This window comes from Micromys minutus, assembly GCF_963924665.1.
Source record: "Micromys minutus genome assembly, chromosome: 3".
Taxonomy (NCBI): Eukaryota; Metazoa; Chordata; class Mammalia; order Rodentia; family Muridae; genus Micromys; species Micromys minutus.
The window spans coordinates 37,212,106-37,356,284 of NC_137972.1; the positions used below are offsets into that span (position 1 = coordinate 37,212,106).

The 144,179-nt window shown below is 43.0% G+C and overlaps 4 protein-coding genes and 1 pseudogene across 5 annotated transcripts; 3 read left to right on the plus strand and 2 right to left on the minus strand.

Moving 5' to 3' along the window:
• Nucleotides 1-7,534: 7,534 nt before the first annotated feature.
• Nucleotides 7,535-9,699, plus strand: LOC308419079 (rab-like protein 6; the record flags this gene model as incomplete). Its single annotated transcript, XM_080914643.1, is given in 4 exon segments — nt 7,535-7,909; nt 7,912-8,594; nt 8,596-9,251; nt 9,254-9,699. Coding segments are annotated over 4 exon segments (2,142 nt in total). The 5' UTR covers nt 7,535-7,552.
• A 20,296-nt stretch (nt 9,700-29,995) lies between these two features.
• Nucleotides 29,996-57,288, minus strand: EDEM1 (ER degradation enhancing alpha-mannosidase like protein 1). The gene is made up of 12 exons (XM_080914644.1): nt 56,793-57,288; nt 49,290-49,362; nt 45,019-45,122; nt 43,851-44,022; nt 42,000-42,183; nt 40,289-40,463; nt 38,112-38,232; nt 37,473-37,643; nt 35,230-35,303; nt 33,726-33,822; nt 31,859-32,062; nt 29,996-30,772 (listed from the first exon to the last, which is right to left on the minus strand). Exons 1-12 carry the CDS (start codon nt 57,272-57,274, stop codon nt 30,683-30,685), a joined length of 1,947 nt encoding a protein of 648 aa, XP_080770770.1. The 5' UTR covers nt 57,275-57,288; the 3' UTR covers nt 29,996-30,682.
• Nucleotides 57,289-61,070: 3,782 nt separating this feature from the next.
• Nucleotides 61,071-97,367, minus strand: ARL8B (ARF like GTPase 8B). Its single transcript, XM_080914647.1, has 7 exons — nt 97,065-97,367; nt 73,446-73,526; nt 70,800-70,873; nt 70,533-70,626; nt 67,894-67,961; nt 67,578-67,648; nt 61,071-63,264 (listed from the first exon to the last, which is right to left on the minus strand). The coding sequence occupies exons 1-7, from the start codon at nt 97,185-97,187 to the stop codon at nt 63,215-63,217; spliced, it is 561 nt and encodes a 186-aa protein (XP_080770773.1). The 5' UTR covers nt 97,188-97,367; the 3' UTR covers nt 61,071-63,214.
• On the plus strand, nt 66,394-67,267 carry LOC308419082 (large ribosomal subunit protein eL6-like; annotated as a pseudogene). Its single transcript has one exon. The product of its transcript is annotated as a large ribosomal subunit protein eL6-like (transcript).
• A 37,695-nt stretch (nt 97,368-135,062) lies between the features above and the next one.
• Nucleotides 135,063-135,638, plus strand: LOC308419083 (uncharacterized protein; the record flags this gene model as incomplete). Its single annotated transcript, XM_080914646.1, has 1 exon — nt 135,063-135,638. The coding sequence occupies one exon, from the start codon at nt 135,063-135,065 to the stop codon at nt 135,636-135,638; it is 576 nt and encodes a 191-aa protein (XP_080770772.1).
• Between the last annotated feature and the right edge of the window lie 8,541 nt (nt 135,639-144,179).

Consider the following 144,179-nt stretch of genomic DNA (forward strand, 5'->3'; position numbering starts at 1 on the left):
AGGAAGATCATGAGTTCTAGGCCAGCCTGGACTAGACGTAGTGCTCTATCTTGCAAGATGAAAAGTTCCTGAGGTAAAGCAAACATTTAGAAATAGCCCCAACATGAAGGCTAAGTAACCTGGACTAGACATGTAATTCGGGTGGTAGAGTTCCTGTCTAGCACACACAAAGTCTGGGTAGGATCCCCAACACTGCAAAAGCTAGATGTGGGAGCATATAATCCTACCCTCCCAGAGGTAGAAGGAGAAAGATCAGTCAAGGTAATCCTTGCCTGCATAGTAATTTCAGTCGCTAGCCTGGACTATATGAGACCTCGTATTTAAGGTGGCTAGAGCCAGAGAGATGAGTCAGCAGTTCAATTTCTGGCTGTTCTTTCAGAAGACTCAGTTTTGATTCCCGGCACCCACACAGAGCTCACAGCCATCTGTAATTCCAGTTCCGAGGAGCCTGATGCCCTCTCCTGGCCCAGGGAACTGCAAGTGCATGGTACATCAGCAAGCATGCAGGCAAAACAGCCACATGCAGAAGACAATGACATAATAATTCCAAATATTTTCAGGGCCGTTTTGGCAGATTATCCAGTGTAAGAGCTGCTCATTAGAACTGCTTCTCCACAGCTGGAGGGATGGCACCTGTAACTCCAGCTCTGGAGCATCTGGTATGCAAGTCTACACACATACATACACACATACACACACACACACACACACACACACACACTAAAACTAAATATTTAAGAAAGAAAAGTTACTCCTCCAGACCCCCACTGTATCCTTGCCTCCTCCAGGGTTGTCAGGGGTGCACTGGAATGGTACAGACTGTTCTTGACCGGAGAAAGCGCTTCCTGCCCACCTCCTCCAGCTAGAAGCTTTTACCCACAGGCTTGCTCCCTCGCCCCCATTCCTGTTTTGTGTATTATTAAAACCAAACCTTGTGGGTATCTTGGCTGAGCAAATTCTACTTCTTTCTTGTTGAAATCTGTTTTCAAAATGATGGGTGTGTGGTTTCTTTTTATTTTTTTTAAGGTGTAATGTAAATTAGCCTCAAAATAATTCTGAGAAAAGAAAAAGTGTTGCCCAAAGAAAGTGTCATCTATCTGCATGCGGCCTGAGTCAGAGAGAGTCCTTATCAGGATCTTCTTCTATGTCTCCTCAGCCAGCGCCAGGAAAGATGGGAATTTGACACAATGAATATCATCATGTCCATGAATTCGGTGTAATTGTATTTCATTGAGAAGAGGGTGAGGGGAATGACTCCCCTCACCCACTCTAACTGATGCCATCTGGACTCTACAAATAGAGGAAAAAATAAAGAAAGAACGATCCAGCTTCTTGTTCCTCATTGGGAATTTAGTCATGCCTCTGAAACACAAACCATGACACCATTAGGTTACACAGAGACCGACATTACAGTACCATCGTCATCATTGTTACACTGTTTTCTGGGACCCACTCACCTCTTCCTGAACTATGGTGCCTGCCTTGCACACTTCCTCCTTTTGCATGAATACCTTCAACCTACCCTTGTCACAAATGATCTAATGGGCTCAGCCAAAACGTGGCAGAGACGGGTAACAAATATGTGTTCACTGGATTTAACGTCATGAGTCCTTGTGTTCTAAGGGACAAATGATGGTACCAACAAAACACAGTATAAATATTCATAAGACTAAGATGTCCGGAAGTATTGGCCTCAGGATCTAGCCTTTCAAATGATGTGGTCAAGACATCTTCCTTCTCTCCACTGCACACTGAGTGCATTTTGCAACTGGGGAAATCTGACATCTCCCAGTGGTCTTTAGAAACCTCAAGGCTAAATCCCCATATCTCGAGAAGTTTTCTTTTTGTCTTTTGAATATCATGTAGGAAAAGCTCCTAACTGAACTTTCCTTGAATATCTTATGCCCTTTCCTGAAGCATTTGTTGCTGGAGATGAAGCAATACAGGCTTTCATTTGGCTAATCTTAGTCCTGTGCCTGCTCCCAAAACAGTGGATAAGGAAGATGGAACTTCTGGGACTAAAAGACACGGGGTAAAAATCAAGGTGTTCTTGTTGCAGAATATTTGATTGCACTGTGAACCATAAGATTATGATGTGTTCTGGAAAATCTTGTTTATAGTAGTGGTGCGGCTTAGTTTTAGCCTTCATCTCTAATCCCTCTGGCTAGAACACAGACATGCCCTTAGTACACACCTTTAATCCCAAACAATAAAGGTAAAGTTAGTTTGTAGGAGGAAGCACCCAGGTTTCAAAGTTGTGTCTGATTGAGTGGTGCACCAAGTGACAAGCCAGGGAAAGATTTGACAGATTAAGATAGGCCCAATTCTCGCAAGAAAAGAAAGGAAAGCTTCTTAATAAAGAAGTGCATAAAGAGAAAAAAGGAGGGAAGGCAGTTTACTGAGAGAGTTTTAGAGAGGTAGGTTGAAAAGAAAACACTGTAGACACCGGTGAAGGCAGAATGAGTCAGAGAATGAGAAGAAGCTAGATTAGAACAGATTTCCAGAGTTAATCTGAAGCCAAACAGAGGAGAAAAAAAAGTCAGTGGCCAAAAAAGAAGCCAGATTGAATCAGTCAGCTGGGAGTGGAGTTTGATTCAGGACAGCTGAGTTGAACCAGCCAGCCAGAGCTCTGAAAGGAAAACAAAGGGTGAATTTATTTATCAGCGAGTCTCAGAGGCTGAAAGCACTCTAGGCCTAGGTAAGGAGGAGGCTAGAAGCTTCCAAGACTAGGCTTAGATTAGTAGATAGGGGCAGCAGGCCTCAGAGATGACAATTATAATAGAATAAAAATTACATGCTTTTCTCAGTGCAAGGACTAAAACAAATATGGAAGCAGCCTTTACATTACTCAAGAAAATACAGATCGTTGCCCCTTTCCATCGTCTCCCTCACCCAAATAACTATCCTCAGCCCCTATCTCTGCCATAAAGCTCTGGCCATTGTTTGTTATTATAGTGGGTGGTTGTTTAAATGAGAATGGCCCCCATAGGTTCGTATATTTGAATAGTAGGCCCTCAGTAGAACTATTTGGTAAAGATTAGAAGGTGTGGCCCTGTCGAAGATGGTGTTTCACTGGAGGTGGACTTTGAGGTTTCAAAGGCACATGATATCCCGTTAGCTCACACTGTCTCTACCTTCTGGTTGTTGTCTCAGTGTATAAGCTCTAAGTTACTCTAGCATCATGCCTGCCTACCTGCTGTCATGTTCCCCACCATAATGGTCCTGGACTCTGGAGCCCTAGAACCATGACCCTTCAAATTAAAGGCTTTCTTTTATAAGTTGCCTTGGTCATAGTGGGTTTTTTTTTTTTTTACAGCAATAAAAAAGTAACTAAGATGTAGTGTGTGTGTGTGTGTGTGTGTGTGTGTGTGTGTGTGTGTGTATGTTTATGCAAAGTCACAATTATATCACCATATTCCCATTTGTGTTAGGAGTACCTGACACATAATAGTACTTGGTATTTATTAAATAATTGAGTTAGAAGTAGCAACCTACACATAGGCTAGGCAACAAAATAACATTAGAGAGTCAAATAAATTTATTTTTTATCAGTACACCTAATAGGTGCATAATAGGTGCTCACTGTCCACACACACAGGAGAGTGGGAAACAGCTCTCATCCTCACCCCTGTAAGCTTAAGGCTGTAAGTTCCCCTTTATCACAAAGAATGGGTTCAAACCCCCAGGAGATGCCTTAAAGTATAGACAGTATTATTGATTCCCATATATACCGTTTCCTTCCTACTCATACCTATGATCGTTTTATATTCTAAATTAGGAAAGGTAAGTAAAAATTAGCAATGGTAGAAAAACATGACAATCACAGCAACATTCTATAGTAAACATAAAACTTACTAATTGCTTATTTCTAGAATTTCCCATTCAATATTTTTGGTCTGCAATTGACCCTAGATAATTGGAAACTGGGATGTGGAAACTGCTGACAACCAATGGGGACATAACATATAGATCTCAAGGTGTGTCACTCCTGGTTCAGAGGAAGGGACCCTGATCCTCACATTAGAAAAGCTGCATCTTTATCGGAACTCACCTGAGCAGCTCTTTACTGCACAGGAGACAGGCTCCGCTCTCCAGAGTTGTGCATGTATGTTAACGTCTTCAGTATGGCCCTTAAATGTGTACAGATGACAGGCCCCAAGTGGTATGATTGCCACTTCAGAAGCCACATTTGTAAGAAACAAGTTCTCCTGGGGAGACTGCATCTTTCTACAGTGTCCCATGCTAATGCAACAGTTACCAGACAGCAGAATCCATAGGAACATGAAGCAGGTAGCCACTTTTGTAAACCTTGCCAATCAGCCTCTGGAGGATTTGAGTGCCAGGACAGTCTCCCAGCAAACTCTCAATGCTGTGATCTACCAAGAGATCTCTGTCCACCCACTCCAGTTCTCTGAAAGGTGAAGTCTGATTTCCTGCCATCAGAAATGTTTAGGTGTCCACACCCAGGGATTCATATTAAAGTCTGAGGACCACTGCCCAATAAAGAGATCACAAAGAAGAACTCTATGAACTAGTCTCAAAACCAGGAGCTGTAGCTAAAAAGAAGGCAGATGAAGGGAGGGTGAGAAGGAGGAAGATTTGCTAAACATATCCACCTACTGTTATCTAGGCCTCTGAACATCACTGGCTGAACCACCTCCCCAAACCTATGAGACAGGCTGAAAACCGGTCCCATTTTCAGGCAAGAGAGAGAGACAGAGACAGAGAGAGAAACAGAGACAGACAGACAGAGACCTGGAAGAATCCTGATTTGAGGGAAGAGTCTAGTTTCAATCCCACAACTGTTGATGCTGGCTCCTATCTTCTGCTATAGTTCATGGAAACTGAAAACAGCGGTAGGGCGCTCTAGGATGTAGAGAAGCCCCTGGTGGGGAATGGGAGACAAGAAAGAGAGGCTCAGAAATCTGTGCTCTGGGGGGAACTGCCAATTCGGCATTGTTCTTGAGTGCAGAGACAGGGGCTGCCTTCCAAGCATTATCTCATATCCTTGTCCAACTGAAAACAAAACTTCTCCAGCGAAAAGGAAACCACCCACCTAAACACTGGGAAAATCCTAGTGTGGTTCCCAAAGATCGTGTCTCCATTTCTCCTTTCCCTTTCTTATTGCTGGCGCTTGAAATCTTGCCACCTAACTAAGCGGTGTGTAGCCCTTCCCTACAACCCAGGATTACTCTCTGGAAAATGAAGTTGCTGAGCACAGCATACTGTATTAACCGAGTCATGCACATTTAAGACCTAGGACATGGCAACTAAGACCCCCACACAGATGCGGGATTCTCATTACAGCCACTGTCTCTCCTTGCAGTCAGCAACACACACCATGACTTTCCCACGAGCTCCCAAAAGACCATGAAATTAGGTTTTGCATTGTGCTTATTTTTTACTCTCCTGGTTTTTCTGAGACAGGGTCTACACTATGTTTAAAAATACTAGATTGGTTTGGGAACGGTTATTTTTTTTCACCTCCTGGGCTGTTATAATTCTTTTTTTTTTTTTTTTTTTTTTTTTTTTTTTTTTTTTTTTTGCAGGCTCTGCTACAAAAAGCAAAGCAATAGTGGTCTCTTGTGGAAATGAACAGTATTTGCAACTATATTTATGCCCTAACACTGAAACACAAGATGTTTTTAAGGTCCATGGCGGAACATGACCCTCTTTCACAGTGGACAGCATTTTAAAGCAGAGTCCTAAAAGCCTACAGCTTTGTTTAGAAGCCTTTTCTTGAGGCCAGGAAACCTTTGTTGTTAGTGATTTTCCTATTGCCCACCAGCACCCTGAGCAGCCCTCCTCAAATCCCCAGGAAAAGTCTGAGGCAAGTTCTAGAGACTGAGATTCCGTGATCCAGCAAGTCCCGACGGCGCTGTAGAAGCAAACGGCTGCCTTTTCATTAAAAGCTCTTTCCATAAGGGAGCCACAGTAATTAAACCCTTTCTACCCAGAGACCCTCGCAGAAGTGTTCTAGTAACCTATTGGCAACTGCTCTTATTTGTTTGTGTCCCTGGAAGGCAAAGAATAAAGGTACAATGGAGCTAACAGAGTTGGATGAAACACAAACGACCTGGTGAGTTCTCCAAGGGATGACGTGCGTGCGTGCGCCCCGCTCAGCATTTGATGGATGGTGTCGCCATTGTTTACCGTGGACCAGAACAGCTAAACCTATGGCTTATATTTCACAGTTTGGGAAGCGGATGTCATTGTAATGTTAACATTCACTTATGAGATCCACACTGCCTTCAACTCACAACTCAAGCTGTCATGGCAGATTATCAGCTTGCGGGCTTACAGGATGAGCTTTGTTTTCTCACAGATCTGGAGGCTACAAGCCTGGGACTAGTGTGCCAGTACTGCCCGGTTCTAGAGAGAGCAGTTTCCCCTTTGTAGCTTGACAGCCCCCCAATTTTAACTCACAAAGCAGCAGATGTAGGTGCCTCTTCCTCATAACTAACCTCTGCCTTCATGAAGTCAATCAACTCCCAAAGGCCCCACATCCTAATACCATATTCAAGGCTGGATTCAACACATGAATGGGAAAGAAGAGGCTTAAGCCTTCGGTCCATAACACACAGAGAGACGTGTATGACTGTTACACACGCTATGCAAAATTGTCACTAGTACTTGCCTTAGAAGTCTCTATGTGTCACTCTGTGATCACATCTACTAAAAAGAAAGAAAGAAAATCTTGTTTTGAGAATCTCTAGATAAACTGAGTGTGGTGCCAAAGCTGGTACCCATCAGCTGGAAGCCGTGTGAAGGGAGCTGGACAAAGATTTCACAATCCTTCTGGCTCGGTGATTTCCGGTGCCTACCCAGCAGCCTTCACAAAGGCTATTGCTTCTAGTGTTGTCAGCCAATGGTCTGAGGCCAAAGACTCGCTCTGGAGCTGCTAGCCAGTCCCTGGACCAGGTCAGACCCTGGTTCTTCAGATGATAAGTACACATTTAGTCTGCCATCACTAAAGACATATGCACGTGAGTTTTACTTACAGGTTCTGGGCAAGGAAGGCTTCATGAGTATTCAGTTCTCCTGTGAGTGTGAGGTGAGGCAGAGATGAAGCTGGACTGACAGAGAGAAAGTCTGGGTACACAGTGATCACCCCTTCTTCAGGATAGCAGACAGACAAGGGTCCTAGCTTGTGTAGCACTTTGAGAGAATGGGATGGGAAGTGGGAGCCCTGTATGCTAGGCTTAGAATTACCTCCACGTTCTTTGTATTATTACTACTGGAATGCAATATTTTCAATTTCTCACCTTCATAATAGTATCAGGTATAAATTCAGTCTCATGAAGCAAGCTTTCAATACAATATAAAAATGGCTTGTGTTAGCCACGCAGGCGCCAACATGGCTGCGCTGACGGGTGCCTGGCTGCTGCGCCCAGGGCCGTGGAAGTCAGAGCAGAACCACAGAGGCTGAGGCCCCAGACCCTCGCTGGAGGCCGCGCCCGCTCCAGCCTCGGGGAAGCCTGGGCCACAGTACGAGGCGCGTTGCCTGCCGCTGAGCTCGCAGGCCAGCCGGGCTCACACGTCCAGCAGGAACATGTTCTCCGCGTTGAAGAAGCTGGTGGGGTCAGAGCAGGTCCCGGGCCGGGACAAGAACATCCCCACCGGGCTGCAGTCCATGAACCAGGCACTGCAGAGACGCTTTGCTAAGGGGGTTCAATACAACATGAAGATTGTGATCCGGGGTGACAGGAACACGGGCGAGACAGCTCTGTGGCATCGACTGCAGGGCAAGAAGTTTGTGGAAGAATACATCCCCACACAGGAGATCCAGGTCACCCTCATCCATTGGAACTACAAAACCACTGATGATGTAGTGAAAGTTGAAGTCTGGGATGTAGTTGACAAAGGAAAATATAAAAAACGAGGTGATGGCTTGAAGACGGAGAATGACCCCCCCAGGAGGCAGAGTCTGAAATGGCCCTGGATGCTGAGTTCCTGGACGTGTACAAGAACTGTAATGGAGTGGTCATGATGTTTGACATCACTAAGCAGTGGACCTTCAATTATGTTCTCCGGGAGCTTCCCAAAGTGCCAACCCATGTGCCAGTGTGTGTGCTGGGCAACTACCGTCACATGGGCGAGCATCGAGTCATTCTGCCAGACGATGTGCGCGACTTCACTGAGCACCTGGACAGACCTCCAGGTTCCTCCTATTTCCGCTATGCTGAGTCTTCCATGAAGAACAACTTTGGCCTAAAGTACCTGCATAAGTTCTTCAACATCCCATTTTTGCAGCTACAGAGGGAGACACTGCTGAGGCAACTGGAGACAAACAAACTAGACATCGATGCCACACTACAGGAGCTGTCAATGCAGCAGGAAACTGAGGACCAGAACTACAGCATCTTCCTTGAAATGATGGAGGCTCGAAGTCGAGGCCACGCATCCCCTTTGGCAGCCAATGGGCGGAGCCCATCCTCAGGGAGTTCCAGCCCCAGCACACCCCAGCCTGCCCCTCAGCTGTCTCTAGGTGTCTCCTCCACCTGTCCCTCAGTACCATCTCCTGTGCCCCCTTTGGAGGCCATGTCCTCCTCTGTACACCCTTCAGCCCCAGCTCCAGCCCAACGTCGAAGTATCATCTCGGCTCTTTGGGACCTCACCAGCTGCAGAAGTGACCCCTTCACCTCCAGAGCCAGCTCCAGCTCTAGAGGCTCCAGCAAGAGTCCAGAATGTTGAGGATTTTGTCCCTGAAGATGGCCTTGACCGAAGCTTCCTGGAAGACACAAGTGTGCCTAAAGACAAGAAAGTTGGAGCCAAAGGCCCACAGCAGGATAGTGACAGCGACCATGGGGAGACCCTAGGAGGGAACCCAATGGTGGCAGGTTTTCAGGATGATGTAGACATAGAAGACCAGCCACATGGCAAACTCTTGCTGCCCTCAGACCCGGTTCCCAGTAAGAACATCAGTCTCTCAAGTGAGGAGGAAGCTAAAGAACTGGCAGGCCACCCCAGAGTGGCTTCTCAGCAATGCTCAGAGCCCGAGACTAAATGGTCCTCCACCACGGCCTCACATCTACAAAAGAAGGGAGCTCCCACTCGAGGCACACCACCCTGGTCAGGTGATCTCACCACTGTCTTGGGTCCTGAACACAGCAGTACCAAGCCACCCACTGATGGCTCTCAAAAACCCCAGGAAGTAAAGGACAAACAGGTGTCATCAGAGAGTGATCCTGAGGGGCCCATTGCTGCACAGATGCTGTCCTTCGTCATGGATGACCCTGACTTTGAAAGTGATGATCGGACACACAGAGGAGAGTGGGCAGGTTTCCAGTAAGAGAAGACCTCTCTGATGTAACTAATGAGGACGCTGGCCCTGCCCAACCACCCCCAGCCTCCAAGCTCCCAGTCCCTGCTTTCAGACTGAACAATGACTCAGATCTCTTTGGGCTGGGCCTGGAGGAGCTGGGACCCAAGGAAAGCAGTGAGGAAGATAAAGACAGCAAACTTCCCTCCAAGGAGAAGAAGAAAAAGAAGAAAGGCAAAGAGGAGGAAGAAAAGGCTACAAAAAAGAAAGGCAAACACAAAAAGCAAGGACAGGAGGAGGGCAAGGAGGATCGTAAGAAGAAGAGGAAGCCCCCTCGGAGCAAAGAGCAGAAGGCTGCAGATGAGCTGGAAGCCTTCCTGGGGGTAGGGACCCCTGGCAGCCGCCACCCTGGAGGTGGGGACTATGAGGAGCTCTAGATGTGTCGGGGGCAATTGATTGTCTGGGAAGAAGTGGGCTGCAAATGGCTGGGGAGGCTGCTGTCTATACACCCACATTCCCAGGATCACCCTGCCACCTATGTTCCCCAGCCATTATGTATGCCCCCATGTGGTCTGGCCTACTCGACATTGATTTTTGTACTGGAGACCTTGGTGGTGGTCAGGCCCTTGGGTCAGGCGCTGCAGGTGCTGACCTCAACCCAGCAGAAGCCTGCTCTGCAGGGAGGGAGGGGACAGAATACAGTTGCAACTGGCTTGGTGGACCATCTGGCCCTCCCAGAAGAAGCTGCAACCAGTCCCCGGTGTTTCTCAGGGATATGCCTGCTGCTGAGAAGGGACCCACCAGGGTCTGTTTACAGAGGCAGGGCGGAGGTTGTTTGGCTTCTCTAATGTCCACCACCCAGCCCCACTCCTGCTTGGCTTCCCGAGCTCTCCCAGAGCCACAGCATGGCTTGGGTTGTGGACCTTCTTCCCCATGGATCCAGAGTAAAACAGGGTCCTGCCCTAAGTGCAGATGTATTACTAGGGAGGGCATGGTAGCATCTGCTACTGCAAAGTGGTCAGGCCCCGCACTGGGTAAGATAGGCAAGAGAACACAGTATCACTCTCCTGTGCGAGAGGCACTAACAGGCTGCCACTGTTCGCCAGCTGTGCCTCTGCCTGCTGAGCATCTGCACAGGTGAGCCTAGAAGGGCGCCTTCTTAAGACGCTCCGCCCACACCACAAAGCTCTCTGATTTTACTGTGAAAAAAAAATGGCTTGCTACTGTGTTGATTAGTTTTATGTCAACTTGACAGGAACTACAGTTATTTGAGAAGAGGGACTCTCAACTGAGAAAATACCTTTATAACATTTACCTGTAGGCAAGTCTATAGGGGTATTTTCTTTTTATTAGATACTCTGTATTTACATTTGAATTGTTATCCCCTTCCCCAACCCCACTCACATCCCCCTCCCTCTCTACTTGTCTTCATGAAGGTGCCCTCACTCCTAATCACCCTCTCCACCTCAGTGCCTTGGCATTCCCCTACACTGGGAAAACGTGCCCTCTCTGGAACAAAGGCCTCTTCTCACATTGATGCCAGACACTGATATCTTCAGTAACAAATGCACCTGGAGCCATAGGTCTCTCAATGTGAGGTCAATGGTTGGTGTTTTAATCCATCAACGTTGTGGAGGGTTTGGATGGTTGATAATGTTGTTCTTCCCATGAGGTTGCAACACCTTTCAGTACCTTCAGTCCTTCCTTTAGCACCTTCATTGGGATCCCCGTGTTCAGTCCAATGATTAGCTGCAAGCATGCTCAACTGTATCTGTATGACTCTGGTATCCAAATTATCAAAATCAGAAAGGAAAGTGGAGACATGATAACTGTAACTGAGGAAATTCTAGAAATCATCAGATCTTACTACAAAAGCCTATACTCAACAAAGCTGGAAAATCTGGAGAAAAATCTCCTCAGTTGAGAACTTTTTGTTTAGCTCTGTACCCCATTTTTAATAGGGTTGTTTGATTCTCTGGTGTCTAACTGCTTGAGTTCTTTGTATACTTTGGATATTAGGCCTCTATGAGATGTGGGGTTGGTAAAGATTTTTCCCAATCTGTTGGCTGCCATTTTGTTTTCTTGACAGTGTCCTTAGTCTGAAAGAAACTTTGCAATCTCACAAAGTCCCATTCATCGATATTTGACCTTAGAGCACAAGCCATTGGTGTTCTGTTCAGGAAATTTTCCCCTGTGCCTATGTGTTCTAAGGTTTTCCCTGATTTCTCTTCTAATAGTTTCAGTGTACCTGGTTTAATGTGCAGATCTTTGATCCACTTGCACTTGAGCTTTGTACAAAGAGATAAGAAAGGATCTATTTTCATTCTTCTGCATACTGAGTGCCAGTTGGACCAACACCATTTGTTGAATAGGCTGTCCTTTTCTCATTGAATGTTTACAGCTCCTTTGTCAAAAATCAGGTGACCATACACGTGAGGGCTCATTTCTGGATCTTCTATTCTATTCCATTGATCCACATGCCTATTTCTGTACCAGTACCATGCAGTTTTCAGCACAATTGCCTTGTAATATAGCTTGAGGTCAGGGATAGTGATTCCCACAGATGTTTTCTTGTTGTTGAGGATGGATTTCGATATTCTAGGTCTTTTGTTATTCCAGATGAAATTGCACATTGCTCTTTCCAACTCTATGAAGAATTGGGTTGGAATTTTGATGGGGATTTCATTGAATCTGTAGATTGCTTTTGGTAAGATGGCCATTTTTACAATGTTGATCCTTCCAATCCATGAGCTTGGGAGATCTTTCCATTTTCTGAGATCTTCTTCGATTTCCTTCTTCAGAGATTTGAAGTTCTTGTCATACAGGTCCTTGACTTGCTTAGTTAGAGTAACACAAAAGTATTTCATATTGTTTGTGACTATTGTGAAGGGTATCTTTTTCCTAATTTCTTTCTCCACATGTTTATCCTTTGAGTAGAGGAAGGCTACTGATTTGTTTGAGTTAATTTTATATCCAGCCACTTTGCTGAACTTGTTTATCAGCTGTAGAAGTTCTCTGGTGGAATTTTTGGGGTCACTTATATACACTATCAAGTCATCTGCAAACAGTGATATTTTTACTTCTTCCTCTCCAATTTGTATCCCTTTGATTTCCTTTTGCTGTCTAATTGCTCCGGCCAGAACTTCCAGTACTATGTTGAATAGGTAGGGGGAGAGTGGACAGCCTTGTCAAGTCCCTGACTTTAGTGGGATTGCTTCAAGTTTCTTGCCTTTAAGTTTGATGTTGGCTACTGGTTTGCTGTATATTGCTTTCATTGTGTTTAGGTATGGAACTTGGATTCCCATTTTTTCCAAGACTTTTAACATGAAGGGGTGTTGAATTTTTTCAAATGCTTTCTCAGTATCTAGTGAGATGACCATGTGGTTTTTTTCTTTGAGTTTGTTTATATGATGGATTAAGTTGATGAATTTCCGTATATTAAACCATCCATACATCCCAGGGATGAAGCGTACTTGATCATGGTGAATGATCATTTTGATGTGTTCTTGCATTCGGTTTGCAAGAATTTTGTTGAGTATTTTTGCATCAATGTTCATAAGTGAGATTGGTCTGAAGTTCTCTTTTCTTGTAGGGTTTTTCTGTGATTTAAGAACAAGGGTTATTGTAGCCTCAAAAAATGAGTTAGGTAGTGTTCCATCTGATTCTATTTTGTGGAATAGTTTGGAGAGTATTGATATTAGGTCGTCAATAAATATCTGATAAAATTCTGCACTAAACCCATCTGGACCTGGGCTTTTTTTGGTTGGGAGGCTGTTGATGACTGCTTCTATTTCTTTAGATGTTATGGGATTATTTAGGTGGTTTGACTGGCCCTGGTTTTACTTTAGTATCTGGTATCTGTATAGAAATTCATCCATTTTCTCCAGATTTTCCAGCTTTGTTGAGTATAGGCTTTTGTAGTAGGATCTGATGATTTCTTAAATTTCCTCAGTTTCAGTTCTTATGTGTCCACTTTGCTTTCTGATTTTGATAATTTGGATACTCTACCTTTGCCCTCTAGTTAGTCTGGCTAAGGGTTTATCAATCTTGTTAATTTTCCAGCTCTTGGTTTTGTTGATTCTTTGAATGGTTCTTTTTGTTTCTATTTGTTCAATTTCTGCTCTGAGTTTGATTATTTCTTGCCGTCTACTCCTCTTGGGTGTATCTGCTTCCTTTTGTTCTAGAGCTTTCAACTATGCTGTCAAGTTGCTAGTGTATGCTCTCCCAGTTTCTTTTTGGAAGCACTCTGAGCTATGCATTTTCCTCTCAGTACTGCTTTCATTGTATCCCAGAGGTTTGGGTATATTGTGTTTTCATCTTCATTGAATTCTAGAAAATCCTTATTTTCTTTCTTTATTTCTTCTTTGACCCTGCTATCATTTAATACAGCATTGTTTAGTTTCCATGTGTATATGAGCTTTTTGTTGTCTTTGTTGTTATTAAAGACCAGACTTAGACCATGGTGATCTGAAATGATGCATGAGATTATTTCAATCTTCTTATATCTATTGAGGCTTGTTTTGTGACCGATTATATGGTCAATTTTTGAGAAGGTGCTGTGAGGTGCTGAGAAGAAAATGTATTCTTTTGTTTTAGGATTAAATGATCTGTAGATGTCTATTAATTCCAATTAGTCCATAACCTCTGCTAGTTTCAATGTGTCCTTCTTAGTTTCTGTTTCCATGATCTGTCCAGTGATGAGAGTGGGGTGTTGAGGTCTTCCACTATTATTGTATGGGATGCAATGTATTTTTTGAGCTTTAGTCGGGATTCTTTTATGAATATGGGTACTCTTGTATTTGGAGCATATATGTTAAGAATTGAGAGTTCCTCCTGATAAGTTTTCCCTGTAATGTGTAAAAAGTGCCCTTCCTTATCTTTTTTGATAACTTTTGGTTGAAAATCTTTGTTCGATATTAGAATGGCTATTCCAGCTTGTTTCTTTGGATGTTTGCTTGGAAGGTTTTTTTTCCCAACCTTTTACTCCAAAATAGTGTCTGTCTTTGTCTCTGAGATGAGTTTCCTGTATGCAGCAAAATGCTGGATTCTGTTTATGTATCCAGTCTGATAGCCTATGTCTTTTTATTGAGGAATTGGGTCCATTTATGTTAACAGATATTAAGGAATAGTGGTTGCTGTTTCCTGCTATTTTTGCTTTTAAGGTAGAATTGTGCCTGTGTGTCTTTCTTCTTTTGGTTTTCTTGCTTTGGTATTTTCTTGTTTTTACTAGGATGTAGTTTCCTTGTATTGGGTTTTCCACCTATAATTCGTTGTAGTGCTGGATTTGTGGTCAGATATTTTGTAAATTTAGTTTTGTCCTAGAATATCTTGGTGTCTCCAGGTAATGTGATTGAGAGTTTCGCTGGGTATAGCAGCTTGGGCTGACACTTGTGTTTTCTTAGGGTCTGCATGATGTCTGTCCAGGATATTCTAGCTTTCATAGTCTCTGTTGAGAAATTGGGTGTGATTCTGACTGGTCTTCCTTTACATGTTACATGACCTTTTTTTCTTACTGCTTTTAGCATTCTTTCTTAGCTTTGGGCACTTGGCGTTTTGACTATTATGTGTCAGGAAGAATTTCTTTTCTGGTCCACGCTATTTGGAGTTCTATAGGCTTATTTTATGCTCATGGTCATCTCATTCTTAAGGGTGGGGAAGTTTTCTTCTACGATATTGTTGAAGATATTTACTGTGCCTCTTAGTTGATATTCTTTGCCCTCTTCTATTCCTATTATCCTTAGGTTTGATCTTTTCATTATATCCTGAATCTCCTGGACATTTTCGGTTAGGAGCTTTTTAGCTTTTGCATCTTATCTGACTGTTTTGTCTATGTTTTCAATGTTGTTTTCGGCCCCCAAGATTCTCTCTTCCATCTCTTAGTCTGTTGGAGATGCTTGCATTTGTGACTCCTGATTTCTTTTATAGGATTTCTACCTCCAGTGTTGTCTCATTTAGTGTTTTATTATTGTTGTTGTTGTTGTTGTTTCCATTTCCGTTTTAAATTCCTTCTTCCATTTCTTCATCTCTTTGGTTTTGTTTTCCTCTAGTTCTTTGAGTTTTTTGAGTGTTTTTCTTGTTTCTGCTTTAAAAGCTTCTATTTCTTTATGCTTTTCCTCCTGTTCTTGTTTAAGTGAGTTATTCACGCTGTTCTCAGAGATCTCTATCATCATCTTGAGGTATGATTTCAGGTCTGAGTCTTCTTTTTCTGAAGTGTTTGGCATTCCGCTGCTTGTTGTGATGGGAGAATTGGGTTCCGATGTTGCCAGGTTGTCTGGTTTCTATTGGGTAAGTTCTTTTGCTTTCCTCTTGCCATCTTGTTGTCTGTGATTATACATGGTCTCATTGTTAGCGATTGGTTCCCATCTCTCTCGTGTACCTGGCCTGTGTCTCTGAATCTCCACTGTTTTAGGTGGCAAATGGCTTGAGCATTTGATCCGCAGGCCTTCTGGGTGGACCTGAGTCTCTAAGGCAGAGTTCCTGCTCTCCTGGACCAACCAGAGGGCTGCACCTACTGCGCTCTAGGCCTAGCCCTCTCTGGGCCCTGGCTACTCACAGTGCAGTCTAGCCAAGCCTGTGTCCCTGGATCTCTGCTGTTCCCGGTGGCGGAAGAAAATTTTAAAAAAGATTTGCCTTGGTCATGGTGTTTCTTCCCAGCAGAAGCGGCAGACTATTTTAAGGCAACACCTTTTTTCAGACATAGTAGAGCAGATGCTCATATGAAGAATATAAAGTCCAGTAGGTAGGGAAATATTGAAAGATAGGAAATAATATGATAAATATATGCTGCATGAAATTCCCAAAAAAAATATTTTCATTCACATTTGAGAATTTCATATATGCCTACAGTGCATTGTGGCACATTCTCCTCAACTCCTCTTATAATTCCTTCCCGGTTCATGCCCATCCCAACACACTCTACCAACTTTACCTCTCTCTCTCTCTCTCTCTCTCTCTCTCTCTCTCTCTCTCTCTCTCTCTCTCTTTCTCTTTCTGTCTCTTATTCTTGGTTTGTTTATTTATTGTTTGCTTGATTTAAAAACAAAAGTTCAATCTGTTTTGCCAATATAATTATGGGTGTGTTACCAGCCACTAGTGCATGTCAACCTCCCTAGAGAAAGCTGATGTTCTCTCCTCTAAAAACCATAAATTGCCAATGGCTCCTCAGCTAGAGGTGGGGCTCTTAAGTCCCCCCCCCCACTCCACATTGGAATATTGAGTGACATGTTCTTTTTCAGACAACTGGCCACCAGCATGGGACATGTGTGTAATAGAAAGAAATGCTTGTGGGCCAGAGTGATGCAGCTCTGCTTGTGGTGTAGGGAAGATAAGTTATGAACATTTTGTGTCAGAAAGATCCAGATATGTCCATATCCTTCTAAAATGTCAATGCATTGGATGGCAATAAATTCACAATCTATGTGAGTTTCATCAAATTTAACAATTTGTCAAACAACTCTCATTTCACTTGATGGTTGGCCATTGGCAGTTACAGGTTCTTGCATTCCAATGTGAATTAACTCTCCGATCGCACATTCACTTCCTAAGGTAACTTATATGAAAAATATGCTATAGAATGGGTAAGGAGGCGTAAAGGGGGATGCAGAGTTCAAAGAGGATGTCCTGAAGTCAACGCAGAAAGGTGATTCAAGTGAAAAGAGAAGTCTGTAGTGGACCAGAACAGATACGTTCTAACTGTAGATGTGATACTGCTCCTCAGGCAGAGATGACCGATGCGAGTCTGGGTGGTAGGAAGTTTTGAGGGTCAGTTTGAAGTGGTCTTGAGAGTCAATGTGAAGAAAACATGGCTCAAGTCAAGCTGGAGGTCCAGGGGAAGGAATGTGTTCCTGCACAGGTGTCATGGTATGTGACTAAGAGACAAATTATCTGGCCTGCCACATTCAGTCTTGGGGTAATTCTTTTACAGTCGCAAATGAGGGGACTTTTATGATCCTCTGGTGAGATTGATAAGCTTATTGTGGCTGGTGTTCTTGATAGGATTTATTTTCAGGTGTCATTATTTATTGCCACAAATAAATTATCAGCCTGTGCCTCCCTGGTATAGTGGCAGCTGGTGGTTACTTGTGTGACTATGATGGAGAGGTACTCTTTATTGGCACTTACACTCAACATAGAATAAATCAGGCTGTTGCTTTGTAACAAAGAGTAACCCACAGCTGCCTGCCCTCTCATATATTTAAAATAGATAGCTGGAAGTCAGAGAGATTTAAAGGCTGAAGAACTGGCCAGTAGGAACTAACTGGCTTTGAAATGAAGTGTGTCATAGGACAAGAACTTGAGAGTGATCTCTGACAATCCAGAGATCCACGAGCCAGAAAGAAAAGAGGAGTTGGGGTAACAATGATACCCCCACCAAGAATGCAATCCATCTAATCGAGCCTGGAAGGACTTCTGACATTCTGCAGGTCAGGACCCTTCACTTCTCACCCACTTGTCCTACACGATTGTAGGCTCAAACATTTACATGCCCACTTCGGTCAGACCTCTCCTCAAGTACAGTCTCCTCAGAGCTGTCAACCCTAGGCAAAGCATCTGAAGAAGCCCTGTCTTTCAGCTATCTCTTCATCAGACTTCATTTTTTTCCTTCTTTTTCTGTTATCATTTGAGAATTTCATACATGCAGATGCATCTTGACCAAATTTACCCTAACCCTTCCCCTTTATCCCTTCACCATTTTCCTCTCAACTTCATGTCCTTTGTTCTTAGAACCAGAATCCACTCAGTAGCCACTGGGAACACATCCCTGAAGAAGGCTGTTGCCCCATCTGCCAGCAGCCAACAATCAACAGTAGTTCCTTGGCTGCTGCTAGGGTTTCATAAACCCCCACTCATCTATGCTGGACTCTGGCTGATCTAATCTTACAAAGGTCTTGCACACGTGGTCACAGCTGCCCTGAGTTCATGTACAGCAGCCATGCTGTACCAGGCAAATGCTGTTTCAGGTCAGATACCCATTAATTCTGGCTCTTATAGTCCTTCTATATATCTGAGGCTGACCTTGAACTTTCTGCCCTCCTGCATGCTGGGACTATAGACCACTTTACGTTTCCTCACGTAGCATTAGCTCACTCGGTTGCTCATCTCTAGGTTGTTTTCTGCTGCCCACCATCAAAGACATCTTGCTGGTCATGACCCCCTTTCCTGAGACCCCCTAAAGCATACGGAGATTCTGAAAATAAAAGCATGAGTAATGTTTTTTAAAAAAGGAAAAGGTGCATAAAATTATACAAATTTACAATATCTGCATGCTGATTTTTAGGAAAACTGTAGTCTGTGTTTTAGATAATTTTCACGTTTGTATCTCTAAGCTACAGATTTATTTGGGCCAGTTGTGAACAATGTATAAGTGAATTGTAATTCTTCATCCTGTAATATTCGAAAGAGTTTTGATATGTGGTAAGGTAATTCTCCCCCCCTGCCGTGTATGTGTGTGTGTGTGTCTGTCTGTCTGTCTCTGTCTCTCTGTCTCATTTTTGTGCTGTCTTGTTGTTTTGGTTTGTGCTATTTTCATTTTTACTTTGACAAACAATGCTGTCATGAATAGCCCTGCTATCATTTGGTTGCCTATATTCAAAGGGCAGAAAATGGAGATTGTGTTCTGTATCTGGACCAAACAGTGCATATCTGGACCCTTGAGAGCCACCAGGTCTTTTTACCACAAAAGCAGTCATAGGTTGTTCAAGAGCAAAACAGTAAGATTGTGCTCCAATAAACCTTAACACTGGGGCTGGAGAAATGGCTCAGAAGGTAAGAGAACTGACTGTTCCTGTAGAGGACTGGAGTTTTGATTTCCAGTGCCTACATGGCCACTCACTGCCATCTCTAATGGTTATTGGGGAACCAACACCCTCTTCTGACGTCCACCGGCACAAGGAATGCATGTGATACACGTACATAACATACATAGCTGCAAACAAAGCATGTACACATAAGTGTAATCTAATCTTTTTCATCTTTATGACAAAAGCCACAGTCCTGTGCACTGCCTCTGCTGAGCATGGCCTGCTAAGCATGAAACTGCCAGTAGCACTCTTGACAGCTGGAGTAGGGCCTGGGACTACCTAGCTCTGGGCTAGAGGTCACATGGGCATTCCGCTTTGCAGAATGTCTTAGTTAGGGTTTCATTGCTCTGAAGAGACACCGTGACCACAGAAACTCTTACAAAGGAAAACATTTCTTTAAAGATGTATTTGTTTATTATATATAAGTACATTGTAGCCGTCAGACACACCAGAAGAGGGCATCAGATCTCATGACAGATGGTTGTGAGCCACCATGAAGTTGCTGAGGATTTGAACTGAGGACCTCTGGAAGAGCAGTGGGTGCTCCTAACCACTGAGCCATCTCTCCAGCCCCAAAAGGAAAACATTTAATTGGGGCTGGCGTACAGTTCAGAGGTTTAGTGAAGCGTGGTGGCATAAAGGCAGACATGCTGCTGGACAGGTAGCTGAGAGTTCTTTATCTGAATCCACAGGCAGCAGAAAGAGATTGTGAGTCACTAGACCTGACTTGAGCTTCTGAAACCTCACAGCCCACCCCCACTTCCTCTGATAAGACCACACCTACTCCAACAAGGTTGTACCTCCTAATAGTGCCACTCCCTACAAGCTTATGGAGGCCACTTTCTTTCAAACCACTACCCAGGATAATGCTAATCTTCCATCTAAAATGGTTTGAGTCCACCTTCCCATTGGCAACTGGTAGGTTATTTCTCCACCAGTGAAATGAACCAGTACAAGCCGGCTTAGATTATATTAAACTCAGGTTTATTGGGAAGCTGATCTGGATATGGACAAGTGAGAGAAGAAGAGAAGATATGGAGATACCATGTGGAGGGACCAGGAGGATGGACCAGGAAGTCACCATGAAGGAGCAGCCATAAGGACTGCTCCCGGAGCAGAATGAGCCAGGAACAGACTGCAGAGTGAGACTCCGATCGCAGGTAAAGAACTACGTGGCTGGTAGATAGGCAGCCTTGGAGGCTTAGAATAACACAGAACCTGCCAAGCATAGTGCCAGCAGCTTATTAATACTAAAAACAACAAACAAACCGAAAACAGCATTCTGTGTCAGTTACTGAGGAACTAAACCAGGGTAGGGAGGACATAGAAGACCCTTATTTGGAAGCAAAGGAGACATAGAACAGTCCCCTCCCTCATTCCCCCCAGTTACTTTCACATTCTGTGGTTGTAACTGTTTTTTAATGGTCTTGCTTTAGTAATTACTTTTTTTGCAGTGAACTTGTCCGATGTCTTTGAGATGGATATCTCACTCCTTTTTTATCTGCAGCAGATGGCTAGCAATACGTTCATGTCTGCTTCTCCTTGAAGCATACACGTCTTCCAAGTGTCTGGTTTTATGAAATCTAAATTTATAGTTTCATGTTTTCTAACTGCTATCACCCAAATAAAATATAACTTAGGTACTATCCTAGGTTTTTTTTTTTTCTGTTTTTTACATTAATTAATTGATTCATTTTACATCCTGATCTCAGCTCCGCCCCCCTCCTCAGTCTGACCCTTACAAATCCTTCCTCTTTACCCCCTCCCCTTCTCCTCGGAAGAGACCCCTTAAATCCACCCCTCCCTTATCATCAAGTAGAAGCAGAACTAAGCACATCCTCTCCCACGGAAGCATGACCAGGCAGTACAGCTAGGGGAGGAGGATCCAGTGGCAGGGAAGTCAGAATCAGCCCCTGTTCCACTTCCTGGGGGACCACATGAAGACCAAGCTGCACACTGGCTACAAATGTGAAGGGGGTCTAGGTCCAACCCTGCTTGCTCTTTGGTTGGTGGTTCAGTCTCTGTGAGCCCCATGGACCCAGGTTGGATGACTGTAAGTAGGTTGTCTTGTGATGTCCTTGCACCCCCTGGTTTGCTCCATTCAATCCCCAACTCTTCCATAAGGCTCCCCAAGCTCTGCCTGAAGTTTGGCTGTGGACCTCTCCATCTGTTTCCACCTGGATGAAGCCCCTCAGGAGATATGTATGCAAGCCTCCCATCTGGATATTCCTGGTGCTGTGGGCCTGGTGAAGGTGGACAAAGTGGCTGGACAATCTATAGTTGTAACTTTTAAATGTCACTGTTTGGGGACTGGAGAGATGACTCAGTGGGTACATGTATACTGCTCTTGCACATATATGTGTGTGTGTGTGTGTGTGTGTGTGTGTGTGTGTGTGTGTGTGTAGTTAAACATTAAAAGTAAGTCATGAAGTTGGGGAGGTCGGGAGTACCTAAGAAGAGTTAGAAAGGGGGATATGATGAAAAGGTACTATATAAAAATATTTTAATCCAATAAACATACAAAAAACTTTTTATCTAAAAAAATTTAATGTGAACATTTGTAAAAAAAATAATAAAAATTTAATATGGTTCAGATAGGATTTGAACAATAGGAACTGGTCCTTAAAATAAAATACAAACAAACAAAAATTCATAAGCAGGCTTTTAGGTTCGGGCCATGTTTTATTAAAAACCTGATTATTCAATGCAAGTGCCAAAGAAAGACACCCAAGCACCTGTTGTGGGTACCACTACAATGGATGGATGTGTGATGGAGAGATGGGGAAAATGGGATACACAGTGGAGAGATGGAAGAGAAATCAAAGCTGAGTTTATACACTGTGGCCACAGTGGAGAACAATGGAACTGGAGATTCAGTGATGGTGAGGAACAGGCAGATCTGAGGAGGCCATGTCTGGATCTGTGTCAATGTCTGTGACCCAAGTTACCACAAAAAGCCAAGTGTACGTCCACTGTCTGGACTGCCACCAGGGCCCAGGTGTGTGAGGGCTGTATTGATGTCCCAGGCCCATGCTAACACCAAAGGCCATGTAGATGTCCCTGGTGCCACTAGAGGCACTATGCTGATTGTCCCTGCCCCTCACCAGCCACCACACTTGGAGAGCTGTCCCTGCCCTGTCTGTTCCAAGGGCCTGGGCAAGAGCAAAATGCTTTCCTCCTCCCCAGTACCTATAGCAACCACAGAGCTGGCCCTGGGGTCATGAAAGTGAAAGAGCTTGCTGCCAGCTGCAACACTCCGGAGAGCAGGCTTTGTACCTCACCGGGAGAGCATAGTAGAGTTCACCCAGGTAGCAAAGTGTTTTAAGTAAAATGGCCCTGAAGACATAAGTACAAGGGAGCTGACCTGACAAGGACCTGCCTCTGCTAGTCAGTGTTCCTGAGAGAAGGACTGTTTGGGAGAGATGAAAGAAATGACTCAGAGTCATTAGTGGGGTGCAAGCAGACAGCCTTGTTGTCTGCTCAAGGTGGCTCCCTAGACAGCTCTCTGAAGATAGTACTTGGCTCTGTATTCTGCTCGAGACAGTTCTCTGCTTGAGACTACAACCTCTGCTTGAGACAGCTCTTTCTTGATAGAAAAAACATTTTTTTTCTAAAAAGCTCTCTGGGTTTTAGAAAAGATCATGGGTTTTCAACCAAAGCCAGATAAGCCACCAGAAAAAAAAAAAAAAAAAAAAAAAAAAAAAAAAAAAATCTTGGGTTTTCTGATCAAGTCAGAAATCATGTTTTAAAAAAATTCTAAAAGTGATTCTTGGGTTTTCCCATCAAAATTAGAAACCCAGAAACATTTTAAAAGAGCTGTGTTCGATCTCCAAGTAATTCTCTGTGGGTTATGTTGAGATTCTGCAAACCCCACCCCTCAGTTACCTAACAACATCCAGGTATACCCCACCCCTCAGTTACCTGGCAATAGCCAGGTATGCTCTGCCCCAGTTACCTGACACTATAAAAGAGACTGCTTGCCCCCTCCTCTCTCTTTTGCTTTCTTGATCTTTTGCTCTGCCCACCTTGCCCCTCCTCTTTCCCTTCCCTCCCCCCCCCTCCATGTGCTCATGGCCAGCCTCTACTCCTCTGGTCCCTCAGGGGGAAGGGATTCCCAACACGGGTCTCCCAGAGGCATCTCGCTTGCCCCCAGGCCTCTCCACACCTCCAGGGCCAACCTCTTCCCCTTCATCCTTTTCCTAATATTGGTGCCAGAAACCCGTCATCTTTTAACAGGTAACTGCTAGAAAAGAAAATTCTAAAAGCTGTGTTCACTCTCTAGGTATTTCTGACCATGACGGAGGTCAGAAATCCTATTTTTAAAATTCTGAAAGAGCTATGAAAATATCTAATAGGGCAGTGTTTGCTCTCCATTGATTTTCCAACCAAAATCCGGAATCCTGTTAGAAAAAAAAAAAATCTAAAGATCTGTGTTCACTTTCCAGAGATCTCCAGACAGCTCAACTCTTGCTATGAAAAAATTCTAAAAGCAAGAATGTCTACTGCTCTCAGCTAGTTCATCTCATACAGACCAAAAGCCCAAACTTTTATTCACATATTAATTCAGTCATTTACTTCGTGTTCCTTCTTGACCAGCCCAGGAATAAGCATTCCTTGACCTTAGCCCCTTGATTCTTCAGAGACAGCAAGCACATTTTTTTTTTAACATTACAAAAGAATTTGGAGATCTGCCCGCATTTGTTAAGCACAGAAAATAGGCTGTCAGAGTGGGACCCTGCCCTGAAATTACCATTCCTACCAAGCCTGGGACACAAAGTCCTTCAGTCCCAGGCTGACCTTGAACTCTGTAATCTGCCTGCATTTGTAAGCACAGAAACTTAGCTGGGTAGAGCCTGGCTCTGCCTTCACCACTCCCTAAATCTCTTTATCTCTTTCCTTAGTATCTTTCTGACAAGCTGGCTCACAGTATAGCCAACTCTGATCTTTTAGATCTGAGAACCTTATATAGCTCATATTACATCCTTATATTTTACATAGTTGAAAAATATATTTTCAAACTCATGTTTTCAGAGTTTTTTCCCACAGCCTTAAGGGCTGTCCTGAAGGTCTCAGCATTTACCATTTTTTCTGAGACATACACATACCCTTGATTCCTGGACTCATGCCACTTCCAATTATCATGGAGTCATTAACCTTGGCTGGGAGAATATTCCCCAATAGACTTGGCAGACAGAATATTTCCTGAAGGAAGAACATGAAGTAAAAAATATATATATTTATAGAAACAAGCCTCACACCCTCAGCAACCATCAACACTTGTGGAGGTCCTGTTTCTGGGGCAGGAACCATGTCATACTGTCCCTTACAGGGCCAAGCTGGACTTAGAACTGACCCTGCCAGCTGTGGCACTGGGTGAGCTAGCCAGGGCAGTACTGGACAGTTCGCCCTGGTCCTGTGAGTGCAGAACTGGCAGGCTGACCAACTCAGCTACCTACCTCCCAAGCCCAGATCTAGGGCTTCTAATTGACTCATGGCAACATCTACTCCATTTATGAACTGTTGGAGTCCACGAAAGGGCTGATTCTACAGATACAAACCTGCAGGATCTCCATGACATAGAATATCCAAGAAAAGTCCCCAAAAGGCTCCAGTATAGGTAATGTAGCAGAAGCCTTGAAACAGAGCAATGATTCATTGCAAAAAACATTTGCAAATAAAGTTGTGTGGACAGAAGGGTATATACTATGTGACACTACAGCTTCTAGGCAAGATATTTTTTCTACATTTTTTTTCTTTTGTGGAGGGAGGTTATAGGGCAGAGGGCAAATACAAAGGAATAGGGAAACAAATGGGATTGGGATGCATGATATAAAATCCAGAAAGAATCCATTAAAAAACAAACAAAAAACCCTGATTACTCACCAGACAGACCAGTTCCCAGAGTTTCAAAATATCCCAAAGAAAATCCAACTTGCAAAGGTGGTTGGTGTTTGAGAAAAATCGATCTCAAAGTAGGCTTTTCTGAGTGCTGAGCCAATACCAACCCCCGTCCCCAGAGTAACCTCTTCACATGCCTACAGTCACACAGAATTCTCCAAGGTGAGATGAAAGGTCTTTATTTCCCGATGCATCAAGGGCACTGAACAGGACATCAATACCCAGACCCCAACCAACCTGAACGTGATATCAATACCCAGGCGCTGCCAACGCAAAAAGGCTTGAAACAGGAAGGGCCTGACTTGAGAGAGCAGGAGGGTGGGAAGGAGTGCTGAGGTAACATCCTCTGAATACAATGAAGCTGTTGCCCATGAACTGGCAGCAGGAGTGATGCCCTGTATGGAGACCAGGCCCATCCTCCCCAAGGTAACTAGTAGAAGCTGTGTTTCTTAGTGTTTTCCAGTTGCCCTTGTACCAGTGTGTAACTCCCCACCCATACTCATGAAAGCAACCATATGAAAATTCAGTGACACCATAGTAAGACAGGGGCTTAGGAGGATTTAGTGGAAAGGTAAAGAAGTTAATGGGATAATAATATATTATTAGTCTTAAAATAATAATAATAATAATAATAATAATAATAATAATAATAATAATAAAGTGTAGTGGTGCTTGGTTTTCTTTATTCCCAGCAAAGGAAGAGGTAGGATCAACTGATCTCTGCAGTTCAACATCAGCCTGGGCAAGGGAATGAAGCACCCACACTGCTCACAGCTGCCTGCAACTCTAGCTCCAAGGGGAATCCACAGCCTCTGCTCTGGATGGGTACCTGTGCTCACATGTACAGATGCACACACGTACCTAGAATTTAAAATAGTCCTAACTTACCTCACACAATGTGGACGCACAGTCCCTGGCTCTCAACCCTGTGCCAAAGACATATGCTCATAATTGACACCAGAGACAGGATTCCTGGCTTATCTGTTGTCTCTGAACTTGGAGCACTGTGGGTTTGATGGTGCTTACAAAACCATGGTACTTCACAAACACAGTCACACCTTAAAACAGAACATTTTTTAAAAGGAACTTACTTTTGTGTGCATATGAGCAACTTTGTGCATGTGTGTGTTCATATGCACACTAGTGTGGATGCTGAGGGAAATCAGAAAAGGGTGTCAGATCCCCTAGAGCTGCAGTTACAGGAAGTGGTAAGTCACCTGAAAGCAAAAGAGCTCCTCACTGCTGAGCAGCCTCTCCAGAGAAGTTAGCACTCCTTCCCAGAAGTCATTGCTTCCTATCTTAAGTCTCTCCTGAGCCTGCCATACTGTCAGGTTTTTCAGAACTGTCCATGGCCCAAGGATGGGACGCTGAAATGCCACAAGTAAGTTTACTACCAGGAACTGAGAGAGCAGTGCAGGGGAGGAAGGGCAGACTTCCGTCACCTCTGCAAGGTTCCCCAGGGCAGTGTTCCCTACATCACCAGCAAGGTGGCACCAAAGACAGGGGTTCTATGTGTAGCTTTGGCTATGAAACGATCTATAGAGCATCCCAGTCTCAACCTCATAGAGATCCACCTGCCTCTGATTCCTGGGTGCTGGGATTAAAGGCATGTGCCACCACTGCCTTGTCTGTTTTGCTTTTAAAGATAAACTCTGTTTAGCCCAGGCTAGCTTCAGAATCTTCCTCTGGAGAGTGAGGATTACACATGTGCACCCTCACTGTTAACACTGCTCCTCCATCTTAACCACAGAGAGAAGATCTGAGGTGCTTTACTTAGGACAACAGAGAGCAAGCTCTACAGGTGACAACACTGAGAACGAACCATTGCCAGGGAACAGAACGGGCCAGCAATGGGACAAAAGAGGGACTTGTCCAGAAGTAAAGTGAAGGAAGTGGTATCTTTATATCTTCAGGACAGTCACATTCAAATTCAAACATAAAGCTAGGACAGACACTAGAGAGACATTTCACAAAGAAGCTTAGCTATTAAGAAAAACAAAACAAAAAAACTAAGGATTTTAGTCATTGAAGCTTATGATTTCTCCAAATGACTTTCCCTTGTCCCGCAAAAAAAAAAAAAGAATATATCCAAGCATGCAAAGGAGAAACACAGTGACAACTCAAAAGAAGAATCTTTTAATAAAAATTATTCATAAAAATCCTAATAAATCTCAAAGAACAAGATATCCCTTAGTACATTTATAAAAGAACATTTGGTCCTTTTACAAAAATCTCTCATTTAATTTAAATACAGTTCTTATTTACAGATTAAACATGAAATATCTATGGTTGCCAAGCATATTGCACATCAGAGAGAGGGAGACATTTGTGCATCTCAGTAAGTTTTCCCAGAGTTTCCAACTCTAGACTTTTTATTCTATAAAAACACATTTACTTTTTGTGTATGTAATAAATAAAAAACGCAGTTTCTGGGATACTATTTAACACTAAAACAAAATACCCTTAAAATATTACTTTTTACCTCTCAGAAAGAGAAAAGCGGTGAAGCAAAGTTTCACAGGTACTTGATATTTTTAGGATATTCACATCCAAATTCAAGAGGGAACTTAACCCTGAGCCCCACTGAGTCGAGGCCACAAGGCCCACACACATCACCGGCTCCAGTTCACCAAGGGTCCCTGCCCTGCAGGGAAGAGGCACTAGAGTAGGTGCTGGACAGCTAGGAACGGGAAAGCAAAGATCAGCACCTTCTTCTCAGGTCCCTGTTTGGTCACTCTGCCTGTGCCTGAGGTGACCATGAAGAAAAGAGATGTCTGATGTAGAGTCTACAAGATCCAGAGAAGCACTGCAGTGGGCACTTATTCACTGAGCTGGTGGAAAGATGGGTAAGAGGGATGTTTTTGAGAGCAAAGGAAAGCAGTAAAGCATGGACTCTCCGATACTCCTCTGGGCAGGTTCTACCCTCACATGCTTTCACTTCAACACACAGAAAACCATTGGAATGTCATGTGCAGAGTCCACAGTCTAAGACGAGAAAAGCCCAGACATCAGAACTAGAAATCCAGTTGCAAAAAGCAAGCTCCAGCAGTAGAAGAGCAGGAAGAAAGTCAAGGGAAGCTGTGGAAAACAGGCCTGTTTTCCACAGCGACCAAAGCAATCAGAGAGCCAAACATTCCTTTGTCACCTCTTCTTCCAGGACAATGGAGTTGCCCTGTCACAGCATTTAGAGCAGGGCTCCACCGCACCTAACCATAAGACAGCCAGCCTGGCATGTAGTCTGCAACTTTGCACATGCTGCCCAGACTGGACACAGGATGCTGACTCCTCCTGGGGACACAAGCATGGCTGCAAACGTCCGTGAAGCTGGCTGTTCACATTCCAGCCATCTCTGGAACAAAGCAGTGAGTTAGAAAACTTCTGCCCATATTTCGGCACACGGATTGGAAGGAAAAGCAAATATAATAGAAGGTAAACATTGCAGCTGCTGACACTCAGAAAACAAGCAGGTCGGCTTCGACCTTGACTCAAATGACACTCTTTATATGACTGGCAGCAGACAGTGTTCTCCACCCAGCCCCACTGCTCCGGTCCGAGCAGTCTAGAAGCTCAATAATGGGATTTATAGGCATTGTCTTAGTTACCTTCAGCACTGTCAACAGATGAAACATCTAGAACCCAAATGTCAAGAAGGTTCGAGACTTAATAATAAAATACATTGTATGTCTGCCTGTACCCGAGACCCACTGGTAGCACTCGAGGCACCATGGTACTGCCAGACACAGATCACTATTCCAAGAGCACAGGAAGAAGTAAGCCAAGCTTGCTCAAGAGCAACAGATGAAGAACTCAGATGAGAGAGAACTGTTGGGTGCTGGCATGCACTGCCATTGCCAAAAAACAAAAACAAAACAAAAACCAGGGAGACCGGGAAGATGGGAAAGAGAAGCCTGAGGAGTACATTTCCTTCTTGATAGGTCTTTACTGTCTCTAATGGGTCATTCACAGTCACACGTGAACGTGCCTGGAGCAAAGGTAAAAAGGGGCACACACACACACACACACAGGCCTGTGCATGCATATGTTTAATACTTTACTGAGTTAACGAAAATATGTGAAACAGATAATCTGCTCAAAGAAAGCTTTCTATACAGTAGATGAGACACTGAATACATAGAACAATGCTTGTGAAATCAAAAGAAAAGCATTCACTATTCTTAATAAATAAAACCAATTGCATAGTAAGTGTTTAAAAGATGACAGTAACTACTAAAACCCCCTTTCTAAACATGCCAAGGAACTGAATTGTATTTATTTTCAAAACAGTACCACATACTGAAGAAAGAATATAATTTCTCCCTTTTGACTAAAAATCCAATGATTCAGATGAGGCTTTTTCCCTGGCTATAGGAGACTGGAATGAAGTAATTGTATGTGTCTATTAACAGTGTAGAGGGAAGACATAGATATGTGAGGATGGACCAGCTTTCTCATAAACTTCCTACCCTTTGCCTAGGATGCCTTGACCTGTCCCAAGCAAGGATGCCAAGCCAGGGGCAGGCCCAGCTCTGCTTTTTAGGAACAGTTTGTGCAAACTTCCCATTGGCAGAGCTTCCCACTTTGTCCAAGGAAACAACAAAAGCAACTTTCTCATAATTTCCTCCTTTATGCCTGGTGAAAATCACAGGCGAAGACTGACAAACTGGTTTCCAGGAATCTTCCTCACATACACCCTGTTCCTTATTGGTTCCATCATATGGCAATACAAAATGAGCTGTCTGTAGCAGTGGTCGTGACAGCCCATGGCCCAAATAAAACCCATAAGGCACTAATCTAAAGTCCATATTACACAGAGAAATGGCTCAAGGATATCAGAAAGTCATCTGATCATTTCTTTGTCCCTGATTAGCTAATTGGCACTACACATAAGCCAAAAAAAAAAACAGGAATCTAACCCAAAGACAGTACTGTGCATCCTTGGTTGTGAAACTCAGAGATGGAAGCTCGCAATCCTAGGGTTTTCCTCGCCCTAGAAGGCACCTGGTTCTGGAACCATGGAAGTTCTTCAGGTAAGGTGATGTTCAAAATAAATGCTAAATACAGTATAAAGGAGATCTGTTAGTTAATCTCTTAGATTTCAACTTAACTTTAAAGGCTGCCTGTCAGATTTCTGGCTAGACCATTACACTAAAACAAGTAACACTGAATAAATTATTTCAGGATGCAAATAAACCAGGTGAATTTTCTTCATGTGATCCAAAATCACAGCTGGCTATCTTGGGGACAGTCCAGTGATCCCATAAGAGAAAAGGAATGACACTTTGATTGTAGTAAGTACTGGGGCAAGTGAACCTCAGGATCTTTACACAGGAATTGCATTCCTGATCCTCTAGCAAAGAGGTAGCAATACTTCAGCACAACAAGTGGGGGTGAAGCAAGGAGACTGGTGTTCTACGCATGAAGCTGAGAAGAATAATCCAGAGGCTATGCCCATTGTGCTTAACAACATCAGCATATCACAAGAAGCTCTCCACGTAGCTTCCCATTTCTAATTTTATCCTTCAGAAAAAAATTGAGGATTTTATTAAGCAGAAGGGAAACACTAAAACAACCTAAGTGCAAGATTCAACCAGAGGTGAGTGAGAGCCAGACAGAAGCTTCTACAGCATCACAGATGGACGACGGACTCCACCGCTTTCACCTCAGAGGAGATTTTGGTATGCTTGGGTTTGGTTTAAGGTCTGGCCACATTGAGGTGAGCAGGTCAAATCAAGCCAACCATCTGGTCGATCTGGCGCATGTAGATGCTCTTTAAGGGCAGGGAGTATCTCCTCTCATCAGGAACACGATTGCACTGGGAAGACAAAAGGGAGAAGGTGTGAGATTTGAATTTCAAACCCAGGGAATGTGAGCCCATGGCTGGCAACATTTCAGACAGATGCCTCTCTGTTCTGGGGAGCAGTTCTGTGTATTAGAGGGCAGTTAGCACAGCATCCCTGGCCTTCTCCACTTCCGGGACCAGCAACAACTTCCTGCCTCCAGTTGTACTGAACCGACTCCAGACACTGCCAGTGTCCTGAATGGTGACCCGACTCAAGTACACAGTGAATTGGAAGCCACTGAAGGATAAGTGAGATCATGTCTCAAAATACAAAACAATGGACAAGGTAATTTGAAAAGACCGACTCCTTTCCCTGTCCTACTGGTGGGTGGTGGTTGGTCTAGCTGAAATCTTCTCCATGGATCCTCTCTTCACCCTCTCCATTGGTCTAGCCTGAACAAGTGTGTTCTGATGGACTACAAGCAACTCTTCCTTGCCCTCTGGTTTCTTGTGGAAACAGCCAAGGAACCTGCCAGTATGAGATCAAGGAGAGTGTGAAGCATAGTGATCTGCAAATCTAGGGAGTTAGTAGCCAGAGAACCAGGGGTTCAAGGCTAGCCTCCACTACACAGAGCCCAACACCAGTATGTGCTACATTAGGGTATGGAGTCTTGCATCAAAAAAATAAAATAAAATAAGATAAATAAGATAAATAAATAAATAAATAAATAAATAAATAAATAAATAAAACAATTACAGCCCCACTCCAGAGACATCAGATAAACAAATAGGAAAGGAATTAGGTGTTGATACTGCTGGCTTCATCTTTGAATGTCCCTGAATCCAGATCCAAGCAATGGGAACTGCCAGTGGCCTTGGTTCTCACAATACCTCTCCAGAATGCTGTGTCACTTTCTGCCTGCCCCTGCAGCAGGACTGATGCCTATGCCACTGGCCCACAGTTTCTCTATCCTAGTGGGGCCTTTATAAATGGTCCCTTTATGAACTCTTGTCAAATGATCCAAGTTGAGTGTGCCATCTATTCCATGTTAGAGCTCTTGACTACTGAAGGAGTTAACACTTTCTCTTCTCCCACCTGCCATGGAAAAAGCAACTCACATTAGAACTGGAGTTAATGACTCTGAGCTCCTGAGACTTAGGCCTGTGCACAAACTTTTCCTCTTGGTCCCGCTCCCCATCTTCAGAGAAGAATTCCTTCCAAGGCAACTCCCGAAGACGTTTGTCCACAGATATGATGTGGCCCTCAGTTGTAAACATGTATCTGGTTCCAGATTTGTGTACTGGATTCTCTTCATCAAACAGCTAAAGACAGAAAAATGAAGCAGTAAGAAAACATGTTGGCTGGGCAGAATAGCATGTAAATCCCAACACTAGGAAGGCAGAGGCAGACCAATCTTTATGAGTTTAAGGCTAGGCTGGTCTACACAGTGAGGTCTAGGTTAGCCACAACAGAAAGAAAGAAAGAAAGAAAGAAAGAAAGGGGGGGAGGGAGGGAGGGAGGGAAGAAGAGAGGGTGGGAGAGGGAAGAGAGGGAGAGGGAGAAAGAAAGGGAGAGAGGGAAAAAGAGAGAGAGAGAGAGAACACAAGCTAGTAAGGGGGGGGGGGGGAGGTCTAGGGTGAGCATATGGCTCTGATAAGTCCTTACAGAGCACACGAAGCCCCTGGGGTCAATCCCCAAGACCAACTTTAATAACAAGCCTATAACTGGTAACTGGACAACTTTTTGAACTTACTCCCAGCAAAAGGTTCTAAGCTACTAGAGAACAAAACAAGATAAAAACTAGAAATCGTTAAAATCCCTGATTTCCAGCCCAGAGTAGCAATGTACTATTTTCATTTAAATTTGCAAGCTTGAATGAGCCCCAACCCTCATTCTTTCTTCAGAACAAGAGAATCAGAAAGCGCAGGTCCAGGGTCAGGCAGTCTATAAATACTCTCCCCTAGAGTCCTCACACCTAACCCTCGAACTACCCACCCTCCGCTTTGTATGCCCCCCGACCATAAACAGTTGCTAGAGGGGAAAAAACAGACTTTGCCCATCACCTCAGACAAAACCTGACTATAGACAGAATCAGTATAGGCATCTGTTAAAATTAAATTCTTCAGCCCAATTCTTTTCAAAGGATTGTACTCAATGTAAAGAAAGTCTTAACAAGAGCCCTGGGGTCATTGCTACCTAGTTAACCCCGGGCCTGGGGACCAGTGAACTAAAGGACACAACCTACCATTACTGCTGCTGCCCTTGAATCAACCCTCTGTGCCTTCAGGGTGTTGTTTGTATGTAGCCATGACAGAAGGGAGCCTACATACACGAGCATACAGGCTCTACACAAGCTTGTAACAGAATGCAGAAACTGAAAGAGCCCTTGACATGACTCAAGCCTCAATTCTGCCATTTGGTTACCCTAAGACCACAGCAAGTCTGCTGACCTCTCAGTGTAAGCTGTAGTTCTCAGAAGGGTAGAATGAAAAATAACTATATAATCCATTGTCTCTGCTGGATTATATTCTTCCCCTCCCCCAGGAGGACCAAAAGGCTCTGCTGTACCTGAGCCAACTCCGCATCCAAGAGCCTTAAACACCACTCTCATACTGGAAGTGTAGCTCAGTGGTAAAATACCTTCCTGGCTTGCACAAGGCTCTGAACTCAACACTGCTTTCCTCCTCACAGAGCCTACAGAACAGCAGCAAAGCTGATTTTCTCTTCGTCCTTACCAGCACTTCCCACAACTCCTAACCATGAGTTCATTTCTGTCTGTATGACCAACAACTTCTCCAGAAAGTTAGCAACCATGAAGGAAACAGCAATGCCCTTTAGTCCTGACCGGGCCTGTGACTCCAGGAATGTACACTGTCCAGTACAATGTAGACAAGGGAGTAGAAAATCTTTCTTGTACATAAGACTGCACAAATGTTTGCTCTCTGAAACACTAACTACCTCTGGTTAATCTTGCAACACACATACCAGATACAAGTATTTGCAGGTCTCACTGAGAAAGAAGCTCTCCATCCGGTCTTCTTTCGACTTGTCTATGACGTGATGCAGTGTGGCGTATCCACATCTGCAAAATAAGAGTCCAGTTAGCCCTGCTTCAGGCCTCTTCCCCTGCACTCACTGCCTGTCAGAATATTGTTACAAAGAGAACCAACCTACTTCTCCAGCACCTCATAACAAACAACTCTGCTAGGTCCAAGAGCAGTTCCCCGGTTTTTTGTTTTAACATGAATTGTTTGCAAATTTGAGAGCAATCTTGGATTGTTTCTCTTAGGTTAGCTCCAAGCTTGAGATGAGGACAGTGTTGTGAAACAGCATCATGAAAATGACTGGCAATAAATTTAGAAGAACTGACTTAAGTTGTTCACCCCAGTGTTAGTGGAACTACATTATTACTGGCATATCCTAAAATAGTATTTTCCATCATGGATTTCTGAGGTACATAAAAAAAAGCAGGCTACAAAGTCAAAACACAGGTATGTTTTTAATGTCTGCATGGATGTAACACATATATGAAAAATACTAAGCATGGGCACTTGAGTGTTGATCACGGTGATCTATAGGGATAAGCTTAGAATACATTCTCAATAACATCTATGCTGCCTAAGAGCGTTAATGAATTACTGGCATAAAAGGTAAACTTCTCAAAAAGAACACTGTTTGTTGAATCTACAGGAAGGAGGGTGGCATAAAAATTAAATTTCCACTGTAATGAAGAAATTCTACACCAAAAGGTAAACCATTTCTCTAGCAAATTGACATTTAGAATATATACTACATATTTCAAATACAAGTAAGAATATTTCCTGGCTGAAGAGATGACTAAATCACTAGCCGTCAAACCTGACAAGCTGAGTTCACTCCCCAGGACTCACACAGTGTGGGGAGAGAAAAGATTCCTGCAGGTTCTCTGACCTCCACTCACAAACTCCTTTTCTCACATACACATGTGCATGCACACACATAATAAATAAACATAATTTGAAAAATCATAACTAAGTGACTAGAGATGACTCAGCCTAAGAGCATCTGTGTTCTTACTGAGGATGTCATTCTGGTTCCCAGCATCCACAATGGGCAGCTCACAGCCAACTATAAGTCCCCACACAGACACATACTCACAGATTATTAAAATATTTAAAGAAACAGACAAATGAACTTGCGGGATAAAGAAATGGCTTAGTGGTTAAGAGCACTGGCTGCTCTTCCAGGACTCAGGCCCAGTTCCTAGCACTCACATTGCAGCTCACAAGCATCTGTAATTTATTCACGGGGGATCCAAGGCCCTCTTCTGGTCTCTGAGAGCATTAGGTACATACATGGTGCACAAACATACATGCAAATAAAACATTCATACACATAAAATAGGTAAATAAATTTAATTTTTTAATTTTAAAATAACATTTCTACAGACTAACTCTCATAGCCAATCGCAAGCATTCAAAAATAAAATAAAGGAACTTAGAAAACTGACTTGACTTTTGTGTATTTTTCGAGACTCTGCAGAATGTCCATTCCTACATGGAGGTAGAAGGGATTCTTGGTTGCCTAGACAGAACATAAGAGAACGTTACACAAGAAGGGCTTGGAAGAGATACCATCAGGCACACGCGGGACCTGCAGGGGCTCCCTGAGGCGCTGGACCCCTAGCTAACAGAAAGACCAGAGCCAGAATCACTTCATCAATGAAGGTGTTTTGTCAACAAATGCCTGCAATGTGTTTAACTGTATGCAGGGTTAGGGACTCTTGGACAGGGCAGAGCACTCTTTTGGCTCGATTGATGCCCAGCATGGTCAAAAAAAAAGAAAGAAAGAAAAAGAAAAAGAAACAAGGCCCACCCTGCGGGTACCATAGAGATCAGAGAAAAGTCCAGTTTCTATCTTGCCTCAGAACTCCCTAGAAACTTTAAGATGCAGAAATAGGTTAGTAAGAATGCCTCATCCAGTTACTGCACTGTGAGGGCAGAGAGGGGACAACTGTCCTTCAGAGGACAGGACTCTAAAAAGAGGCCTCAACACTTTCTTCTAACCACCCAGAAAATCTAAACTCGGGTCCTTACTCCTCTGTCCCCAGCTCTCTGGTTATTTTGAGGAGGAGATTCTCTGGAAGATGAGGTTCCTACTCCAAGCTTCTAACCCCTGCCTACTGCCAACCTACAGCAACCAAAGGAAACAAGCAGCGTGGTAGCTGCCTTAAACTCAGAACCAGGGATAACCCCAGAGGAGAGACCTGTAAGTGAAAGAACACAGTGGTGACAAGCCACAGAGCAGCAGATAATGACAGTCACAGAGCACACAGGACACACCTGACATCACCTATCGTCCCCTTTCCAAGGGTCTCTATCCTCTAAACCTTGTGAGATCTCTAAGACATGAGTGCTAACACACACACACACACACACACACACACACACACACACACACTAGAAGGTTATAAGAAGAAAAATCCAGTCTAGTTAATGTTTACCTTTTTACATGTATGCATGAAGAGAGAGGGGAGAGGGGAGGGGGGAGAGTGAGGGAGAAAGAGAATCTCTTGTGGACTGTGCGGAAGCATGACCTGTCAGTAAAAAGCTGATGGCCTATTAATGAGCAAAAGGCAGAAAATAGAAGGTGGAAGTTCTGGTAGGGACCTAGAGAGATAATCAGGCAGGAAGGTTCTCCAATCAGTCTGAGTAGACGGATCTAGGAAACTGAGGAGGGGGTAACCAGCTATGTGGCATATGTAGAACAGAATGAAGAGGTTCTATAAGGCATGAGCTACTCAGGGAACAAGCCCAGGCTTACGCTGGCCTAGGCATTCATTCGTAAATAAGTGGGCATGAGTAGAAAAGACTTCAGTTGCACACCCAGACACGCCCTCACTCTCATGCACATGTTTCCTACTTTTTCAACTAGAAGCACTGACTTACAATTCAGTACACTTTCTTTAATAAATATAAAGCACGGAGCCCATGCTACCATCTCAATCTATAAGGATGAAGATCCTTGCACACTGCAGATGTCTAACTCATACCTACTAAGCTCCCTCAGCCACCTTTGTTTATCTTGATGGGTTTGTGACTGCGCATGTGTATAGAGCACGTGAAAGGTCTGTGACTGTGTGTGTGTGTAAAGCATGTGAAAGGTTTGTGTAACAGGCTTCATCTGTCAGGGAGTCATCTCATAGCACCATGTCCTCTTTTATTACAGTAACTGCATAAAAATAAACCCCTTTTAAAAATCTACAAAAAAGGGAAAGAAAGAAAAAGAGAAAGAAAGAAATAGAGAAAGAGAAAGAAAGAAAAAGAGAAAAAGAAAGAGAAAGAGAAAGAAAGAAAAGGAGAAAGAAAGAAAAAGAAAAAGAAAAAGAGAAAGAGAAAGAAAAAGAGAAAGAAAGAAAAAGAAAGAAAGAAAAGGAGAAAGAGAAAGAAAGAAAAAGAGAAAGAGAAAGAAAGTATTTTTGTATCAATACTTTTTTGCAAACCAGAAAATTGGGGGGAAAAAAACCTGCACCCCCAACCCCACTTAGCTCCCACAGGAGTCCTTTGATCAAACAAATCTGGAAAACACTATAAGATCCCATCTTCCCTTGAACATTTGAAGATAAGAAAAACAAAGCCTGTATTTGCAGACACTTTCTCCATCCTACAGAATCAACATAAGCGACCTCTAGCAAGGCAGAAATAGAAAGAATCATTATGCAACAGCAAGCCCACTGCTCAGTAAATCCATTACCTGGTAGAGGAGATATGTAGACTCCACTAACTCTGGTCTCAGAGGATAGAAGAGAACATCAGGAGCCTGGAGTTGCCAGTTGTAGCGCTCAGGGAGGGCCCCATACCGTTTCCATATGGCATAGTAGAAGGCATGTAGGCAGATGGCATCTTCCACATCCCCTATCAGAACCTCAAAAGACAATGCAGACAAATTATCTAAAATCCCAAGCAGAGAGTGCTAAGGATAAAAGAAAAGAGGGGCTTTCCCATTTCCCAATAAATCTCCCTCTCTCTCTCTCTCTCTCTCTCTCTCTCTCTCTCTCTCTGAGTGTATGTGTGAATTTGCGTGTGTAAACAAGCAGTGCTTGTTTGGTGTGTGTCTGGCATATGTACACAATTACATTTACTCATGCTTATACTTGGTGAAGTTGCAAGCTCTGTCACTCTCCACCTTACTCCCTGGAGTTAAGCTAGCCACAGTAGCCCAACATCTCTGTGCCCGGCCTACCCCTCTTCCCCAGCTCTGAAATGACAGAGGCTTGCTGCGACCACTGTCCTTTTAGGTAAGTGCAGCACATTTGAACTCAGGTCTGCCAGTTCATAGAGCAGCACTCTGAGACATCTCCCCAGCCCTTCTCAACACATCCTTGCAAAATACCTGCAGTCCAGGAAAGAAAGCCTGCAGAGAGTCAATCCAGGTGTTCATGAGCTGCCCACTGAACATGTTCACGTTGACGTAGATTGGTGGGTCTCCTTCTCCTTCATTGCAGGCTTCCCGGCTGTGGATGCAAAGAGCACAGGCAAAGGTGAAAGGGAAGCTCACTCTGTCCCTCTTGGCGATCTACCTCCTGTGTTTCACAGAAGCAAAACCAATGCTAATTTTTCCCCAACTCCTTCCTTAAATCTTTGGCAGTAAAGACTGCCTCTAGGTGTCTATACAAGAACCTAGTTTTAAACATATCCTTAGTGGAACAGCAAAACTTCATTCCATTTACAGAAAGCACTTGGGCATCTGGGTTTCAGAACACTGCCTTGTAGCTAGTCTTGCTAGCCTTGACCCAAGCAGGGACACATGTTTTATTCTGTTTAGAGTCTCTTCTCTGGTACAGAGAGAACAAGTTCTGTATAAAAAAGGGCCTGCAGAGATGCATCAAGACAGGACCCTGAGAGCTTTCTACTTGATTTAGTTCAGGATTTTGTAAAACTAAAATGAGCTAGGCACAGCAGTGAATGCCTGTAATCACCACACTCAGGAGTGAGGCAGGAGGATAGCACATCTGAGAAATCAAAGAGCATACTTCAGCAAAAGCAGTCAAAGAGCAACACCACAGAGGGAATTAGCAGAGTCTCTACATAGCAATCCACACTTGCGGTGGAGGAGGGTTGTCTGAGCACACAACCAAAAGAGCTGTAGCAACAGTTATTCTCCAGTGCCTCACACTACGGAAGAGAACATAATCAAGGGCAAAGTGGCAGCTCTGCCCAAACGCTTTACATACTTTTTGTAAGAGTTTAATTTGTGTGTGTGTGTGTGTGTGTGTGTATGTGTGTGCATCTGCAAGTATCTACATGTACATTCAAACATGTACATGTGGGTGCCTAGACAGGCCTGAAGCCATCAGATACCCTGGACCTGGAGCTATAGGAGGTTGTGAGCTGACGCATACAGAACTTGGGTTCTCTGCAAAAGCAGCATGTGCTGTTAGCCTCTGAGTCACCCCTCTAGCTCCCAAGTGCTCTCACAAAAATGGTTCCAACAACAGTTGATGTAGAAATGAATCAAAGCTTATAAAGTGGAAGGGCAGTAGCTCTTACTCATACTAGCCGTTTAGTACATACATGTGCAGAGAACCTGGGTGGGGAAGGGAGCCTGGGTGGGGAAGGGAGCCTGGGTGGGGAAGGGAGCCTGGGTAGGGAAGAAGCCTGGGTGGGGAAGGGAGCCTGGGAGGGGAAGGGAGCCTGGGTGGGGAAGGGAGCCTGGGTGGGGAAGGGAGCCTGGGTGGGGAAGGGAGCCTGGGTGGGGAAGGGAGCCTGGGTGGGGTGGGCTCTGCAGCTCTGCATGGCTTTCCCACTGACACAGTCTCTATGACACTGTAACCATACTGAAGAAAACAGTAGCAAAGGATACTTCTGAGGCTGCAGAAATGGTTCAGAGGTTAAGAGTACTTCAAAGGAGACCCTGGACTAAAACCAATGGTTCACCAGTTCCCACATCCCTGCCCCTTAGGAAGGGTGGGATATTTTAAGCCACTAGGTCTGGGGATACTATGCTATACAAGGACCAACCCCCAAATGGCTAACAATCAATTAAGAGAGATGATAAGGGCACAGAGAGACCATAGCAGTTTATATTAAGAGAAATGGAGGGGGCATGACAGCTCACACCTATAATCCCCGCACATGAGAGGTGCTGCGGGAAGTGTGTGAGTCAGATGCACGCCTGCCTGGCTGAAGAGCAAGGCCTTTGCCAGACGTGGTTCAGCACTTGGGAAGCAGACACAAGAGAAGTGCTGCAGATATGAGTCCAAGTGAACACCAGGTCAGACAGGGCTCTCGGTGACACGCCACCCCAACATCTTTAAACTGAAGGAAGACATTTGGCATGGAAGGTCACAGAGTGAAGAAGCTTGCCACTGAGCCTGAACCACCATTCCGGGGCTAATACGGTAGGAGAGAACCAACTCCTGCACACTGTCCCTCTGACCTCCACACATGTGCCATGCCATGTACCCTCTCCAAAACAATAAGATACATCATCATCATCATAAATTTTAAAAATTAAAGCAGGGCTGGACAGGAACACTTCTGAACACACAGTATGGCAGGGACACACACCCTCTTCGCAGGTAACTCTGGATACTCTGATACGCTGCATTAAACATCTCTAGATCTTCTTTTTCTCCAAAGAGAATGTAAGATTTCAAGAGGTATTCATAGAAGGAATCCAGCCCAGCACCCAAGCCACTCTGCTTTCCAACCCAATGGCCTGTCTGGATGTTCACAACATTGCCTGTGGAAGGAAACAAACAAAGCACTTAGGTCTCAACCATGTAGGGGGACTAGGGATACAGCCTCCTACTTCTCAGCATCCGAATCCCTGCCAGGTTGGGGCGGGGGTACATTAAGTCTAGCTTTTTTGATTGATCCCATCAGGAATTGGAAAACGCAAAGGTCATACTATGGCACTCAGGTACATGTGCAGGTGCACATGCAAGAAGTATTCAGCCACAGATAAAAAATGGGATAAATGTGAAAAAAATAAGTAAACAGATCAACATTTTGCTTTCCCACAGTGGTGGTGCATTTCCAAACCCAAAAGAGTGTTCGCCCTTTTACCCGTATTCTCATTCCTTGGCACTGTCCTGAAAATAACTCAAAAGCAAAAGGCCGGCACTGGGGAGACAGATCAGCGGCGGAGAGCAAGGACCTGAGCTCCAACAGCACAAAAAATAGTCAGGTATGGCCGTCTGGGTGTAAACGCTGAGAAATTTAAAGTCACTTGGGGCTGCACAGACAGTGGAAGCCAGATGACACATAGCAAGACTTTTATGGGGAAAAATATATACAACATTGAAAATCAGTAACAATGAAAGCAAGGCAACAACCTAGAAACATTAGACTGGCCTGCCACATGATCCAGCACAAAAACTGTTTCTATCATAGTGTGTGGTCCTGAAAGTCACAAAAGTTAACTCATGGAAGACTAAGGCCCACTGGAAGCTAAGTGGTCAGCCATGCTGAGACAAGGTCTCACTCTGTGACCCAGGTTAGCCTCACACTCACTCCAATTCCTGCCTCAGCCTCCAGAGAGCTATATTTACGGGTGTGTGTCACCACATTCAGCCTGAGTGACTTTATTTCTACTGTTACTATCCATTGTATAAAGTTTGTAGATAAATTTCAGAAGACAGAAATTACTTTTTAAAACCTTTTATAAATAACCCAATATGGTCCCCAAACAACCAAGTTCTTTCCACATGCCAAAAAGAAAATATGTCCCAATAAAGACAATTTTATGATGTCAAAAAACCATCTTAAAACACTGTGAGTTAATAAAATATGGTTAGCTTCTAAAGATGAATGCCATAGATTATATTATTTATTATATCCACTACTGAATGCTTAAAACTTATCCTATAATGAGTTTTAACTATCTTGACTAAATATTCTCAGGGGGGAAAAGCTAATATATGTTTCATTTAGGCTTGCACTGGAGTTTTTTTCTTTTCTTTTTAGGAGGTAATGCTAAATTCCTGTTTTTTGAACTTTATATTAGAAGCAATAAAGTTTGCCTCGGAGACAGTTCTTTTTATGGCACTTTTATTAACAATACTTTCTAATGGGATATACCAAGGGATTCAAACTGAGGGGGCTCTTAACAGCTGAACCCTAAAACTTCACACTAGGCAAAAGGCCATGTGAAGAACCTGAACTCACTATGCACCAATGGCTGCTGTTGGAGTTACCAATTTTCAGATCAGTGCTAGAGGGAAGCACTGTGGTTAGAGGCTGTGTGGACCAACTGACAACACAGGGTAAAGCCCACCTAATAATCCTGTATCGTTGCTCCGAAGGTTCCAGAGGGCTTTCACAGCTCGCCTAGCCACCCACTCAAAAGTGGAATCCCCCAACAGTCGGCTCAGAATCCCAAATTCCACCAGGAGAGAGCCAGCCCCTGCTGTGCAGGTCTCATTATTGCTGTCGGGAGGAACACCGGTCTTCAGATTCACCTGCGATGGGAAGAAAAGGCTGTGTGGAAGGCCTAAGGGTGTTAATACCCCAGCACTCAGGAGGCCAAGGCAGAAGCGGCAGAAGTCGAAGGCCAGCCTGGCTACAGAGCAAGTTCAAGGCTAGCCTCGGCTCATAACAAGATCTCAATTTAAAAAAAAAAGAAAATGTAGGTAGCAAAAGTCAAAAATTCACAGTGCTGAAAAGTCACACCATGAGGATGACACTCAGCTAATGACCCAGGCTCACTGCGACTCGGTCACAACTTGTCATGTTACACTCAACCAACAAACAGCAGAACAGAGCCTATCATAGTATTATGACAGTATTCATTAAAACATCTCTTTCTGCCAAGTGTCCTTCAAGATTACAGAAGCACCAAATTCAAAGGTGTTATGAATAAAAATGTCCCACAAAGGCTCATGTACTTGAACAGCAAGGCTGCTGAACAGTTTGTGGGGCTGTTGCCTGAGATTAGGGAGCCTGTAAGAGAAACAGCTTTGCTGGAGGAAGCACATCACGGGGAGTGAGTGGGCTTTGAGGTTTATAGCCTCATCCTACTTCCTGTTCCCTCTTTCTGCTTCCTGTGTGAACTAAGATCAGTAACTTCCGACTTCCGGCTCCCACTGCCTGCGCCACCCCTTCCCTGACACTGAGGACTCTCCCTAGCCTTGAGCTACAGTGCACGCTTCTGTTAAGTGGCTCAGGTCCTGTTTCAGCACAGTAGCAGGAGTGGCTAACCTGTAGCTATAAATGGCTTCTAAACTTCAAGGCGTGTCTAAAGACTAACTCCTCAGCAAACACAAACAACTGTTAGACTGGGAAAGAAGCAGAAGCTCAGCCACAGTATGACAGCCAGTTTCATCATGGAGGTCCTGTGGTCTGGCTGCTCTCCCTGGTTACCGAGAAGGCTGACACAATTCCCAAAGGAGATATTTGGCTTGCTAAATCAGATGCCTCAAATACACAATCTCCCTCCAGCATCTAATTGTCTGGCTCTGCAGGCTTCACTTACAGGCATGTGAAGCATTTAAATGAACATTCACTGAGCTCTTCCAATACCTGAGGATTTGGGGAAATATATGCAAGTCAGAAATGAAGAAAATTCTCTCTACTGTCTAGTAAAAGAAAATGCAAAGCATACATGAACAGCGAACATGGTTCTTCAAGGCAAAAGGCTAACTGCTCTATTACTGTATGTCTAAAACACAAAAGGTACTCAGTAAATGCTGAAAGAAGTTTTAAAATTTGATATTATGGAGTGGGAGAAATGGCTCAGTGTTAAGAGCACTGGCTGCTCTTCCAGAGGACCTGCGTTCAATTCCCACCACCCACATGGCAGTAACTCCAATTACTTCGCACAGCCATGCAGGCAGGACACCAATGCAGATTTTTACAAAATGACATTATGTTTAGGAACAAATCCTCTCCAAGGACATCGCTCGCTTCTTATAGCGAGGCCCATCTCTTTTATAAGAGTCCCAATTCAAGAACACAGTGAACTGTGAACCACAAAGGAACAAGGCAGCCCCGTCTGGTAACTCATGCCTGCCATCCGAACACCTGGAAGGCTGAGGCGAGAAAACCACAAGTTCAAGGCCAGCTTGAGCTACATGGCACAAGTTATTTCTCAAAAACAGCAAAGCAATGGAACAATCCGGTCACTTACCCGAGGATAGGGGATCCCTGTCTTGGTGTTTTCAAAAGCTGGAAGCAGCCGCACAGCCAAGTCATGGGCCATGTACAACAATTCATTATCATAATCCTCAATTGTCATGTCACCAAAGGGCTGTTTGGAGTCAGTTATTATTCTGTGTGCAGAAAGGAGGCTTCCCAGAACCCTAATAGCAGGAAAATAATGATGATGATGACGATGATGATAGTACAGAATCCAGTTTACAAAGACAAAACAACTACTTTTCAGGATCTGGGCTGCCTAGAGCAGAAGGACCTGATTCAGCATCTTCCTATAGTCCTCTCCGGCTTTAGGTAACTGATTCATGCTCCATGCATTGCTGACAAAAAGAAGGGAATCATCCATTCAAGCCAACTGAGGACACCGTTAATTTCTTAATCTTAGGGCATTAAGAAACGGAACTATGTAACTTCCACAGGTCTGCCTGCCTGCCGGGAGACTGAGGAACGGCCGCATGTGCGGTGAGGCAATGTGAGGAGGGAAATGAAAAGGGGGAGGTCCTGAGAAACAGGAGGCTGCCCTCTTAGATTTAATGCCTTGTAGATACATAAACATGCCATCGAAACTGTCTAAAAGGACCATAACGTTTTTAAAACAAATGATTTCTCTTTTTCTTGTTTCAGAATAAATCACTTCATAACTTCAACTTTAAGGTTCAAAGCTGGATCTGGATTGTTGTGTGGTAATATAATTTTATTTAAGCACGACAAGAGTCAACTTTTTACCCTAAAGAAATCCAGGCACAAAGCAGGTATAGGCCAAGTGCGCCATACTTAGCAAAGAGTGAGATAAATGAAAACCATACAAAAGTTCAAGCAGTAGTTTTTTTCTGAGTGGAGAGATTCAAAGCTGCATGAAAACCACAAATGAGGATTCTGCAGACAGTAGACGAGGAAATTAGGGAGGGTGTGAATGTAGTCGGTGGAAGTACATCTGGGGGCATCTTTAACGTGTTTCTGTGAGTTCAAACTGTGATGACATGCATGCATCAAAACGACAAGTTTCCATGAGTCCTAAACTAAAACGAGCATGTAAATGCTCGTGGAATCTGTACCCACGAAGACTCTGGCAGAAATACCCTCGGGGGATCAAAGCCCTCACCGTGCGCACACTCCTCAATCCCGAGCACGAGATACTTTACCTTATTGTAGCCTCAAAGACTTGGACTGTGGAATCTTTGTCAAATGAAACAGTGTTGATCACTAACTTGACGGCTTTCTGGAACTCGGATGAATTTCCCATTATCTTTAAACAGAGAAACACAAGACATTAGCAGCTTGAAATTGACACTGGCGTGGCAGCGCTGCACCTATGCTGTACTGCCTATGGCTCTGCCACAGTGGGAAAGGAAACGAAAAGCCATTTCCCACAGATACTCCAGGACAGACGGCAAGCCCGTCTCTTGCCTCACTGGAGGCTCCAATCTCCGAGTGGTACAACTGTGTGAAGAACACACAGAGAACCAACCACTGGGATGTCTGCTCTTCCCACTCCCTTTCCCCCCCAGGCTCTGAGCTGACCTTTATTTATAAGGCAGACAGTTTGTAAAAAGTCGTGGAGTGGGAGAAAATAAGTCAGAAAATTAAGATATGATTCTATCTCTGCTTTGTAAATAAACCCAAGACATCTGCAAAATTAACCAGCCTTGCTTGCCATCCAGATGTGTGAGGTTTCTAAGAAACAGTATTAACAGAACAGTAGGCTCCATGAGTCCTTGCCATGAGAGTCTGACCTGAGCAGAGAGCCACAAACCCATGAAAAAGACAGCAGTTTGCCCTCTCATCTCATACGAATGCACATACTTACACACACACACACACACACACACACACACACACACACACACACGTACAGAAAAATAAATACTTAAAATATAAAAAAGGAAATATACAAACTGTCAGCTCTATGTCCAATTTAAGGCTTAAGGTCACTATGTGGCGTGTGTAGGTACAATGCCACAGTGTCCTAGTCCCTTCTAAAAGAGCAACACTGTCATGAAACACTAGTTTAACCTGCATGGAAATGATTGATTTCACCCATATTTTGAAACCATTTTTTCCTATGCTCATACACGTATATACCAATGAAGAAGTAGAGAAATAGATAATAACATCAAGGAGAAAGGATTATTCAGACACTCCTTTGGGGTGTGCCTTATCTCTTACAACACTGACCCATATGTGTTCCTCAAATCCTATTATTTGTTTGGGTATAGAGCAGACACAGGCTTTCTGCTCTCAACTTTCCATTTTAAAGGATCATGCAATCTCGTTCTGGTTGCATGCGAAGGTCAGGAGACCCTTTTCCCCTGGGGGTTCTTGAAGCTTATCTGCAAACATCTGTTGAAAATGCTGACAAAAAAGAAAAACCTCAACTAAAGAAACACATGAGAAATAAGCCAACACACCAACATGCTCAAGACCAGCTATTCTACTCTGAAAAACCACAGCAAAGGGTCTGTTTCCTCCAGATGTTCTCCAAGAACCGTATTTGGTACACCTGCAAGGTTAATATGATCTCAGATCAAGCTGGAGAAGGTGATGAAATCTAGGCACACCAAATTACACCCTGTAAGGTGTCTCACTAGACAGCCAGCGAGCAGGAAGTAACCAGGGCACAGAACTGCATAGGCCTGAGAAAGGTTGACTGGACAGAGGAGAGGCTTCTCAGAATCTTGAAAATGCTGAAGTACAGCTCCAACCTCTGATTCCAGCACTCTAGAGGCTGAGGAATAAAGACTGTCACCAGTTGGAGACTCTGATTCAAAAAAACAAAACACTTGCCTCTTTGTGTGCAAAGTCCCGGGATTAGTCTGCAAATGCACCAGAATAAACAAACAAGCACACATGACTGTAAGCACATCACTCACAGGCGGAGAGAAGACTGCTCCAAGTTTAAGGCCTTCCTGAACCTTACTGTTGACACTCTGCCTCAAAAATTAAAGAAATAGGGCCAGGAAGACGGCTCAGTAGATAAGGCTACTTGCTACCAAGTTTGACAACTTGAATTTGATCCCAGGAACCCAAGTAGTAGGAGAGAACCAAACTGTCCAATAACCTCCACTGATATACTATGTCATGAGCGCACCAGCTCTCGCGTGTGCACACACACACACAGGCACTAAATAAATGTTCTTAATGTTTATTTTAATTAAATAACTTCTTTACCTCAACACAAAAATTAAATAAATAAAATGCTGTTGTGTGATGTGAATCTCTAAAAGTCAGAATTCCCCTGGTTTGCTTAAGAACTACACTATTCAAGAAGCGTACCCTTAGAACAGATATTGGACAAAACTGGATTAGAAAATAGTCACTAAACAAAAATCTGCAGTCCTACTATGTATCACTTACTGTCAAGTGTGGAGGAGAGTACAACAAATAGTAATAATATCATCTCTGTCCTTAGCAAGCAAGGGTAGAGAGACAGCATGGGATGAACCGGAGGGCTCGGGAGACTGAGCTTCCGTAAGCTGCGCACGCCTCTAACGCTCCTTTCCCAACAGCAGGCTGAGTCAGCCGCTCGCGCTCCAGCGTTAGCACTAATTACCCTGCACTTACTTGTCTGGGCACATTCTGAGAAGTGAAGGTGGAGACTCACTGGAGTAGCAACCACTTCAGAAGGAAATACTGGGCCACTGAAAGTGCTCTGCAACTAGAGCCTAGAAGGAACCCCAGCAGCCCTGTGAGAACCAGGGCCCAGTCCTCCTTCTGCTAGCCACGAAATGAAGGTGCACAACATTACCTCCAGCTCTTCCCAAGTCCCGCAGCTCTACGACTAGCAGAACACGAGACAACCATGGTGTAAACTTAGCTACCTTACCCAATACCAACTCCTATCCGACAGCTTTAAACACTTCTTGGTTTGTAAAATTACTAAGGAGATTGCAGAACACTGAAAATCTCCCCCTGGAAACCATGCTGTGTGGTGTAATGCCACAAAGCACAGAACAGCCTCACATGTCCAGTATGGCTTCTCACCTTCAGAACACATACTTATGTTTCAAGGTCTCCAGCTCCCGAGGGTAAGGGACAAGAGGTGTAAAAGCAGGGTGCAGCTTGGCAGACCTTATCTGTCACTAACAACAGCCAACACCAAGAAGCAGGAAAGAACTGGTGTCCACAGAGAGGACTGCATGCCGGGAAGGCACCCTGCACAGACAGCCCTGAGAAGCCAGTAGCTAGAAGAATTTTAGGATAGCTTCTGACCTTGAAATCCTCTGCATTTTGCTCTTGAAGAACTGTGCTACAGGTTGAAAAGAACAATGGTAGATTCCTAAAAAGAAGCTAACAGAAAAAATGCCCTTCAAAAGGAACTGTTAGGAGAGAGCCTTCCAACTAAAGGCATTTAAAGAGAGAGCAATTAGGAGAGACAGGTGTACGTGTGTGGGATAGGACAGGGTCCTAAAAGGAGAGACTGGACCATGAAGTTCCAGAAAACAAATGCAAGTTCTGATTCTTAAAGGCTCTTAGGGATTAGGATAAGCTGCATACTTCATAATTTAGCTTAATCTGGTCTATGTACTAAAGCCACAGAGACAGGATCTTAGAAGGAGCATAAACTTATCTTGTAGCTAGCTACAGAGGAGAAACCACTGGGAGGCACCATATCTTTTTTTTTTTTTTTTTTTTTTTTTCTTTTCTTTTTGAAATGAGCTTTGTCCCAGAGAGAAAGGATGACAGAACAGTGTGACCTGATTTCTGGGAGAGACACAGAGGCTAGAAGGCACGTATGGTAGTGTGAATGAGAAAGTTCCCCATAGGCTCAAGTAATGGAACCCTTGGTCCCCAGTAGTTGGTGCTGTTTGGAACCTTCTGGGATCTTTAGGGGTACAGCCTGTGGAGGAAAATGTGAATGATCATCCAGCTTCCTGATCTGGACACCATGCCATGCCCTTCCCACCACTGACGGCTGCCCTACAGAACCGTTAAACACAAATAAACTCTCCCTAAATTTACTCTTAGCCCTGGTGTTTCATCCCAACAGGAAAGTAGTAAAAGCCTGTAATCTAACTGTTCAGCGTTCTGGGATACTGGTTTCACTGTTTGTCATAGTTTGAGCAATGAAGAAATATCAGGTAATCTGACAAGATCCCTCCTTAAATTTGATAACTCAACAGTGACTAAATTCTCCAGGCTGTGAGGACCTAGGATGGCAAAGGGGAAAAGTTTTCTAAAAACTGGCCATGCATTTCCTCTCTGCCTTTAAAGGAGAGCCGCATGTCCCTCACTGGACCTTCCATGCTCTCCTGCCTTTCCATAAAGGTCATTAAAATAAAGAACACTCATCAAAGCCTCCTGAGTACAGCATTTCCTGGAATTCCCATTCTTAGGGGGAAATGAAAAATACAATAGGCCCCCAAACACTTTATCTTGATTATCTTAATTAAAGAAGAAAAGGCTGAACACTTACTGCAAGTGTATCCAAGGCATCAACAAGAGTCAGAGAGTAATTCCCTAGGACATCATTGATGTTCAGATTTGAACTGAAAAAGAAAGAGTTAAAATTAAACAAAGGCATTTTCATTTAAAGTGAGACAGAAAAAAAAAAAAGACATAAAAGGAAACACACATGAGAAAATAAAACCCCTGTGGGCAGACGGCGGGTAAATAAGGCCGCCTTCTCGCTCGGGCAGCAGTCTGTATCCACGGGAAGAGCGGCTACAGGGCAGCAGAGAGAAAACTCAAGGGGATGCCAGAGTCCCTCACTCTCTGAGACAGACTGTCAACCATTCGGATCTTTAGCCCTGTCCAGCTTCAGAACTCCTCATTTCACAATCCTTAGGAAGTGAAAGAGGGATCCTGTCAGAGGCCCGGTATTTCTCCACTGCTCCAACTACGACACAATGAAAACAGAGGCATCCAGAAGGCTGGGCAAACAGTGAAAAGGACCTGGTGTAGTTGAGAAATTCAGATCAAGACTTCACCGACTTATTCGTCCTATTACCACAAAGCCAGAAAATGATCAGAGCTCAAAGAGAAACAAAATGATAGTAAAAGAGAAATAAGTCAACTACTTAATGATCTCATTTACTCGAGGTCTTAGACTCACTTACATCTGGGTCCGCCACCTTTGCATGCCACCTGCCCTTGCACCATCTAAGGGTCCCTGCCCTACTTCCTGCCTGTGAACCAGTTTTTAAGGGCAGTACCCCACAGTTCTGGATGGCTTGGCCTGTCAAATCTCTCAGAAAGGCCTCCTGGGGCTGCTAAGATGACTGGGAAAGGCCCTTGATGCCAGCTCTCAGACCCTGAATTCAATCCCAGACCTTGGGGGGCTTCTCTGCTGTGTGTGCTGGGCACTTGAGGGAGGACCAAGGATGTAAAGGAAAAGCAAGTGCCTAGCGCGGGTTCTGTAGGAACCACAGCAACCCAACAGCATCCCTGGAAAAACTACACTTGTTTCTGTTACTTGGTTCTCTAAAAAAAAAAAAAAAAAAAAAAAATTATATGATGCCAAAGGTGCTCTCAGGGTGAGCATTATGGATTCAATCAGGACTCTCAGAGGCAGGGCCAAACACACAGGAGTTGCCAAGAGTTACAGGAAGGTCAAAGAAGACATCCTCACATTCAAGAACACTTAGCTGGGTTTAAATATTTAACTACAGACCTATGCTGCTCAGAAACAGAGATCCAAACACTCACCTCACCAGAAAATCCCATATCACTTAGCATTCCAACTGATAGCACGGACCAAGAACTCCATTATCACCAGGTATTTTGACCCTCTCCTGAATCACACCCTGATCTGTGGTTAAGTGACACTCTCTGGAGCTAGCCTGGGCCTATGGCAGGCACTAGTAATCTTTAGCAACCATGTTCCTTTCCATGTTTACTGTGCTTTTTCTCTTAGTCCACACACAGAAAGGACACAGTGTTCAAGTACTGAAGAGCCTGGTACACAGCCACTTGTAGAATGCTTGCCTTGCATGTTAAGACGCTCAGTTTGAAGCTCAGCACTGACCTCCCTCAAGACAATAAATCCTCAATAACACTAGCCAAAAGAGTCAGAAACAATTGGCAACTGTTACCAGAGTAGGTTTTCTTTGTATTTGTATTTGTAATAATTGTGATAGTTTTACTCAAATTCAATTAAAGATCTAGAATGTTCACTAGAGCATTTCGAAATATTTTCTACCAAATAACCCCAGCACTTAGGAGACTAGGGCAGCAGGGTATCAAGTTCTTAGATTACACAAGTCCACATCTCAGAAAAAAATTAGTAACAGATATCATCAAAATAGGAGGAAGAGAGTGAAAAATGAAGAAAAAATAGATTGAATAAAATAACTGTTCCTGGCCCAACAGCATAACATTGTCCTGTTTCCAACTGTCCGCCCTTGCAGCAGAGAGCACAGCTCTGCTCTTGGGACATGCATGTAGTTCTCCTGCCTCACCCAACAGCTCTTGAGGACGTCAATCTTTCAGTACAAATCTCTCACCTCCATAATTCATTACATGTGAATGAAAGCTCACAGGCAGTTTGTCCACGGTGGTATTTGGAAGTTCTCACTACCGCTGAACAAACAAAAGAGGAAGGCAGGAGGAGGAGAGGAGAGGGAGAGGAGAGAGGAGAGGAGAGGAGAGAGGAGAGGGAGAAGGTGGAGAAGAGGAGCATAGTGCCTGCTAGAAAATCTTTGACTATGTAGCAATAAAACCTAGCAGTCGTGTTATGGGGAAAGTGCTACATTTACTCAACCTGTAACAGCTGCTTGGAAATTTTATCTGTTCTGTGTGGGCAGAAAGATAACACAACAAATAGTGCCTCTTAAGGACTTAGCAATCCACAGAGAAGAATGGAATAGGAAGGTAAATATACCTGGTGCTCAATTCTCTAAGTTAAAGTCGGAATGGAGGCTCACTGGAGAGGGGCAAACCAGGAGAACCGCCTTCCACAGCTCAAGCAAGACTTGAGCCTGACTCTGGAAGATTTCTAAAAAGGGAATTCTAAAAGAGGCCATCTCTCTGTCTCTCTCTGTCTCTCTCTGTCTCTCTCTCTGTCTCTCTGTCTCTCTCTCTCTCTCTCTCACACACACACACACACACACACACACACACACACACACACACACACACACACACACACACACGGTGTGAAGGAGTTAAGAGGCCTCAGTAGGATTCTGACAGTGTCTCTCTCCATCTTACTCCCTAGACACTGGTCTCTCACAGAACCTGGAACTCACCAGGTAGCCAGCAAACCCCAGCAATCCTCCCTAGCCAGTGTCTGGGTTACAAAGGAGTGGCCACACCCAGCTTTTTGAGCTTGTGATGGAATTCTAACTCAAGTGTTCCCTTTCATAGTGCCCTCTTACCCACTTACCTTAGCCCCAGCCCAAGGCTTTGGGTGCGATATGCTGGTCAGGAGTGGGGAGGGTTCGTGTTGAAGCAGTTTTCCAAGAGAAACCTATGTAAACTAGCATTTAGATAAGCTTAGCTATCTTAGGCTAGCTACATGTGCCTGGTAACCAAGGCTTCATCTGTTCACTTGGCATTTTCTTTTTGTTGGGAGAATATGGTTTGGGGAGTTAACTGGATCAAGCTCGGTCACAGTTGTCATCCATGGGATTACAAAAATATCTAAATTTACTCAAAGGTCTGAATTTGGATTCTAGAACCCAACAGCAGTTGGGAGCTAGACAGAGACTGGCTGTTCTTATAGGGTCCAAGCTCCATTTACTGCAATGTTAACTCAACACAGGGTCCATACTTATCAAGATAAGCATCACGAGGATGTGACTATAAGAAACAACACAGCCAGGCATGGTGGTCTGCACTTGTAACCACAGCACTGAGAGATACAACAGGCTGTTCAACACCTATTTAGTTGAAGGTCAGCTGTACTACATGAGACCCTACCTTAATGAATATACTTGATTTTTTTTTAATCTGAAAGATATTGTCCAGGCATGGTAAAAGCGCACTTTGCAATGATTATGGGCTGAGGCAGAAGAATCCTTAGATTGAGGACAACCTGGTAGACTCTTTCTCAAAGCCTTTTTATGTTGTTGTCACTTTAGTTTTGGGGGCACTGGTATTGAATTAAGGGCCTCCTATACACTAAGCATACTCTACTACTGAAATATGTCCCCAGACCTCAAAATAAAAATTTACTTTGTGTGTGGATATGTACATGTGTGTGCATGTATGTGCATAAATTTGCACATTTGTATGAACATCCACAGGGAGGCTAGAAGATCACCTGGAGGTCCGGTTACAGGTGGGTTTGAGTGCTGAGAACAAATTCGAGTTCTGTGTAAGAGGCTCAAGGACTTTTCACTACTGAGCCATCTCTCGGGCCTGAAAAGTCTAATTTTGAAAAGGGTCAGAAGGTAGCTTAGTAGCAGATCACTTATCTGGAATGGGGAAGTCCTGGGTTCAATTCTCATTATTAGGGAAAGAAAATTAAGCCTTTTTATTATACTTTATTTGAAAAATGTATTCAATTTGTTCAGGAGCAGAATAACAAAGCTCCGCCTACTGTAGAAAGCAGGTACAAAAAGAAAAAGGGAAAAAAAGTTAAACTTTCCTTGAAATGGCCACAATGAGTCTTCTCAAGGACACACAATTCCAATGCTCTCTCACCACATCAAAACCACAAAGGCTTGTCCACCACAAGTCAAATGCCATCACTCCCCAACAGTACTAGATGCCATCCCAGAGAGACTGACTGGACCTCACCTTAGACAAACTGCCAGTGCATAACCAAAGCAAAAAAAAAAAAAAAAAAAAATTATCATAGACCATTAAAAAAGCCTATGCCCCTCAAGATGCCACTGGGATCAACAACTTTAACCAACCACCATAAATTCAACTTTGCTAAAGAGCTCCAACCCCCACTTCTAAATGCTCCAGAAATTGCTATGGTTTATTAAAGAAAATAATAATCATTAAGGACAGGCCTGGCAATGTAGGTTTGTAACTCCAGCTACTCAAGAGTCTGAAGTGAGGTCACAAATTCACGGCCTGCTAAAACTGCAGCCCATTTAACTCAAGACTGTCTAAATAGATTTAGCTCAGTGGTGGACTACTAGCCCAGCATGCACAAGGCCCAAGTAAAATGGGCACTTACTTAGATGATGCTTCTGCTGAAAAGCTCCGACTCGACTTCTCTTGGGAACTCACAAAGTAACTAAAAACAGGGTGAAAGCTGGCATCTCTGCCTTCTCTTGCACCTGTCTCATTCCCTTTGGGTCATCTTGTCTTATACTACACATGGGCATGGTAATCATTCCAGAACCTCTACCCTCTCTCATTCCTATGAGACTGAAGGCATTATCTAAAACCTGCAGTTACCTTACCTTAAATTCCAGATGATGAGAACAATTACCTGTGAGTCAGTACCCTAAGCAGATCATCTTACAAGAACTGGCCCCTCAGTTGTGCAATGACAACTAGGAACAGATTAATGCTGTTTCTAGTTAACAGAATCACCTTGTAGGAACTAAGCTATTAGTGTAATGGCCAAGACCATAACTTGACACAGACTGCTCAGCTTTCTTATACTCCTTGCACCAATCCTTCCTCTACTTGGTCCTAGGGCTCATGGAAGGTCCCTGAAGCCCAACTCAAGGAGGGCAGGACCCCTGTATTTGTACCTCTTCCCAGGAGGTTAATTAAGACGCTTTACTCTGCTTTGTGCCAGTAATTGTCTCTTTAATTGGTACCTTGGGATAAGTGGCCAAGCCCAGCTTATTAGGGCAACTGGAGCTTTTAATGTAACACTCCTGGTTATGTTAGAAACAATTCTCAGCACGAAGGAAAGCCAGAAAGACTAACAGACCAGCTGACCGAAGAAAGAAAAAAAGGAAGGAAGGAAGGAAGGAAGGAAGGAAAAAAGAAAAGAAAGAAAGAAAGAAAGAAAGAAAGAAAGAAGGGATTATGAAAGAGGCTTCCATCAGCAGAGCAGTTCCTAGTCCAGAAAAAAAAGAAAAGAGAAAGACAATGAGGTCTAATTGACAGGAACATAATTGATACTGTCCTTAAGGCTCAGCTGAGAATGTATCAGAAATGCCCTGTAATTATTCAAGGGAGATTGAACCCGACAGTGGTCATCTACAGATTCTCAAACCTTTTCTGTGTCTTGATGTCAACTGTCAACCTTTGGCTGACTCGGTACACAAACAAAAATATTGTCTTTGTAAAATGATAACTTAAAAATATCCAAAATAGGTACATACTTAAGTTGCAGCTACATGAAAGAAAGGAAGGAAGAAAGAAAGAGAGAGAGGAAGAGAGGAAGAAAGGAAGGAAGAAAGAAATGTGCTGCCATATGGACAGGAACTGGCAGGAAAGATCTACTAAAAATAACTAGTGAGATTTTTCAGTTTCCCCTCTCAGATTTAATGAAATTTGTTCTCACAAGAGAAAAGGGGGAGAAGAAGAAGGGAAGGAAAAGGAGGGGAGAAGATGAGGAGTGGGAAGAAGGGAGAAGTCTGGAACTGAAGAAAACACAACCCTAGGTACAAAGTCTCACCTGTGTCTCTTAGGAAAGGGACAACTCATTCCCTTCCTATAATCCCAAAAAGAACTGATGTTACTTCACAAAATAGTGTGGTGCCCCCCCACACACACACACACAAAGAAACTGGGAGAAAATACATTTATATGAAAGAAAGAGCTAAAATTTAGCTCAGATATAAAGAACTACAAGGAGCCAAGTGTTCGATTCCCAGCACCGCGTTAACATATGCAAAGGCTGATGTGGTTACTCATGGCAAATAGTGCGGATGTCTGCTACAACTACAAAAGGACCCGGTCCCTTTGTGCGGGATTCTCCCTCTTATTCACTCCTCAGGCTGCAAATTAAGTCAGAAGTCTACACATAACCAACCCACTTTTATAGCTCCTCATGCCCTCTTAGAGTATTAGCTAGCTTGTGCGTGGGAGTCGCAGGGTGTGTGTAGAGGTCAGAGGACAACCGAGAGACTCTTCAGTTCTTTCTCCTTCTTCCATGTAGGTCCTGGGAATCAAACTCACGTTTGAGCATAGTGCCAAGTGCCCTTACTGGCTGAGTCATCTCATCAGCCCCTTAGCTTTCCTTTTAGAAACTAAGAATCCTCCACAACGTCCCACCAGGTAAAGGAAAATACACACGCCAGATGTCCAAGAGTGCCAGTGTAGAATGCCAAGACAACGAACAACCCAACTACACTCCCATCTAAGGAGAGGGAAACCACTGTCACCAACCAGCCTGACTGGGTCTGTGGCAGTGCACACCCTTCACGGAGGAGGAACTTGGCTGGGTGTCCTGCTCTCTTGGACTTTGAAGTCCACTCGAGTAACCCCGGAACTCCACCTACCCATACGTGGCTAGTGGGCTAGGAGGACTGGCTGACCTTCTGACAGTATCATCACCCCACTGGTGTTTACGATGATACCAAGCAATGACGGTGTCAGTCAACTCTGCGCCTAAGAAGTCATCCTTCAAGGATCCAGATCGCAAATCTGGGCCAGGCAACTAACTACCATCCCTCAGGACAAGCTCCCCTCAGTGTAGGCAGCCGCCCCTGGGAAAGAGAAACACTTAACCCCTCATCCCAACCCGGGTGTCCAACTCCCTTTCTAGGAACCCGCTCCTTAATCTTCCTGTTAAAAAGCTTTGGGTGTGGCATTCTGATCAGGAGTGGGGAGGGTTCGTTTTTAAGCTGAGTTTTAGAAGGGAAACCTATATAACTAGCACTTAAAGTGTCCATCTGGAGCGAGGGACACTGACTGTCCCTTCCGGTCTCTGGGCCTCAGTTTCCCCATCTGCAACAGAGAAGGACAGGGACAACTGTCCTGAAGTTTGGAGGGTCAGGGAGAATCAAGGATGGCAGTTCCACCGAGGAGGAACCTCGGGCTCTGGCGGACCCTAAAGACCCTGCTGTCCTCTCAGGGACCCGGAGGGGCGGAAGGCAGCGCGCAGGCTACTCACGGGTCTCCGCGGTCAGGCCCCCGGCCACGGCAGTGAATGGGGTTGAGCTCGTCCTGCGGAAAGGCGTGCGCCATGTAGTTGTCATAGCCGAAGACGAACATGCCCCGCGCCAGGTCGCGCATCTGGGCACGCAGCTGCGGCGGGAAGGCGCCGCTGTACCGCCGCTCGTACTCGTCCGGGCCGCAGCCACCGCCGCCCAAAGCATAGCCCCAGTGCGCCGGGCCGCACACGCCCGGTCCCGACGCTGGCGGGGTCCCGAGCCGCCCCTCCGTCCCGTGCCTTGCCCGATGAAGCCAGGCCGGGCCTCCGGGAGGACCAACTGGCCCGGAACCGTCGGGGTCCCTCAAGCGCTGGAAGCCGAAGCTGAGCGGAAACCGCTGGTAGAAGCCCATGCTGGGCCCCAGACCGAAGACCAACCAGAGCACCGCGTGGAGGCCGAGGCGCAGCAGCACCAGCCCCAGGACGAGCGCTCGCCATTGCATGGTCGCGCAGCCACCGCGGGCATTATTTTGAAGCGCCGGGCGCGTCCCCAGCCGACGGCCTCCCCGCGCGTCCGCCGGGAGCCCGCTCACTTCCCCTTTAAGGAACTCCCTCGTGACGCACCAGGAACTGGTCCATTGTCCCCCGCCCCGCGGACCGGCCCGGCCCGCCTGGCCCCGCGTTCGCCCGCGGGCCGCCCCGGATTGGCCTCGCACCGGCCCGGCCTCGAGGGGCGCGGCCGGGGACTCCCTCCGGCTCTATAGGCCGCCCCGACTGCAAGGCCCCGCCCCGTCTCCGGGCCACGCCCCCTGGGCGGTTCCGAGTTTGGTCTAGCTGGCGTGGCGAGCCTAGGTCGCTCTGGCTTTTGGGGAAAGAACTTCCAGCCAATAGGAGCGCGGCACGGGAGCTCCTGGAGCGGACACCAACTTGGCCTCTGACCCGCCCTAGCCTGGGTAAATGGAGTACCTGAACTGAATGTTTCTTGAAGATGGGTGGGCGGAAAGCCCGTCCAGGTGTGAAGTAGCAGGGGTGAGAAAGTTAAGGGCCTTTAAGCAAGAGCTATCTACGAATATCTAAGAAAGGTTAACTTGGTGGGAATGAGACTCCGTGGTTCAGATCGCACGAAACGTCGTCCAGTGTTGTTTGGTTCTGTTATTGGAACACCTTAACTTGGAAAAATCATTCGATACTTCTAAAATACTCCAAGGTCACATCCAATCCCAACAAGGCGGGGTTGGGGAATAACACCTAATCATTTTCATGAGAGCTATTTAAGCATCTTTTCCTGAGCTTCCCATCATCTCCACAGTGCAAGGCAGCGGCGACCTTGGAAATGGAGGGCAGATTTGGGGTTAATCCCTTTTAAGTCCTAATTCCTATCATTAAGGTTATGGATTTCGATCTTTTTTTTAAAGGGCTGTGGCTTTCAACACTTGGAGCAACTGTAAGAGCTTATTTTGTGACAACGGCCCAAGCAGTATGGGAGAGAGAAGACAGGGAGAAAATTGACTGGCCTGTCACTGTGGACCAACTCACTCCAGCTCTTGACCCTGGACTATTAGTTTCTGCCTCCATGGAGCCAACACACACTGAATATGAACATTAAGATATGTTTTGTTTCCCCCTTAAGCTACTTCTGTGCAAATTTTAGCTTAAATTTATCTTGCACTCTAGTCAGCTGTCAGCCACTGGTGACAGCAACTGTTCTCACATTACAGAAAAGCCCTAGTTTTAAAAGATGAGTCTAATGACTAGAGAAAACCAGCTAGCTTATGAAAAATTGCTTTTCATGGCACAACTGACAATAAGTGCCAGGAGAACAGATTTTCAGAACACTATCATGTATTCCTATTTTATCACCATTAAAAAACTGAAAATGGAGTATCTGTGACTGGCCCTTTAGATGAGGACTCGAAGATTGAATGTAGCTGATGAAATGGAGACATCTCTATCTAATCAGAATACCCAGCCTTACATATGAAAACAAGTTCTGAGACAGGATCTCACTTTGTAGCCCCAGTTTACCTCCAACCTGTAATCATCCTGCCTCAGCTCCAAATAGATTATAGGTTTGAACCTATTATCTTGAACCGTCATACCTGGTACATGCATTCTATGTATGTGTGTGTCCATATATGCATATATACATACACACATACACATGGGAAAAGGTTTGTGATAGGTTTTTCTAAATACATTCATTCACAAGAGTATCTCAGGACTAGTATGAAAATGTTTCATTTTAGTTGTAACTTTACTGTGCAGCTCCAAAGAGACAGCTGAGAATCCAGTCAGAATCTTGCTTCATAACCTTCCTAAGTTAGTTTCTGAACCTGTTTCCCCTGCTGCAAAATATTCCCCATTTTAAGACATGAACAATACTCACCACACACACACACACACACACCTAATAAGAGAAAACTTGTTGTAGTGGGCCCTGTTAATAATGAGACCATTTTGTATGAAGAAAATAAGAAACTGGTATATTGTCTGGCAGAGGTCAGTTAACTTATTCAGCCACCCATAGTGGCTCACACTTTTAATCCCAGCACTTCAGAGTCAGAGGCAAGCAAATTCCTGTGAGTCTGAGGCAGCCTGGTCTTTATAATGCCTGAAGTCCTACTCAGAATGCTAAGGCAAAAGGACTGCTTTCAGACCATAAGACTAGCCTGAGCCGAATTAACTGTGAGTTAACTGTCTCAAAAAATAAACAAACAAAAGATAGCGAGCTTCTTTCCCCTCCCCTAGTCCTGCTACCCACGAAGAACTGACATTATGTGTGTACCACACCTGTGGGGCACAATACCCCCAAGCTCTTTTTTTTACTTACACTGTCACAAAGGGAAATCACCTTAATGTTCAGTTTTTCTGTGAACTGTGGCAGATGGTGGGACAATAGCAATGTGAATTTCTCTTTCAAGAATGGGAATCTAGATAAGTTATAAAAATAACGTTAAAAGACACAGGAACAGAATAGCCCAAGAACCGAGGGCTGACCACTGCCCCATAACAGAAGAAAAAGAGGGAGATACAACTAACTGGCTGCTCTTCTGCTTCCCATGTACAGGGAGGTCAAGGGTCTGCGTCATTCTGTAACCTGTGATGACTCAGCCTTCACAATCTAAAGCAAAGTGGGGGGAAGTAAACGTGTCTGTATTTTCAAGTAGATGCCATATAAAACACAGTCACCAGGCAAGTGGGCTCCAGTGCATTAGCTACTATGCACACCCCTAGTATCCCAGAATCACTGAGAAGCTTCGTTGGGAATCCTCATTGGATACACTCGAAAGACTTCAGCAAATCACCAGGGGTACCACCAGTTAATGACAAAAAAAAGGGACATTACCCCAAGTGCCAATCTGACACTTCAGAATCAGGCTACATGAGCTACAGTGACTCCAGCTATGGCTTACATTCAGTCTACTCGTTGCATTCTATCTAGAATGTCACTGACCTGTGTCTCTTTCCCTATGACACAGACATCAATGACAAGAACACCCACTTTTATTAATAGCTCAATTTTAAACAGAACTCTGTGAAGGGTATTTACCAACAGGAAACACCTGCCATGGACTGCCAACTTGTAAAAACTGAAAGGAAGTCTGTAAGGCTACTATTTGCATGACTACATTTCTCACAAGTCTCCTGACTCACACGTATGCACTGTTGGAGGCAGAACTTCAGTTTTTAATAAAACTAAATATTTTAAATAACAGATATGATGGTCTCCTCACAGTGGAACATTTTCAGAGTTCTTGGCCAGCAGGGTATCACATTTTTATCTTCTGTGCCCCATTTAAGCACTACCCTCCAGACCTTCTGAGAGACTAATTACCAAATCAACATGCTTCAATGTCAGAAGCAAAAGGAAATCACTGTCCCACACAAAAATAAACAACACTAAAGTAGCCATGATCCAGAACACCCAATTTACTTATCATAGTCAAAAAGGCAAATTTCAGAAATTTGTTTTGAGCCACATACCCATCATCCCAGCTCAGTGACAGAAGGCTTTCCTAGACTATGCAAAAGCCTAGATTCAGTTTCTGGCAGTGTGATTTTTTTTTAATAAACTGGATAACAAAATTTTTAATTTGTCCCTACCATTGAAAAGTCCTAGATTTGGGGACAGGAGAGAGAGGGTGTGGCCCAGTGGCATCAGAATGCCTGCCTAGGCTAGCCTAGCATTAGTAAAGAAAGATTAGTACCTCAGTCCCAAACCACCAAGTGCCACTACAATGCAGAAGTAACAGAATCTTCTCCAAGCAAGAGAGAGAAGAGAGGGGACCGTAGTAGCAGTTCTGTAGACACTGTAAAAGTTTATTTCTAGTTCATCCCACCTCTGACAGCTGAGATGACAACCTTCCCCGCACATGGTCTGTGGAGCCCTTTTCATAGTGATTATTTTCCCACTCCAGGCCAACGGTCTGCATCCTTCATCATGATATACATTTTAAGGTAAAATTGTCAATGCAACCCTCAAAATGCAAGTTTATTGAATAAAGCTGAGAGGAGCAGTAAACAGACAAAAAATGCATCCACACCTAAATAAAAAATGTACGTATTTACAATGTTCAGTAACTGTTAGGTTTTCACATGCAGAGGTTATGCACAGGAAAATGTTGGTAGTAGCTTTTAGATGTCCTGAAATGCTGGAAAGCAATGGAAAGACACATAAACAAATTAAGATTTCTATAGGTTGGTCAATTACAAAACCTATGCAGTCCCCGCTTACTTAAACATTCTGGTTCCAATCCCTCCTTTTAGGCACAAGCAAGTTGCCACATTCTTTGAAATGGTTCACAGTGACCATTAGTCATGTCAGGCTACAGGAGCAAAGTTTAAATATCCCTTTTTTCAAACCACCTATCCCATTCAGGAAGAGTGCAACATGCCTCCATGAATAGGAAGAACTTTAAAGCCCGGTTCTACTCATTAAAAACGTGAATGGAGAAAACAAGTAGTGTTTGTGCAACACAGTGCAGTTATCTGGACAGAATGTTCTTAAGGCCGTGGCAGTCTATAAATTAAAACGGTATTCAGTAAAGAACGTACTATTGACTACACTTGGAGTGCTCAACACATCTGAATAGGTACTGCTGACACAGGCGCTGCTTAACAGAAGAGACAATCACACACAGTGTGAGCAACAGAGAAGCAGGTGGGACCATGGGCTTTATCTACTACATCGGCATGAGTAACAATTTACACGTCAACCAGTATTAATATGTCCCTTTATGTACGTGGAGATCACTAAGCTACAAAATGTTCATTGTAAGTCTTTGTACAGCTCTGTATCATAGAAGCAAACAATAAACAGCATTGGTTCCTCCGTTCTCTGTGTGGCTGATCATTAAACAACCTGTAGACATTGAGCATGATTACATTAGATAAAGCAGGCAGGTCTAGAGTTGTCACAATCAGTAAGTCTAGTGGCACCAGTGAAAAGAGTGCCAAACCTTACATTGGTAAGAAAAAGATAAGAATTTGTTTATAGGCGTCCTTTGTGCTGAAAGTGAACTTCTTGACTAGATATAAAAAGTCAGGAGTTGAGGGTGTCATGCAGCAGCACAGCGTGGGTGACTGGGGACAAAGAACGACGTGTGCTCATGTGAGGTTGGACATTCTTAAAGGGTTTCATTACACTAGAATGCTCTAAATTCATACTCTTTTGGGGAAAAAAATCTTCAATTCCCATCCCTGTAAAAAGTGTGTTAAAAGGGGGAAAAACTAATGATCTGGACAGATACAAAAGAGCATGCTGTAACTCCTCCCCCTCTCCCCAAATGCTATCTGCTGACAAAGGAGTTTCAGACAGCAGAATTTTTTTTTTTAATTCACCAGGTAGGAAATCTCCAGTGTAAGGAACCCACTGTTCTGACCTGGTGCCTCTGTTAACGCTCAGCAGACAAATTATTCCTACAGTGTAAGTCTACATTTCACATGCATGTGTGACATGGGATCAACATATGTCCATATCCCACATAAGTCAGGCTTAAAGTTTTTCTAAATACTGTGTGTGGCACTAGGAATTCCATGCTGCATCAAGTCAGTACCAGTAGAAGCTACTGGACTCTGTAATGAAATAGGTAGACATTTACTGAAAACCAATATAAAAATCTGGCCCAGAAAGACCAGAATGGTAATATGCAATTTTCTTAAGATGGTTAAAAATGTGGGTGTTTTTAAAATAGAAAGAAAACAGGCCTCAACACACAAGTGTGTCAAAGCCTTTTAGTGTGTGCTGACTTTTACCATGACAACTCCAGCTGATTTGTTATGAAGGATAGGAAAACACATCTTCAGCAGTGCACATGAGAAATAAACTCTGAAAAAGGCAATTTCTTGGGTTTAGGGAGGACCATGTTCTGGGAAGTACTTCAGAGGAACGACAGTAGTTCTAAGATTATAGCCAAGAAGGACTGGAAGACTCAGAAGATGTCTCAGCTTCTCCGGGATTTTGAGTGTTGAATAAGCCACTGAAGTGTGATATCTAAAGATGGGGAAAGTGAGAGATAAGAAATCAGCATTAAGAAATAAACACACAGACAACACATTAAATGTTCAAGGTGCTAGGTCTCTTTTTACATCTGTACTGCATTGTCTGAGCTTCAAGAGGACAATGTGAGAAACTACCAGATATTGACCATGAACTTGTTACCTTGACACATATTACCTGTCGGGTCAAGAACTAATCACAAACTGCCAGGAAGGCAGATATGAAAGAAACTCTCTGACCAAGAAACTTAAAAGATAAAATAATCACTTGAGCTTTGATGTTGTTCAGAGACTGGCTTTCACAGAAAACAACAAAAACACAAAGTCTCAGAAAGCATGCCTCACTGTAGAGGAGGGATGGCTAAGATGCAGCTAAGGCACAAGGAAAATGAGGTTGCTAGACCAGGACTTCATAAACTTGTCATTGTTGCACTTAGGGCTGAGTAATTCCCATGTAATGAGGAGAATCCTGTGCCCCACAGAATGTTTTAGGGTATCCATGGCCTTAACCACTCATTATGTGCTATTATCACAACCAGTACCACTGTGACAACCAAAATGTTTCTAGGTATTTCAAAATGTCTTAGGAGTTTTATTCAGTCATAAAGAAAAAAGCCATCTGCACGCGCACACACACACACACAGACACACACACACACACACAGCCTAAAAATAGATATAAGAGGGCCACTTGGGGAAGAGTGAACCGAAAGGAATGGGGAGGGGACAAAAGGGAAGAAATGTGAGTAAAATACAATTTTTGTACATGCAACTGTCATAATGAAACCCATTATTTTGCATTAAAAAATAATCTAAAAGCATTATATACTGTGTGTGTGTGTGTGTGTGTGTGTGTGTACATGTATTTGAAGCATATGTATTTGAAAATTGATTAGATAAAATGAGGCTAACAAGTTGGGACTCTATTCAAGTCAACAGGAAATTATTGGAGAATCTGAAATAGGGAAGCTATATTAGCTTATATTAGCAAACCAGCAAGTGCAGTAGAGCAACTCGGGGACTACAACATGCAGCCTTGACTCAGCTCAACTGGACAGGACAGAAGGAATGAAACCCTGAAGGAACCCAAGCACAGTACACAGAGAAGCTAAGGAAGGTGCAGACTGGGAGGACTTGAATCTTCTGGCCCAAGTGAAGATGTGAGTAAAAATTGTCCATTTACTCTGGCTAGCTTCAAGTCCACAGAAACCCACCTTCCTATGCCTCCCTGGTGCTGGGATTAAAAGCATGCACCACCATGCTCAGGCACAACTGATTAGAGGACCTGACAAGAGGCATTTTAATCCTAAAGATCTGAAGAAGAGAGGCAATTAACAAGGAACCAACATACAGTCAAAGCTACAGGGCCTACCTAGAGAGAGCCAGGAAAAGTCTACAGACTGAGAAGGCAGCTAAATCAAAACACTGAGTTACTGTCCTGAACTCTTTAAAATGTACTACCTCGAAGCTATGGGAGAATCCACTGGATGTAGCACTCTATCCTCCAAGCTTGAAAGATAACTAAATCTAGTCTTACCTATTCCCAGCTAACACACTTTACAGAAATTGTAGACCAAATATATCAAGTATAAATTAGGACTGGGAGCTCTACAAAAGTGACTATTCACAGTTGAAAAAGCAATGATTTAACAATTGTCGAAACACATCTTCTACATCTTTTACATCACCAGTGTGGAATCAGAGGGGAAAAGTAAGCCTGAAGTAAAATAACCACATTTTCATATTTAAGAAACTTAAAAAGAAAAAAATTTTTCTATCCTTCACAACCAATGTATAGAATGTAAGATCCCAAAGACAGATAAGTCCTCAACACTAGACAAAAACACAGCAGGGAGAGAAGATACTCTACAGCCACAAGGTTATAAGAATAAACACTCTTCTCTTTTGGTTCCAGGACACAATCCTCAAATCAGAACACCTCCCCTGCCACATGAAGGAGACAGGAAGACACAAAACCTCGTGCACTCAAATACTCTTTGGAGCAATTCATTAAATTTATATTTTTGGAACTAAAGTATGTTAGAAAGTTGAAAATTAACATCTGGATAATTCAGTAATCCATTTAGCTGTCAACTTTATCTCTTGCTCATGTATATAGGCATTCTGGTTCCTGTAACACTCAGTTTGAATCTAGCTGAAGGACAGTGGGCTCCATAGCCTCAGTAACACTGAACACATGTAGCACTGAAATTACAAACTATGTGAGCCATGATCAGCCTCAAACACTACTCAACTTTTACCACCACTACTAAACCCTTAATAAATGAAACCAAGACTGCCTTTCTCTCATCCACCTATCCCCACACATCTCTTTGAGACAGGGTTCTACTACCAAGCTGTAGCCGGCCTAGCACTCACCATGTAGCCTAGGCAGGCCTCAAACTCAGAGCAATCTTCCTGCCTCGGCATCTCAAGAGCTAGGGCTACAGGTATTCACCATTATGCCTAGCTGACCATTTTGTTGTTACTGTTGCTCCTTTAGAAAAATTATCTGGCTGATTCTTGACAATAATTATACAAGCTGGCATTATCACAGAGAAAGGAGCCTCAGTTGAAATGCTTCCATAAGATCCAGCTGGAAGGCATTTTCTCAACTAGGCCCAGCCCATTGTGGGTGGTGCCATCCCTGGGCTGGTAGACCTGGGTTCTATAAGAAAGCAGGCTGAGCAAGCCAGTAACATCCCTCCATGGCCTCTGCATCAGCTCCTACTTCCTGACCTGCTTGAGTGCCAGTCCTGACTTCCTTTGGTAATAAACAGCAATGTGGAACTGTAAGCTGAATTTCCTCCCCAACTTGCTTCTTGGTTATGATGTTTGTATAGGAATAGAAACCCCGACGAAGACAGTAATAAAAGATTATTTTTCCTTCCAATGTTTTTTATTTCTAATTTAGTAATATTAGTAAATATTAGAAAATATTTTAAAAAGTAGTTGGGTTTAAAGAAAAGTACAAAGCCCTAAAACCTACAGTGAAGAGCAGCCCTCTTCCTGGCATTCTGTGCTAATTCTTTGATATAGGGAACGAGAGATGTTTAGAAACATCTGTATCGATTGTTTATAGACCGGAAGCTGCTTGCCTTAGTTCTCTTTCCCGTCTTGCAAGATGGCCGGTGAAAAGACAGAGAAGCCTGATACAAAGGAGAAGAAACATGCCGCCCAAGAAGGCTGGTGGGAATGTTCCTGCCTTCGGGAACAGTCCGCTGATGCAGCCAAAAAGGGTAACCCTAAGGTTAAAAGCCCAAGAAGTGAAGCCCCACTGCAGCCAAAACCCTGTCCTGGTTAGAGGAATTGGCAGGTATTCCCGATCCGCTATGTATTCCAGAAAGGCCTTGTACAAAAGGAAATACTCAGCTGCCAAGACCAAGGTTGAAAAGAAGAAGAAAAAGAAGAAGGTCTTGCTACTGTCACAAAAACAGTTGGTGGGGACAAGAATGGTGGCACCCGGGTGGTGAAGCTTCAAAAAATGCCTAGGTATTATCCTACCAAAGATGTGCCTGGGAAGCTACTGAGCCACAGCAAAAAGCTCTTCAGTCAGCACGTGAGAAGGCTGCTCCAGCATCACTCCCGAGATTGTCCTAATCATCCTCAATGGGAGCCACAGAGGCAAGGGAGTAGTTTTCCTGAAGCAGCTGGGCAATGGCTTGCTACTTGTAACTGGACCTCTTGCCCTCAGCAGAGTTCCTCTGCGCAGAGCACACCAGAAGTTTGTCGTTGTCCCCTCTACAAAAGTTGGTATCAGTAGGTTAAAATCCCCAAACACCTGGCTGATGCTTACTTCAAGGAGAAGCAGCTGCGCAAGTCCAGGTATCAGGAGGGTGAGAGAAGGAAAAATACGAGATGACAGAGCAGCGAAAGGCTGATCAGAAAACTGTGGACTTGCAGATTTGCAAGACTAAAGCTGTTCTCCGCTCCAGGGCTACCCGTGATCTCAGTTCTCCCTGACAAATGGGATGTACCCTCACAAACTGGTGTTCTAAATTGCTAACTACTTAAACAACTTCAAATGTTTAAAAAAAAAAAAAAAAAAGAAAGAAAAGAAAAGAAATATCTGTGTCTCTACCCCTTTCCAGTTATGAGAACCAAAAGAAAATGTCTCCATACATTGCTATGTCTCCTAGAGTAACAATTAAGGCATCAGTTAAAAATATGAGCATACATTTAAATTAAAAGACAAAAATATAAATAAAACCCCACCATCTAACAATGTCCCCAATTCCCACACAGCACAGGGAAAGCACAGGGTCCTTCCCCATAGCACTCATTTTTTCCAAAACCTCCATCTCTTACCTATATTATCCTTTTCTTTGCAAGAAATTGAATAGCAGCAAATTTCTCTATCCTGAATAGCAGACAGGTTCCTATAAGAAACACACTGGTCAACATGGATGGCCACACTTTACTCAGGTTCACTCATTTTCACTACTATACAAAAGAATATTTTTCACTAATAAAATTTTAAAGATTTACTTTTCTGGTTGCTCAGTTTATCAAACTAAGAACATGGTATGATCATTACTGAATAACGTTATAATGCTTACAAAACAGGGAACAATCTATATAATACACAAACAAGCTTCTCAACATTACTCTTCTTAGGACCTACATTTTTTCAATTAGCTGTTTCTCATCCAAGGCATTTGGAAGATCTCTCTTGTTTCCAAGTACTAGTACCTTTGGGGGAAAAAAAAAAAGATTATGGGTAAATCTCATGTATAAAAAGGTCACAGAAACATATTGTAGTATCTGAATACACCAAAGCTGCTTTCGTGTTAACATATACCTTAATCTTAAAGTGTACTTGAGAAGTATTAAATAAATAAAAGCACATTTGAGTGACTAGCAGCCAGTCTCATTTATTAATTTATCCTGGTGTAACTCCTACCATAAAGGCAGCCTCAATTCAGTCTGTGGCCAACTTAAAATATTCAGTCTCTGATACTCCAGAAGCTAAGAGATGGATTAGTGGGGGGAAAGGCTGATGACCTGATTCACAGAACAGAAGGGGTGAAAGGATTCTCTTAAGTTGTGGAATCATCTGACCTCCAAACACAAGCCATAGCACATATGGACATCCAATGATTTAATCTACAGCATTAAATAAAAAATTCTAAGGCCATGGTGTATATTTTGAGATTTCTAAGAAAGTCATAACCTTCACTGCTGCCAGGTGAGGCAGAGATTGGCAGATCTCTGTGATTTTGAGCCAGTCTCTCTACATATTAGTTCCAAGATAGTCAGAGCTATATAGAAAAGTTATCTTTAAAAAGAGACAATCTTCACAGCTAAGGGTTTATCTGTCAATCAAATGCAAATATGAAGAGTACAGCTCTTCTTTCAACAACACCATGGGCACATATCCTAGAGTCATCCCTGAATACCAAGCTTGTCAACATTCTTCAAAAAGGGGGGAAAGATGCTCATCCACCCCCGACCCTTAATTGAGATGCTAGTATATAGTTAATGCCCTCTAGAGAAAGGAAAATCACTTTTCTTTAAAGGTGTGGCCTCTGATAAACTAACGTGCTCCAGTGGATGGTCCCACATTCATGAGAATACAGCAGCATAAACTGGACTCAGTGGGTTATTAAAAAATCTTTTTTTAAAGGGGGCATAAAGTTGAGTGAGGGTGGACTTGGAAGGAGTTAATAGGAAATATGAACAAAATACATTGTATAAGGAACAGGTCTAGTAGCCGCTTACTTTAATTCCAACATCCTGGAGGCCAGCCTAGTATACAAAGTGAGACCTTTTCTATACACACACACACACACACTGAAATGCTCTAAACTGATAGAAATAAACCAGAGTTACTATTACAGAAAGCACTTCCCATGAGAGCAACTATGCTCACAGTTCAGAGTAGTCTTCATCTCTAAAATCCTTCCTTCCCTGCATGTTGGCCTGACCTAAGCACTAGTCTATCACAGAACTCCTAAGAGAGCTTCCTAAAACCATTCATACATATCATCACAACCCCTTCCTCACCACATCAGCTCATTCTACAACTGCATCAGTGATATGCTTAACTCCATGTAAGTAAGTGTGGCCCTCTAGTGTCACACGTAGCTCAGCATGTCACTCAACCTAGCCACCCCCAAGGCTCTGTGGAACTCTTCCCTACCGACTGACCCTTCAGATCCCATGCTTCACCTGCACCTTCCTCCTTCCCTCCCCTATAGACATCTCTGCAGTCTGTGCCTGTCTTCCTGACAGATGGCCAGAGCTGCACCATTAAATGCCCACTCAATCTACTTCCCCCTTTGCTTCAGTGTTCCCAGCAATTGCTGTCTATTACACAGAACTTTTCCACACTGGGCTAGCCTCACAGCAATCCTGCAGTCTCCCAAACACAGGGATTACCGACATAAGAGACCTCACTCAGGTAAGGCAAACAATTCTTAACAAAATACTTCAAGTAATTCCTTCAGTGAGGAAATACCATAAGCAGTAGAAAAAGATCTGAAAGATACATTCAATTTCACAGTGTTGGGACTAATATTCTTAACCTGGAAGAACAAACTCATTTTACTAATTGCAAACATAATTATCTAGACACACAGGCTCCACATCCATGTCCAATCAACTGCACACAGAAAACACAGGAAGCAAGGCAGGACTTAGAACTCTAATTCTAGTGCTTAGGAACTCAGGCAGAAGGATGACTAGTCTGAGACCTGTCTGGGCTATGTAACAAGATGCAGGCCTCCCTGGGCTACGATGAAATCTATCTCAAAAAGCAAAAATAAGATTAAGCTAAAAAATATTGAGGAAGGGGAGAGCACTGCAACTTACTGAGAATGTACAGACTCCCCATTGCTGTCATTCCTGAACAGTACAGTCAGCACCATTACACAGCACTTCTGTTACTACCTATCACTGGTAAGCTAAATGTAGTTCAAAGAACATGGAAGAATGTATGCAGTTTGCATGTAAATACTATGCCATTTTCCACAAAGGACCTGAGAAGCCAGGTGTGGTGACAAATTTCTATTATTCCAACACTTGGGAGGCTGAGGCAAACAGGATCACATGTCTACTAGGCCACCCCCGCTACATCACAAAGCTTAATCTCAAAAAAAGAGAAAGAAAGAGTGTGGGGAAGAAAAATCTTGAGACCTCTATATTTGTAGAAATTAGGGATCCTAAAACCAATCCCTAGGGAAACCAAACTGACAATCTCAATGTTAAATATGTAACTGCAACTATAAAAAAAAAAAAAAAAAAAAGATTCTCCAAACTTACTGGAATCCCTTGTAACTGTGGTTTATCTAGAAGATTATGCAGTTCATTCCGAGAGGCTTCTATCTTTTCTCGATCTGCAGCATCTATCATGTAACTTAAAAAGAAAGCAAAGTGATCTCAACACTCCATCTCTATGAATCTCAATGAACTACAATTATAGATTTTTTATTTTCTCAAGAGATTGCTGGTGAAAAGACATTACAAAATAATTTTTTCTTTGACAACTAACTGACAGACTGAAAGGAAACAAGACCGGCAACAACTTACACAATTGCATTGACCCCTCTGCAATACCGCTCCCACATGCTCCGGAACCGGGGCTGTCCTCCTATATCCCAGATCTATAATGAAAACAAGGCAATTTTTAATAAAGATACTTCAAGATTTTTTGATGAAAAAAATCACAAAGACATGTCAAATGTTACATAACCAAAACAGCCCTAAAACTTAAAACAAACTCAATCTGTAAATTCTTCTTAACTTGAAATTCTTCTAAAGATGTGGATTCTCAATCTAAAATTCTGCTTGAGCAATGACTTAGTCAAATATGATAATGTGATACTTAATAACTATTAGCCAACACATTTCTAATCGTGGATGTACACAACTTTAAGATAACAAGTTTAACATCTACAAAACTATGCAACATTCAAACTTGGATGTCAAAACAAAAACAGTAGCTTGAGACCTACTAAAGTTGAAGCATGTCTTTCTAAATCGCTCTGTATCAGGGCCAACACTCCTTCCCTTACAATTTTCCATAAAAACGTGACTGTTCTGCCTGCTGTTATGCACTGTACTATATATGGCTAAATAAACTCATGAGGAATGTCACTGAAAAAGCTAGAAGGCTAGAGAGATGGCTCAGTGGTTAAGAGCACCGGCTGTTAAACCAGAATTCCTGAGTTCAATTCCCAGCAACCACATGGTGGCTCACGGCCATCTGTAAAGGGGTCTGATGCCCTCTTCTGGTATGTCTGAAAACAGCTAGAGTGTACTCATAATAAATATCTCCATATTAAACCAGGTACACTGAAATTATTAGAAGAGAAAGTAGGGAAAGCCTTAGAACACATAGGCACAGGAGAAAATTTCCTGAACAGAATACCAATGGCTCACACTCTAAGGTCAAATATCTACAAATGGGACTTAATGAGATTGCAAAGATTCTGTTAGGCTAAAGACACTGTCAAACAAACAAAACAGCAGCCAACAGATTGGGAAAAGATCTTTACCAACACCACATCAGGTAGAGGCCTAATATCCAAGGTATACAAAGAACTCAAGAAGCTAGACACCAGAGAATCAAACAATGGGGTACAGACTTAAACAAAAAGTTCTCAATCAAGGAATATCGAATGGCTGAGAAACATCTAAGGAAGTGCTCGACATCCTTAGCCATCAGGGAAATGCAAATCAAAACAACCCTGAGATTCCACCTCACACCAGTCAGATTGGCCAAGATCCAAAACTCAGATGACAACAGATGCTGGCGAGGATGTGGAGAAAGAGGAACACTTCTCCACTGCTGGTGGGGTTGTAAACTGATACAACCACTCTGGAAATCAGTCTGGCGGTTCCTCAGAAAATAGACATAGTACTACCTGAAGACCCAGTTACTCCACTTCTGGGCATTTAACCCAGAGATGCTCCAACATACAACAAAGACACATGCACCACAATGTTCATTGCGGCTCTATTTATAATAGCCAGAAGCTGAAAAGAACCCAGATGTCCTTCAGTAGATAAATGGATACAAAAATTGTGGTACATTTACACAATGGAGTACTACTCAGCTATCAGAAACAATGGCCTAACAAAATTCTCAAGAAAATGGATGCATCTAGAGAATATCATCCTGAGTGAGATAACTCAGTCACAAAAGAACAGACATAATATACAGTCACTGATAATGGGATACTAACCCCAGAAAGCTCAGAACACCCCAGAAACAACTCACAGACTTTGTGAAGATCAAGAATAAAAAAAAAAAAAGAATATATTTTAATTAAAATAGAACTGTATCACATCCCCCTTTCCTTCCTACAGCCCCTCCCAGTTTCTCTCCTATCTCCTCAAATTAATAACCTCTTTTCCTATATTATTGTTACATATATACATATGTATATGTATATGTACCCACAAATACTTAGTTACAACCTTATAAAAATATATTCGAATACTTTTATGCAAAAAATGCTTAAAAATCTGTACATTTATCTTTGTTTTTTAAAATAAAGTTTAAAAAATAAATAAAATAAAATTTTAAAAAATAAAAAAATAAAGTAAATCTTAAATTAAAAAAAAAAAAAAAGCCACAGAGAACTTAGCAAGCACATCTGTCAACAGGAACTGGGTAAAATGGTCACTGGTTCCAGCTAGAGACCTAAACTCGTAAAATACAGAATAAAAACAAGAAAAAGTTAAATCCCCTAACAGGAACTAAAAGGAAATTATGCTAAAAGTGGGTTACACTTTACACCTATTTTGGTTTCAACTTTAGGCTTAATGGTGAAGAAAAAACTGGATTGTGATATCTACTACCACAAATAGACTGAGCTAAAATTCTTATAAGTAATTACAACTTTCAATATAAAACACTACTTAGGCAGAAGACGGGACTGTTCTTTCCTGGAAGACATCATGTTACTTCTACTGACCCATATGTTAACTTTTATGAGCTTCTACATCTCAGCTCTTAAACACTTTAACCTATCAGAAAACTTCAATAACTGATCAGTCTCTCAGAACATGCCATCCATTACTTGGCAATTATCAGTAGCAGGTAAAACCAGAGAAAACAGAAATTTTTCTTATTACAATTTAAATCAATTATAAAAAGGACAATATATAACATACATGCAGACATACATATACACACATACATGCACAAAGTATGAGAGGCTGACATACCTTTATTGTGACGTTACCTTTAGTTACCTTCCTCATGTTGAAGCCCACTGTGGGTATCATGTCTTCACTGAATTGACCAGACTAAATAAAACAAAACATTTCAAGTTAGATTAGTCACTAATAAAGAACAGTAACATCATATAATCTTCTAATTATCAACATTGCATTTGTACCTATTTTTAAAATGGAAACATTTGATTTTTAAAAGGGTATTTTGGTGCTGGGGAGGCACTTGCTGCATGGGCTTGAAAACCTAAGGTCTAACCTCAGAACCCACATAAAAGTAAATGGAGAGAAATGATTCCCCAAGTTTGCTCTCTGAACTCCACATATGCACCTTGATAAGCATATTCCACACACATACAGCATAGGCATGTACACACACACAATATTAATAAGTGAATAAAAAAGTGTATGTATTTTGGGGCAGGCATAATGACTCACACCTGTAATCCTAGAACAAGGACTGCTGAGGCAGAAGAGCTGCCACAGGCTTAAGAGCTGCCTGGCCTAGGCTACATGCCAACACGCTGTCTCAGAAAAAGGACATTTTAGAAATGTACTGGTATCTCTTATAGATGTTCCTAAGTTTAAATGGGAAACTTTTGCCAGGCATAGTAATATATATACCTTGTGTCACAAGTGTATCTGTGAGTTCAAGGTCAGCCTATTCTCAACAGCAATTTCCAGGCCAGATAGGTCTATAATAAGTAAAAAAGTGGGAAAGAAACCAACCTGGAGCAATAGCATTTAAGAGCACTGTCTGCTCTTCCAGGGGGCCCAGGTTTCAGAGTCCACATGGCAGCTCACAACCACTTGTAACTTCATTCGGTTCCAGGGATTTCATTCAATGCCCTCTTTTGGTGCTTGTGAGCACTATATGTACATGTTAGACATACATATTTGCAGGCAAAATACCTACCTCATAAAATAAAATCTTTTAAAATGCAGAGTTTTTATTCTATGACATGAAAATTTACAAATTCTCACTTTTACACATATTTTCAAAAAAATGAGACTTCAAAAGTAAAACTTTAGTTTTATCTTCAGTGGCTAGATTGCTTTGGCTTAAAAAGTAATGCTGAAACAAATAGTTCTGAGAAAAATACTGATGAGCAGTTTGAGATTGTCTCTAATAGGGCTAATAAAATACACTTTAATTTAGAACTTCATTTTATGAATCAATTTGTTCTCTTTGGCTTAACTTTAGTATCTGTGTTAAGACTAAAATTAGATGTTTTACAATAGTGTTTTATTAATATTTTACACTCAAAATGCTCATCCAGGGTCAGCAAGACAGCTCAGTGGCTATAGGTGCTTACCAACAAGCTTGCTGACTAAATTCAGTCACTGGGCCCATATGGTGGGGGGGGGAGCAGAGTTTTGTGAGTCATCTGAACACATTCACACACATGCAAACACTCAATACATAAATAAATGTAATACCTAAAATAATACTCCTCTCTTTGGAATTTGATTATGTACTTTCAGAAAGTCACTTTTTCAAGTGGACAACCAATAACCATTATGTCCCACTGCTTTTCAATCTACCCTTTCCTGGGGTTGGGTTACGTTGGCCAACCCACTGGCTATGAGAATTCTTTGCAGTCTATGGGCAAGTGGTATGCTGATCTTTCAAGGGTCCCCACCCAATTGCCATGTTCAGGTGGTTTCTTCTCAGCCTGTTAGGTGGCACCCTGCAGATTCCTGGTTTGTTTGTGCTTTCCTCTGACCGGAGAAAGGAAGTTGTAGTGCAACTGTTTTGATACTGAATATTGACAAGAGACATTTTGAATAAAGAACCAGTCCCTCAAAAAAAAAAAAAAAAAAAAAAAAAAAAATCTACCCTTTCCTAACTAAGTAGAAATGGCATGCTAAACATCATACAGAAAACTATACAGCTAGGTCCTTATATTTTCCCATTACTGTGTAATTCTCAATAAACAGTAGCTTTGTGTTATAATATTACAATGTATCAAAGATTAAAAATTTACAATGGTTTCAAATTGTCTTGATTCATCTCCCATATTCCAAATAAACTTTACAAATTGATAACTTTGTTAACACATCAGTCAGAATAAATGCTGCCCTTTGTCAGTGTTCTGAACTTAATGGCTGCCAAATCACTCCACAAAGCACCTGATTTACCCACTTGGTTACTAGTTTTACAGCTTTGTCATATTACTCAGAAGTCTTACACTCCATGCCATATCCTCCTCTGGTTCTATTGTGAAATACAACTTATTGAACTATAGTTAATGCTAAGTTTATGTGTTTATATCCCAGACACTTTACCAACTACAAGCACTTCTCAGTTGAACTGGCTGACTTCTGAACTGGTCAACATGATGTGCTGGTTAAACAAACAGGACTACTCTCATGAGACCATCGCTCAAACAAGTAAGATTTATTTTTCCTGTGAGGCCCCAACACTGGCTTATTGTGTACTGTGACCTTATGTTACCCACACAAGCATTCTATAGTTTTAAGTTCTCAGCAATACTGACTCTAATTTTACAAATTAATTTCCTGTGCAGAATTCAGAAAGTTTTTTTGTTTTGTCTTATGTGCCTGCCTGTTCAGTAATGTTTTGTTTGATCCAGGCAGGAAAAATGTTAAGTAACTGAAATCATTACTTTGGAATACATTCAACATCATTCTCAGAGTTTTCACATGTTTGCTCAGAGTCTCACTAAGTAGCCCCAGCTGACCCTGAACTTATGCAAACACTCCTGCCTCTGCCTTCCAAAAGCTGGAATTACAGTCATAAAACACTACACTCGGTCCATATAAGTTACTCATTTAAAAAAAAGAAATCTAGTGCTAGCCAGGCCATGGTGGCACACACCTTTAATCCCGGCACTGGAGAGGCAGAGGTACATGGATCTCTTTGAGTTCAAGGCTAGCCTGATCTACACAGAAAGCAGCCAGAGCTACATAATGATCCCCTATCTCAAGAACAAAACCTAGTGCTATCAAAATGATAGATAATCCTAATTGCCACATACACATAAGCCTAAGAAGAGAGGTTTTACATGACTAGTCATTAGGGAAACATAAATTTAAAACAAAGATAGTATTGTACAAACATTAAGATAGCAACTAAGAAGATAAAGTTTAGAATTCAGAAAATAAGTGTTGCTAGGCTTGACGTAATACACCTGTAATCCCATCTAACTCAGGAAGCTGAGGCAGTAGAATCACAAATGTAAGGCTCAAGTCTGAATTACACAGGTAGATCCTGTCTGAAAAAAAGAAAAGGTTGTAAAGAAACAGAAACCTTTGCTGTGTGCAGAGAGCAGGAGACTGTTACACAGCTGCTATCAGAAACAGAGTGGGACTCTTCAAAAGGCAACAATAGATCTCCTACATGCTACAGTCTGGATGCAGCTTGTGTCCATAGGATTCCTGCTCAAGGCCTGACCCCACTGTGGCATTACAATGTGGGGTCTAGAAGGCATGCTGGTTTATCAGGAGCAGCATCAGAGAAAAGTCACTCACATGCCAGCCAGAGCTAGTTCTCAGAGAGCAGCACTTCGTGCTAAAGCCTGACCCCAGTCTTGCAAAGTGATCACTTCCTCTTAAAAATGCTCATGCTACTTCTGTGATGCAGGAGGTTCTTATAGGAGCCACAGTGAAGGGGGTGTATGCCTGTGAGCACCTAGTCCTGAGGGTTAAATTGACGTCTTCTTTCTATAAAGCGAAAGCTATGGCCTAATTAAAGGTGGCTGGGGGAGTTTCATTTTTATTTTTCTGTCCTTTTTGTCAATTTAGGAGCATACTGTTTTCTCCCCACATCCTTCTCTTAATGACCAACTGTGTCTGGTCTTAGAACAAACTGCTTTGTCACAACACCCTTTACATAAGGGGCAAAGCAAATTCCATGATTACACTCAATCATAAGGAATCGATAGGTACGTCAGAAATGGATACATGAATACAAACCAGATTGAAAATTTCTTCAATATTCCAAAGAACGCTAACTTACAAATGTCTTCTAATAGAAGAAAGCATGCTTTATAATTTTTGTAGGAAGAAAAAACTCTTGACTTTAAAACTGTCTGGGTTGTTGTTTGTAACAATAGGAACTGATTTACAATCTACTTCAATGTTTCCATTGTAACTTAGAAGGCAGAAAGTGAACTGTATGTGTGCATTCTTTCAAGACCAAGCTGTTCTTTGTTTGAAAATGCATATATCACTGCAACTCGCTTCTTTACAGCAGCTGGCTCCACACACATACTAGGGCAGATGCCACTGTATGGCACCATCTTTGGAAGGTTGTCCATTCTAGTATCATCCTAAAGATCATGCAAATCACTGTCTCCTCTTTTCAGAGCACTTCCCAATCGTCCCTTCAAATAACCAACCATCTGTTCTCACTCTGCACCAATTTGGATTCACTGCCAACTGCAGACACACTTCCTCCCGACAGGACATTAGTTGAAAAGCACAAGTTATAGGATTCATCTTAGCAATTAAATCTTACGATCAAAACACAAAGTCCCTAAAAATCCCCACAGCCTTTGAGTGAGAACTCTCTTCAGAAATACAAGCAAAGTGAAGGAATAGTGTGCAGAGTAAAATGAAACTTTCCATTCCCCTACTGATAAAGGTAGCTGAGCTGTGGCGTTCTTTTTCTAAATGATCCAAATTCCCCACATGGGCCATCACACCAGATAATCCAAATTCAGAAAAGTGTTTCTCTGAAGAAGGAAAAAAAAAAAAAACTTGTTGCAAAATCCTAACAATGCAAGATTATTTTTTTCAAAAACATAGCAATAGCAGACTCAAAAACAATCTTCAAACTACTCAGAAAATCTCTGGCAGAGACAAAGACAGCCTTCCATGCATGCTACAGACAGAACCACTGTACAAACAAGATCTTCATGCAAGTGCACTGGTAAATAGCCAGTTTTATGTCTACCAATTCAAATCAACTGACGATGACTTCAACCAACCAGTGAGGCAGTTTGCCTTTTTTTTTTTTTTTTTTTTAAATCTAGAGTGTCTACATAGATGAAAATAATGTTTTCTAGATGTACAAGACAGGCAGGTAAAAGTAAAGACACAGGCCAAAGACACCCCATCACGGGCACCCAGTGTTCAGCTACACACAGCCTCACCTCTTGTATGCCTTTGACAGCATGCAGAGAATTAACTGTGCCATCCAGTTATGAGCACCTACTGCACTCTTCCCTCTGTGGTCTTATAAAACCATTCAGCTACTCTGCCTCTCCCATTATGCAGCCTTCATCATTCACTCATTTAATGAACAGAAAGAAAAGAGAAACTACAAAACAAATATAAAATACTGCTCAAGAACTATTAAAATAGTAGTGATATAAAGCAAATGAGTATCCAATCAAATCCTTCCTGAAGTGGTGATTTTACATCTTCTAAAGAGAATGATACAAATTGCCTGTCTCATAGAGCTACTACAAAGTGTTTTGAATGTTTTCACAGTCAGTGGTTCAGGTGTTGTTTAGTGATAGAGGCATCTCTAAGCACACACAGATATAGAAAACTGTAACAAGATCTCATATATGGACATTTTCTGTTTCTATGATTGCTTTTCCTATGCTCCTACACCAGATCGTGCCTCATCACTTCAAATGCTTACTGCTCCCTTTCCTCTCTGGCTTCTTTTTCTCTTCTTAGTCTCTTCTTAGCCACCAGAGATTAAGCATCTTTGTTTCTTAACAGCTGGCATATATTGCCTTGTCCAGATAGTGGCTGCAAAGTTTATTTTTCAAGATGAGTATTGGTTTTTATAAATATACATGTCACCACAAATAAAAGTATGGATTCCAAGACAGACCTTTTTTTGACTAGAAACACTAAAAACATATGAAGGTCTTACTGTTATATTATGTACCATTAGGCTATGCAAACTGAACACAGCAGACCAAATTTCTCTCTGCAACAACTTTCTATATAATGGTACATGAGAACTACTAATAAAAAAACCTACTTGTATTCCAATCTTAACACACTTGAAACAACTAATTAACTCTCCTTGCCTGTGTGTTCCAAGGGAGCTTTACCAAGTAGTTGTTAGAGGCATTCAGTGATAGAAATCAGCAGACTATGCAACAGCAGTCCTTTAGTCTAAAATACACAACAAAAAGCTTCATGGAAAGGCTTCTGGATATCCTCAACTCTTTTCTCTAAGACTCTCTTTTTAAGTGTGTATCCATGTAGAAATGTGTAGGGATATATGCATGTGAGCACCAATGTCCTCTGAGGATAGAAGTGTCTGATCCCTGGGAGCTAGAGTCACAGGTGGCTGTGAGTTGCCAAATGATGGTGCTATAAATCAAACTCAGGTTCCTCAGAAAATTGGAAACAGACCTACATGAAGGCCCAGCCATACCACTCTTGAACATATATCCAAGAGATGCATGCCCTGCCATGCCATTGGGGCACGTGTTCCACTATGTTCACAGTGGCCTTATTTGTAATAGCCAGAAGCTGGAAAAAACCCAGATGTCCCACAACAGAAGAATGGATACAGAAAATGTGGTTCACATTCAAATACTACTTAGCTATTAAGAACAAGGACATCGTGAGTCTTGCAGGCAAATGGAGTGAAGTAACAATACCCAAAAGGACATGCATGGTATGTACTATTAAGTGGGTATTAGCTTAAAAAGTACAGAATACCCAAAATACAGTCCACAGAGTACAAGAAGGTTAACAAGAAGGGCCCAAGTGAAGATGCCTCACTCCCACTTGGGAGGGAGAAGAGCAGTTGGGGGGGGTGTGGAAACAGGCAACCTTTGGGAGGCAGGAGGTTGGGGGAACCCTGAGAAGTGAGAGACTCTCAGGACTCAAAGGGAGAGACACTATATAAAATGCCCTACAGTGAAGAAAGGGAACTTGTGGAATCCACCTCTAGTAGGAACAGGACATCAACTGGAGGGATGAGGCTGCCATCCCAGTCAAAAACTCTGACCCAGAATTGTTCCTGTCTAAAAGAACTGCGGGGACAAAAATAAAGAAGTGCCTGAGAGAAAGGAGGTCCAGTGAAATGCCCAAACTGGGATCCAGCTCAAGGGGAGACTCCAAGGCCTGCCACTATTTCTGATGCTATGGTCTGCTTACAGACAGGAGTCTAGCATGGCTGCCCTCTGAGAGGCCCAACAAGCAGCTCAAAGAGTTAGATGCTTAAAGGACACCCAACCAATTGACAGAAGCTGGAATCCCTGTGGTTGAATTAGGGAAAAGCTGAAGAAACTGAAAAGATCGATCCAATAGAAAGACCAGCAGTCTCAATTGACCTGGACCCCCTAGATCTCTCAGACAATGAGCCACCAACCAGGCAGCATACACCAGCTGATATGCAGCAGAGGACTACCAGGTCTGCTCTCAGTGGCACCTAACCCTCTAGGGACTTGAGGCCTTAGGAGGTGATGAGGTCTGGTGTGGAGGAACTGGAAGGTACATCCTCTTGGAGAGGGGGGTAAGGTATGGGATGACAGTCAGAGGGCAATCAGGGAGGGGGATAACGACTTCACTGTTAACAAAAGATTAAAGAATAACAGTAAGGAATGAGGGAGGGAGGGAGGGAGGGAGGGAGGGAGGGAGGGAGGGAAGGAGGAAAAAAAAATCAAACTCAGGTCCCTACAAGAACAGCCTGCACTGTTGAAGGGGAAGAATATATTATAATTATCTTGTAAGTGTATTTAATTATATTATAATCCTCAAAAAAAAAAAAGTGAAGGAGGACTAATGGATGAGTGGGACATCACCAAACTAACTAACACAAACACTTTGGAAATTTCAAATAACTCTAAGCAGAAACCTACAAGACATACAGCATCTAACTATCTAAAGACAAAGAGACAGCAAGAGGAAAGCAATCCATTTCAGATTTATATTTGCAGATTTTTCATCAAATATTTTAGAGGTTGGCTCTGTAGTGAAGTCCAGAGACAGACTACTTTCTTAACATGCATTCTATACCCAATACCAAAAAGAGTATAGGCGAAGGGCAGAAGGACTGTTACTTAACGTGCTAAGAGTAGGCTGGGGATGCAGTTTCATGGCAAACCTACCTAACCTCAGTAAGCCCCTGGATCTGATACCTAGCACCAAAAATAATGTTAAATGCAATATGGCATATGAATAGAATAGGGCTGTCCACATGATCATTGCCTAACAGCCAAGCATGGTGATGCGCACCTGCGATATAATCACAGCACTTCATGAGATGAGGATGTAGCTCAGTGGTAGCATGCATGAGGATTCAATCCCAGTAGCATATGTTAATAATAGTAACATCAACAAAAGCAATAATAGTAATGCCAACACATCACCCACTTCACTGACCTCATCTAGAAACAAAAATTTGGTATCAAGGTCACAAATACAATTAAATGGTGTCAAAACTATTAATTAAGCCCAAGTCTAGCTTTTAAAAACTGTAAAGTTATGCTATACTTAAATATAAACCTCAAATATGTCCAGGTTGGTTATTTATTACCAGGAAAGCTAGAGTCATTACTTACAGGGAAAGAGGGAGTCAGTGTTAAAGTACTGGGGCAGTTACCTCTTATCATCACCATGACAAAATATGACAAAATGCCCAACAAGAAGCAACTTAGAAGAGGTTTACTTTGGCTCATTGATGGAAGCAGGTGACAGATGGCATAGGAGCAGTAGCCAGCAGCTGTGAAGGTATAAGCCTGTTCACATAAGCAGAGATCCCCATCCTCCAGCGAGGCCCCACCTCCTAAAGGTTTCATAACCTTGACAGGGTGCCACCAGCTGGGGACCAAGTGTTCAAACACATGAACCCAGAGGCCACTGTACATTAAAGCACACCACCACTCAACAGGCATTTGAGGAGTTTTCAAGGGGATGAAGCTGCTGGCATTCTACATTCAACACTAAAAAGAGCATCAACTTCAAGCCACTGCAACTTCATCTGCAACACGTAGGCTAGTAATGACAACTAATTTTGTCAGCTGGGTAATAAGAGATTAGTGAACTACTCCGCAGGATAGCCTAACACATGTATAGTGAGTTATGGCAAAGAAACGTTTTAGCTGTTCTCTCTCAGAATGACCAAAAATTTGCAGAAAGAATCAGAAACTAGTGGCAGGCATGGTGGATCATACATGTAATCCTAGCTCTTGGGAGACAGAGGCAAAAGGATAATGTGACAAATTTAAGCCAGCCTGAGCTACATAAAAGTTCCAGGGTAGCTTGGACTGTATAGTGAGATCCTGCCTCAAAAGGAAGAGTATCAAATCAACCAACCAACCAATCAATCAATCAATATTACCCTATACTGTTTCTCTATATTAAGTCGGCAATTAAGATGTATCTGCAGAGTCAGGTCCAATGCTCCATACCAAGAGAGTACACTGTTCAAGCAGAGACAGGGATGCAGATACTTAGCACAAATAACTCCAATTTTGAACAACTAACAAAAAAAAAAAAAGAAAACAAGGCATAAATTACCTTTGTCTAGGAGACAGGTTGAGACAGGCTCTACAAATCTAGGACCTGAATAAATGTGTAAAAGCAATTCACACAGTAAAAGAAAAGAATAAAAATAGACCAAAGTACTGAAGGCAAAAAGAAAAGAACTGGAGGGGGGCTGGAGAGAGAGCCAGGCTTAATTCTCCACCTACATGGTGGAGAATCACAACCTTCTATAACTCCAGCCCTCAGTGATTCATGAACTCCAGATATGTATATCCAGACATACATGCAGGCAAAACACCCATACACATAATAAATGAATACAATGAAAATAAAGAAAGAAAATGGCTTAGTATGTTGGTGTTGCGGTAAATATTAAAAAATAAAAAAGGTTTATCTCTTTTCCGGCCCTGAGGTCTCACTCCTCAGGCCCGACCCTGATACAGAGCGGTGCGCACCTCTGGAGCCCAGTCTGAGCCACCACCACAGCCCAACTTGTCCTCGAAACTCCCTTCCCTTGGTGGTTTTCTACCACTTGTTCTCCGCCTCTATCCAAGGGTGTTTCTGTACCCCAAAATCCCACACAAACACAACTCTACAGCCTGATACCTTTTCATACAGGTTTATATATTCAACTCCCAATCCACAAACCCTCTACACAACAAGATTACATCAAATAGACAAAGATACAAACTGCCCTTCTATATGAGATATTAGACCTGTAAAATCCCTTAATGTTCATAGTTTTTTAACACCAATCAATCCCATCTGGGTCTAGCTGTCCTTGAGAAACCCGTTGCCAAGATCTTCCTCAGACCTCTCCGCCCTCTCTACTTCCCCCACCCGGCCTAGTCACAGGCTTTCCTTTATTTTACTAATTAAAATGGGAAGGGTCAGTTGGAGTCAAGTGACTAGGCAGCCCTTCTTGGGGAAGTGGAATTAACATTAAAATACTAACAGCTTCAAGACAATCTACATTGTTGGCATCTTTTGGTCTGCACAGTCAAACACTTACAAGTCCTCTATTCTCTTTCCACATTAATTCATCTGCAAATCTTAGCCCCTCTTCCAAAATTTGCCAAAAGAAGTGCTATGTGTTCCTAGGCAGGCTAATATAGTCAAGAGCCAATAACAGTAGCTTTGTGTGTAACAAGGTGGCTAAAGTAAGCATATAACACTGCAACAGGCCATACCCAACTTCCAAGCTAGCAGTCCTTACAGGGTCTAAAGGAGTTGATCTTATCCTCTATGGCTATGAAGTCACATGCAAAGTTCAACTACTTTATGGACCCAAACTCCAAATTTCAGGCTAAGTGGCCATGGGTTAAGCATACACCTGTTAAGTCCAGAACTCAGTAAACAGAGTAGTTCAGGGTCGCCTCAAGCTTCATACTGAATTTGAGTCTTCTTGGAAGTATGTGAAACCCTTTCTCACAGAACAAGCAAAAACAACTTCAGGCTGCCCTCAAACAATTCTCTTGTCTCAGTTCTCCACTGCTGGCATTGGAAGCACATGCCAGGGTTAGTCAGTGATGAAACTCCTCTCTCAGTTCTCACATGGTGAAGATAGGTATCACATACGTCCTGTGTTACACTGGAACATTACAGTATACACTATAAAAACAATTTTCAACATGCAGTTGGATAATGCAAGTATCCTGTAAGTTGCCCCTACTCTTTACAAGTTATGGGATTACAAACAAGTCAGCTAACCAACCTTACTACTGTTTAGTTTGATGTTTATGGAAAACCAAAAATGATATGAAGACCTGGAATCTTGTACCTTAGATTAGAACTTTTAGCACAGAACACAGAATTAAACCAACACTGGCGAGGAAACCTCAGTGTCTTTTAAGGAAACAGCGATGTGGATTGCAGCTTTATGCCACAGATGGTAAGGAGACTAAGCCCATAGGAAAGAAAGCACTGGCCCTTAACCAGGGTCCCTCCCTCCAGAATGCCAGAGTTCTGGATAAGGGTCTGCTTAGATGGCACCTTTAAGTAAGACTATAATGTTGCTTTCTATTTATATACATACCAATTTTTAAAAGCTTGCAATCCTCCTGCCTCAGCTAGAGTGCAGCAAAATTTTCCCTACAAATTGACTGATTGATTAGGTAATAAAGATGACAAGAAGCCAATCACTGGGCAAGAGAGGACAAGGCAGGCCTTCCAGGTCGGAGAGTGGAAAAGGGAACAAGGGAACTGGCTTTTTGGACAGAAAGACGGAGCAAAGCAGACAAGATGTAGGCCGGGTACCCAAGAAACCATCCATAGAACTTAGGAAGCTCAAAGAGTGGATGTTGCAGTCTTTCTTAAAAGGAAGAACAAAACATTCATGGAAGAAAATAAAGGGACAAATAGAAGAACAGGGATTGGAGAAAAGATCCTCCAGAGACTGCCTCACCGGGAATACACCCCATATGAGCCCAATAAACCCAAGCTAATGCCAAGTCGTGCTTACTGACAGGAGTTGATATAGATGCCTCCTGAGAGGCTCTGCCGGAGCTATACTGATACAGAGGAGGATGCTTGCAGCTAACCATCAGACTGAATACAAGGACCCCATTAAAGGAACTAAAGAAAGGACTGAAGGAGCTGAAAGGGTCTGCAACCCCATGGGAAGAACAAAATTATCAACTAACCAAACCCACCACAGCTCCCAGGGACTAAAACACCAACCAATGAGTTTGAATGGAAAGACCCATGGCCCGAGGTGCATATGCAGCAGAGGGCAGCATTTTCTGACATCAATGGGAGAAGAGGCCTTTGGTCCAGTAAAGGCACATTTTCCCAGTGTAGGGGAATGCCAACGTGCTGAGGTGGGAGAGGGAGCACCTTCATGTAGGTGATAGGAGAGGGGTAACATCTGAAATATAAATGCAGAGAATTTCCAATAAAAAAATTGGGAGGGGGGAAAGACATAGGCTGGGGACTGTTAGATCAGGACCCCCCACCCGAAGATTTCTAACACAGAATAGTTAATGAATGAGTTTAGGATGATGGATTGCACTCCCAGCAACTCAGCAACTGTATTATCTGTTGATTCTAAACTAAGATTGTCTGTGTTTTCCATTCCACAGCAGCGACTCAGGTGAGCCAGAGGGAAAGAATTTAGCTGAGGCAGAGTTTGGCCAGGCTTTAGGGCAGGAAGACTGAGCTCCAGGGGAAAGGTGGAACACAGGCTGTCGAGAGCATACCCACAGGAACCAAAACAGCTACCTCAGGGGTCAGGAGAGGCAGAGCCAGCATTGGTGGGAAAGGCCTTGGCAAGGGGGAACGTGGTCTGGATCTCAGACTGCCGGCCCATGCCTAGCTGGCAATAGTGTGGATTGATTTTTAATAATTACACACAACACTGAGGAGCTAGAATTACCAGCCTGCACTGCTAAGCCAGATTAAGTGTACTACTACTCAGTCTAGTTAAAGAAAATGAGGCTGAGAATTTAGTTGAATGAAAGAGTGCTTGCCTATCACAAGGTCCTGAGTTCACACTCCAAAGCCTCAAAGAGGTGAGGGATTACTAGTAAATCTAGGGCTGAAAATCTTTTTCAGTCTGTCTCGCTGATTAAATTCAACACACTCAAAAATTTCCAAGACTAAGCAAAAAGGGCTTACTTCCTATAAACAAAAGCTACTAATCCTTAAAGCACAATCAAGTGAAATCTGCACAGGAACTGAATCTAAGTACCACACAAGGAGCCTTCAGAAGTGACCATTCATTGAGTATGTTCTAGCACTAGCACAGTGCTAAGCAAACAGTTACTCATTTAATTCTCAATTCTGCAAAGCAGCTTAAAGATCATCTCACTTCCCAGAGGAAGGAAAATAGCCAAGAGATACTTTCACAGGTGAGTTCTGGCCACAGCAATATTTAAACCTAAACATACTGGCTCCAGACCCCCATTTGGATTTGTTCTCCCCACTCCCCCCTTTTTTCTCTTTTCTGGGACATGGTCTCATTTAGTAACTCTAGCAGGCCTAGAATCCATTATGTAGACTCACAGAACTGACAGCTTTGCCTCTGCCTGCCTCTGCCTGCCTCTGCCTGCCTCTGCCTGCCTCTGCCTGCCTCTGCCTGCCTCTGCCTGCCTCTGCCTGCCTCTGCCTGCCTCTGCCTGCCTCTGCCTGCCTCTGCCTGCCTCTGCCTGCCTCTGCCTGCCTCTGCCTGCCTCTGCCTGCCTCTGCCTGCCTCTGCCTGCCTCTGCCTGCCTCTGCCTGCCTCTGCCTGCCTCTGCCATGGAGCACTGGGATTAAGGTGTGTGCCAGAGCACCAGGCATAAAACCTACCCTTAACATTATACTTTCAGCTCGAGAATACTAATGTTGAGTTCATAAATACACTTTTTGCTTAATTTTATATTTTGGATACTATTGATTTACTGGAAAACATAGCTGAACACCTAGTATGTACCAAACATCATTCTGGGCAGTTAGAGTGTTATCAGTGATAGGAAATTCCCCACTTGAGTGGAGCAGATTACAGTAGTATAGTAGCTAAAACTTACGGTAAATCTTGTCAGGTTACCTAACTAGACAGAAATACCTAGATCGGTAAAGCATCTCTTTGGGATATACATAGGTATGATGGCTGTGTTTAGGTTTATTTGGTCTGGGTTCTTACAGGGTTTCACTCTGTAATCCAGACTGACCTAAACCAACAATGGCTGAGGCTGGCCTGTAACTCCTTCCTCAGACTTCTGAATGCTGGATTTCTGGCATAAACCCCCACACTGATACAAAGCCCTTGATGAATTCATAGTATGCCAGTATTATGAAAAGTAGGTCAAAAGTAGGAGGTAGGGTCTGCCTGGAGAAAGGTCGACAGCAAGTCCTTGGGAAATATACCTTCTCCCTAATCCCTTTGTTTCCTCTTTCTGCTTCCAATGCCAAGAAGCTGGTAACAGGGCTATCAAGATGGCTTAGTGGATAAAGGCGCTTATTGTCAACCCTGACAAGTTTGATGGACCCATATGGTGGAAGAAAACAAGCAACTCTTACACACATGTGTATGCACACACAATCTGTGACTTTTTAAGTTAGAAGTATGCTAAGCTGAACAATCTTGCCAGTTTAATGTTCTGACTAAGAGCATGGGAACTAGTGAACACTGACTGAAGCCTCTCAAGTCACAAGACAAAACACAGAACTATTCCTGCAAGATGAGGTACTTCAGCCACAGTGACACGGGAGTCACTAAAATACTCTTCCCTTATGCCCATTGCTCAGTTTTTACATACTGACTACCACGCTGGAAGACATGCCCTACTTTACACATGCCTATTTTACACATGAGAAACAGGCACTGAGGAGTGTGCTGGTGAGGTTGTCAGCCTGACACAAACACAGACAGATAGACAAACAGAGAACCTAGAACCAAGGAGTTATCTCCAGCAGAATGACCTGAGGGTATGACTATGAGGCACTTTCTTGATTAATGACATTTATAAACTAAAACAGCAAATAAACATAATGCATCAAAATTAACCAGGCTCAAAGTCTACACAACTTGATAAGTTTACCTTCGGTTAGAATTGGCACTGCCATAAAGCTTCATATTAAATTTTACACTGACTCTACCATGCTTATTTCAGGATAGAATGTATTTTCTCACTTAGCTACCGCCAAACCCAAAAGAATCTATGTGAGAACTAAGACTAGAAAACAATTAGATACATGTCTGTGTCCACTGCTTTGTTCAGCAGTCCTCACCCTCTTATGTTTGGCTTTTCTTCCATACCTGAATGCGCACTCACTGTGAGTAGTATCAGCCCTGGGCATTGGCCCTGGTTGTGTAAGAAAGCAAGCTGAGCAAACCACAGAAAACCACCTGTAAGTAGCATTCCTCCTTGGCTTCTGCCTCAGCTCCTGTCCTGACTCCCTCAGAGATGAACTGTTACCTTGAAGTGAAGAATAAATAAACCCTTTTCTTCCCCCAACTTGCTTCTGGTCACGGTTTTTACCACTATAAAATTAGAAAGCAAACTAGGACAAGAGTTAGAGGGCTTGCGAACAACAGTACAGCAGAAGTCAGGTCTTGAATTAGGGAGTAGAGCTATCTTTTGGTTCTTTTTTGTTTGCTTATTTGTTGTTTTTAAAGATTTGTTTATTTATGTGTGTGAGTACACTGTAGCTCTCTTCAGACACACTAGAAGAGGGCATCAGATCTTATTACAGATGGTTGTGAGCCACCATGTGGTTGCTGGGAATTGAACTCAGGAATTCTGGAAGAGCAGTCAGTGTTCTTAACTGCTGAGCCATCTCTCCAGCCCATGTCACTTGGTTCTTAAACACTATCCTAACTCATATAGTCACTTAAACATATTTCAAAGAAACTCAACCACATAGAACTCATATGCTAATAAATTTAGCCTCATAGTAACATGTGTACATGCTAAATTAACTGTTACTAAGTAAATTGGCACAAAAACATTGTTAGCATCATTCTACAAACACATGATTTCCTTTCTAACCCAGCTTAGAAGAAAAAAAAAAGTCAATTTCTGAGGGTGAAAAAAAGCTGCTACTTTTTGGATACCTGAAGCCTAGAATTCTTTAGCAGTATAGTTCTAAACCCATATTTATAGGCACACTGTTTTACAGTACTGGGCACTGAGCCAGTCTTGGACAGCCAGCATGTCAAGACCATCAGTGAGCTATATCACAAGCCCCTTGGAGACTACTAAGTAATCCTTAAAACTCTATTAACTTATAAAACATAAAGGTTGTTTTGTCTATATGAGAAAAAATTATCATTCTTGGGGCTGGAGAACAGGCTCAGTGGTTAAGAGCACTGACTCCTCTTCCAGAGGTCCTGAGTTCAATTTCCACCAACCACATGGTTGCCCACAACCATCTGTAATGGGTTCCAATGCCCTCTTCTGGTGTGTCTGAAGAGAGACAGTGTATAAAATACATAAAATAAATAAAATAAATAAAAAGTCTAAAGGAAAAAAAGAAAGAAAGAAATCATTCTGGGGTTGTAAAATGGCCTGGCAGGTAAAGGTACTTACACTAAGCCTGACAACCTGAATCTGAACCCCCAGGATGCACACAATCAAAGGAGAGCACTAGCTCCAATGCACTGTCCTTTGACCTCCACACATATATACACAGAAGAGATAATATAATAATTAAAAAGAAAATCATTCTGGTATATTAAAGTAGAAAAACTATGAAACTAGATCCAAGTACAAGAGCCAGTATCTAATTTAAGAAGCAGAGCAACCTTTAAAAAAAATAGCATCTCAGAGCATAAGGCTTATGGTTGTAACTCTGAAGCCTATAAGTGAAATTGTCACATCTTAGAAAAAAGCTGGCCTGGGGGTGGGAGGCACACCTTTAATCTCAACTCTTTAGAAGGAGGATCTGAGTTCAAGGCCAGCCTGGTTTTCAGAGTGAATTTCCAGGAAATTCTGGGCTACACTGAGAAACCCTATCTTGAAAGACAAAAACAAAAGCAAATACAGAAAGCCTCAAATCTTTTACGTGAAACAGTAAGCAAATGGGTTATATATTTCCCTGGTTTTTCTTAAATATTACCTTGAAAAACACAAATTAACTTTACAATTACAAACAATATTCAAGTGATTTCTTAATTATATTTAGAGTGTGTGGTGAAGTTAGGGGACAGCATGCAGGAGATCTGTTCTCTTTCCATCATGTGAGACTCAAGAGAAAAAAAAATGGCTGTAAGGAAGGGGACAGAGGCAAGAAGCATCCCATCACTACAATATGACCAAAGAGTTTAATAAGGATACATGGAAACACGTGAAATGTAGAACATGTCATCCACAAGGAACTGTACAGCAAACCACTAGAAAGCTAAGAGGATAAAAGCTTAGAGTGTGCCTGTAAGACTCAAAGAAAAGAAAAAGAAAAATGCTGCCTAGAGTCCCAGTGCTAACAGCTACTGACACATAAAAGGCACTCCCTTAAAATGTGCTCAGCCAGGAGAGATGGCTCAGTAGTTAAGAGCACTGACTGTTCTTCCAGAGGTTCTGAGCTCAATTCCCAGCAACCGCATGGTGGTTCACAGCTATCTGTAATGGATGTTCCTTTCTGAAGTGTCTTAAGACAGCTACAGTGTACTCACATAAAAATAATCTTTTTTAGAAAGTCATCTGCCTAAACACCAACAAATGGCAGAGCAGTTTCTAAATGCTGCCAGTTTAAGAGTTGTTTGCCTTGCACACAGCAAACAGGCATTGCTCCCCAATATCCAACTTTATGTACAGATGTATCTATTCAGAAGAGCTCACATTGGAATACACATTCTAGAATGTAATTTGGCCACATGATAGAAGTGTGTTCAAATTTTTTTCATTCACTGCCAACTCCAGAACTCATCCTCAAGAAATGCAGGTCAGACTGAGGTAAAATGGCAAAACCCTGGGAACCACTCATGTTCCATGATGAGGAAATGATCAAATATACAAGGTGTGAAGCGCTAAGAAGTTCAGCTCCAGTGAACTCTTTTATAGCCCATACTGCTATATTCTGGCCTAGACTGCTCCTGTACCAACCAGGAAGGCTCCTCCCATCACTGCTGTGCCCTTCCCTCCTCAAGTCCTGAAGTGTGTAGAACACAATCATATCAACAGTGCAGGTGTTTGTGAGCATGGTGAAGCCATCTACAGGTACAAAGGGTTGCCAGTTCCTGTGGACAGTCACTGAAGGTGGTGAGGTAGGTGGTGGCTTCCAGGATATGAGTGACGCTTTTCCTTGTCCTTCCTGCAGCAAATGCAAAAATGGGTTTTACATGCTACAGTGACAAACTTCTGTAACAAACCAGCCTTTTCTTGCCTTTTTCTAGTTAATGCTGTTGATGGACCCCTATCCCTGAAGCATTCTATCAAATCAATAACTGAACTTCAAGCCCTATATAGCCTGCTTTGGAAATTCCTGTAGTTCTAATTCTGTGCCTGCATCTGCATGTGTCAGGGTATGTACACTTGAGTATGCAAGTGCCCCAAGAGTCAAGAGGCATCAGATCCCCTGAAATTGAACTTACAAGCAGCTGCAAACTGCCTGATGTAGGCGCTGAGAACTGAACCCATGCCTTCTGAAAGAACAGTACACTCTAGCATTTAAGCCATCTTTCTATTCCCTACATTCTGATTTTTTATATATCTTTATCTTTGCTACTGAAAAAGGGGGAAGGTGGGTTATACATACAGTCTTCCTGTAAGATTGGGGAATTGTGTTTTTTATAACACATTGTGTTGTATTCTGGCCCTAGATTGTTCCTGTACCAGGGTGTGGAAATCAGAGGGCAACTTAGAGGACTGGATCTCTTCTTTTGCTGTGTGGGTCTCAGGGATGGAACTCAAGCTTGGTGCAAATGCTATCTGCTGAGCATTCTCACCTGCCTAAAACTTCTTAAAAGGAATTTGGATAGACACTTGAAAATGATAAGATAAAAATGCTCTGACACACTGATCTGAGTTCACCTAGATGATGGAAATACAAGTGGTTTCTTCATATCTCTTCTACAGAGCCCTTCAAATTCCAAGCAGCCTGTATTAGCCTCAAGAAACAGGGCTGCGGCGATGGATGGCTTTATCACTGCAAGTGCATGATATGCAATCATCAAGACCAGTGCTCAGACCCCAGCACCCCTGTAACTACCCTGGTGCCCCACTCACTGGCAAACACTTGTGCATATAACCAAACACAGATATGCACATGAATAAATAAATAAAATTTATTTTTAAAAAAATCAGGGAAGCTCTCTAGGGCTTCTAAAACTAAAAATTATATAATATATAGGCACAGTCCTCTCTGCCTCCAAATTCAGTGATAATCTGGAAGAAACTGGGAGGATCACTAAGTTGTCAGTCTTTAAACTGCATTATCTAAAATGGGTTTCATTATTCTTAGAATACACAGAACAATAATGAAGGAACTGACTGAAGGAAAGAACCCGGAAGAGCTGATCCATGGCAGAATGCCCTGGGCTCCTTACCTATGAACCTAAGACATACAGAAGGCTAGCCTCTATTCTGGACTTTTGGATTTGTTTAGCATCTAAACTTAAGACAGTACATTTAAAAATAAAACTGGTTTTCCCATTATTTCCCCAAGTTAAAATAAGCCATTTTACAAAATTCAAAATTAAAACCAAGTATGATTCTATATATCTGTACCTCAAAACTCAGGAAGCAGAAGAGTTATTACAAGTTTGAGGCCAGCCTATGTTATGAGGGAGTCAAGATTAGCCTCGGATACAGTGTCACTTTGTCTATAAAAAAAATTTAAATGAGTCTGTTTTGGAATGTTAAAGATAGCTCAATATCAACATGTGTTATTAGCTAGCTATGTAAATGTCCATGACTGCCCACTGCTCCCACCTTTCTCCTAATTTATGTCACTATATGATGCCTTGATTAGGAGTTGAGGATGTGGTCAACTGAAGAGTACCATCCAGCACTGCACAAACCCCTGGGTTCAGCCTTTAGTATCAGCATATAAGCAATATATAAAATCAGCACAGGAAATCAATGTATCCCTGTATTTTATATAGACAGAAGGATGCTTTTGAATTATGTGTAAGTATGTATTTGTGTAGCAATGTAATACAATCACACATAACTCAGTTAACCACAATTAGCAGAACTATACAAAATTTTTATGACATCTACTTTAAAAATATATAATGTGTTTCTGTGAATCAAGATGTTCTCAGAGGACAGAAGAGGGTACTGGATCCTCTGGAGCTGGGGTTATAAGCAGTTATGAGGTCCCTGCTATGGGTGATGGGACTGTACTCAAGTCCTCTGGAAGAGCAGCAATGGCTGAGCCAGCTTTCCAGCCCCAAAAAAAGATTTGAAAAGGATCTAGATCTCCCAGTTCCCCACTCTGTGGTTCTAAGATAGAATTAAAGTGGCAGATGAGAACAGTAAAAAATGCACTGGCCTGAGTCTATTCCATGCTGGCTACATTTCAGCTTTGTCACTGGAACCCTTGGTCTATATATGGCTTTCCTAGCCACATCAGTAAAATCAGTTGATTTAAAGTATCTAAAAGCTCTTAAACATCTAAGGTGGCTGTGTTAATATGGGTCTATAAAACTAGCAGGCCAAAGGCTAAGGAAGAAGAACCCCTAGTTTGAGTTTGAACTGAGCTATATAACCAGACCTCATCTCAAAACAAAACACACTAGATTTAGGTTTCTTCCACCTCGCCAAGTATCTTTTCTTAATTTTCAGCAGCAATAAACTTAATATATGAATTAACTGTTCAATTAATCACAATTTGAAGAATTACACAATTTTATAACACTATCCCTTTTTAAAGATACATAATGCTCACAAGAGTTTACCCTATAATAATTTGCTGAGCTCAACTACTTATATTTCTTAGTAACTATGCTATGACCCATCTAAGTGTCCCAGTAAATGATTACTCAACAAAACATTATATTACACATATAGGACACATGACTGATTACACAACTGCACCAACATTAACACAGTAACTAGACATTACTTCATTTCTATCACACATCAGAAAATTAAAGTCTAGAGGAATTTCAATAACATCCAGAAGACATGACAATACTCTGCACCTCATGTCTCTTAATAATCAGGTGTCATTTCAGGTTTAAAAGTATAAGAGACCATCTTTGTTCTTGAACAGTCCAACATTTTAGGATTGGACCAAGCCCCACATAAAAGAAACTAAGCTACCCAATCTTTGTAATTAGGTGATAATTCATTAAATTGTCCTCCAATTTTTAGATAGATGCAGGGACATTAGATTTAATGTTTACAATCCCTCCACCTGGAAGAGTTGAGTGGGAATCTCCCTGTGTTTGCCAACCTGGACTACCTAGTGAGTTCAAGGACAGAGGGCCACAGACTGAATGAAACTGTCTCAAAAGAACAGACTAAATGAAAGAGAGACACAAGGTAAAAGCTAGTAGTATCTAAGGAGTCAGCCCCTTTCTCAACATTTTAAACCCTGTTGCCAACTTACAGTATAGCCTTTTTCCTCTTTCCCTAAATTATTTTTGCTAAGTGTGTGTTGGGGCAAGGTTCCTCACAGTGTAGCCTTGCCGGGTCTGGTACTCATCACGTAGATGTAGATCAAGCTGACCCTCAAACTTGTAACTATCATTCTGCCTCAGCCTCTTAAATGCTGGAATTACAGGTAAGCATCACCATCTTGGACATTAACATTTTTAATTGACAGATCATAATTATGTATGTATGTGGGGGGGATAATGTAATGTACAGAATTGGAATGATTAAAATAAGTTAAACACCGCCTCTCTCTTTTGTGGGATCTTTCTTTAACAGAGACATCTACACTATCATGATTCAAAAAAGAATAGTCTAATATTGATTGATAAGAGAAGGTCACTAACTTCAACAGCACTGCTGACATTTGACAGTTGTCAAAAACAATCTAGTTCAGAAGAAAGGAAAGCTTAAGGTGCTTCCTTCCCACAAGCCATAAATTTGTGACTGCAGACCATACTGGCCTGAGAATCAAAGGAAACAAGCCCTGCCCAGGCCTTTCTCAATGTATTTTCCCTTGTGCCTGCTTTAGGTAGTACAAGCCACTACAGATATCCACGTTACCACTTCCCTACTCCTCTGGTTAGCCCTTAGAGCAACTCTTAAGAAATCTGTTATCTGCATTTCATAGATCAGAAAACAGCAATCTACTCAACCAGACCCCAGGCTAAGTGGCAGACCCAGATTTCAAATCCAGGACTGCTTGGCACAAACGTTCAGGCTTGGTCCATCAAGTACAGTGTCTAGTGATAGCATTCACAGGAAAGGAAGCAGGCCATGAGCTCTACTCATTGGTGCAGGTTCTTGCATTAACTCCTCCCCCAAAGCAAATACAACTAACTATACCAACACAGCCACGTGTACCGATTCAATCTTGTCCAAGGGGCAGGACTCCCAAGAAAATTCCAATTCTTATCTAGGATAACAGAAAATGAACTATAGAAGACTATAGAGAAGTCCTAGTATGAAAGAAAGCCTAAAGTCTGTTCTGCCTCATTCTCTTGGGATGGTGGTGGGGGCAATATAGAAAGAGCCCAACATAAAGCACAAGAATTTTCCTTATAATTATATATACAGCTATTTTCAAAAGAAATTTGAGTCTCTGCTCCTCTCTTTCACGCCTGTTGCTCTATTACTACAGGGACTGAGTCACAAGTTACCTAGTTTCTCCCACGGCAGTGTGTAACCAAACCAGTCCGGCAGCTCAGCGTCTTCTGTGTGAGGATTGCAACAATCCTCTTGAAAGGTCTGAGTACTGCAGCCACTTCTCATCAGAACAACTGTAAAGCTCAACCTCTAAGTACAGCTCAAAGAGTGTGCAATGACTCGTTGGCTCCAAAGACTGTCATCCACTCCCATTCCTTTCCCAACCAATCAAAAACTCAAAACTCAACAACCACTCTCCCACTGAAGTAACATTATATTTAAGTTCTCCAGGCAATTCCACCAAGCCCGCATAAAGTAAGCCCCAACCCAAACAAATTCCTCCTCTAGGAAATTAAAATTAAAAAAAAAAAAAAACTCTATAAAGACCAAACCCTGCGTAATAGTTGACTTTTTGTTGAATGCAGATCATCTATCTACCCGTTTAACACAATCAGTTCTGGAGAAACAGAGACGCGCCTCGCCCTTACTCCTTCCCTTAATAAACACTGGGATCTGTATGGTCTCTCCAACAGCTTCCACCAGGAAGCTAGGTCATCAGTTTGATCTCTGACTCTCCATGGACAAGTGACAAGGACCAAGAGAACTGGAGGCGCCAGCAAGCTCCTCCTGGCATTCACAGAAGCGCCCACACGGGTAGCCTGCTTTCACAGTGCGGCTCCTTCGTCCCAAGTGGAGATTTCGGAGAGGCTTCCCCCGTCGCAGGCGTTCTGGAAAAGGCCAGGCTCACCCGTCCGGGTGAGCAAGTGACAGGTTGGAATTAACCCTTCAGCCTCCACAGCCCGAAAGGCGGCAACTGTGGCCCGACTCGGATTAACCCTTTCCGGGCCGCGTTAAAGGTACAGCCCCCACCAAAAAGCAACGTGGAATTGACCCTCCGGCTGCTGACCCTCCGGCTACAACCTACTAGGCCCACACTCGCAGGATCGTAGGGCCCGGCCCTCGGGGAGGTGACAGGCCCGGAATGCCGGCCAGGCGGGCCGCAGAGGCTGCTCACCGCGATGACATTGACGAAGGTGGTCTTGCCGGAGTACTGCAGCCCCACGAGCGTCAGTTCCATCTCCTCCTTCCAGAAGAGCGAGCGAAACCAGTCCAGCAGGCGGGAGATGAGCGCCAGCATGGCGGCGGCCGGCAGCGAGCGGGGTTGGGCACGGACTACGACGGACACTGCTTCCCACGAGCGGGTATCGGCCCCGAACCCGCCAACGGCTCTTCGGCGGGCCCCCCGGCGCGACTCGGACAGACACAGGCAGGAGGCTGAGACGGCCGGAGCCAGGAAGCCCAGCGGGTCATATGACTCGCCCTACCCCCCCCCCCACGCCTGGCTCCGCGCAGGCGCGGAAGCGCACGACAAGAGTGGCGAGGGCCAGTAGACTCTGAGCGCCCGCCTGCGACATCGCCACCTGGTGGTGAGTCCCAGGAACAGTCTTCTATGGGTTTAGGGTTACTTTGTCATATGCCTTCTCTTTCATTGTAGGTTCACTCACCATTTTTTCTCCAACTATTGGCCTCTTCAGACGCATGCCAAAAATTTCAGTACTTAAGAGGTGGAGGCAGGAGGATCAGGAGTTTAATGAACAAAAAAGGTAGGGTCTACAGAAATGACTAGGAGATTAAAGTGCTTGCTGCTCTTTCAGAGGACCGGAGTTCAGGACTCAGCACCAACATCTGACAGCTCTCAACAGCCTGTAACTTCAACTTTGAGGGATCCAGATCTAGGGCTTTCTGACCCCGAACACTCTGCAAGCACATGCACATACACCGACAACGAAACACATAAATATTAATAATCTTTTTAAAAAAGAGTTGGTCCTCGTTTACTTATTGATTGAAATTTTCTATAGATAATTGTTCATTGACAATGTACCCTGAAAGGAAATGTTAATACTCTGAGGAATTGAACACGGAATTAAAAACATCAGATTTTGGGATGGGGATGTAGCCCGGTGGTAGAATGCTTGCCTGGCATGTATGAAGCACTGGGTTCTGAAGAGACCATGCCGGGGGGAGGGGCAGTCATCGGTACGTGAAGTAAATAAGAGAATTAATTAACGGAAAAAAATATTCTTTCCCAGCATGTGAAAGACGTGGGGTTCGTTTCTAACACAGCAAAACAATAGTAACATCAAAATCCCGGCCCTCCTGTGGCTTTCGGTCCAGTGTGGAGAACCGAACATGCAACAATCAAACAAGAAAGGGCCACGTGGTACTAAACGCTATAAAGAAACTGAAGAGGAACAGGGAGGAAGCTGGAGCCGACTCACGGTCTTTGAGTCAGGTGGTCCTGAGCTGAAAGGCTTGAGGGAAGTGAGAAGGAGAAGCAGGCTGACCTTTGGTGGAGGCTCATTCCAGGAAAAGACCCCGAATGGGGAAGGACAGCAAAGTGGTTTGGACACTGAAAGACAGTGTGCCTGTGGCAAGGGGGAAATGGTGGAATTATATTTTAGTTGAAAATATATTTTTAAAAGAAAGCTCCAGCTGACTGCCCCAACTTCCCCAGTTGATTTCTTCTTCGTGTTTGTAAACCTCTAACTTGATAATGTTTTCTTTCCTAGCTCTCTCAAACAACTCTTCTAGTCATCTCTGCTAGAGATGTGAGCTTGCAATTGGATGGACTTTGGCTTCCTATCACAACTTGCTATTTATTCTTTTATTTTTACTTATTTACTTAATAAGTTCAGTCATTTAAAACCAAAAGTGCAGCTCTTGTAGGCTAGTCTCTGGACAGTGCAGAACACTGGGGTAGATCAGTGAAGCCCGGAGTAGAGAGAGGGAATTCGGAGACCAGAGGGAATGGGACATGTGGTCCTAGTTTGGAATTGGTTATACAAGATGGGAAGCCAGAAGGCAATCTGAAGATTTCACTGTTTTTACTGTATGTGTGATTTGCCTGCACATGTGTCTCTTTGCACCACATATGTGCCATACCTGAGAAAACCAGAAGAGGACGTTGGAGCCTCTGGAACTGGAGGTACAGACAGACGGCTGTTGGCCTTCCCGAGGGTCCTCTGCAAGAGCAACAAGCGCTCAACTACTGAGGTACCTCTGTAACCCCTATGGAGAGACTGACTGTGTGTGGGGGGAGGGGGTAATCAGAGACAGACAGACAGAAAAAAAGACACACACACGGGGGGGGGGGGGGTATTTAATGGATAAGGAGTGTATTCATGCCATGGCACCCATGTAGAGGTCCAAAGACAATTTGTAAGAGTTGGCTCTCTTCTCTACCATATGGGCTCCAGGTTTTACAGCAAGTGACCGTACAAACTGAGCCGTCTTGCCAGCCCTCAGTTTAGATTTTTCCACATTTACTAGGAGTGGATAAGGAATATTGCTGCCAAATCTGACAACCCAAGTTCTATCCTCGGGCCTCTCAAGATGGAAGGAAAAAAAAAATGACTGTAGCAAGTTGCTCTCTGGTCTCCACATGCACTGCATGGCTCTTGTGCACAAATCAATACATAAATGCTAAATGAATTTGTTTGTTTTAAAGTTCAGTGTAACAGGCCTGTGGGAAACTGTGGGAGGACATTGTGGGTGGTCCTTCCTGTCCCCTAAAGGACAGGACACTTTGGTTTGAGGTTTCTCACCTCCAGAACTGTGAGAAGGTAACTTTCTGTGATTTTTAAGCTCTGTAGCTACTGGAACTTCAGCTCTAAAACCTAATCAGGTAGTGAATGGAGGCTGGCTCAGAAGCCTGTTTCTCTAGAAACCTGTTTCTCTGCCTTATGAACTGAAAACGGTGGCTTGGCCTCTAACTTTGTCAGCACTGTGTGCTAACCTTCAGGGAGCCTCCATTCGAGGAAGCTGTGTGCAGAAATTAACCCAGTCTTATTTTTATTTGTTGATATTCAGATGCTGAGATCAAGCCCAAGACTTCATGCTTGTAAACCAGGGCTCTCTACTGCCTACCTGCATTCCTAACTCACACTAAAGCTCATTGCTGTTCTTCGAGACTGTGTCTAATCTAGCTTCAAGTTACCTGAAAATTTTCTCAGTCACCCAAACATCCTTGAACTTCCGACCTTCTGGCCTTCGTTCCCTGAAGGCATGTTCCACAATGGGCTCCAAGCTAATCTTAAAATGAGGAATGTCCTTCTTCTACAAATACTGTAATTCTTTCCACTTCCCTCATTTTTAGTCAATGGAAAAAATACTCTTCAACTGGAGAATCTAGCATCCACATTAAAAACAAAAAACAAACAAACAAAACCAAAAACCTAAACCAGGTGTAGCAGCACGGGTCTGTAAACACTCCACCCCACCCCACCCCTGACCTGGGAAGTGGGGAACAGGGGTCCCTGGGAAGCTAATCCTGACAATAAGTGAGCTGCAGGTTCAGTGACAGCCCTCTTCTCAAAAACAAAAAATAAAAAAGTAGAGAGCAACTAAGGAAGTCTCCCCACCATCACCGCTGGACCCACAAATGAACACGTGTATAGAACCACGCACACACCACTGGCACTTACACAAACCCTCACGGAGAGAGAATAAGTCAGGGTGTTTGACTAGCATTCACAAAGCTCTGAGCCTGATCCCAACCGCTGCATAAACTTAGCATCATAGCAAATGCCTGCCATCTTAGCACTTTTGAAGTGGGAACAGGAAGATCAGAAATTCAAGGTCATCCTTGGCTACGTATTGAACTGTGACGTCAACTTAGGCTACATGACAATAGAACTATCAATTCAGTTTTATCTTCATGATAAAAAAAATGAGGACTTCAAAAAAAATTTAACGAGATGGGCGTAGTAGTTCGTCCCAGTTCTTTCAGCACTCTGGAGGCAGTGACAGAGATTAAAGCAAGGTCAATGCCATTTCATCTGCACAGTGAGTTCCAGGAACCAACCAGGGCTGCATAAAAATAAATAACTGAATAAATAAGTAACTTTAACTTTTCTGATGTGATCAACATTGGGGTTTTTAGGGCTTTTTTTTTTTTTAATGAAATGGGGTCTTGTGTAGTTCAGGATGATGTGAAATTGTAAGTGGTCAAAGATGATTCAAAGTGCTGAGACCATAGAATAGACATGGGCCGTTACGCCTAACTTCAACTCGATGTGAGGTAAGCCCAGCAGAGACCACCACACGGACACTCTTGAAGTAAAAAAGAAAGTCTTTATTGCAACCAGAGGCTACACTGGAAACTTGCCCAAATCATGCAGCCCCAAGCCTTATAGCCCTTCATCTTTTATGTACAAACCCCACATCTTGGTTGTCACACTTCATGTAGCAAGAAGAGGAACTACAGAAGCCAAAAAGGAAGGTTAGTGTATTTAGGGACTTTCCTGGAACTAGGACCAGATCTTTGATGGATTAGGTTTTTATTCCTGTTTTGGCAGGTGTTTGGGCTTATGGACTGGGTTTTAAAATCGAATGGTGCATCTAACATGGTATCAGTTGCACTAAGATCTGGGGGCCTGTTACATTCTCACATGTAAGTGTGCCTCACAGGGTTGTTGGGTTTTGTTTGTTTTTATGAACCTCTTTTTTTTACCCCACATGCTTAACTTTATGCAAAATACCTGCTCAGTTCTGTCCCACGCTGAAGTGTCTTTCTGTCACAAAAAAATCCTGGCTACACCTGGTATAAGGCTCGGAAATAAAGTTCTTGGGCTGCTGAAGGGAGCAGGCATGAAGCTGTATCATTAGCCACATCCCCATTACTGCCAACTGAAAGAGAATCTGGGTCACATGCTAAGACACCTGACCTACCGGCTGATTAGAGATAAAGCTTGGGATTCCCAGGTTGGTGGGATTGTGGCTGGCAGAGGACAGGACAAGAGATAAGACTGTTCCTTATGTTTGCTACCTGGTGGTTGCATAAGAATAGTAATGTTCTATGACATTGGATCTAGATAAAGTCCTGAAGACCATGCCAATGTTCCTAAGAGAAAAGGAGGCTTGGTGTATGGCTTAGTGGCACAGTATTTGCTTGTGCTAGTTTTTTTTTTCCTTCTGTTGCTTCAAAAACAAAAAAAACACTGACCAAAACCAACCTGGGGAAGAGAGTGTTTATTTTAACATAGAGAGTCCTTCATGGAGGGAGGCCAAGGCAAGAACCTAGAGGCAGAAAATCAAGAAGCAAACTTACTGGCTAGCTTCTCTCCTGGCTTGCTCAGCTAAATTTCTCTTGTGGCCCAGGACCACCTGTCAAGGATGGCACCACCCACAGCAAGTGAGTTCAAAATGATGAGTTCTGGAACAGCCAAAGCTGCATAGATAGATTCTGTCTCAAAAACAGCAAACCAACACACACACACACACACACACACACACACACACACACACACACACTTAAAAACAAACAAATAAATAAGAAAAAGACATTTTGAATGATTAAATCAGTAAGGTGGAGGTCCTGGAATCCTACTTCTTAGACCCATGTTTTATTCATTTTTGCATTTCTCTAAGGAATTACGGTCTTAACCAGTAGTTACAATGGGTGAGATACCACTGTACCCAGTTCTGGTTGGGGTGATTATCAGCCTAGTGACCTCTAGATTGACACTGTGTAAACTCAGGACACTTCTGCATTAGACCCCGCCAGTCACACTAACCCAGACTACTGAGCTGGCCTGACTCACTGAGTCTGTTAGGGAGACAATCAGCGCCCGCGCAGAAAGCAGAAAAGAATAGTCCAGGGAGGGCACTGATCCTCATCATTCTGAAACATGGGTGAGTCAACCTTTCTGTAAAAGAAAAATTCATCCCAGCCCTAGGGAGGCTGAAAAAGAAGAAGCACCACAAGTTCAAACCTATCCTGGGCTATGAAGAGATTCTCTGTCTCAAGGACGAGACTGAGGCAGAAAAGATAAGTGGGTACGGGGAGGAGTCAGATGAGACTTTCAAAGGTAGAAGTCAGCCCCTGTGTCGTGTAAGGTGTGGAAAGAGGACTCTGATGGTATGAAGGGGGTTGCTACTCCGAATTTTAAAGTCTTGAGTCTAAGCATTACTACCCTGGATCGGTGACATGGCTGCGCAGTAAAAGTACTTGTATCCTGGAAGGCAAGCCTGGATCCACATTGTAGAGGAGAGGATCAGGTCCCTAGAGAGTTGTCCCTGACACCCCCACCACACACACACACACACACACACACACACACACTACGGCAGCATTCCTTAGGGTCAGCTTGGTCTACATAATGAGTTCCAGCCCAGCCAGAGCAAAGGGAGAGCCTCTCTCCAAACAGTAAGACAAAGTTCTTAGCTTGCCTTTGAAAACTAGGTGGTTATGTGACCTTAGGTAAGTTACTGTCCCTAGACTATACTTATCTAGGAAACAACTGATTTAATAGGATTGTTTGTTCCTAAAACCCATGCTTTCAGGGCCAGAGAGATAGTTTAGGGGTCAGATGCTTGCTTGACAAGCATGAGGACCAGAGCTCAGATCAACATAAGAGCTGACACCGTGGTGTGCACTTATAATCTGAAGACTGGAGGGGCAAAGACAGTCGGATTCCCTGAGGCCATGACAAGACAACCAGCTTAGCCACGCTGCTAGCTCTCCGTTTAGTTAGACACTGGAGGGCAGCTTAATTCCTGAGATTACACTTTAGGTACTGATAGTATATTCTAGCGAGTCTCTATGTCGATAAACATCTAGTGGCACAAAATACTGGGCTTGAGTCGTGGGTATAACTAAGAACCCTTGTGGGATCACTGTGTAGAAGGTAAGAGGGCTCAGAGCTTCTCTTTTGTAGCTCTTGTCTTTACAGTGCCTTGATAAAGGCAGTCCTGAAGTTGTTCTGAATGAACACCTCATCTCATCACCCCTCCTCCTCAGTGTGTGTCTGTCTGTCTCTTTGTGTATGTGTGTGTATGTCTGCCTGTCTCTCTCTCCTTCCTTCCTTTCCTCCCTTCCCTGTTGAATCTGGATGCTCTCATAAGGATACTATCTAAAACTGACAACTGAGGCAGGAAGATGCACTCCAACGACAATAATAATACATTAAAAATAAAACAGAGCTAAGAGTACAGTTCAGAGGTAGAATACCTGCCTGCATCTGTGAGGCCTTGTGTTCAACCATCACCAGATAAAAAGAGACTAGCACAACACACACACACACACACACAGAGAGAGAGAGAGAGAGAGAGAGAGAGAGAGAGAGGGAGGGAGGGAGGGAGGGAGGGAGAAAGAGGGTGCCGCGTGCTCTGCCTATAAAGAAGGCTCATAGCACTGATGCTCCCCCTGCTTACTTAGGGGAATTTCCCTTTTCTATGTCCACCTAGCAAGGCTGTTAGCCATAAAGGGAGCAGGATAATCCCCTCCTTCTAACAAAAAGCCCCTGGGGGGTCACCCTGCAGCACCATTCCCATTGTCAGTTTTGGGGGTGTATTTCTTCTGTTGAAATGTCTAGGCCAGTGTGCTGGTTGGTTTTTGTAGTCTTGACACAAACCTAGTCATATCTGAGAAGAGGGCATCTTAACTGAGAAAATGCCTCCCTGACAATGCTTGCACTGTCACCAGCTACTCCGAATTGGGCAAAGGCCTGAGGATTTGAAAGAAAGACAAGACTGGGTCATTCGTGTTACGAGAATGCCAGTTTTACTCTTTGAATCCAGCTTACATTCTACAAAGCAGTATGCAAGTCCCCTAGCTACCCAGTGGAATAGGACACTCCCTGGGTGGAACCTGTGACCTCTAGTAGTATAAACAGGATTAAACGTGTTAGTCATTTTGTGACTAGGCTCATCAAAAACTCAAAGAAGGGCTCCTTGCTTTCCCAAAGTCTAGGCCTGCAAGCAGGCAGTTCAGCTAACCCTTAGCTGATAGGGGGTGGACATGGCTCTCAACACCTCCCTAGGGCTGGCTAGCCTGTAGGCAAGTCTGTGGGATACAGTCTTGATGTAGGGGGGCCCAGCTCACTGTGGCTGGTGCTACCTCTTGTTCAGTTAAAAGCAGGCTGAGCAAGACAAAGGGAGCAAGCCAGTAAGCACACCCCCGGCACACACACACACACACACACACACTCTCTCTCTCTCTCTCTCTCTCTCTCTCTCTCTCTCTCTCTCTCTCTCTCTCTCTCGTTTCTGCCTCCAGGATCCTGTCTTGAGTTCCTGTCCTGACTTCCCTAGTTAGTGGACTACAGCACTGTAAGATTAAATGTACCCTTTCTTGTTCAAGTTGCCTTGGTTTCATTATAGCAATAGAAATCCTCAGTTCCTTCAGCCTCCTGGCTAAGGGTCTTTTGAGGCCAAAAGAACTCTGTTGGGGCACTGCCCTGTGCATTGTAGGGTGCTGAACAGCAGATGGCCCAACTCCCCGGCTTTTATATTGCTTCGTTCTTTTCTTGTGCCTGGATCATACTGTGTAAGCCCGGCTGATCTAGAACTGATTGTTTAGACCAAGCTAGTCTGGAACTTAAGACCACCCTTCCTCATTTTCTCCAGTGATGTGATGAAAGGCGTGCACTACCCCTGCTGGCTCAGTTGGATTTGCTGTATTTTGCTTTTTCATTTTTTTAGTGTATGGGGCCAGATTTCATGTGGCCCAGGCTGGCCTCAAACTCACCTAATGAGAATAATCTGGTCCTGCCTCCACCTCCCTAATGTTGCAGTTCCTGGGTCAGTTTGATTTTATTCAACACAAAGCAACCTGTGAAGAGTGAGAAGACATGCCAAGAAAAATGGGCTGTGTGTGCACTTGGGCCCAGATCCTGAAGCGCCATCTCCAGTAGCTCCCAGATTGTCCAGTTAAAGTCTCAAATGTGGCTTTCAGCGGATGCTGGAAGCCCAGGGCAGGCTTCCAGATCTCCGGCCTGCTTAACTCCGCCTTGTGGCATAATGGCTCACTGCAGCAGCGGCTTCTGCAAGCTGCAAGAGGCAGGAAGGAGCGCCTGCACGCAGTGTGCAGGGTTGCTCACGGAGGATTTCATACGCTGCCAGCTGAATTCCAAAGTCTGGCTAGAAGCTTTCATCACAGACAAGCCCGCCCAAAATACCTTCGGCGTTGATAAGGCATCGACAGGTGGTCTGGTCCTCCTGTTCCTCCAGTGTGCCAGTGAAAGACTGTCAGTGAGGCCAAAGGAAGGATTATTCATAACATCAGGTCTTCAAGTTTCTCTGGGAAATATGTGTATACGCGCGTGTGTGTGCCCTGGAACCACAGCCTCTTAATAGACCTTTCAGCTTTTAGAAAAAGAATTCATTGTTGTTTTAATGGTTGCTTGTAGAAGTTAGTTTGTAGGAAATACTTCAGTGAGAGGGTTTTCGAGTATGAGTTTATTGAGACAGGATCACTAGCCTAGACTGGCCCCAAACTTGCAGTCACCTACATCAGCCTCCCAAGTGCTGGGATTGCAGGTATGACACATCATACAGAACTACAGTCACTGTTGTTCTGACCGCTATCACTCCCTTCTTTTTTCTCCTTTTAGTACTACAGGACCCAAGGCCCTGTTGTGCATGCTAAGCCAGTGCCTGGACACTTTCCGTCTCATTCACATGCTTAACGGGTATAAATATAAGCCCTTCAGAAGGCAGATAACATCCTGGAGGTTCCACAGCTTTCTGTATAGTTTTCTCATACATTTAAACATGCATCACGGCTATACACATATATGTAGGTGCATGTGCACATGCATGTATTTATACATATTTTATTCTTTTTAATTTGTTTTGAGACAAAGTCGCAAGAAGCCTCGGTTTGCCTCTGTCTGCCCTGTGGGAAGGATGAGCTGGAACTCCTGACCCTCACCCCTCCACCTCCTCAGTGCTAAAATCACAGTTAAACTGCCATATATACATTTTACTTTTGATGTTGTTGTTTAAGAGGAGGGTCTTTAAACACGTAGCCCAGCTTGGCCTGGAATTCACTATGTAGACCAGGCTGGCCTCAACATGTGGCAATCCTCTTGCCTCTGCCACCCAAGTGCTGGGATTATAGGTGTACACCGCTATATCGGCCCGATTTGTTCCTTTCTTGAAACAGGGTCTTACTACACAACCATCCCAGGTTGACCTCAAACACACAGTTCTGCCTCAGCCTCCTGAATGCTAAATATCCCCCAAAATGAGATAAAATTCTGCCACCAAACTCACCTTCTCCTACTGAATTTGGTCAGGTGGCTTTGTATGTGGGAGTTTGCCTCACCCCACTAAGCAAGACTTTCTAAACCTCAGGAGATGCAATTGTTCCATTGTAACTACAGGGTATAGTTCAGTGGTAAAATTCTTGCCTCATGTACACAAATCCTGAATTTAAATACTAACAAAACAGCCCATCAAACAACAACTAATGAATATCCAGGTGTGGTTGCAGGTATCTTTAAACCCAGAATCTGGTAGGCAGAGGCAGATAAATCTTCAGGCACTGAGGCTTGGTCAACACAGTGAAGTCCAGGCCAGCCAGGGCTATGTAATAAGATCTCGTCTCAGAACAACATAAAATACTGCTTACTAGTAAATGTACAGGTGATTTCCCGAGAAAGATTCTTTTTAGTCAGGACGGCTGGTACAGGGCTGTGGACATATCTCTTGGTGAGTGTGGGGCTGGAAGACAAGGCCAAGGCTGTCTACAGAACAAGTTTAAGGATAGCGTGGGCAGTTTTTCAGGACCTTGTCTCAAAGGAAAATTTAAAGGGGCAGAGATATAACTCAATAGTAAAGATAGTCTTGCCTAGCATGTGTGAAGTTTTAGTGTAAGACCCAAATTGAGTCTTATCTATTTGAGGCTCCCATGAATGAGACAAGAGATCAGGGATCAATGCAAAAGCAAGAGGTTTAGTAGTCCAGTGCACTGGGGTGGTTTACACCCAGAGGAGAGGCAATACTGAAAAAAACAGTTTTTATACTCTTTCGGGGTACAGGTTACATCAGCAAGGTTATAATTTAAATTCATTGGCTAAGCGTATTAGCCTTTGAATCTATTGGCTAGCAAGCATGTGACAGGCCATGGGATCAGAGGGGCAGGTGACTATCAGTCAGCACATTCATCCGTTTTTCAGGAATGTTCCTTCCCCTCCCAAAAACTGTGGGTGGAGAACGGAACTTGGTCTAGCCTTGACCTGAGGTGGTAGGTGTAAGACTGGCAAAAGCCCCTAGGGTCCTTCATTAGTTCTGCCCTCCACACTGTGTAGATGAGCAGGGATGAGTGTTTTGAATTTTAATTTGGATATCTAATGTAACTAAACACTAGCTTTGGACTCCCCCAGTTCTCCTGAGGTCTTCTGCTTTGAGAGTTTGGGTTTCCTCAACTCACCTAAAAAGAATAATCTGGTCCTGCCTCCACCTCCCTAATGTTGCAGTTTCAGAAGTTCACCACCACACCTGGTGAAAAGAAAAATCAAAAACAAAAACAAAAACAAAAACAAAAAAAAACAGAGGCAGCTGGAAATGAATGTTTAAAGAAATTCATTTAGGTCTAGGAAAGTTACTAGAAAATGCAAACCAGGGCTGGAGAGATGGCTCAGCGGTTAAGAGCACTGACTGCTCTTCCATAGATCCTGAGTTCAAATCCCAGCAACCAACATGGTGGCTCACAGCCATTTGTAATGGGATTCAGTGCCCACTTCTGATGTGTCTGAAGGCAGCTACAGTGCACTTATATATAATCAATAAATCTTTTTAAAAATGAAAGAAAGAAAATGCAAACCAAGCAAAACTCTATCCAAGACTAAATTTGACAATGTGAGGCCAAGTTTGAAGGCCTTTGCCATCCGGCCTTGTATCAGAGGTGAGCTCAGAGCTCTCGTCTGCTGGGCAGACAGAAGGCCCCACCAGTACTCAGTTACCAACCTGGAAGAACATGGATATTAGATATTGGTTTAGGTTTCAGGCACTGCTGCTTAACAAATTGGTGAGTTGCACTTAGTTCCAAAGGCAAATATTGCAAATTGAAACCATTATTACTTTTTTTCTTTGTGCTACAGAAGATTGATCTTCAGGCCCCACATATGGCTAGGCAAGGGCTCTACCCCTTAGACATCATTCCCAGCCCCCTTCTTACTTTTTATTTTGATTCTCTTTACTGTTCACTAATTTCTATGGTGTGTATGTGGGCATGGTTGCTCCAGCTTGCAGAAGTCTGTTCCTTCTTTCCACTCTTGGGTCCTGGAATTGATCTCTGTTCGTCAAGCTTGCTGGTAGACGCCTTTATCTGCTCAGCCCTCTCATCAGGACTTGAACTCATTCTGAAGTTGTTAAGAATGCTGACCTCAAAAGTCATTGATTCAGCCCGCTAAGTAGCTGGAATTACAGGCCTGCACTACCAAGCCTGGCTGACAACAGTATTTTTTATGCTCTCACTGAAGTCCCCAACATTGCCATGGGCACAGATACCATGTTACTTACACACACACACACACAGAGAGAGAGAGAGAGAGAGAGAGAGAGAGAGAGAGAGAGAGAGAGAGAGAGAGAGAGATCTTCTTGACTATGCTAACACAACAACAAACTTAATTCCTTCGAGGTTATAATCTTATCCAACACTGTTAGACCACCTACTATTCACAAGACTATCCTAGGCAATTTGGCATTTTTAACTTCAAAATGGTCCTGGAAAACTACAGATCCTGATGACTCATTTTCGGTAACAAACCCACTTTCCTGTGGCATACTTAGTAACGTAATAAAAGTGCTCATTCTATGTGTCTTTTTAACTTGTATAAATTGCCTCGTGGTCTCTGGGTCATTAACAGACTGATGGTTTATCTTCATGAATTAGAACTGGTTCACGGCCTTATATATCATGATTAGCAGGAAGTCTGGTATCCATCTCTGGGTCCTCTCTCTCTGCCAAGATGTGACCTGATCCCTGGGGGAAATGTATGATCCAGGAAGGTCTGGAAACAGCAAGGTTCATCATTCCCCAGACCAGACCCAGCATGCCAGAATGCCAAACCATCTGATATAATTACCAGAAACAAGCGACTCCCTATGGCTGTTTCTACAACATTTAACCAGGGGCTTAGCAGGGACACAAGGCATACTTCTCCAACAAAAGTACACAAAAGCTGAGTATGACCAAGTGCTCTCACAACTATGAGGAGGAAGGATAGAAACAGGTAGATCTGGGACACAGGGTTGTTGTGGTAAATATTATTTGGGGGTTTCTAACCCAGCTTAGGTCATTTACTTCCCAAATAAAAGACAAAAACTGTTTAGAGTCATAATAAGCCTTAAAGCATTAGAGATGGCCAGATATCAACCCTAGGCTAGTTTGTCTACTTCCCTGCCAATAACCCTGAGATATCACTTGCCACGAGCCTCTCGGGAAGCTCCTACTCCATCCAACAGACCAGCCCTTGTCCCAGCCCAGGATACAGGCATCTTTAGTAACCAATTAGGGATAACTTGGGGGGAGGGGTACGGTTTACACAACATGAGGATCTGCTTGTCTTGGAGCAACCAGATCTTGGGGTACAGAATTTAGTATTTGGATACAAGCAGAACCAGACCAAACTGGACAGAAGGTAGAGACTGATTGACATACGGGTTTCCCAGCCAGCCAGTCTAGGTTCAGTAACAGACCATGTTTCAAAGAAATAAGGCAGGACACCATATTTGTTCTCTAACATCTGTGTTAGTCATGTGTGTGTGTTTGTATAAATGCATATGGATGCATAAAACACATGTTGGTTGCATAAAAACAGGAAAGAGAGTCTGGAGGGATGGCTCAAAAGTTAAGAGCTCTTGCTGCTCTTACAGAGAGGAATCACATACAGTTCCCAACACCCAAATGGTGGTTCACAACAGCCTATAACTCCAGTTTCAAGGGATATGATCCTCTTCTGACTTCTTCAGGCACTATATGCACATGGTGCACAGACATATATACATATATGCATGTATGCATACATATATACACATATATGCATGCATACAGACATACATATATATATATATATATATACATTATACATACATATATATGTGCAGGTAAAGCACCAATAACATAAAAATAAATAAATAAATCTTTAAAAAATTTTAAAATTAAGACAAGAAGAAACATAAACATTTGCTGTTGCTAGAAGTGTCAGCATTACATTACAGAAAGAGCATGTGGCTATCATTAGAAGGCACAAACTGCTATACTTGGCAAACCAGATAATGAAGGAAACATGAGAACATTAGAGAGAACAGCAACATAAGAGCAGATAGACAGGTAGGTAGGTAGGTAGGTAGGTAGGTAGGTAGGTAGGTAGGTAGGTAGGAGAAAATTTGGGTGTGGTGGTGCACACCTTTAATCCCAGCACTTGGGAGGCAGACACTGGCAGATCTCTGCTAGTGGAAGGTCAGCCCGAATAGTACTTTTAATTGCAGAACTTCAGCACTTTGATAGCTAGATCTTGGTAGTCAGCCTCAGGTGGAGGAAGTGGCCAAATCAGGGAATAGACCATCTTTGCAATTCTCAGTCTCAGACAGCTCAGGGTTGGGCCTAGGTAGGTGGGGACTGTGCTCTACCATTTGAGCTTTCCAAGTAGTAGGGACATCCTTTCCTTTTCTGGCCTCCCCAGGTGACTATACATACAGAACAGGCATGTGCATTTGGTGTGTATGTATGTACTGGAGTACACACACACACACACACACACACAGAGAGAGAGAGAGAGAGAGAGAGAGAGAGAGAGAGAGAGAGAGAGAGAAGAACTTAGAAAAGCAGAAAAAGTAAGACATTTCTAAACTAATTATGGTAAAAGGAAAAATGGATTGATTGATGAACTAGGAAGCCAGTATGTGCAAGGAGGTATTGGATTCATAACCTGGTCCTCACTGAGCATCGTGCATGCCTATAATCCCAACAATTAGGAGGTGAAGGTAGAGGGATTAGGAATTCAAAGCTAGTCTTGGTTACACAATGTTTTTGAGGCCAGCCTGGGCTTCGTGAGACATTTCCTAAAAAACAAAACAAAACAAAACAAAACAAAAAAAGACATGGTAACACTTATTTTTAATCTAAGCACTCTGTAGATAGAAAGACACTTCTGTTGGTTGACAGTCTGGCCTAGATAACAAGTTTGACAGGATTACATAGTAAGATCATGTAATATAAAATAAATGAAAGATTAGATAGGTAGGTAGGTAGATAGATAGATAGATAGATAGATAGATAGATAGATAGATAGATAGACAGATAGACAGACAGATGATAGATAGATAGATAAATAGATAGATAGATAGATAGATAGATAGATAGATAGATAGATAGGCAGGATAGATATATAGGCAGACAGGCAGGCAGACAGACAGACAAAAATCCACCAGCTTCTCACTGCCTAGACTCCTGAGCTTGGGCATTCAGCGTCTCTTCCACTGTGCTGTAAAGGTGAGCCACAGTACTTGCCTGAGAGAGTAGGGATGAGGATGAGACTCACAGGTTATGTATGCAGCAGACCACTGGTACCAGTACAATGGAGCAAGTTTCAGCTTGTAGAAACTTACAGTCACTCCTAAAACCCCTACTGAGCCTCAGATGAGCCTGTAGAGAAGACTTGTTCTGCTCTATAGTTCCAGGTTTTTTCAGGTGTTTGGGGTTTAATCTCAGTCTTTTCCTTACTTCCCAGATCAGAGGTTGCTGCACAGTACTGGGGTATCCTACTGATATCCAAAATGACCTAATTTCTTTCATGGAATCTGTCCTGAAAGGCCCTCAGCAACACCGCCCTTCACACTGATGCTACCCCCAGGATTCTACTATTGCCTCTTTAAAAGATGGAAATCTGGCTTAGCATTTAGCCTAACAAATGTTCTCATCATTTCAGACAGACAATATACATTTCTGATATTAAATATTGTCAACTTGACAGGATGTCAAATTACTTAAAAGAAAAACCTTCAGGCATGGATTTTTTTTTCTATAGGGACTTTCTAGATAGAGTAGGTTAATTGAAGTGCTAAGACCTTATTCTAACTGCCTGATCAGAAGGAAAAAAAGAAAGAAAGAAGGAAAGAAAGAAAGAAAAAAAGAGGGAGGGAGAGGGGTAGAGGGAGAGAGGGGGAGGGGGAGGGAGAGGGGGAGAGTGGGAGAGAGAGAGGAAAAGGGAGACAGAGACAGAGAGACACACAGAGAGAAGCATTGCTCATCTCTCTGCCTCCTGACCACAGACACTATGTGACCAGCTTCTCCACAAGCCCCTGCTGCCATGACCCCTCTCCCATGATGGGCCACACCTTGGGACTGTGAACCAAGCAAACCATTCCTCCATTAAGTTTGATGTTGCTGAGGTACTTTAGTATAAAATGCCAATAAAAATGTTTTTAAAGGTTCCAAGATGGCTCAGCAGGTAGAGACACCTGCAATCAAGCCTGATGACCTCAGTTCAGAAACCCATATGGTGGAAAGAGAGAACCAACTCCTACTAATTGTTCCCTGATGTCCACACCCATGTGGGAGCTTGTGAACACACATGCAAAATAAATAAAAATGAATTGAAAATTTTAAACATGTTTTTAAAATTGTGTTTGCCTATTAACTGAAGAAGAATCAGAATCCACATAGGAAGAATCAGAAGAATGAATGGGAGCGGGCTGAAGGGGAGGAGAAAGGAAAAGGTGGGAAGCTCAGAGAAGCTACAGATTTATTATAGTCAGGCACTGGGCTGAGCTGTGTGTCAGGCATAGTGATACACACCTCAGACTCTAGCATTCCAGGACAGAGGGGGAAGGGCTGGGAGATCAAGACCATCCTCAGCAACAAAATGAGTTTGAGGCAGCCTAGACTACCAAACCAAGATTCTGAGTCAGAATAAAGATATTGGGAAAGGGGTGAAAGGAAAGAAAGACAGGTAGGGAGGGAGGGAGAGAAGGAGGAAGGGAAGGACTGAGTGGGGGAGGGAGGGAGAGAAGAAGAAGGAAGGAAATTTCATTGTTTAATCCTTCCCACAACTAATGACTAAAGTCAATAAATTAGCACTTTTCATCCTTGTATTTACAGGTGTACGTGTATGTGTTCTTGTGCCTGGAAGCCCATCCAGGCACACAGGTGCAATCAGAGGACACCCTGAGAGTCAGTCCTCTCCGTCCACCATGTGTTCCAAGTTTCAAACTCAGATGTAAATCAGGTTTGGCCACCGGCACCTTTACTTGCTCAGCTACCCCTCTGGCCCTACTACCTGCTTTTTATGGGTGATCACTGAAGACTTTATGTGAGAATGAAGCAATTCCTGTTCCTGTTTGAACATTGCTTGGAGTCTCCACACTCAGAGCTGAAGCCTACACCATCTGGTACAGGAGTTTGGTATCTGGCTTATTTTTGTTTCTTGGTGTTCTGTTCGTTTTGTCTTGTTTTATTTGGTTTGGTTTGGTTGGTTGGTTGTTGCTGTCCTTTTATTCTTTGATACAGGATCTCCCCATGCATATGATGCCTTACTTCTCCTTCTTTCTGAATTACATTAGACACAAGCTCAATCCTCACAGCTAATACCAGCCTCAAAGTTGCATTTTCTTAATTCCATAAACCAACATGAACAAACCAGTCTCACCCAGGGACCTTAGGTAATATTAGGGGTCATGCCCAGTGTTACACATCACTGTGCATTTGGACAGCTCTTTAATCCTCTATTGGAACACTATTAAGAATAGTCCCATTGTCCTAAAAACCTGACATGCTTGTCTTCTTCCTTCCTTCCTTCTGATCCCTGGTCCTTGTATGGTATCCATAGTTTTGTCTTTTCTATAACATCATACAACTGGAACTATCAACTGGATTACTCAGAGATTTGGGTAACTATTCACAGGTGTGATGGGGAGAAAGGCAGCAGCTGGGAGACTAGGGTGCTCAGAAATAATAGGACAAGTGGAGAAGTCACTGCCATCACTGAGACCAGGACCTTACACAAGGCAGGCAAGTGTTCTACTACTGAAATGTTCTACCAGCCTGAAGAGAATGTAACAATACACCACAACCCTGTCTCAGACAACAGCTACCTCTAACCCCTATACCAGCGAGATTTGGTACATTCCTGTAACCCAGAAAGCTGAGGCAAAAGAATCATGAGTTTGATACCAGGGTGGGCTACTTAGTGAGACCCTGAGTCAAAAGAGTTGGGGGGGGGGAGAAGAAGAAGAGGAAGAAGGAGAAGGAGGAGAAGAAGGAAGAGGAGGAAGAGAAGAGATAAATAAAAGAAAAAGAAAAAAGGAAGAGGAAAAAAGAAAGAAAAGAGAGAACTAGAGAGGCTGCCCAGTTGGTAGAATGTTTGGCTTATATGTAATAGGCCTTGGGTTTGAAGCCCAGCATTCATATAAAATAGATGTGGTAATTCAATGCCTACACTCAGGAGGTAGAGGCAGGAAAATCAGGAGTTTGGGTCATCCTGTGCTGCCTAATGAATTGAAAGCCAATCTGGACTACATGGTAGCCTATCTTAATAAACAAGCAAGACCTTGTTAAAGAAAATTGTGTGTGTGTAAATTCATATGTGTATAGGCTCAGGTTACCCTGAACATTGGATCCCATGGAGCCAGAGATTCAAAAGGTTGTATGCCACCTGATGTGGGTGCTAAGAACTAAACAAGTTCTGAGAAAGCACAACAGAGTGGTCCTGAAGGACCCTAGGGGCTTTTGCCAGTCTTACACCCACTGCCTCAGGTCAAGGCTAGGCCAAGTTCCAATCTCCACCCACAGTTCTCAGGAAGAACAGGAACATTCTTGAAAAACCGCAGAATAAACTGACTGATAGTCACCTGCCCCTCTGGTCCTCTCCCAGATAGAGTTCGAATGCCTGTCACATGCTTACAAGCCAATAGATTCAAAGGCCAATCTGCTTAGCCAATAAGTTTAAACTGTAACTTTTTAACCTGTACCTGTAAAAAGTATAAAAACTGCTTGTAGCAGCCTTTCGGGGTTGCCTCTTCTCTGGATGTAGGTCACCCCAGTGCACTGGACTAATAAACCTCTTGCTTTTGCATTGGTTGCTGCCTCCGTGTCTCTTTGAGAGGGCGTCTCCTGGATACAAAAGCTCTCTGAGTCTTTCACTCCAAATAGATGTGTGCCAGTGTGCCTTGCAAGATACAAAAGATCTTAACCAAAGATACTTTTGGGTTTCTCAGGGTCTTTCAAGCCCTTTGAGCTGCAATGTTCCTTTTGGCTTATTCATGTAGAAGTCCCTTAAGTAAAGATTTTAATCACCAATTCATATTCAGCAAATCTGAGATGTTGTACCTAGATTGGTGTCACTTCAGCCTAATGATCTCATTTCATCCTGAACTCAGTCTTACGAGGGAAGAGACAGCTGGTCAGTGATGCCCAGGTTCATATTTCCAGTGATTATGGAAGGTAAAATTCCAAAACAGGCTTCCCTATGTCTCCTGCATCTCTACTGTCATGTTGGCTACACTCCAATCAGTGATGCATGAGCGTTCCTGCTACTCTGAATCTTGGCCAGCATGAGGTGTTACTTGTTTTGTTGATCTTAGCCATTCTGATGGAATCTCAAACTAGTTTTGATTTGCATTTCCCCCATGGCTAAGGATATTTGAACATTTCTTTAAGTGTTTCTCCACCATTTGAGAGTCCTCTGTTAACAATTCACTTTAGATCGGTACCCTCATTTTAAACTATTTGTTCTCTTCATATCTAGTTTTTCAAGTTCTTTTTCTATTTTGATCAGATTTTTCTATTTGTTTTCTATCAGATGTAGAGTTGGTGAAATTCTTGTCCTATTCTGTAGGCGCTGGCTTTACCTGAACGATGGTGTCCTTTGTTATGAGGAAGCTTTAAGTTTCATGAGGTCCCATTTATTGTTTATCTTAATGCTTTGCGAATGGTGTTATCTTAGTTAGGCTTTTATTTCTGTGAAGAGAAACCATGACCAAGGCAGCTTGTATAAAGGACAGCACTTAACTGGGGCTGGCTTACAGTTTTAGAGGTTTAGTCCTCGGTCATTGTGACAGAAAACATGGCAGCATCCAGGCACTTTTATACAGAGATGGTGTGTACCACACCGGGCATAGCTTGAACATATATGACCTCAAAGCCTGCTTCTACAGTAACACACTTCTTCCAATAATGCCACACCCACTCCAACAAGGCCACACCTATTTCAAAAAGGTGATACCTACTCCAACAAGGCCCTACCTCCTAATAGTGCTTCTTTCTATAGGCCAAGCATTCAAACACAGGAGTTTATGGATCCATTCCTGTTTAACCAACCACAACAACCTTATCTTGTACCCAATTTTAGTGGGATTCCTTTTGTTTTATCTATATTTGAGTTGGGTTTGGGCTTGCTATAACCTGCTTTTATTATGTTGAGAATATGTTCCTTGTATCCCTAATCTCTCCAGGACTTTTATCATGATGGGGTGTTATATTTTGTTAAAGGCTTCCTTTAATGCCTTTTATATCTAATTTTTTGCATCTGATGATTATGTGGTTTTTCTCCTTCAGTTTGATTATGTAATGAATTACATTTAATGATTTCTGTACAGTGAACCATCCCTGCATTTCTAGAAGGAAGCTTACTTAATGATGGTAGATAATCTTGTGCAATCTTAGATTCAGTTTGCAAATATTTTATTTAGAAATTTGCATCTATGTTTATAAGGGAAATTGGTCTGTGATTCTACCTTCCCCCACCCTCTCTGTGTTTTGGGACAGGGTTTCTCTGTGTAGTCTGGCTGTCCTAAAACTCTCTCTGTAGACCAGGCTGGCCTCAAACTCTTTCCACCTGCCTCTGCCTTCCGAGTTAAAGGTGTTCAGCACCCCTGCCCAGCCTGGTTCTTTTTTTGTTGTGATTGTTGGATCTTTTGGTGGTTTGGATATCAGGGTAACTGGTCTTGAGAAACAAATTGAGCAAGATTTCTTCTGCTCCTATTTTGTGGGATATAATTTGAGGAGTATTGTGCTCTGGCCCTGAATTTTTGTGGTTTGTTGTTTTTGTTGGGAGACATGGTGATTGCTCTATCTTGATGGGGGTTATAGGTTGTCTAAATTGCTTATCTGATCTTGATTTAATTTTGGTAAGTGGTATCTCTCAAGAAAATGAATTATCCATTTTTTTTTTTTTTTTTTTTTTTTTAGATTTTCCAATTTGGTGAAATTCTGATTTTTAAAGTATGACCTTACGATTTTCCTGATTGTCTTGGTGCCTATTGTCAAATTCCCCCTTTTATCTCTAATCTTCTTAATTTGGATGTTTTCTTTTTGCCTTCCAGTTAATTTGGTTAAGGGTTTGTCAACATTTTTTTTTTTATTTTCTCAGAGAACCACCTCTTTGTTCCAGAGATTCTTTGTACTTTTGTTTGTTTCTCTTTTATGAACATCAGCCCAAAGTTTATTTCTTGATGTCTACTACAACAGAAGGATGAATCCTGTTTTCAACTCCATACTTTTAGACTGTGTCCTTTTATTAGGGAAATAAGACCATTGATATTGAGACACATTATTAACCAGTGTTATTGGTTCCTGTTATTTTGGTATTACTATTGTTGTGATGATGGTGGAGGTGACAGTGGTGTGTGTGTGTGTGTGTGTGTGTGTGTGTGTGTGTGTGTGTTTCCCTGATTTTGATTTGCTGATTTACTGGTCTGGGATTATTTTTTCCTTATGTTTTCTTGGGTGTGATTAACATTTTTAGGTTGGAGTTTTCCTTTTAGTGGCTCTGTTTAGGTTGAATTTGTAGATAAATATTGTTTAAATTTTAGTTCATCGTGTAATATTTTATTTTCTCCATCTTTTGTGACGGAAAAGTTTTTCTGGATTTGTATTCTGGGATAACACCAGCGGTCTCCTAGAGTTTGTAGAACATCTGTCCAGTCCTTTCTGGTTTAGTCACCATCAAGAAGTCAGGTGTTCTAATATGTCTGCCTTTATATGTTACTTGGCCTTTTTCTCTTGCAGCTTTTAATTTTATTTCTTTGTCCTGAATGTTTAGTGTTTTGATTATTATGTGGCAAAGGGACTTTGTTTTCTTTTCTTTTTTAATATTATTTTTAATATATATGAGTACACTGTAGCTGTCTTCAGACACACCAGAATAGAGCATCAGATCCCATGGTTGTGAGCCACCATGTGGTTGTTGGGAATTGAACTCAGGACCTCTGGAAGAGCACAATCAGAGCTCTTAACCACTGAGCCATCTCTCCAGCCTGGGACTTTCTTTTCTGGTCCAATATATTTTGGGTTGAGTATGGATCTTATACCTTGATAGGTATCACCTTCGTTAGGTTAGGAAAATTGTCTTCTATGATTTTATTGAAGATATTTTTGTGTCTTTTACTCAGGTTTCTGTTCCTTCTTCTATTCCTATTAGTCTTAGATTTGGTCTTTTCATAGTGTTGCAGATTTCCTGGATGTTTTATGTAAAAATTTTTTTGGTTTAACATTTTCTTCGACCAAGGTATCCATTTGTTCTACCGTGTTTCCAACACCACAGATCCTTTCTGCCATCTCTTGTATTCTGTTGGTGAGGCTTGCCTCTGAGGTGCCTGTTCAAGTTTCTTAATTTTTCATTTCCAGATTTCCCTCAGTTTGGGTTTTTTTATTGATTCTATTTCCCCTTTCAAGTCTTGAACTGATTTATTTCCTTCCATTGTTTATTTTGTGTCTTCATAGATTTCTTTAAGTTTTTTATTCATTTCCTCTCTAAGGATGTTTATCATATTATTAAAGGCTATTGTGAGGTCGTTGTCTTGTGCTTCAAGTATGTTACAGTTCTCAGGGATGACTGTGGGAGGGTTACTGGGCTCCAGTGGAGACATAATGTCCTGACTCTAGTCTGTTGTGGTTTTACTTGGCATCTATGCATCTGAGACTGAGAAAATTATAACTGAATATGGTGATATCTGGTCTTGTCGGGTGGCTGTTTTGTTCCTTACTTTCTATTGCCCTCTCTGGTTCTTAGGAGGATGTGGTAGCTGTGTGTTTCCTGATAGGGGATTCTTTTGGGATCCTGATAGGTGTGTCCCCTGAGAGTTCCAGGTAAAATAAGTTTCTAGGTATTGGAAACTGATACTAGAAATGGGGGATGGGCTGGGTGGTGGTGCAGCTGGAAGGGTCCACTGATGGGAGAAAGCCACCAAGACCTGCTTTGTTTCCTGGGAATAAGGTCAGAGTGTAAGGGCCACAACAGATAGTCTGCTACAGAACTGGGGCTGAGACTGGATTTGGATAAGCGTGGGAGTTTGGGAGAGTGAAGAACTGAAGCTTGCTATCTGATTAGCTAGCTGGCTTACTTGCTTCTCTGGCAGGCTTGGCTGGTGGGTTCCCAGGGAATTCTTTATTCAGCTGAGGACTGGGACAAAGCAATGAATCAGGGAGAGGAAGGTTGGAGAAGAACATCTGTGTGGTCCACTGTAGAGGGGGAGGCAAGGAGGCAGCAGGTGGTCTGCTACAGAGCCGGAGAGAGACTGGGGAATTGCATTTGGAGAAGAGAAGGGAGAGTAATGATCTGTGGCTACCCTACCGGCTTTTCTGGCTGGAGTTGTAAATATTGTCCAGGAAATTCCAAAAGCACTTCTTTGCACGGTGCCTCCTAAGGTCAGCTGTGTCAAGATGGGGCTGAGTATCTCCTTCTGTACCACAGTCTGTCAGAAACTCACTGAAGCCGATGATGGATACAGACTCCCTGCATTCTATGAGATGCTCCAGGCCACAGAAGTAGCTGCTGATGTTCTCGAAGGGCTGGTGAAAAATGGAAGATGTGGTTCGAAACAGTGGTGGGGAGGCATAAAAGAGCTAGCAGAATCAGAAAGGTTTTTAATCTCTCTAAAGAAGATGGTATCAGCCAGTGTGTTGTCAGAGGCGCCCTGAAACAGAAAAGGTAAGAAGCCCAGGATCACCCAAGATTCGGTGTTTTGTTACTCCATGTGTCCTGCAAAGCAAACACTAAAGTATTTCTCCAAAGTAATAACGCACTAAGAAAAACAAGGAGGAGGAGGCTGCAGAATATGCTAAACTTTTGGCCAAGAGAATGAAGGAAGAGCCAAGACAGAGCTCCAGGAACAGATTGCCCAGGGATGTAGGCTGGCATTGTTGAGAGCGCATACTTCTGAGTCCATCAAAAATAAGTCTTATAAGAGTAACAAATAAATGATCATATCTTGGGGGAGGGGAGAAATACAAAAAGGTAATGTTTATTAAAGCTCATATAATTTTGTATCTTGTTTTACAAACTATGCCTAAAGGAGCTGGAAAGATGGCTCAACGGTTAAGAGCATTGGCTGCTTTTTGAGAAGACCCAGGTTCAATTCCTGGCACCCATATGGCAGCTTGCAACTGTCCATCTCTAGGAGATCTGCACCTTCATATAGACATACATGCATGCAAAATGCCAATGCACATTAAAAAAAAAAAGACACCATCACGTAATGGTAAATAAATAAATAAACTATGCCTCAGTCTGGCGTGGTAGCACACACCTTTAATACCAGCACTCAGAAGGAAAAGGGAGGTTGATCTCTGTAAGTTTGAGGCCAGCCTGGTCTACAAAGTGAGTTTCAGGATGGCCAGGAGTGTCACACAGAGAAAACTGTCTCAAAAAAAAAAAAAAAAAAAAAAAAAAAAAAAAAAAAAAGCTATGCCTATAAACAAGCAATCTATTTTTATAGAACGACTGCTCTTCCAGAGATTCTGAGTTTAATTCCCAGCAACCACATGGTGGCTCACGACCATCTGTAATGGGATCTGATGTCCTCTTCTGGTGTGTCTGAAGGGAGCTACAGTGTACTCATATACATAAAATAAATAAATAATTATTTTTTTAAAAACCCTAACTGTAACACATTAATTTTATATTCAACCTTATGTTATGTTGGTGATTGTTAATCTTGATATAAAAGTTTTCCTCATACAGCTTTGACCTTTAACGGTCCCTGCAAAGTTATAACCTCCTGACTTACGTTCTAGGTCTACACCAGCTGTTAAGGTTTATCATGGCCCCTGGCATGGACCCTCTTCCAAAGCAGTCTAACTGTTGCTCCTTCATTAACCACATGTCAGCCTTGAAGCAGTTACCAAGTTGTTGGGACCCCCAGATCCCTGAAAGCAGTTCAGGAGACCATGGCCACTGAACCCCTTGCCTCTCTGGATGGTGTTTTGAGATGCGCTGTTCACTACAAACTACACAGAGCTGAAAGCAGCTGAACCGAGGCCTTCTTTGCATTAACTACTCTCTTTGCCTCACCAGCTCAGGTCGGCTTACCATCGTCAGGGTTGCTGAAGGACCCCCAGAGTAGATCTGACTGCTGTCAAGGGTGAGTGAGATCCACACCAACAAATCAAGAGCCTCTCAGAGACAGGGACCAGAAAACAGACTCAGTCACCAGCCTTCTCCTATCTGTGGGTTTCTGGTTCCCTCCTGCTCTGGCTTCTCCTCTGGATCACCATTACCTCCTATTCTCCTCATACTTGGGTTTTTATCTGTCTCTTAACTGTTTTAGTCACTGAGCAAACAAAATGTTCCACATAGCTCCCCAATAGCTCTCACCCTCCAACAGCTCCATCTGCAGAAAGATCTTTTAGACACTGTGGAGAAACTGACTACAAGGGACTTCCACTCCTTTAGCCCCCAGATTCTTTATATTTGTCCTCCATTTGCTGCTGTCCCCTTTGGTGCCCTTTGGCTCCCTGCTACTTTGCCAGCTCTGATAGCAATGGCAGTAGTCACCTGGAATCAACTCTATGCCCACTTCTCAATGGACCACTCTATCTCTCCTGCTTCTATCCTTCCCTATCCCTCAACCTTTCCAGAAAATCTCTAAAGTATACCTAACCAAAATGCCAGTTCCCAATGAATGGCTAATTGCCCTGCCTTTGATATGTTAACTAAACATTGTAAGTACCTGTTACAGGCACTGTTTCTCAACCTATTGGGTGTTGACCCCCCCCCCAACCCCGCACGGGGTTCACCAAGGACCAAACAAAAAACACAGAAGTTTATATTACAATCCATAGCAATAGCAAAATTACAGCTATAAAGTAGCAATGAAATAATTTGATGGTTGTGGGGGGCGTGTCACCACAACAAGAGTCAATGCACTAAAGAGTTTCAGCAGGAGGAAAATTGAGAACCACTGTGGTGCAGAGTCCTGGTTCCTCTCTCACTTCTCGACCCCACCCCTTACCCTAAACCTCTTCAGCTCCTGAGCTTCACTTCCTCTAGCCCCAGCCGTTTTGACCATGCCCTCTTGGTTCCTCTCCATCTCTTGGTCTCCTCTCTTTGCTCCCTCTCTTTTCCCCAACTCTCCCCCTTTTTCCTTTCATGGTTATGTCTAGTCTACTACTTTCCCTTTTGGCTCTGGACCCTTCCAGCTCTCTCTACCACCCTCATCTATTCAATGCAAACATTCTTAACCGTAGCAGTGTTTCTTTAACAAATTGTCTATTTTTAGTCCTCCAATAATTATTTTTCAAGTCTCGTCAGGAATGCACGATGATCACATGACCCATTGCTGCCAATCAAGTTAAGACTCTCCCTACGCTACTTGACCAGAGAAACCTCTTCAGTTCACCCAGAAATATCTCCTCCAACAAAGACCCTCCTCAGAAAAAACAAAATGAATATAACACTTCTTCTCTGCATTTTTATGTACTCTTAAAGTTAGAAAAGACTTTTTACTGAAAAGACTACACTTCCCAACTTCCTTTGCAGCCAGGATAAGCAGTCTCAGAATGGGGAGACAACTGTGTGGTAGTCATTTCCACAGCTATAAGGGAACACTTTCCTTTTCTTCTGTAGGCAGTTTGGCTATCCACTCACCTGTGTGACAAAAGTGGCCCCTTGCACTGAATAAACATGGTCACACCTAAGGTCAGATGAAGCCTCCCTTTCTGTCTTCCGTCTCTCTACAGCTACCTAAAATAATCTAACACAGAAAATAAAAATAAATCTTTAAGAAAATCTTTATCCAATCTAGCATAAAGTTAGTTAATTAAAGCAATTATTATTGGTTTCTATAGATTAAAAAATGATAGTAATTAACTCCAAGTTGCCAACAGTACATTCATGTCAAATTAAGAAAAGAAAAGAAAAGTACTTCCCTTTGTAGGCATTTAACCAAGAGCAAGTCCAGGTTTTAATTCTCTCCTTCTGTCCTCTGACTGTCTGCTGTATTCATCTTTATTTGAACCTGCCCCGAGGCTGTCTTCTGAATCTGTCCCCATGTCTGTGTTTGTCCTTATATGTCTGTGTCTCTGTGTGTATTTTTAACAAAGGGCTTTGCTCTGTCTTTATTGAACATGGGAAAGGAATGGGATCCTTTACAGAAACCTTTAACAGAATTTTTCAAGAGATTAAGTCGCTGACTCCTACTGATCCAGATAACAAACAGTACTACAGACATCATTGTTTATCAACCAATATTCAAATGTTGCATTGGACATTTATGTGGGTATCAATTTTATCTGATAGCTTTCAACCTCTACTTTTACTGATTTGAGCAAATGGTACACACACAAAGTTCTATGTCAGAAAAGTGAAAATGTACGTAATTTTAGATTATAGTAATGCATTGTCTTACGTTGTAAAAACTGATTACATGGGAAATCCAAGGCAAGTAAGGATGACTGTTTACACTGTTCTCTTAAAAGCAGGTTAAACAGAGAGACTGAGCACACGCACAGTAGGACAGCAGTCTAAGTGACTCTTGGCATATTAGATTGGCTGTGAGATCCAACAGACGTTCCAGTCTCTTAGAATGTAGGATGTATTTTCATTCCACAGTGTCAGGAAACAGAAAAGCAATCCCACAGGTCCCAGACACTGTCCAGCTCTTATTTTTATTCCTCCCCAGTGTGATCAGACACACATGTTCACTGCTGCTATCGAGGTGCACCCTTTTTAAGTTACATTTATTTTCTATGAACATTTGGGTTTTCTGAGTCAAGCTTGTTCTTCGTGGGCCAGCCTACCCTCAGGTAACACTAACCAATCTGTAGATTTGATAAGTGCTAGGGAGATGCCTCATTGGTTAAGAATACTTGCTGCTGTTTCAAAGTCCCTACTTGAGTTGCTAGCTCCCATATCAGGCAGCTGACAGCCGCCTACAGCTCATCTGCAGCACTCCTGACACTGTCTTCCGGTCTCCTCAGGCTCTTGCAGGCACACGCACAGACAGATACACCTAAATAAAATAATAAGATGAATCATTAAGAAAGATATTTTATAAAGGCTTATAAAATATTGTATCTAAATTATACATAAAAATATACATATACCTGTGGGAAACAATACATAGGCTCTCCTCATAGCCATGACCCCATGATCTATTGCAGAAACCAGGATCTTCCAAGTTGCGAGTACTTCCTCTTTATTTTGACATGAAAATATTTGCTTGCTTCCTTTTTGTTCCTTTCTTTCTCTTTTTCTATTTTTTTTTTTTTTTTTTGAGATAGAATCTAATGTAGTTCACACTAGCCCCAGATTTACTATACAGCTAGTCAAAGTCATCGTTGAGCCCTTGATCTTCCTGCCACCACCTCCCATGTGCCAGGATTATAGAGTGTGCCGTCAAGCCCTGCCTATGCTGTGCTAGGGACAGAACTCAGGTTCTAGATGTAAGGCAAACACTCTAGCAGCTGTGTTAAATCCCTCAGTCCCCAACCTCCTTTCCTTACCCTGTAATGTAGTACAAGATATGTTCATGGCTAGTGACATTATCTTTCAGTGTTTAAGCCACACCTTGGCACTGTAAATAAACTACAATGGGAGAGAGCATCCAAAAGGAACAAAGAAACATTTGATCCCTTACTGGGGTGAATTAGCTTGTTTTCAGATGGACGAGAGAGGATCACAACAATCAATATTTCTGATTGGCCAAGTTGCAGCTTTCAAAAAATAAAATCAAATACTGAGTAATGGGGGCTGGAGAGATGGCTCAGTGGTTAAGAGCACTGCTTGCTCTTCCAAAGGTCTGGAGTTCAAATCCCAGCAACCACATGGTGACTCACAACCATCTGTAATGAGATTTGATGCTGCGCTCTCTTCTGATGTGTCTGAAGACAGCTACAGTGTACTGAATATATGATAAATAAATAAGTCTTTTAAAAAAATACTGAGTAATAGGGCAGGCAAGATGGCTAAGTGGTTAAGACTTGAGAGTCACATGGGGGAATGAGAGAACTGACCCCAGTCACTCTGAACTTGGCACGAATTTACAAACAAGCAAGCAAACAGACAAATAAATAAACACACAAATGAGAACAATGCGTGCATGCAAATATGATTTCTGACGATGAGACGAGAGAAAGACCCCAGTGGAGTCAGATGCAGCCGGCACACATACATTCAGAGTTAAAATTCCATTTGTCCACTGTGCACCCTAAAACATCTTGAAAATGCAAGGGGAACGGCGAGCTTCCAGGAAACTTGTATTTTGCACTAGAGGATGAATAACCACACACCACTTGGGGGAACCCTCGTTCTCCTGGACTTCTCAGAATTCCCAAGCTAGCAGACACACAAGCTAGCAGAGCCGGTTTGTTGATGAGAAGATATGGGTGGCGGGGACGGGGGAGGGGGGAGTCTGTGCATAAATGTCTTTTGGTGCCAGGTGACTCATTTTTAGACAACTTTCCACATTCTGAGGATGGTGCTAATGCCAGCATTTAAGTGCGGGGCTGAGTAAACCAGGACAGCATGTTTCCACACTTCTCAGAGGCTTATTTCTAAACACTGTGTTAAAAAAAAAAAAAAAAAAAAAACACCCGAGTCTCTCTCTCCCCACACCGAAGACCCGAATGAAGCTACTGCCTCTGGTGTCCCTCTTGTCCTTTGTGGCAGAAAGGTGCCACGGATCATGCATGAACATGAAAAGGAATCCAGACATTGCCATTTCTCAGGTGCTAAGCCATTAAAAAACAAACAAACAAACAAAAAGTGCACCTACCTGAAAAACATTGTCTTACCGACTAATTTTCTTTCTTCTTTCTTTGTTCCTTCCTTTCTTCCTCTCACCCATCCAAGGCTAGTCTGAAGCTCCCTGTGCAGCTGAGAAAGACCTTAAACACCTGCTCCTCCTGCCATAACCTCCCCAGTGCTGGGGACACAGGTATATGTCACCACGCCTGGTTTACGTGGTGCATTGTGCACACTCCACAGTCTACCAGCTGAGCCAAATCCCTGCCCACCACAGAAGTTTTTCCTTCACTCCTGGCAAGAATGAGGCCATATTGAAAGAACCTTTGACTCTTCGACAGATTCCTCTGTATTCCAAACATTAAATGACAAGACCTAGGGCAGACAAAAATGATTTCCACCAAATCTCTTTCCAGTAATTGTATAAAATCGTGAGTTTTCTTTTTTGTTGTTATTTTAAAAAAACATCATGGATTTCTTTCTTTTTTAATCTTTAGAAGAGAGAATATGTTATGGCAGACATGTAGAAGTCAGAGATTGATTATCTCCCTCCACTGACTATACTGGTTCTTGGATTTGATCATACATGGGGCAGCCACCACTACCCACTGAGCCATCGCTCCAGCTCAATTTGCACCATTGTCATGCACGTACCTCATCAGGTTTCCTCGCCTGACTCTCCCATCACTCCGCATCACGGAGCTTACTGTGATCCATAACAAATGCCGAGCAATGGCAGAAGACCTGTCACTACACCATCACACGTGTTAAGGCCATGTGACAGTGCTGCCCAATGGACTGTGAGGAGAGAGAGGCAGGCATCACCTCTGAGCCAAGGCAGTTGAAAGAAGATGGACAATAATTTCTTTTCTCCCAGATGCAGGAGACACCATGGACCCTAAGCTGCGGCAGAGCCATGAGAGGAGACAAACTTGGCAACCAACACATTCTGAACCAACACACTCGGAAAAGCACATAATACAATCATCTCCAGGTAGTCATGGTTTCCACATCTAATGAGTCAACCGACTAATTGAAGATTTGGGGAGAACGTTAGCATGACCTTGAATATGTGTGGGTTTTGTTCTTCTCGTTATTTCATACATGATACAGTGAGCCAGCCCTTTAGATAACATTGTATTAGAAGAAATTGTGAGATGACCCCAAAGTGCACAGAGAAATGAGTGTGAGCAAGTACTACATCATTTTATATCAGATTTTGGTTCCCTAAGAGCGAGTCTGGATCAGTACTATATTGGTAAATACTGATATTTGTAATTATTCATATAATCCAGGATTCCTGAGGGTCTGAGTTAATAGAATGAATATATATTACAAAGGGCATGTGTTACATTGGCTTACTGTGTTAGTCAAGGTTATCTAGAGGAACAGGATTGATTGTGTGTGTATATGTGTGTGTGTGTTTGTGTTTGTGTGTCTCTGTGTGTATGTATTTATTCTACATATTCATGTATATGTAGAACATATGTATTATATGGAATAAAAAGGAATATAATATGTAATATATATATGGGACTTATTAGACTGGTTTACAGGCTATGTTCAGTCCAGCCATGACTGTCTCCTGATCAAAAGGTCAAGAATCCAGTAGTTGTTCAGACCACAAGGGCTTCAGCCTGTTTGGAATCCTGCAGAAGCAGGTTCCAGTCCAAGGGCAGAAATGCCTCAGCAGAAGCATAGGTAAACTTGACAATGAGACAGAGGGCAAGCAGGCAAAAGCAAAGGCTTCTTTCTCCTATCTTCTCTTATGCGGGCTGGCACCATAAGCTGTGGCCCAAGTTTAGAGTGGGTCTTTTCCACCTCAAAGGAAACCCCTCGAAGGCATGCCCAGTTGCTTGGGTTTGAGTTCATTCCAGATGTAGCCAAGTTGACAACCAGGACTAACCATCATACTTAACTTGTAGGCGGTTCACCAATGCTGCCAGCCTGCGGTGAGGCTGAGAGCTCAATAGCCACTCAGTTCCAAGAGGCTGGATAGTTCAGCGGTCCCAATACTCAGTACTGAGGGTTGGGGGATTCCTGAAGATCCGTGGTCTTTAATGCAAAGAATCTGAGTCTGATGCCAGTGGCAACAGCAACAGCAGAGCTGCTGTCGGCCACAAGAAGAGAGACAAACGAGCAAATAGCCAAATTTTCACCTCCATCTGCTTATCTCTAGGACGCCATCTCTGGTACTGTCCACCCTGGGGAGAGTCGTTTCCCTCGGTTCATTTTTCCTGGAAATGCCCTCTCAGCCCCACTTACAGTAGGCCTCCTATTGGTTACAAATCTAATCAACTGACAATCAAGATTAACCATCACCGGCTGAGAAATTGACAGCTCTTGCTGCTTTTCGAGAATGTGGTGGTTTGACTAAGTACTCCCCCTCCCCGCTCCACCCCCCACTTCTGTATTTGAATGCTTGGCTCAGGAAGCAGCACTATTAGGATGTGTGACCTTGTTAAAATAGGTGTGGCCTTATGGGAGAAAGTGTGTCACTGTGGGGGTTGGGCTTTGAGGTCTCCTGTGCTCAAGCTATACCCAATGTGGAGCACAGTTTTCTGCTGTCTGAAGATAAAAACGTAGAACTCCAGCACCATGTCTGCTGTGTGCTGCCGTGCTTCCCACCATGATGATAATGGATTAAACATCTGAAACTGAAAGCCAGCCCCAGTTAAGTATCTTCCTTGTAAGAGTTGCCATGGTCATGGTGTCTTCTTCACAGCAATGACACGTACCTCCAGCTTCACGGGACCTAATGCCCTCTTCTGGCCCAGCACGTGCAAGGCATTCACTCACACAGTCACATAATACACAAAGAAATAAACATTAACCATCACGTTATTAGTGTATGGAGCCACTGAAATAAGGGGGTTTGCCATTATATTCTCCAGAATTTCCTAGTTAGTATAGGGGCCAATTTTCACTGCTCTGCATCCGTCAAATGTTTCAATTATGTTTAAAAATCCCTCACAGGGTGCTTGTAAGATGCCTCAAGAGGTAACAGTATTTGCCATCAAACCCGATGACCTGAATTTAATTCTCAAGATCCACAAGTTGGAAAGTAAAAAACAATTCTCACAAGTTGTTCCATGACTATCTCTGGTGTGCCACCCCTTCCACATACAAATAAATGCAATAAAACGTTAAAAATCCCTCGTAAGGACTTGAATAGGAATAAGCAGAGGCAGTTTGTGGTGGTCAATATCATGGATACTGTTGTCAGGTAAACTATTGCTTAAATTCCACTTGCAATTAAAAACTATGTCCTCTGCTCCACCATGTTCATAGCAGCCCTATTTATAATAGGCAGAAGCTGGAAAGAACCCAGATGTCCTTCAGTAGATGAAGGGATACAAAAATTGTGGTATATTTACACAATGGAGTACTACTCAGCTATCAGAAACAATGACTTTATGAAATTCCTAAGAAAATGGATGTATCTAGAGAATATCATCCTGAGTGAGATAACCCAGTCACAAACGAACATATTATGCAGTCACTGATAATTAGATACTAACCCCAGAAAGCTCTGAATACCCCAGAAACAACTTATAGGCCATATGAAGCTCAAGAAAAACAAAGGCCAAAAAGGGAAAGCCTCAGTCCTTCTTAGGAAAAAAAAAAAAAAAAAAAAAAAAAAAAAATACTAAATGTATAGCACCCTCTCCGAATGTGGTACACCTGGACCTTAAATCATTAATAATCCAAGAGCTAAGAATATAGCCTTGTGTCAATTTTTGGTATTCAAAGATCATTATGCTCAATCTATACACACCAAGAAAACTGTTTTCATGTTACATTCTGTCCTACATGTACTTTATGTTTATGGAAACTAGTGGGATTTCAATGCATGCTATTAAACCTCTAAAATAATTAAATACTGACAAAAATATATTCATATAATGTTATGCCAAAATGCCTTTAAAACTCTGTACATGTATCTCTCTTTAAAAAAATAAAGTTGTAAGAGAAAAAAAACAAAACAAAAAAAGAGAGAAAGAAAGAAAGAAAGAAAGAAAGAAAGAAAGAAAGAAAGAAAGAAAGAAAAAACTATGTCCTCTCAGGTGAGTCAACTCATTTCTTTGGACCATGCTTTCCCCATGTGGAAAGTGAGCCTGCTAATAGTGCTCACCACAGAGAAGACTGGAGCGATGCAAAGCGCTCACCCATACCAGACATGAAGCATTCAATGTAGAGGCTTCTGTTCTTGCCAGTCATTTCATCTGTGCTGGTGGTAGCAGTGAAGAGACCAGGCTTCCTGCTTTAATAGAATTCAGTCACCGTCTATAGGACCATAGCATTAAGAGTACATGTGACTTTGTCTAGTCAAGTACTGGGATCTTTAGAAAACATTCAGGGTTGTGAACTTAAGAATGTATGTCCTTGTAGAGTACTGAGGGAGAACAGCATTCAGATCCCTGGGCACTAATGTGTGTTAGCAAGGCCCAGAATCTTTCAGGGGTGCTGTGGATTCCAGGACTCACAGGTGAGGTCAGGTGGGAAGAGAACATACTGGGAATGTTCACGGATGTTCTCCTCTTTCGCCCAAATGCTGGGAGTGAAAAAGCAGCAAAGACAAATGCTCAACCCAAGTTACTCCAAAATGAGAACAACCTCATTGCTCCCCGCCCTGAGGCCATCAGTCAACAGGGGAACTCTGCTGGAAAGGTGGCTCATTCGTTAAGACTGCTCTTCCAGAGGTCCCGAGTTCAAAACCCAGCAACCACAAGGTAGCTCACAACCATCTGTAATGAGAGCTGATGGCCTTTTCTGGTGTGTCTGAAGACAGATACAGTGCACTCATATGCATTAAATAAATAAGTCTTAAAAGGGCAGAGAGACTCAGCTACAATCTTATGCCTGATTCTCACCACTCTTGAAGTCAAGCTGTGGGAGCAGCCTTTGGGAAACTACCCAGAAACCACCCAAGGATTCCCACCCAAGAAACAAGGATATCAAACAGGTGTCCAGCCCCTCAGACCAACGGCTGACAGCCCTGGCTCCATTGTTCCCATCTGGATTCCTTTTTTCCATGTCTTTATTTTGCTACTGTCATTTTAAGCACAGGTACACACAGTGACATGAAGGAGATACCATTAAATATTATGTCATTAGTATTTCATTGCTACATGAACATCACACATGGCTTTAGATCGTATAGATCAGTCACTCAGCATGCCCTCTAGACTCAGTCAACAGACATTATAAATTGGATATCTGAGGCTCCTGGCATGACATGGTTGCAGTTGTACAGTTTGTGTGATGTGTGTTTTTATTGCTGTGTAGCTGAGGATGAGCTTGAATTTGTGAGCCTCCTGCCTCTACTTTCTAAATGCAGAGGTTGCAGGCATGTACCACCACACACGTGTCATGCAGTACATCTTCCTGTGTGCTCAGAGGCTTTGCCAACACAGGTAAATCCTCACCCTTGTTGTAGTTTTACTGCTGACATTGTTTTGAGACAGGATCCTCATTCTATAGCTCTGGCTGACTTGGTTTTCACTATGCAAGCCTGGCTGGCTTTGAACTCACAGTAATCCCCCTGCCTCAGCCCCCTAAGTACTAGGATTTAGAGCTATTAGCCACCATGTGTAACTATATATACTTGATTAATTTATTTATTTTAGGTATGTGAGTACACTGTAGCTGTCTTCAGACACACAGAAGAGGGCATCAGATCCCATTACAGATGTTTGTGAGCCACCATGTGGTTGCTGGGAATTGAACTCAGGACGTCTGGAAGAACATCAGTGAGCCATCTCTCCAGCCCCCTCTCAATATATTTTATAAGTAAAACAAGTATACGCTAAAATAGCCACTGGAGTGGGAAGTGTAGAGGGGCAGAGGTCTTGCTTAGATGTAGGCCCTGTCTTCAAGTTCCAACACCACAAATAAATAAATAAATAAATAAAAATAAAACTCAAGTCTAAATAACTATTCAAAGAATAGTAAGATACCAGGAGCATAGTCTTTTATTAACATTGTTAAATATTCTGTACTGTGTATAATTCAAAATGCTATAATTTAAAATAACTCCCAACAAGGTCTCTTCACATCAATATCACCAGAAACAATTAAGCAATACAAGAGAGTAAGTCATTATTCTGTGAAGTTGCATTGGCTACAATATCATAATCATTTAAGACTACATCTTTCAGGTGTTCTATCCCTGAATTATACTACCAGCCCATCCTGAGACCACTGTCTCAAATAAGGTCCATTGCTAGCAAAAATGTTGCTATGGTTATATCCTTTGTCTATCTGAAGTTCCTCCTTTTTTTTTCTTCTCGTTTTCCTCTGGTCAGCCACTCCACATGGTTCACTGCAAGGACTTCACACAACTCCCTATCCCAGAATGAACAGAAGACAGACCTGCCAGATGGATTCCTAGGGATTAGCTTATGGATGGAAATGTAACAGGAGCCAGGCTAGTGACAGTCTGCCCTGAACACTAAAAAGGATACACCGGGCTTGCTAAGCTAATAGTATGTGAGCCTGAATCTGCTGATGTTCATCTAGTCCCTGCTTGACAGAAAGCCAATACTGGGGGCAGGATGCCTGAGAAATAAAAAGAACGGTATGGGCTCACAGATGCCAGAGTTTGTCTCTCGCACCCAAAATAATTCTACTATTTTTTACCCCAGTATCTCAAACTTTTTTGGTCTCGGGACTTTTCCTCTTTGCTTTTAAAGTTTATTTATGATCTCTCAAAACTGTTTTCTATATATAGCTGGGGGTGTTTTTGAGGCAAAGGGCTAAGAAGCTCAGCTGCCATCAAATGTGGAACCTTCTTTCTCTGTTGTTTTCCCAAGGAAAACTTTGCTTTGACTCACTGACACCATGTGAGAAGTCAAAGAAGAAGACCTTGACAAGCATAAGCCAAACCAATCTCAGCACAGAGAGGGGCAGTAAGTACACACTCCAACCCCTAGCCAAACAGCTATCGGCAATTAATAGAAGACAGAAAGTCATTTTCTTTAAAAGTGTAACCTTTGTTGATTAAAATCCAGCAGAAGGGGCACACATCCAAGAATACATGGGCAATACTAATTAAACTTGTTTTTTTTTTAAGAGGCTATGCAATTGGGTGGGTAGGGAAGGGGGATGGGTCAGGGAAAGAGTTGGAGAGAGGTGAATATGATTAATATACATTGTATGAAATTCTCAAAGAAATAATTTTTTTTAAAGAGAAAGTTCTGATTTGGTTCATTCGGCTACCATTCAATAAAGAAAATGTGTGGTAGGTGTTAAAAAAAAACCAGTATTGAGTGTCTGCCTCTCTGGCATCATGGTAGGAGCTAAGAACACAACAGGAGTCAACATATAACCAGGTCTGAGTCTCAAGTTTTTACAGCTTAGTGGGTTACACGGAAACTATGACAGACACAGATGAAGGTTGACAAAACTGGAGATGTTCCGTGGAGGACAACCACAAAAAGTATCAAATCAAAAAAAAAACAAGACTGCTTTCCTTATTGAGGTGACTTTTGGATAGAAACAAAAAGAAACTGAATTAGTTGCTGTCATAAAACATGACCAAAAGACATTCGGGGAAGGGAGGGTTTATCTGACTTATCCGTCCAAATCATAGTCTATCATTGAAGGAAGTTGGAGCAGGAACTGAAGCAGAACCCACAAAGGACCATTGCTTACTAACTTGCTTCCTCTGACTCTTGCTCAGCCTGTTTTCTTACACATCCCAGAACCACCTGCCCAGGGGTGGCACTGCCCACAGTGGGCTGGGTCTTCCCACATCAGTTAGCGAGAAAATGCTTCCACAGATATTCACAGGCAAATCTGATGGAGCCAGTCTCCCAGTTGAGAATGCCTCAAATAACTCTTAGCTGTATCAAGTTGCTAGCTAATACTAACTAGAAGCGTTACTTTCTAGCTGCTAGTCTCAAAATACTTAACCGAAGCATCTTCAAGGAGCAAGGAGATATTTTAAGTTCACAGTTCAAGAGAAGTCCATAACGGTGGGGAAGACAGCGTGGCAAGAACAGGAGCCGGCTGTTCACATTTCTTCCATAGTCATAAAATACGGACAGACGATGCTCAGCCCCGCCCCCTCCTCTGCCCTGGACCTCCGCTCATGGAATAAAACAACTCAAATTCATGATGAGCCGGCTGGGTGTTAGCGGCTTGTAACCGCCACCTCACCTCCATAGCTGAGTGTGAATGGTGCAGTTGGTTGAACCAGGGTCGCTGAGTGGAAGGTCAGAATCGCCAGGGTCGCTGAGTGGAAGATCAGACTCACCATGCAGGATCCCGGTGAGGACCACGCAGGTGGCAGAGCAGGGGTTGACAAAGGCGGCGAGGATGGGCAGCATAGGCCTCAAGCTGCTGATGCCCAGGCTAGCTCTCAGAGTTCGGCGACTGAGGGTGACCATGACAACTCCCCTCGTGAGAGTGGACCACAAGATGCCGTCAGTCCGGCTGCTCCAGGCAGCCCTGTAGTGTCAGCTGAAGAGGCAGCCATCTTCATTCCCCAGGACGAGGAGGCGCCACTTCTCCCTGGACCCAGCGGAGATGCTGCAACAACTACAAGTCGACTCCTGGAGTTCTCTGTGAGAGTGCCTTTCTCCTCTGCTGTGGAGGCAGACATGGCCCGTAGGTCCCTGGTTGCCAACGCCCAGCATCAGCTCTTAATGGTTCCGCAGGAGTACACTGTGAATGACAGTATCTTAGCTGTTAGGTGGACTACAGAAGACCCCGTTCTCTTCCGAGTTTCCATCAATAACTTCCTTGATCAACTCTCCCTGGTCATGAGAAATATCCAACACCTTCAGTTTGTGGCTTTTAAACGAAGAAGAGAAAGAAATCACAATAACTGATCTGTTACCTGCTACAAGACAAGACAAGCATTTCATGCTTTGGGTAATTGTCACCTTGCCTTCAAAGTTCAATGTTTTTGATGCCTATAAGCCCCTCTATAAATTCTCTTGGTGGGCCTGTTTCAGTATTGCTAAAGGAAAAGGCACTTAAACATTCATTGCTGAGCAAAATACAACTGGCCTACTGTGGGTTTTGTTTGTTTGTTTGTATGACTTTACTTTTGTTTGTCTGTGGGAGAAACTGCTACTTCTTTTTTCCCACGTGTGTGCTTCTGTGAAGTAGTTCTGGGATTCAGAACTCCTTGTAGTCTAAAGTAATTTAAATTCTGAAGATTTCTTGTAGCCTTAAGTAATTCCAGACAGTTTAGGAAATGGAAGAAAAGGAAAACTAGTTAAGGCCATTTATTAAGCACTAAACACAATAATGCTTCATATATGAAGAGTTTAATGTGAAACAGCAGTACTTACCCTGCATCAGAGTAACATTCAGCCAGAAAACAAAAACAAAGAAAGCAAAACCCCCAAACAAACAAAAACATAAAACCTCCCAAAACCAAAATGGTGTGACTTCATTATCATTGTTTTCTTTGAAATATCTTTGTCCTGTTTTGTTGTTGATTTAGTTTTGCTGTTGTTTGTTTGTTTGTTTGTTTGTTTGTTTGTTTGTTTTAGAGACATCTTCTGGTTTGGAGAGATAGATGACTCATTGGTTAAGAGCACAGGCTCCACTTCATGGGGACATAGGTCCTGTTCCCAGCATGTACATGGTGACTAACAACCCTCTGTAGCTCCGTTCCCAGGGGATCCAGTGATACCCTCTGCACACAAGTGGTGCACAAAAGACCCGTACAATGATCCACATGCAAAAAAGTGAAATTTTAATTTAAAAGGTACTGATTCTACAGTTGTATTAATAGACTAAGTGTATAAGATTGGCTCATGAGGTTTCAATAGGTATAAAAAGTCCTCCATTTTCTGAAATTTCTTTGCTGCTGTTGTTTCATTTATATTGTAAATTAAATCATTGGGACTTATAAAAAATTCATAATGAGTCTTCCTACCTCAATGAACAAAATCTATATGATCCTCACAGGCATGCCCAGGGATTTATTTCCATGGTGGTTTCTAAATCTTAACAGGTTGACAATCAAAATTAACCTTTACAGTAGCTGGAGAGATGGCTGCTCTTCCAGAGGACCTGGGTTCAGTCCCCAGCATTCACATGGTAACTCACAGACATTCATAAAACTAGTTCTAGGCACTCTGACGTCCTCTCCTAGCATCTTGGGTCACCGCAAGCATGTGGTACAGACACACGCAGGCAAACTACCCATACACACACAATAACTGTTTTTTTTTTTAAATCAACCTTCAGATATGTGTAGTTATTTAATAGGCAAAGAGTAGTGTAGGGAAAAGGAGGGTAGAGAATATTCTAGGCCAAAGCAACACATCAGATGTGTTTAGGGAAAAAAACACTGCCAGAGGCAGTGTAGCCATGTTAAATGTCACTTGGTTCTTAGGCCTTCTGAGAAATTCACCAAGTCACCAAGGAAAGAGCAGTAAATCAGGTAAGGGCACAAAGATAGACACAGAGGAGAACTGTGTGGCTGCTCCACCCAGGGGAGAATTAGCCTATAAGGCCAGGGGTCCAGCTATATCTACACTGCTCCCTCTCTGTCTTCTCTTCATTTCAGCTTTCAGATCGGAATGCTTCCCTCTTCCCTGCTTGCGTTCTTTGGACTGGAGATTGTTCACTCCTCTCTGAGACTGCTCAGGATCTTATGACTGATGTCATAGTTGATCTCATGACTGCCAGTCTTGTGTGTGTCTTCTTCCTAACAGCTAGAAAGCAAGCGTGGAAAAGAACACAACCTGGCAGAACTTAGCTAAGTCACCAGAGCTGTGAGGCAGAGCACCTACAGGAGGCCATCTCATAGCCTGCTGACTGCCCTAGAGTTCCTCTGAGTCAGGTACCCATTGCCGGCTCACTCAGCTGAGCCATGGCTGCAGTGTCATGTGGGTGGCCTCTGTGAAAGGGACCACTCCAAAGAAATTCATGCCGTGACAAGCACTACCAGTGAATCCATGAACTCTGAAAGTCACGAGCCATGCGTACTTGCTGCACAGTTGGCCTAGATCACAGCCATCCCCCTCCTACGGGGACAACCCAAAGATCTTTGGCCTTTGCTCATTCATCTGTGCTTCATTTCAACAGGGGTTATGGTGGTCTGAATGAAAATGGCCCCAGTAAACTCGGGGAGTGGTGGTGTTGGAGGCGTGGCTTTGTTGGAAAAGGTGTGGCCTTGTTGAAGGAAGTGTGTCACGTGGTAGGGGGCGGGGGGGGGGGGGGAGAGGGGGCAGTAGGTTTCAGAAGCTTAAGCCATGCGTAGTGGGCTTACTCTTTTCCTGCTGCCTGTGGATCTAGATGCAGAACTCTCAGCTACCTCTCCAGCACCAGGCCTGCCAGTGGGCCACCATGCTTCCTGCCAGGATGATAATGGACTGAACCTCTGAACTGTAAGCCAGCCCCAATTAAATGTTTTCCTTTATAAGAGTTGACATGCCAATGGTGTCTCTTCATGCAACAGAAACCATAACTAAGACAGGGGACATCAGGCCAGTGGGGATCTCGAGCAGCAGGTGCTCTGCAGATAAAGTGGTAGTGCTCTCAGGGCACTTGTGGACTAGAAGTGACACGGTGGAGAAGCTGACTTTCAAGATCTTAATGAAAAGATGTCAACCGGTGCCTTCTCTCTGACCATTCCAGTTTATCCATAGCTAGAGCAAAAATATCCATCTTTAAGCAAACACATTTTCTAGACACTAGCTATATGGACTGCAGGAAGGAATCTTGACCAAAGGCTGGGCAATTTTTTTCAGTTAATCTCAGTCCTCAACATCAGCTAAGATCAGGTGGCTGCTGTCTTCCAGCATAATTCCTAGCATCTGGAGAATAATGCTTCCAGCTCCTCCCACTCTCCCATGGCTTCCCTCCCCTTCCCCTACTCCCCTTTCTCTTCATCTTGTCTTTTTTTCCCTCTTCTTTCTTTCTTCCTTGTTTTTTCTTCTTTTTCCTCTTCCTCCTCTTTCCCTTCTTGAGGCACATAGCTTAATCTACCTTTGATGGTTTGTATATGCTTGGCTGAGGGAGTGGAACTATTAGGAGGTGTGGCCTTTTTGGAGTAGGTGTGTCACTGTGGTCATAGGCTCTAAGACCCTCATCCTAGCTGCTTGGAAGTCAGTCTTCCACTATCAGCCTTCAGATGAAGATGTAGAACTCTCAGCTCTGCCTACTTGGATAGTGCCTTGATGATAATGGACTGAACCTCTGAACCTGTAAGCCAGCTCAAGTTAAATATTGTCTTTATAAGAGTTGCCTTGGTCGTGGTGTCTGTTCACAGCAGTAAAACCCTAACAAAGACACTACCCTAGAATCCACAGTCCTCTCTCTTCTGCTCTGGGTACTTGGATTCCAGTTGCTCTGAGCTATCTCACCCAGCCTTAAATATCCCAATCTTTAATTCATAGCCTCCAAAGAAGAGAAAGATAATGATTGACTGGGGAGGGCCCAGCACATAGTGGGCGATGCCATCTCTGGGCGGTGGTCCTGGGTTCTATAAGAAGGTACACTGAGCAAGCTATGAGGAACAAGCCAATAAACAGCATTCCTCCATGGCCCTGAATCAGTTCCTGCCTGCAGGTTCCAGCCCAGCTTGACTTCCTGCCCTCATTGCTTTGGATCGGAAACTATTATATGGAATTGTGAGCAAAATAAACCGTTTCCTTCCCCACTCCAAGCAAACAAAAACAAAAAGTTATCATATACAGTAGTTTAATATGTTGGATCGAGGCCATCCAGGTAGCTTAATTTTAAACTGTAACTTCCTTAAAGACCCATATTCTGAGCTTCTGGAAGTGAGAACTTTGACATGAATTTGAGAACCTAAACAAATAGCAAAATTCAACCCGTACTCATGGGGAACACAAAGGTGTTATGTCAAGTACCCCACCCCAGGAGCACAGCATACACTGGGGACTTTATGACATGCCAAGCACTGTGTGTCATCTCTTAAGAGTCTCTCCATCTTTATTCTCCCAGTAACTGCTGAAAAGGGCAGCAGTACATCGATTTTATTGGCAGGAAGACAAAAGTGCAGAGAGGTCAAGATCTTGCTCAAAGTCACTCAGAAGACAGTAGATAAAACTAGCATCCAAACCCGTATCTTCTGACTCCACCACATGGTTTGCAGCTTCTCGGGTCTGCCTCTTGTTGATGTTCATAGCTTCTGAGCTCCATGGTTTGAAACACTCCCAACCTACACCACAGAGCCATAATTACCGTAATTGCCCGGCTCTTTGTGATGTTCCCTCCAAGTCACCTGCAGCCTTCTCCCAGGAGAAGGAAACCATCTGGGAAGATTACAGAAACCCAGATGTTGCCAGGATTCAGAACGGAGAAACAGGAACGAACATTATTTTTCTTCCCAGCATTGTCAGAACTAATGCTTCGAGGTCCCTCCCTGAAACTTAAAGCCGAAATCAGAAACTTACTTCACTCTCTGTTTTATTAGCTTGGAATAGGCCCAGGACAAAGTTAGCCAATCAAAGAATTAGAGAGAACTGCAACCAATTACCCTGAAAAATATGCTAAGCCCGAACAGATTTACTCAGCTCTGCTTAGTGGGTGGCTTCATGGGAGGGAGGCCAAGATTTATCATCTGCTTGGCTTTGCCTTTGATTATTCATTGACTGGGAGGACTTTCTCACCACAAGCTGATACAGTCTCCCATCTCAGAAAGAGGGGGTAAACACAGAACACCACATTGATTCATTCCAAACTGAGTGTTTTTAAGAAGAGCTTGTGGGGCTCCTGCATATTCCCTGTTTTTCCTTTTGAAGTCACAGCAGAAGATTAATGAAAACTTTTAGTGCTAGGTTGAGGAGCATGGACAGGCAAGTTTACTCTGATTTCATCAGGTGTTTTAGCCCAAAGCAGAGTTCTTTATAGTTCGATAGACTGCCTGCTATAACTCATGCACAATGGTAGAAACTCCTTCAAATGGTCCCAAATCAGCTGTCACAAAACCTCACAGGTAACGATGTTCAGGTGAGGAAACCGAGACTTCGGAATCATGTTGTCCACTATAGAATCTGTTAGCTATAGGTGACAACTGTGTGTGTGTGTGTGTGTGTGTGTGTGTACATGTTTGCACATTTTTGAAGTTCAAAAACCAATCTTGGATGACATTCTTCAGGCGCTATCCACTTTAGCTTTTGAGATGAAGGTCTCTCGTTGGTACTCGAGGATACCTAGTTAGGTTAGGCTGGCTAGCAGGCTCCAGGTACCTATCTCCATCTCTGCCTCCCCAGAACTGGGATCACACGTGTGTGACACCACACTCAGACTTTCTGGTACTGCAGATTAAACTCACAACCTCCAGCTTTCAAGATGTTTACTAACTTTCAAGAGGTTTAGCACTTTATTAACAGGGTTGTCTCCTCGTCCCTTTAAATCTGAACTAAATGATGAAAAACAGCCACAGCAGCCACGCATGACTAGTAGCTGTTGTAGAGTAGACCTTAAAGACATGGACCACTTTCGTCATCCAAAAAGTTTGCCAGACTGCTACAGAGTCTAGAACAGAGGGTCTAGCCTGTGGGTCATGACCTCTTTGGTGTCAAACAACCCTTTCACAGAGACCTCCTAAGACTGTTGAAAACACAGATACTTACAGTACGATTCATAACAGTAGCAAAATTACAGTTGTGAATGAGCAACTATGTGTTTGGGGTTACCACAACGTAAGGAACTGTATTAGAGGCAAAGCATTAGGAAGACTGAGAACCACTGCTCTAGGACCCAGGAGACTCCTCATTTGCTGAAGCAAAAATGGAATTGAAATCCAGTTCTCAATGTTAGTTCCAAATCTCAACTATCCCTGTGGTCCCACCACACCCACAGCATCTCTGATCTTCCTACTGAAAGACTGTAAGCTACCAGGGGAAGCATTGTTGATCTATATTTCATGGGAGCTTACACAGATGCTTTTCAACCTACAATGGGCTCTTTCCCAAGGGACCTATTTATATCACAAGCATACAGTTTAATATACAGTAACATATTTGACCTAATGAACATCCCGGCTTAGCAACCCAGGATATTGGAGAGTCTCAGTTGTTTCCTGTCATTGTCTCGAGAGCTGGGCTGCCAGTAATAGATGCCACCAGAGAGTGTCTTACCATATGTGGCTAGACTGGGAAGAGATCAAAACTCAAGGGCTGGAGAGATTGCTCAGTGGTTAAGAGCACGGACTGCTCTTCCAGAGGTCCTGAGTTCAATTCCCAGCAACCACATGGTGCTTACTAATGAGATTTGATGCCCTCTTCTGGTGTGTCAGAAGAGAAGAGTCAGGTGCCTTAGAACTAGAAATTTGGATAGCTGTAAGCCATACAGAACCCAGGGATTCTGTAAGATTACTTTATTTTAAATTGTGTATATGTATATAAATGTGTGTATGTGTGTGTGTGTGTGTGAGAGAGAGAGAGAGAGAGAGAGAGAGAGAGAGAGAGAGAGAGAGAGAGACCACAGATGCCAGAAGTGTCTAATTTCCTTAGAGCTGGAGTTACAGGAAGTACCTGATGTTGGCGATGGGAACCAAACTCTGGTCCTAACCACTGAACTCTCATCTGTCCCTTCCCACAACCCACTTCTGTGTTCTTGATGACTTGCTTTGTATCCTAAAAAGCATGCTGTAAAAACGTGTAGAGTTGACCACCAGGTGGCGTGCACAGTCTATGAGTCAGGGCCATGGCTGTGCACCTGTAAGAGGTACTCAACAGAGACCCAAATCCCTGAAGTCCTTTCTTCTCACTATCCAGAAGCTGCAAAATAGGAAAAGCAGCTACATTCCACTGTCAGCTCCTATACCTTTAATCTATCTTTAAATAAATCTACATATGGGGTGAGGATAGTAGCGGGCTTACATAGCATCCCAGAATCAGGCTGAACCCCTAGCACCGCATTAAAAGCAGCTGTGTGTCTCATGTCTACAACACCAATCCTGACAGACAGATGGAGGAAATTAGAAGCTCAATATCATCTACAAATACAGAGTGAGTTAGAGGCCTGCCTGGACTACATGAATTCCTCTATAAAAGAGAAACATATGGGTGTGTGTATATGCATGTGTATGTGTAGTCTGTCTACACATTTACATACATACATACACATTTGTGTTTGCAGACACATGATATATTTTATTATTTTTGCAATACTGTCAATAGAACCTAGCATCCCATTCTTGCTAGTAAAATGCTTGACCACTGAACTAAAGAATTCATCCAAAAAGAAACTGTCAGTTCCCTGACCTCTCTGCTAATATAACTTGTCCTTTGTTAGCTTTTCCTATCTTTATAAATAGAGTAGGCATCCATAGCCATTCAAACCCTAGGCACTATAATTTAGTCACTTCTTTTTTGCCTAGAACAAGTACATACACATGCATATGCACAAGCACACTCATGTATACATATACCTCATACCTCAAAAATCTGATAGGCCCACCTCCGTTTACTCCGTTCAAGCTGTTATCCTCTTGTGCTGAGAAACTGACAGTAGCTCCTAGCTGGTCTCCATCCTTCTCCTGCTCATTTTCCTTTAGTACCCAGAGAAGCCCACTAAATCAGAACAAGTCACTTTCATGGCATGCACTCACATTGTACATGGTGGGCTTGCTTGTTTGCTTGCTTGCTTGCTTGCTTGATTGATTGATTGATTGATTGATTGCTTTTTTCCCATTCACTTGCTTGATGCTGATTTCCTGCATGAGAGTATAAATTCTCGACTTTCACTGGAATTCGGCTAGAGAGCTGGCAAGCCCAAACTTCCAGTTTACTTAAAATATGAAAGGAAAATACATTCATAAGAACTCCTATCTGCAAACATATTTTTCACCAAAAAAAGGCCCCACCGGTTGTATATTCCTTACTTCAAAACTCATTTGTCAGCTATCAGAAGCAATGACTTAACCAAATTCTTAAGAAAATGGCTGCATCTAGAGAATATCATCCTGAGTAAGATAACCCAGTCACAAAAGAACAGACATAATATGCAGTCACTGATAGTGTGATGCTAACCCCAGAGGCTCGAACTGCCCCAGAAACAACTCACAGACTGTGTGAAGTTCAAGAAAAAAAGAAAACAAAACAAAACTAACAAAAAAATAACATTATGCTCAATCCTTACCCACCAAGAAAACGTTGACTAATTCCGGGTTACATCCTGTTTTACATGTACTTTTTGCTCATTGTAACTAGTAAGACCTTAATGCACACCATCAAACCTTAAAAAAAAAAAAAAAAAAAGAAAAAGCCAAGCACTGACAAAAATGTATTTGTATACATTTATGCAAAAATGTTTAAAATTTTTTTCTTTTTTATCTTTGTTTTTAAAAATAAAGTTAAAAGAAGAAAAAAAGAAAACTCAATAAAAAAAAAGAATCTACACAATTCTAATTCAGAGCAAGTGTACCAGACGTT

Bases quoted from the DNA above. Each gene is read 5' to 3' on its own strand.
- EDEM1 (XM_080914644.1), bottom strand. From the start codon at position 57,274: ATGCAATGGCGAGCGCTCGTCCTGGGGCTGGTGCTGCTGCGCCTCGGC. The intron at 38,233-40,288 runs GTGTGTGTCCCT...TTGCATCCACAG, and splicing joins CAGAGTTACCTGCGAAGAGG to CCGGGAAGCCTGCAATGAAG. The intron at 32,063-33,725 runs GTATGTGTGTTG...TTCTGTCTTTAG, and splicing joins CCTGCAAATACTTGTATCTG to CTGTTTGATGAAGAGAATCC.
- ARL8B (XM_080914647.1), bottom strand. From the start codon at position 97,187: ATGCTGGCGCTCATCTCCCGCCTGCTGGACTGGTTTCGCTCGCTCTTC. The intron at 67,649-67,893 runs GTAGGTCCTAAG...TGTTTCTTATAG, and splicing joins AAACAGCTAATTGAAAAAAT to GAACCTGTCTGCTATTCAGG. The intron at 63,265-67,577 runs GTAAGAGATGGA...CCCCATCTTTAG, and splicing joins CAAAGAAAAGGATAATATAG to ATATCACACTTCAGTGGCTT.